This window comes from Octopus sinensis, linkage group LG11 (assembly GCF_006345805.1).
Source record: "Octopus sinensis linkage group LG11, ASM634580v1, whole genome shotgun sequence".
NCBI lineage: Eukaryota > Metazoa > Mollusca > Cephalopoda > Octopoda > Octopodidae > Octopus > Octopus sinensis.
Window position 1 is genome coordinate 60,494,083 of NC_043007.1, and position 106,135 is coordinate 60,600,217.

Here is a 106,135-nt window from a genome sequence, read left to right on the forward strand (position 1 = left end):
ATATCCTTTCATGTAATGGTTCACAAAGATTTCACTGGAATGAACTCACTTGACTTTTTTTATTTGTTTTTATGGGGAGTGATGTATAAAAGCTGAATGAAAAATATCAATATTTCTAGGCATATTTTGATCTATCTGAGTATTTGAATACTCAGCCAAAATGATGTCTAGGTCAGCATATCAGATACTTTGGCAACAACTCTCTTTCTCTTAGAGATATTTTTGGCCACCGTTTGAGGAGTAACTATGGACTACATCTGTCTACTACCACCCAGGCTCTGGTCATTTAAGTTGTTCAGTCATATTCCTTTACCAAAAAGAAAGAAAAAAAATGAAAAACCGGAAATCAACTATTTGACTATATTTATTTTATACAAATGAAATAAGATTTAAATGAAGAAAAACTGCTTATAATTACTTGACAAAAAAACTTGAGATGTGAGGCTACTACAGATGCCAAAAAGTTGGAGTTTGTTACTCTTCCAAAGATTATTAGCATTGAAAAAAAGAAAAAAAGAGAAAACAAATGTTGGCAAAACAATTTCAAGAGATAATCCCCCTTACCCCCTGAAAAAAAATTAATTTCAATTTTTTTTTTAATTGTTCCTGAAAAAAATTTCAACTTCTTATTTTGCTATTGAGATATGAAATGCCGTGATTAGGATTCCAAGACATTGGATATCTAATTGTGATTTATCAAAGGATATTTGCCTCTTTGTGTAAAGAAACACTGATTTATTATTGTTAAAAAAAAAAACTTTGTAAATATGTCATTTAGCCATAGTACTTTGGAACCAATTGAAAATACTCATAAACCACAAAACCTTATATTAGACTCAGCTTTTCTTGATGGTTTTTGACAGTTATTTTATTTAATATTTATAAATATAACAAAAATTACTAACAAAAACTTCCCTCAGTTTTGAACTCTCTCTCTCTCTCTTTCTCTGTCTGTCTTTCTGTCTCTCTTTCTCCTGTCTCTCTGACTCTCTTTCCCTCTCTTGATTGGTGCTTTACAGCAGCTTATCCATTAGCTTTGTAAACCGATCATCTTTGTAAACATTTTTCTTTAAGCTTGCCAATCTATGGCCACTTTAAATCTGTAGAGAATAAATCTACTAGAACTGCAAGTTGAATTCAAGTATAGATTTTTACAGTCTAATAAATTTGCACACATGCATACACACACACATGTACACATACAATCAGTCATGAAAAAATGCACATGAACAGATTCATAAATTTTTTTAAATAACAGTATTTATTGAATGCTGTTGGAATTATATTAGTCTTAAGACTAGTTTAAAAATTGCAGCTGGGTAATGAAATTTTACTTTAAAAAAAATATATACATATTGACTTAGAATTTTGCATGCATCTTTCTTGGTGTGTTTTTTTTTCATTAATTTTTTTTTAATTAATTTTCTAATTTTTTCTACCCAATTAAAATTTCTCCTTTTTCCTCTTTTTTTTAATCAAAGAGAACCTGGGTGTCACTTGCTAATACATTTTAGCTCTGATGTATATTGCATCGAATATGTTACATTTGCTGTTGAAATATTACCAGCAGCATCTGTTGATGTAAAATTGCTATTGTGTTCGTAGAATTGGATTCAGGCTGTCTGTTGAAATTATTAGTTTGTGTGCATTGAGCTGTACATTTTATGATCAGCTCTTTATTATTACAAATAACTATTATTACTATTATTACAAAAATAATTATTTCAATTATAATGATTATTACTACTACCACTACTACTCCTACTACATTATTACATTATTTAAACTGTTGAACCCTAGGTCCTAAATGAAATAAAGACACCTTTTTATAATATGGATTTTTTTATTTAATTTTTTAAAAATACATGTAGTAATGACAATTTCTTTCAGGATTCTGAATTAATCTCAAGAAAATTCATTGGTTACAGACAGGGTTCTGAAGAAAAGTATTGAATTTTGTAAGATTCTCGAAGTTGAGTATGAAGAAATCTATCGTATCTTTTCTTTTAGGGTGCACAAAAACAGAGTAAGTTAAACTATGGAATCACATTCTATTTGCTGACATTCTAATTCATTGTCACATCCTTGACACAAATAATTATAAATACCACATATTTTACAGTCTGACTCGTGTGTAGTTACAGTTTAATATTATATAAATTTACTTAAGAGACATCCTGTTTTTCCTTATTAGGAGTGACATATAAGATAGCCAAATGGGTAAGGTATGGTATATACTATTGGCAATCATTTCTTAAGTATATGTTACAAAAGTATCTGATTCTGTCAAGTGGTACTATTGGCGCTTGAATATCAACTTTCTACTCCACTGTAGGTATTTCACAAAAACCAATTGCTCTTTACAATGCTTCATTTCTATCTTTATGTAGTTAATTAATAACAGATCTTTCTGAAAAAGATTGTGCTTTGTGGTGCAGGAGCAAGCCAATCCATATAAGATGTACATCTGCTGAATATTTGCACATCCAGAATTAAGCAGCATATAATTAGTTTTTCATCATCCTTGCACATGTCCAGTCCTTGCTGGACGAATGCCTCAATATGTTCTCTCCACCAACCAGTCTGATGTTTTCCTCATCCATGTTTGGGTGCTAAAGAATTTAACAAAGTTTTCATTCCAACTTCTGCATGGTCTTCCCCTCCTTTTCTCTGGATGTGGTATCCACTCTGTCAGTTTGGTATTCCATCAATTGTCCTTTCTTCTGAACATATGTCCTGTGATAGACCATTTCAGAGTTTTTATTTTCTAGATAATATCCATTAAACCTGTTGCCACTCTTATCCTGTTGTTTCTCCACTTATCCATTTTGCTAATCTTTAGCATTCTCCTTTCCATAACTCTTTGTGTTGCTCTTACTTTATTTTTAAAGCTCTTGTTAGTAGTCCATGTTTCTGATGCATATGTAATGGTAGGCAGTACACACTGGTTGAAGACTTTTCTTTTTAAACACATGGACAACTAACTTACACTTCATGATGTAATTCAATTTACCAAAGGCTACCCATCCTAATGGCATTCCTCATTCAATTTCTTTGGTCTGATTTTTAGCCTTTAAGCATATTATTTGTTCAAGATAGGTGTATTGGTTTACATGTGATTAATTAAAAAATACTTAACTTGAATTAGTTGTTGTACCTGAAAAAAAAGTTAAGATTTATAAGTTGAACATATTTCAATTTATTTATAGCCTAAAGCATTTTGGTATGTTTGAGTCACCTTTTTTTACTTATAATTCTTACAATCTCTATGTCAGCCATCTTAATATTGTTGTGCAGCACCATAGCACAGAGTGCAACCTATGAGTTCAGCACTTTTGGTGTGCTATGTTTGAGTATATTGTAATGTGACCTGGCCAGGTCTGGTTTGATAACCTCTCTCTATTGATACAACATAATGAAGCAGTTGAATGTGGATGAAGCAGTGGGTAATTTGGGTATGCTGTGTTTTTAAACACTTATTTGAGCTTATTATTGAAGATTTATTGAAAACAGTAAAGATGAACAAGAAAAGTGCTGTGTTTTGGTATAAATTCCTTGAAATTTATCACTTGTAACCATGTAACCTGGTATAGGATTTAGGTATATTGCAGCAATTAACATTGCATATATTTTGCTTCGTTGGTTGTCCAGATTAGGTATCATTCTACTATAATATTGTAAAGTTTGTACCAGTGGAGTAGATTACTGAGTTGAACTGTATTCTTTACATTATCTCATCTTTCACATTAATATGTTTCACTGAGGCAGTGGAGCGGCACAAACGGTAACACACCATATTAAATGCCTTTTATATTTAAATTCCTGTCTCTCCATTCTGAGTTCAAATCATTTCATGGTCATCAAAGCCATTCATATTTCGTCCAGTCAAATAAAAGTCAAATAATGGTGTTAATGTGAGGTCTTACACTTATGTAAATAATCTACCCTCTGAATTCTAATTGGTAATTCAGAAGCTACTGCACAAGTAACCTAACTAGTTGATGTTTTCTTGAATCAGACATATTTTTCTGAACAATAATATCAAAAGTGTCTTGTTAAAATAATATGTTCATTTTAGATGACTTGTGACATGACTCTTGTCATGGTTTACAAGGGAGGCAACCACTTTGACTGAAGCCAAGATTTCACAGAAAAGTATTCAGAGATGATAATATTATTGATTATATTACATGTAAAAACATTTATAGATTAGTTTATTGAAATGAATGATCTTTGAAGATTTTTCCATCTACTGATGTCTGGTTAAGAGTTCTGGAATGTCAACTAAAGAAACATGTCAAAAGATAATGCTTCTCACTATCTCTACTTTCAAAATTAATAGCATCAGTTTAAACTAGAAAATTACTCAACAGAATATCAGTCTTATTATCACAAGGTACAGATGGTTATGTGGTAGACATTCTAGATGACTGTTTATAGCAAAACTTTGAAGGCTTCTCTCAAATTGATGGCACCATGTCAAAAAAACATGAATTTAAAAACAAACAAAAGAACTACTTATTCCATCCTGCAGATGAGTGAAAGTGATTGAGCATTATTTAATGTATTAAAATATTGATACTGAAATTAACTGTAAAATTTCTCAAGTTAATATAGTTTGAGCCTGAGGTAGTGAAATAAAACAAAAGATCACTGATGACCAAAACATATGAAATATAAAAGTGACTTCCATAACGTATTAGGTCATAACAGTACAGCTGAACACTTAGTTCTTATTGAGTAACCAGGACTAAGGTTAGTAGAATCCATCCTTCTCCAGGTTTTACACTTGGGCTTAAATTTTGTGCTGAAAATTAACAAAATACTTATTGTTTTTAGTGTTGCTTCTAGCTACCTGATATGTTGTTTCTACTTCTAATTTGCTTTGCTAATTTACATCACAGCAAAGTCTTTGCTATGAAACCAATGAAGTATTGGTGATAGGAAATGAACTGAACATGTCCTGGCTGATTATCTTGTGCCAATCATAGGTATAATACAATAGAATATGCAGACTCTGACACCACATCCAACACATGTTCTTGCTTACACCTAATATACTAATCCACATTCATTCATTCACACTGTATATCTGGGAAAGCTATGTAGGCAATTAATTAATGATGATCCTTTCTAGTGATGTTTCAATACACACCTACACAGTATACAAATTAACAGTAATGATAGCTAATTTTGACCTAACATTCAACCAATCCTTCTTTGCAATAAATATACATATTGTCAACCATAAATCAATAAACAGTTAATGCTACCGACAACTTCAAACTGGTTAATATAATCTCTAGTAATTGAATCAAGCATAAGTGAGACTGAAGCCTAACAATTTACTCAATTCTTCCAATACAGAAATATATACATACATCTTTTGACTTTTATTTGTTTCAGTCATTAGATTGTGGCTATGTTGGGACCCCGCCTTGAAGAACTTTTAGTCAAACGAATCAACTCCAGTACATTTTTTTTTCAAAGAGCCTCATTCTATCATACTCTTTTGACAAACTGCTAAGTTATGAGGACATAAACACACCAACATCAGTTGTCAAGCAGCAGTGGAGCCAAAGAAAAAACAAAGACACACACACAGATATGTATATATACGGTTTGCCAAAAGTCACATGACAGTAAATCAAAATTCCATAAATACTATCTGTAATTTTGTATTATCACGTCATCCCATAAGTTCTGTCCGAATTTTGAATAAAGAAAACAAGTGATCAAATGTTATATTTAATTGAAATTTAATCATCAATGTACTTTCCCTGATTAACTATGACTTCCTTCCATCTATTTACAAGCTTTTTAATCCCATCAATGTAAAACTCTTTTGGTTTCAAAGCGAAGAACTCTAAAATGTCAGTTTCGACCTCCTCCTGGCTTGTGGAAGCTATGTCCCCCAAATGACTCTGTAAACTATGAAACAAATGGTAGTCTGAAGGAGCAAGGTTGGGAGAATAAGGTGGATGAGGAATTTTTTCCCAACCAAGCTCTTCGATCTTCTGTGATGCAATCTTTGCAGTGTGGGGTCGCGCATTGTCCTGATGAAACATCATTCCTTTTCGATTAACTAAAGCAAGTCTTTTTTTCTTCAAAGCTTGGTTCAAATGCTCTAATTGCTGACAGTAGACTTGAGCATTGATTGTTGCATTAGGTGGTAACAATTCAAAGTGAATTACTCCTTTGCAATTCCACCAGATAAAAGAAACTTTTTCCCATGAAGTTCCCTTCTTGGTTGTGGTTGAGCTTTTTCCTTTTTACCAAGCCACTGTTTATGATGTTTAACATTTTGATAGAAGATCCATTTTTCCTCACCAGTCACAAGTCTATCCAGAATGGATGAAATGAGTTCACAGGAATGGAGTGAAGAGCAGATGTCAACTCAGGATTTGCGGTTGCTTTCGGACAATTCATGAGGCACCCATTTTCCAAGGTTAGGAAACTTTGCAAGTTGTTGAAGATGACAATGAACAGTTGTATGGTTTGAACTAAGCTTTATTACCAATTCTTCAACTGGTAATGCAGATTTTTCTTCAAGTAATGCCTCAAGGAGCTTATCATCAAACTCAACTGGACATCCTGTTCAATCTTCATCGTCAAGGCTGAAATCTCCACTTTTGAATTTTGCAAACCATCTTCTGCAAGTTCTTTCATTCAAGCATTCTTTCCCATAAACTGAGAGTATGTTTTGAGTCACTTCAACTGCAGAGTTTCCTTTTTTGTTCTCATAAAGCATTATGTGCCTCAAATGCTCTTTGGACACTTCCATGTTATAAAGGGTTTTAATCAAAGAAATTTTAATTCTATCATTCTGTAAAATAATATTTAATTAGTTTAAATGTACGCAAATGCATAAGTATAATTTTTAATTCAATTAGACATTCTAAAATACTATTAAATTTCATTCAATTTTAAAAAAGGTAAAATTGGGCAGAACTTATGGGATGACCTGATAAATGGAAAAATGTGTCACTCAAGACGGACTTCAGTTTGAACAATTTTCATGATGTTTCATGTTTAGATGATTTTATTAAATTCATTCAGTTGTTAAACATAAATAAATCTTGGAATTTCATTTACTGTCAGACAGCTTTTAGCCAACCTTGCATATATATATATATAGGGATCAAAACAGTTTGACAAAAGCTCCTTGGTACTCAGAGTTTCCGGCTTGATGCTAAATTTCAGCCATGGGAGTTTAAAAGCTTAGCATCACACTTGAAACTCAAAGAGTTGGAATCAAACTATTTTAATCCATACTGGCAAGCAAAATTCTTACCACATAGCATGCCTATATATATATGTGTGTGTGTGTTTTAATCATAGTAATTATAATTAAATTTATGCATTGTCATTCTCATCAGTGTGAAGAATCTTTTGAAGAACATCAAGAAAGTATAATAAGATGAAATAGAATAAAATAAAACAAAAATAAAAACAAAATAAGATACAATAAGAGAACACATATGGGGCAGTAAGGGAAAATCGGATAATTTACAAACCAAGTTGTGAAAGGGAAAAATAATGATAACAATAATAATAGTGAGAAAGACGAAAAAAATACTATGATTAGAACTTTTTTCTTACACATTTGCATTGTTTTTCGAAACGTACATATGCATTAAATCTAGTTTTGTAATAAATCTATTTCTGATTCAACATTTTTCTCCATGCACGCACGCACACATCTAATATACACACATACCGTTTTTTTGTTGTAGATGTCTGTTGTGATGATGGAGTTGTGTATCTTGAAGTTGATGTCTAGGAAGGGAAGTTCATTGTAGTTGGTATCTATTGTGAAGTTGATAGATGGGTGCAGTGTGTTGGGGATGTTATGGAATGTTCATAGATCTTCTGATCTGTTCCAAAAGTTGAAACAGTCATCGCGGTAGCGTTTCCACTTTTTCTTAATGTCTACTCTAAAGTCGTGTTCGAAGACTCCCTATTTCATCATATAGTTTATTCTCAAGGAAAAACCGACACACACCAATACTTAAATTTTTACTCCTGCCACCCATCCCACATAAAAAAGAAACATCCCATATAGTATGGCAAGACGCATAGTGACTGACTCACAAACACACCAAATAAAACTAAATGAACTAAAAAACTTCCTACTAGAACAGAAATCCCCTCTCAAATTAATAAAAAACGGAATCTCAAGAGCAATGAAACTGGACATCACACAACTCAGAACTCAAAAAAAGAAAAACAAAGAAAACATCATCCCTTTCATAAACACACAACCCTGGAGTTAGCAACATGTTTCAAATTATACATTCAAACTTACCAATAGTCCTACAAAGCCCCAAAATGGGAAACATATTAAACAAATATTGCATAAATAACAGTAAACACCAAGAGAAAAACCTGAAGAAATAACTAACAAGGGCAAAATTCTCATCAGAGAATAAAACCGAATTCTTTGTATAAGAGTGGGGAGATGGTAGATGTGGGATCTGCAGTAACCCCATCGACAAATATATAGAGGGAAACAAACAAACAAAATTTAAGAGTGGTCACACATTCAAAGTAAATGCAGACACGAATGCAAGACACAGAACATAATATATTGCATAACCTGTCCCACATGCAAGGGGGATTATATAGGCGAAACTGGATATTCTTTATGCCAATGAGCCAGAATTCACCGACATGTCCGACAGGAGGAACTGTAAAAGATTCCACTGAGTAAACACTTAGAAATATGTGGAGAAGGAAAATTTAAGAGCTTTCCCTTCTATAAATGCCCAGGAAAAATATGGAACAATACTTCATAACAAAGTTCTCCCCCAAACTGAATGGCTGAAAATATGAAAAGCACAGCAACTTGCCTATAGACCTATCTAGAACTATTAGCTTTGTCTGTATAATAATGTCCTCACAATGTATAAGAAATTGTATGCATATGTTTCATCAAACTCCACAAGACACTTTCCCTTGTACATTATTACCCATCCTAATATCTTCATTTTTGTAAAGAATTGTTCCTTATCTTCATTCCTCTTGAAATATATATATATATATATATATTTTGTGTGTGTATATATATATATATTTGTGTGTGTATATATATATATATATATATATTTGTGTGTGAATATATATATATATATATATATATATATATATAGCTGTGACTGGTGAAATATCACTACTTCTGTAATGATTTGTACTAGATGAAGGACCAATTTTGTAAAATAAACTGTAATTTTGTATTAAACACACACACACACACAGTACTGTACATATACATAAATAGAAACAATCTTACATCCAGATTTTCCAACCCATAGCAGCACGAAGAACCAAACATTGGACAAGGATGATGATGATAATAATAAATCCATACAATATTTTGAAAAATAACTTTTATTAACCAACTTGTCATCTTCTATTGAAATAACTGAACAGCTGTATAGATGTAAACACAATTTTTTTCTTCTATCAATAGACCCCACCCCTTAGAGTAGCCACCTGGTTTTGCCATTTTTAAAGGCCAAGAATCAACTCATCACTTTCTATTGAAAGAACTGACCAGCTGTAAAGATGTAAACACATTTTTTCTTCATTCTCTCTTCCCTTCTCTTTTCCATTGACACTCCTTTCAGATACACAGACACACACACACTCTCTCTCACTTTCTCCCCATTCCTCACCCTCTTTTACTATCTTATATCTCTCCCTACCCCCACACTCAATAATACTATAATAAGAGAGGAATCATCTCAAACACATTCAAATCTGAAGAGTCTACTAGAGTAGATGCAAGCACTGATATATGATTTATAAAAACATGTGACATATTAATAAAGATTTGTAAATATAAAACCATCCAGATTTCTGAGTACCTTATTTCTTCTAATATATAATACCTGTTCATCACCTCCAAATATATATATATATATATATATATATATATATATATATATATATATTAGGAAAATAAGACAAGGCAGAAAATGCTAAAATAATTTTATCATGAAATACATTTGTAATGGTTAGTACCGGTTTCAGCCTTTTCAACTTTTTCAACTAAGAGTAAAACAAAGGTGGATATTAATTAAGAAGAAAAACAATTAAATTGAAGAAAAAATTAAGTTTTGTAAGTATTTCCATAATCTTCAAATAAGTAGGACATTTTCCCTTTTCGTCTCTCTCTCTCTTTCTCCCTCTTTTCCTTTGTGAAGGCTCAGTAGATAGTAGCAGATCTGAAAAAATAGTGTTTACGGGTGCAGAGAAATATTTGGTTATATATATACATATATATATATAGGGTCATCCCATAAATAATGTGGGGGGTTTTTTCAGTTGCATGAACTAAAAGTCAGAGGGGGATAGGATAAACTACCTGCATCAACTTGCTATAAAAGCAGGTAGTAATTTTACCTTGTATTTATTCTTAGTGCAAGTTTTGAAGAGTGCAGTTCGATTTTAACAGTTATTTTTTCAAAACTATAATGGAAGTGACAAAGGATTATATGCAGCATATTTTGCTCTATGAGTTCAATAAAGGCAACAATGCAATGGAAAGTGCAAGGAATTAATGCAGTATATGGGGATCTGACAATAAGTGTAAGCCAGTAACAATGGTGATGCCAGAATTCTGAACCAGAAACTACAACCTAGAAGATGAGCCTCATCCTAGAAGATCTGTACAGCTCAATGAGGACGTCTTGCAAACCCTTGTGGAACAAAATCCCATTGTAACTGTTGAGGAACTAGCAGAGAAACTTGGATTTGGTCATTCAACCATTCATTGACACCTGCATGCCATCAGAGAAGTCAGCAAATTGGGTCAACGGGTTCCTCACAAACTTTCTGAGTTTAATCAGACACAGAGAATGAATGTGTGCTCTTCTTTGTTATCACGTCTCACAAATGAACCTTTTCTTGACCAAACAGTGATGAGAAATGGGTTCTCTATAAAACTGTCAAGCGCCGAAGACAGTGGGTAAGGAAAGGAGAAACACTGGCACCCCAGGCTAATGAAGGTCTTCACCCACGTAAAGTGTTGTTATCTGTTTTGTGGGATATGAAAGGTTTAGTCCACTTTGAACTTTTAAACCCAAACCAAACGATAACAAAGATCTACTGTGAGCAGCTTAAGCGAGCACTAGAAGAAAATCAACTATCTTTCATTTCAAGACGAAAGGTGCACTTTCATCAGGATAATGCTCGGCCACATACAGCAAGGATGACATTCCAAAGGCTGGGGCAGTCTGAAAGGGAAACAATGCCCCATCCACTATATTCACCAGACATTGCTCTATCTAATTATCATTTATTCTGCAGTCTTCAAAATCATTTGGATGGAAAAAATATGAATTCTGCAGACAAGGCCAGATCAGTACTGGAGGAGTAGTTTTCGTCACAGACAAGTGAATTTTGGAAGAGGGGACCTTGCAAGTCTACCTGATAGATGGAAAAGCATTGTAGAAAATGAAGGAGAGTATATTGTTGTGGTTCGGCTGGTACAGTATTTCTTGACCTACTTTGTTGAGAGTGGAGACGGAAAGCCTGGAATAAAAAGTTACAGCCCTTTGTTTACTGGAAGACTAATGGCTTTTGGAGGGACCTTTAGCCTTGTGCCGGTCGATTAGGGGTGAGAGAGATGTGAGGGCCGAGGAAGATAGAGTAAGGAAGAATCTAGTGACAGTGAAGAAGAGGAAGAAGAAAGTAGTGAGAAAGACAGAGTAAGGGATCTGAGAGCAGATAGAGAGAATATTAGAAGTGCTAAGACAGATTGAGGGGTGGTGAGAGAGCAAGACGTTTGAACAGTCGGATTTTGGTCGTCAAAGCGAGCGGTTGGACTTAGGAGCAAGAGGTTTTGGGCAGTCGGTATTCGGTCGTCAAGGCAAGTGGTTGGGATTCAAGAGTTTGGCAAGTTGGAGCTAGCAGTACTGAGAGAGATGAGGTACAATATGAGACATTGGCTAATGTAAGGTACGTAAATTGTGTATTGATATGTGAAGAACAAGAAGGACAAGGAATCGATGTATTGAACAGTGAAAAGAAATGAGACAGTGAAAAGAACAATGTGAAATGTGTAAGGACATTGTGTACAGTGTTGTGATTTGAACATTGTATAATGAACATTGAACTGTTAGGCCTTTAATGTCCTTTGAACTGTATATGCCTTTAATGTGTTTTGAAATAGAACTGTGTCTTCGGACGCGTACTCTTGAAATGCTGATGTATTGAACTTGATGTGTTGTTACCGGACGGTTATATTGTATCTGCATGTTTAAATGCTTTGATCTGTGGTATACCTGTATGATGTGTTGATTCTGTTACTTGCTTGTATTTACCTGATGTATCTTTAAATGTAATTGATGTTGTAACAATTGATTGTCATATAAACTAGTTGTTAAATGTAAGCCAGTTGCCTTGCCTCTTTGTGTCTCTCTCGGTTGCCTCTGTGCTGCTGCTGCTGCTGTTGTTGTGTCGTTGTCTCTCTCCTCTCTGGTTTCCGTGGCGAAAACATTCGCTGCATCGAATGGGCCTGGGTGTGAGGGATTCCGTAACAGTTCGAATCGGAGGTTCCCTCGTAACAATATTTTAGGTTAAAAAAGAACTTTGTTTATCATAAATCTGAAAAATAACAGAAGTATAAAAATACCACATTGGCACGTAAAAAGCACCATCCATTCGTGGCCGTTGCCAGCCTCGCCTGGCCCCCATGCCAGTGGCACATAAAAAAGCACCATCCATTCGTGACCGTTTGCCAGACTCGTCTGGCACCACCATCCGTTCGTGGCCATTGCCAGCGCTGCCCCGACTGGCCTCGTGCCGGTGGCACGTAAAAAGCACCATCTGTTCGTGGCCGTTGCCAGCCTCGCCTGGCACATAAAAAGCACCATCCATCCGTGGCCATTTGCCAGCTCCATCTGGCACCTGTGCGGGTGGCACGTAAAAAGCACCCACTACACTCACGGAGTGGTTGGCGTTAGGAAGGGCATCCAGCTGTAGAAACACTGCCAGATCAGATTGGGCCTGATGCAGCCTTCTGGCTTCACAGACCCCAGTTGAACCGTCCAACCCATGCTAGCATGGAAAGCGGACGCTAAATGATGATGATGATGATGATGATTTATGGGATGACCCAATATACAGTTGCAGCCAAAATGTTCAGAACGGCATTGTTTTCGCCAGAAAAGTAGGTATAAGTTTTTATCAAAGTTGTTTTATATTCTATAATTTTCACAGACAATAAATACAATATTAATTGTTATTGTCTGAGATTTTGGTGTAATTTGAGGGTATAATACAAAAGTTATGGATGATTTAGTGATTTACTGCAAAACCCATGGCGGCCAAAAGGATCAGAACGGTTGCTTTTACTCCATGTTTTAGTATATTTAACCGGCGAACTCTAATGTTTTGAATTTGTTTACGTGACAGTTTGTTTACTAAACATTAGTAAGAATATATTTGTTAATATAATGCCACTTACTCCGTTATCAATTCGTCAGCAGATTATTAAGCTTCGAAAGAAGGATAATTTAATTATTGGGTCTATTGCAAAGATTGTTAACAAGTCAAAAAGTGTTGTTCACTGTATTCTTAAGGTCTTCGATGATTGTGGTTCGTGTGAAGCAAGAAAGTCTACAGATAGGCCAAGAGAGAAGATTGTGCTATGGTAAAGTTGGTTAAAAAGGACAGATTTAAAACTGCTGCTGCTGTTTCTCGGGAAATGAGCATTGTACCGAAGAAAACGTTATCTCGAAAAACTTGTCTCATCGTTTAGTTGAACATAACCTACAAGCAAGATCACCAGCAGTGAAGCCACTGATCAGCTCCAAAAATAAAAAGTGTTGTCTTACCTTTGCAACCGAACATGTGTTGTGGTCTCAAGAAAAATGGCAAACAGCGCATTTCAGTGATGAATCTAAGTTTATGTTATTTGGCTCAGATGGGAAAAGGTACGTTCGTTGAAAAGTAGGTGAAAAATTGTCGCCTAAATGCCTTAAGACTAGTGTTAAATTTGGTAGAGGAAGTGTCATGGTTTGGGGGATGATATCTGGAGATGGTGCGGGCCCTTTGGTACGATTACATGGAAACGTAAATGCAGGAGTTTATAAACAACTTGTAAAAGATCATGTCTTGCCTGTGCTGAGAAATTCAACTAAGCGGTCCCATGTCACAAGGCTAAGGTGGTCATGAACTTCCTCAAGGCTGGAAAGGTTAGTATTATGGATTGGCTTGCTCAAAGCCCAGATCTCAATCCTATTGAAAATGTGTGGAATATTCTAGGAGACCGTTCGAAAGCCAGAAATCCTAAAACAACCGAGCAATTATGGAATGCCCTTCAGGAAGAATGGAATAAGATCACCTAGCAAGAAATTGAAAATTTTATTTCTTCATGCAGTCGAAGATGTCAAAGTGTGATTGAAGCTAAAGGGCTTCACACTAAATATTAAATAATTCCAGTATTCTCTGTTATTTTTGATTATTTTGTTATTTTTTCAACCGTTCTGATCATTTTGGCCGCCATGGGTTTTGCAGCAAATCCCTAAATCATCCATAACTTTTGTATTATCCTCTCAAATTACACCAAAATCTCAGACAATAACAATTAATATTGTATTTATTGTCTGTGACAATTATAGAATATAAAACAACTTTGATAAAAACTTATACCTACTTTTCTGGCGAAAACAATGCCGTTCTGAACATTTTGGCCGCAACTGTATATATAAATGTATAAATGTATAAATGGAATAAGATCACCTAGCAAGAAATTGAAAATTTTATTTCCTCATGCAGTCGAAGATGTCAAAGTGTGATTGAAGCTAAAGGGCTTCACACTAAATATTAAATATTAAATAATTCCAGATTTAACAAGGTAAAAATACACTCATCTATTTATATATATAATATATATATATATATATATATAATATATATAATATATATATATATATATATATATATATATATATATATATATATATATATATATATATAATATATATATATATATATACACACATGCGTATATGTGTCTATATATATATATATATATATATATATATACAATGTGTGTGTGTGTACATTTGATTGTATTTATGCACATAGACTTACCATAGCCAAATTTTGTTACTGTTGCTGGCTATGTTCATTTTACTATTGTTTGATGTTTCATTTACTCCATGCACACACTTATTTTTTTCACATGTGCTTGGTCCTGCTGGTTGAAGATTTAAAGGAAATTGTAATTCATTGAACAAAAGAAATACTTACATGACTAGTCATGTGTTAGAGCCCTCTGCCTGAAAGGAAACATTCTCACAAACTTTCCAGGTGCTGAAATCTGTCCCCCACTTTCCCACTCACTCCTCCTTTCATTGCCTTCATGTTTGAGCAGCCACCATCAATGTGGGCACAATAAACATTTCCAGTGAGATTGTTGAAATGTTAAAGAGGAGTGTGTACCATATAGAAGGTGTATGCTGGCAGAAACGTTAGCACGCCGGGCGAAATGCGTAGCCGTATTCCGTCTGCCGTTACGTTCTGAGTTCAAATTCCGCCGAGGTCGATAAATTAAGTACCAGTTATGCACTGGGGTCGATGTAATCGACTTAATCCGTTTATCTGTCCTTGTTTGTCCCCTCTGTGTTTAACCCCTTGTGGGTAGTAAAGAAATATATAGAAGGTGTTAGATGAAGTGGAGCCTCAACCTGACGCCTCACAGGCAAGGAACAAAGGTTGGCAATAGTGAAAGTGTGGGCTGTGCAAACAGTTTTTGCAGATAAATAGGCAGATAAAGTGATTTAGGTAGAGTGTGTGACAGGGTAATTAATGCTTAAATATGTCTTGGAAAATGCATCAGTGACACATTAAGTCTGTGACTAATGCAAACTTCCAACAAAACTGAGTGTGATGTAGTGGTGAACCAGTGAGGCAGACAGAGCCTTATAAAAGATAGCCAGAAGAGAAGCTGGGTGAAAGGGTTTTTTAACAAGAGGAGAAGCAGAAAGACAGGTTTGCTAACATGCTACAAAGTGAGGATCAGAGACATGTTCCAAATCACAAGGCAGTGTATCAGAAAGAATTAAGATGTTGTGGGAGAGAAGTACATACAGATGAATGGATAATGGTACATTTGCACTTTATGATTTTGAGAAAAAAGAGGCATGGAAAAGCTGCTATGATAGAAAAGTCTTCTTGGTGTAGATCTTACATTGGGACCAGCCAGCCATTCTAAAAGACAGCAGTGTAATAGATAAAGCAATTAAGGATATGAAGAACAGGAAAAATTCCTGGACCATCAGGAATTACTGCTGAAAAGCTTAAAATATCTGGAATTGTAGGATTTGGCTTAGTTACCCAAATGGCCAATCACAATATACCAGAAAGTGTCATCCACAATGGCTGGCATAACAGCATTATAGTCAACTTTTACAAAGGCAAAGATGCCTTAACCCTTTAGCATTCAGGTTATTCTGTTTAATGTAATGCTTTTATATTCACACTAGCAGTATCGCCCGGCGTTGCTCGGGTTTGTAAGGGAAATAACTATATAAGCATTTTTAGAGAGTTATAGCAAAAAAATAGCAAAAAAATGCATTAAAAATGGAAAAAAAATTAAGGTAAATTTTTTTTTAAATCGTTGACACATCGTAGATATTTTTAGAGAGTTACTTACCTTATATAATAGCGAAAAAATGCATTAAAATGGAAAAATATGATGGTAAATTTTTTTAAATCGTAGACTCATCGTAGACGCGCGCTAATACCCAGAAGGGCTCGATATGAATCACGACTATAAGATACCCGGTTTTGGTTACACTGCACCGCAAAATGTGGGAGTAGTTAGGAATCTAAATCGTAGGAGACAGACACACAACTTCACTTTTATATATAAAGATATAAGCCACGTAGTTATATACACATACTTTGTTATATACACATTCTTAAAAGAAAATGTTATTTTGAACACAACATTTATAAAGAATAAAATATTTTTTGGTTTTTCTCAACCCTTTCGTTACTATATTTCTGACCAAAATAAACCCCTTATGTGTTTCAATTAATTTCTAACGTAATCATAAATTTAGTCTGGTTTCATTAAACAACTATAACTTTTTTATTTATCAATATATTAATCTGATTTTTGGAAGATAATTTAATGAAATGTTCTCAACCAATTCTATACTATAATTTTTGTCACAAAGTGACTCTAATTGCAGGTAGATACAGGTAAATTCAACAAAATATAAAATTATTAAAATTTTGTTCAAACATCGCTATAGAAAATGGGTTATTAGCTAATATTCAATTGGGTATACAACAAAATTTTACAATAGAATTTGTTATTCTGGGTAACTTTCTGATACCCATAATAATATTTATGGCAAAATAAGCCTTAATTTCATTTAAGGTTGTGGGAAATAACAAACTATCCTTTCTTTCGCTTTGTTTACGTTTAGCGTAACAGTTCGTTTCCGCCGTAATGATTTCAAATAGGCTCATTCGAAAAAGTAAAAAGAAATAGTCTAAGGCTTTACTCTTCTGGGAAAGTCTGTGGCTTGGTCCAATTTCTTCAGAAAAATCACCAAAAGAAACAGTTTTTAAATTTTCACTCCATTCAGGTGCCAATTCATTTTCTTTATCGCTGTCGGAGCTCTCGGATTCACTGTTTTCACTTTAATCATTGCAAACTTGCAAAGAGAAAGTCGTAGAAATTAGAGTGATAGCGTGAGTGAATCAGATCGCTCCCTTTTTGTGTGTGTGTGTGTGTGTATGCTATAGCCCACACTAAGAAAAGCACTTGACTAACACACCACAATGTGAGTTTTCTCTAAATTTTGCTTAATTGGGGTTGAAATTTTAAAAACTGGACCTGGCACGACCCGATTTATTCTACTCTTAAAAATGCTAGGTAAATTGTAATTGAAGAAATCCTATATTGTAGATTTCTATAAGAGACAAAGGGAGGCAAATGAAATCTGCCTTTTATAATAAGAGATTGTTTTGAATTAGTCATGCATTATCTTATTGTATTAAAATTTCAATGATGTACTTGCTTATTTTTAGTATGACATTGTAGGGTAAGTGTGAGAGGCTGAATATGGCCAGTCTGTACATAAAAAAGGTATAACATTAAAGAGAAGTAATTACAGAGGTATTAAATTATTGGATAAGGTCATGAAAATTATGGAATCAGTTTATAGCTCAAGTCATTAGGAAGAGAATTAGATTACATAAGATGTAGTTTGGTTTTGTACCAGAAAGAAGCATTACTGATACTCTTTTCTTGGTGAGGCAACTGCCTTGTACTCGGCATTTGATGACTAGGAGAAAGTTTTCAGCAGAGTCCCTTGCTCTATGATCTAATGGTCACTGTGGAAGCTAAGCATAAACAGAAATGAGAGTTAGCAATGATAATAGTGATTAATGCAGTATGCAGTAGAAGTTCAGCAGGGATCAGTCCTTAGTCCCTTTTTATTCATCATAACAGGGGAACTTAAAATCAGATCCCCATGGGAACTGTTGTATGTTGATGACCTCATTTTCATGGCTGAATCCATAATAGAATTAGAAATAAAATTTCAGGTGTAGAAGCAAAACATAGAATCAAAAAGCCACAAAGTTAACTTAGCAAGGACCAAAATTTTAATAAGTAGGAAAACAGACAGGACTCTTCCATTATGGAAATGATCTTGCTCAATGTGTAAAAAAGGATGTAGGTAGACATTTCATACAGTGTACCCAGTGCAAACTATGAATACACAAGAGCTGCAGTGGTACCAGAGGCATCAACAGAGAAAGTAGACTTTGTATGTGGCAGATGCACAGGAGCAATAAACATTAAGAGCAAATGGGAAATATAATTTCTCAAATGCCCAGGTTTCCTAGAAGTAGTAAGTAACTTTTATTATCTAGATGGCCAAATTAGCAAATCTTTATTTGGTCAGCTTTTTTGTGGCTAAAATCTTTTTATCTTTTACATAATTCATAATTCAGTCATTGGACTGTGGCCTTGAGATATTAAGGAATTTTTTTGTTCCCACTGCTTTCATAGATTCCCATGACTCTCTTTTGCCATCCAAATCCATTATTATGAATTTGAATTGGGAGCTTGAGTCATAGTGAGTCTTTCATCAGCTGATTACACAACCATGGATGCCACCCCTATGGATGTATTGCAGGTCAATCTATTGACAGAACTTGGTGGTCCTAATCGTTGATCTTCTAGGATTCCTTTGTTCAGCATCAATGTAAGAAGCACCATTGCTTCAGGTGAGCTCTCCACTACCTCTTCACAAGTCACTATGCTGCAGTCCCATGACTTCACCATATCCCTGGCAGGGTAGCTGAATAGGTGCTATGTCTTGTCAAAGGGCAGCCCTTAACTATGCAGGGCACGGTTATCCACTCCATGAGGTATTTTCAAAATACTTACATACCCAAATATTAAGAATAATTTTGATAATAATATTGCTAATTATCAAAATATAAGGTAATTAGAAGAGAGAAAATATGACCTTGGCTGATGGCAATACCAATTGCAAAAATAAAATAACCAGTCTGAATTAGAGGAACATTTGATGTTGCAAATATAGAGATGTTGATTAAAGAAAAGAATAGAAAATTGCCAATCAAGCTTAAAATATGGCTGGCTCTAAATGTCTGCTGTAACCCAAATAATGAAAATGTTTCTCTTAAACAAATCAACTCCAATACTTTTTTAAAAACCTAGTTCTTATTCTGTGGGTCTCTTTTTGTCAAACCACTAAGTTAGTGGGATGTAAACAAACCAAGAATGGGTATCAAATGGTGGTGAGGGACAAACAAAAACATGGTGATATTCACACACACAAATATATATATAAATAAATACATATACATACATATATATATATATTCATTTATTCTTCTACTTGTTTCAACCATGTGGCTGCGGTCATGCTAGAGGACCACCATGGTTTTCCACCATTACTTATGATTATCCTTCGATTGATTTCCTCTGGGTGCGGGTTCACATCACTACTTCTGCATGTGCCTTTGTCCCAGCAGTTGACCCATTTTGTGCATGAGGGAGTTTGACTTTGCTACCCTCATTTGTATCTCATGCTAGGCCATCGGTTCATCTAGCATTGTGGAGAGAAGGATGTCTAGTTCCTTTTTGAAGACATCTATGTCCACATTATGTAGATCTTTTAATTTTTGTGACAGGGTATTGAAGAGCTGTGGGCCTTTGAACCCTAGGCTATTGCAGTACTTGGTCCCAAATTTAGATGGAGAAGATAGTATCTTTTGTACAATACAACAGCATCCAATTCTGGCATTTGTATAACACTCAATGCTGAACTTAGGTACTTGGCTTTCTCAAGTTTTCTATATGTAGATTATTACATATCTGTTGTACCTTTGCTCCACAGAGTAGAGTCGTAGTTATTTTCAGCCTCTCCCTGTAACTCATCTGCTGCACTTTACAATCTTTTTTAGTGTAGCGATGTTGGACTGCTTCAAGTTCTATGTGATGACCATAGCTGAGAGCAGTAGTTCAGGTGGCTGAGAACAAAGGTCCTCTACAGGATCAACATAACTTCTTGGTTTCTTGTCTTGAAGAACCTTAGTATCCATCCTGCCAGTTGTCCACACTTTGTTGCCATCTTGGTAATGTGCATATGTATATATATATATATATTGCCCATATTTATAAATACATGCACACACACACATATATATGCACATGAATATACACGTGTGTGTATATATATATATATATATATATATATACATACATACACACACACACACATATATGCATATCTTCTCTTCTTATCTCTTATGATTTCTTATGATAAAAGGCAGATTTTCTCTGCCCGTTCCCATGTTCCTTTTTAATACAATTCTACAATATAGAATTTCTTCAATTGGAATTTACCTACGATTTTTACAAGTAGATTCGATTGGGTCATGGCATATAAAGTTTTTTCAATTTGACCCCCAATTAAGCAAAAATTCGAGAAAAGTAAATATTTTATGATTTGCCTCTCTAATTTCAACTACTTCACTCATGCTATTACCATAATTTCTCCTACTTTCTCTTTGCAAGTGTACCTTAAACCACTACTCAAAAAAAATACAGAGCAAACAGAAACAAATAACTACATAACGATTTACTCCTCACACAATTTCTTCAATTGGAGTTTACCTATGATTTTTCCAAGTACATTCCATTCAGTCATGGCATATCAATTTCTTTCAATTTCACCCCCAATTAAGCAAAAATTTGAGAAAACTCAATATCTTACGATTTCCCTCTCTCACTTCAAAGGCTTTACTCCGCCTATTACCACACTTACTCCCACTTTCTCTTTACACACATAGACACGCAAACATACATATATGACAGTGTCAATTGTTGAAAGAAAATTGTAAGCTAAGGTGTGTGTGTGTGTGTGTGTGTGTGTGTGTGTCTGTGTGTCTGTGTGTGTGTGTGTGTGTATCTGTGTGTGTGTAACAGGGATGAGCCATTAATACTGGTCATCCTTTTTGCTAGAGGAAGATCCGCTATGGTCTTTATATGCTACACCACTGGTTTTCAATTCATATTAATCAAATTAATATTAAATTTTTCACCCTTATTATGTGTGTGTGTGTGTGTGTATTAGCAATTCGTATAAAATTGCATCAATGACTTGAATTTGAATAAGTGGTTTCACATAAATGGGGATAAATTAAAAAGGTTTGTTGTTATTATTATTACTGTTTGACTATTGTAATCACGTTTGTTGGTTCCTCGTCAGGGAAACGTTGTTGTGTTGCATTTGTTAAATAATTGTAAACCGTAACCCTCCTCCTTTCGGAGAAGGGGCTTTGGTTATTGTTTAAAAATTTAATTGTGTCCCTGTTTGGGGAAATTGACAATATTTTCACCGTTTTTACAGGAGCATTTTTGTTAAAATGCCTTCGATAGAAGAAAGTCCAAAAATGAATTTTGCTGCAGCCGTACACAAGAGGGAGGACAAGATCCAATTCATTGAAATTGCAAGAGACGGGCCTACAATTCCAGTCTGGTATATATTTTGAGTATTGTTATCACTAGCGATATCAAGATATAACTTTGTATTTTGTATTTTGTGTAGATGTATATATATAGATGTACATGTAATATGTACACATATATATACAAATATATACATGCATAATATATCTACCCATACACACACACGCACACACACATACATAGGGGCAGATGTGGCTGTGTGGTAACAAACTACGTTTGAAGATACTGTACTTGATATGGGCGGTAGTGCCTTGCCGGTCTATGGCCTACCTTCAACAAACCGGGAAGGCACAAACACTCTGTCTTCACATTTGCTGCGTGAGACATGTTTTAATGTTGACGAGCTTGCCGGGTACATAGCTGACAATGAGCCAAAGCTCCTTCCAGAACAGAAGTTCGCTTACAACTGCGTTGTTAATTCAGTCCGGGCCAAAGCTGGGGGGATTTTTTTCCTGGACGCTCCTGGGGGCACTGGGAAAACTTTTGTCAATAAATAATATTGGCTGAGATTAGGCGAACACAAGGCATTGCCCTAGCTGTGGCATCATCTGGAATTGCGGCTACTTTGTTGCCAGGCGGCAGGACAGCTCACTCCACTTTCAAGCTCCCGCTTGACTTAGCGAAGACTGAGACACCAACTTGCAACATCAGTAACAGCTCCGATCAGGCAGAAGTCTTCAGACGATGCAAGCTTATCGTTTGGGATGAATGCACGATGGCCCACAGAGGTGCTCTTGAGGCACTAGATAGATCTCTCAGACATCAAACACTCTTCAGCTTCCATGGGAGGCATAACACTTCTTCTTTCAGGGGACTTCCGACAAACACTTCCCGTTATTCCCAAAGGGACTACAGCTGATGCAGTAAGTGCGTGTCTTAAGTCATCCACATTGTGGCCACTGGTGAAGACTCTCAAACTTCACACCAATATGCGTGCTCATATGCGACGTGATATCACATCAGCAGCATTTTCTCACACCCTCCTTGCACTTGGCGAAGGCAAAATACCAGGGGATGAAAATGGTAATATTGCCATCGATTCCATTTGTACCATTCTTAAAATGCCTTCTGATCTCAGAGATGCAGTGTTCCCAGATCTACAAGCTAATTATCAGAATATGGATTGGATTGGCCAAAGGGCTATTCTGGCCCCGAGGAATAAAACTGTTCACCATATTAATGATGAAATGCTAAAACTCATTCCTGGGGATGTCTATGTATATAAGTCTATCGATACAACTCCTGACCCAGAGGACGTCATCAACTATCCAATAGAGGTACTCAATTCCTTTGAGCCCCCCGGACTACCACCACACATTCTCAAACTTAAAGTTGGTGCCCCTATAATGCTCATTAGAAATTTGGTTCCCCCAAAACAATGCAATGGCACACATTTGATCGTTAAGTCCTTATCTCCCAATCTGATTGAGGCCACCATTATCACAGAGTGCGGTCGAGACAACGTTGTGCTCATACCTAGGATGCATCTTTTCCCATCAGGAGCAGACCTACCTTTCATATTTCAGAGGTCCCGGTTCCCAGTAAGGCCATGCTTAGCAATGTCAATTAACAAAGCGCAGGGTCAAACACTGTCTGTGGCGGGAATACATTTGGGAGAGCCATGTTTCTCTCATGGTCAGCTTTATGTTGCCTGCTCGCGTGTTGGCAGCAACAGTGATGCTTTCGCATTCATTCCATAACGAAAAACAAAAAACATTGTGTACAAGGAGGTTTTATAGGATTACTACGTTTCATCATTTTCGAACACGTTAGTATTTCACTTACATACGACTCTCTTTTATGATGGCATTTACATTTCATGACATTAATTCACACTTAACCAACACCTGTCCTTCGCTCACCTCTATTTCTATCCATTCATCATCAAACCACCAGCCTCATCTTCTATATCCAACGTACATGACACATCTACCCCCTACATCTACACTCTCACTGTTAAAGTTTACATAAGCGACAACACGATCGCAACATACATTTTGGAAACTAAGCAACAGATCATTTTATACGACAAATTTAATCATAACGCCCATCAATGAAAACATCTCCACCACTGTGTTGTGATTCATCTAATCAGCACCACTACAGTCTTGCCGATATGACATATGGTGAGTAGATGCTATTGTTCTATATTTTATAAATTACCCATATTTACTTACCCATGCTTCATTCCCCTCTTGCCTACATAGGGCATCCATTCTCTTTTAACACAGCATGAAGTTTTGTAACAGCACATCCGCTGCCGTTCATGGAAAAACGAAGAGACCCTATTCACCTGCGAACGTTTTACACCACCTTCCACGACTATCAAATTCTTACAATTATGAGAACAATAACATCGCTCTTTTCAAGGCAACCTCGCATTCAATTCTTACACCATTCTACGAGGGGGTAGGAACCCCTTTACACGGCTTTCTATACACTTACAAATACATTCATTCACCGTAAACTTATACCAATATTTGCCTGAATAATCATCATAATTCAGTGCAATCATTAACAGTACTTTCAAGCAATTCAGCCCTGAGTATCGCCGGGCAATTCTGCTAGTACATAATAAAAATATATTTATACTCATATATGGAGTGTGTGTGTATATATATATATATATATAAGAAGAGGAACCATGGCCAATGAGGTGTATCCAAGGCATGGTTATTGCTAGTTGCTGGTTGATGACATATACTAGAACATTTTAGAGACAAACTTTAGAAACACCAAATGTGTTGGTATTTTATAAACAAGAAAGTAAATTTCAAAAGTGGTATAGCTGCAAAAACAGCAGAGAAAGATTGAAGAAAACAGCAGAAGACAGAAAAAAATTGCCAGCACGAAAGTATGGGAATTTACACCCTGTACCCCTCAGAAACTGGCTGAGTGCTCTAGCCATTAAGCTAAGTGGCCCCTAACAACAATTACTGTCAATTTTAATGTTAAAGACACATACATGCACACACACATATATGTATACATACACACATATGCATACATACACACACACATAAATGATGAGCTTCTTTCAGTTTCTGTCTATCAATTACACTCAAAGGGCTTTGGTTAGCCCAGGGCTATATAGTAGAAGACACTTGCCCAAGGTGCCACACAGTAGGATTGAACCTGGAACCATGTAGTTGGGAAGCAAACTTCTTACCACATAGCCATGCCTGGATGTATTTCTTTCAGAGAGCATTGCAATGTTGGTAAGTATATAACCTCCTGTTCCTATCCTGGAGGTGGGCAACGTCAGTGAACATGTTGGCTAATGTTCATACGACTTCTCATTTGCTTTGATTTTGTAACATCTACATATTTTTCAGTAAATGATGTATGCCTCTGCCCTGTTATGCCTGTGGTTGTATGTGGTCTTTGCTAGCTCCCATCATCTGGAGATAATGTGATTGATTTTTCTCCAAATTTTCCATAGATTGTGCATTACCTTATCACTGTACGTTTTCTGTAGTTGAAACTGTCGCCTCGTATTCCATAAACAAATGCCATCACCAAGAAGGCGCCAACCTATTTGATGGACTTGGTCAACATGCAAATACAAGGCCCCGGATGTTAAATGAGTAAAACGAAAACGAGGCTTTCAACCGGCAAATTCAGTTTACGAAATGCTTTCGTCGCCCATTTTTAACTTTAACGGAAGGAATTCGATATGTATTTATTGAGATACACATATATATATCTATGTACATATCGATAAATATGTATTTATTTACTTCATGTACACGGCTTATTCCTTTTCAAAGCTTCCCTGGCTGTTTTATTTCTTTTATGCTCACGTATATAGTTATATATATATATTAATAAAAGATATAAATAGTCACAGAAGTATGAGGTGTACCTGAATTGTAAAATTCTCTTTCTCTCTCTCGCTTTCTCGTCCACATATATATATCCTTTCGTTAAAAAAAAAAAGACTTGTGCGATACTAAAGCGAATTTGCCTGTGAAAATTTCTCATTTCGTAGTAATATTTCGTATTCTTATCAACAAACGGAAACTTCATATTCTAAGTTGATAAAATAAGTAGCAGCCAAATTCTGTGATCAATTTAATCGATTAATCTCACTCCCAAGATTGAGACTTTGTGCCTATGTTAAAAACCAGGTAATTGTGCTGTTTACATATAGAAAATAACATGTTTGACTTTAAATTTGGATTGGTCTTAAAAACTTATAATTTTGCAAACATTTTCATCTTTTTTCTTGCATATGATACTCATTAACACCTGGATTTTCACAAAAAAATGGTAATAGTGCGCCCTAACATGAACGGACTAAGTATGTCGTGTGTGTGTGTGTGTGTGTATATATATATAATTTTATGCGCAACTCCATTGTCTCCCGAGACAAAAAGGATGCCAACAATATATATATATATATATATATATATATATATATATTGTTATCAAAAAAGGGGGGTCGAATTAATTAATTATTAATAAATTCGACCAAGCAGTATTCGGTATGTAAAGACCATTTACGGTTATATATATATATATATTATTTACTGGAGAATCGTTTTTGGGATTACCTGGGTTTCCCGTCCATAAAATGTTTAACTTTATGGCGTAGGTTAAACCCTTTACGGACGGGAAACTCAGGGTAACCCCATAAACCGCCCTTCCCCAGTAAAAAAAAAATGACTGCTCTACTTCTTGGAGTGTGCTTTTTCTCCGGATTTATGTTTTCTAAAAACGATCCTTTTATATATAAATAAACGCTGCATTACGTTTTTTATTCATTTGTTACACCCCATTCTGAAGTAGCTGACACCCGGTTTCTGCCCCACTGCGTGGCACCTTGGGAAAGTGTCTTCTTCTGTAGTATCAGGCCGACCAAAGATTTGTGAGTGGATTTGGTAGACAGAAACTGGAAAAAGCCGTCGGATATATATAGATTTTCATAATCCAGTCTGCCTTCTAGTGTAACTTCTATACAGAGTAGTAGGGCTCCAAAAGATCATTTTACCCCGGTTACTAATTTTGACATCCCTGCTATATGTACATGTATATATATGTATGTGTGTGTGTACATAGAGCAAGGATGTCAAAATCAGTAACCGGGGTAAAATGAGTAATTTCTTGATATTGTTTCTCTACCTGTTTGAAATCATTACATTGCAAGCATTGCATCATCTTTAGGAGTAAGAATTAGTCAGTATAGCTGATGTTTGGAACATAATCAGGTGACAGGTACCTTTTTTTTTTCAAGAAATTTTTCCTCAAATTTTACCTGGTTGTAATTGAGGTTGCTAATAAAATATCTGGATAATTTTTTTTTGTTTAGCAATCAGTATTCCTTTCTCTGTTGGATTCCAAGTCATTTTTCCCTGCACTAATGTCTAATTTAATGATTTTCACTTTTCAAAAAAATTATGTCTTAAGTGGGGTAAAATGAGCCATGAATAATTTCAATAATTTGTTCTCTTTAACTGCATGGTATGTAAATATATCAGGAAGAGAGCCACTCCAGCAGATCGTGCAATGGAGAACATTTCGTGTCAAGTCTTTTGTCTTTTATTTAGTTGACTTCCGTTAATTTCATATCATGTGCCATTTTCCCCTGAGCCTCTTTCATTTAACCTAGATATTTTCAATTTTTATTGCATTTCTGATCTTTCCTTAGGATGGGTATTGAATTTGTCATCTTTCCTTAGGATGGGTATTGAATTTCTCATCTTTCCTTTGGATGGGTATTGCATTTCTCATCTTTCCTTAGGATGGGTATTGAATCTGTTTCCAAATGTAATTCTGGAGAATTGAAGAGGCAAACTTACCTTATCTTGGTTGACACATTTTGCCCCAGCCAAATTTGTCTTGTATGCTCAAAGAGAATGGCAATAATTTTTTGAAATTATGATTAGGTCATGTTATAATGCTTTTAACGCATTTAGAGAAGGTCATTTGCTTAGCTGATATAGTTTTTGTAAGGTTGTGAACATTTGTAGAAAATATATTTCTTCTCAAAAGTCAAAAATGCTGTTCATGTGACTTTGTGCAGGTAGCCAAAGACAGATGTGGTTGGGCATTGTCCTAGTGGAACACAATCCCTTTCCTGTTGGAGAGCACTAGCCTCAATTCCTTGATCTTTTCATTCAAATTTGCTAGCTGACGGCAGTACACATAAGAATTGATGATCTCAATGCCTTTGAAATTTTACCAGATACTAAGCACCTTATATATGTGTGTGTGTATCATTCTGTCTGTGTGCCCACCCCCACCCACCTTATATATGTGTGTGTGTCGTTCTGTCTGTGTCCCCCACCACCACTTGATACTTGGTGTTAGTGTGTTTACATCCCCATAACTTAACAGTTCCACAAAAGAGCCTGATAGAATAAGTACCAGGCTTAAAAAAAAGTATTGGGGCCATTTGACTAAAATTCTTCAAGGTGGTGCCCCAGCATGGCCACAGTCTAATAACTAAAACAAGTAAAAGGTAAAGAGATTAAATATATAGTGTAGAAATTGTGTGTGCAAATAGATGTATGACTGCTATTGTTATGTTTTTTGAGGTCCATTAGATTTTCATAATCCAGTCTGCCTTCTATACAAAGTAGTAGGGCTCCAAAAGTTCATAATCATGAAATGCATGTAGGAACTATTATATAAACATGTGTTTATCCTTATTTCTCATATATATATATCAAGTTGTCCAGAAAGTTCTGAGCTATTTCAGGATTTGTGTCTAAGCCCTTCATGCAATAATTCTAATCTCAGTATGACTCGGATTTCAGAATTGTTTGCAGTATCACCTTAGTTCCATGTTAAAAATCAGCATATATTTTACTCCTTTCAGCCCTAATTCCCATTTGAAATGGATAACCAAACGTTGCATATTCGCCACATAATGCTTTTCTTCTTAAAAAAATGGTGAAAATATTGCAGAAATGTATAAAATTATTTGTAGTTTATGGTGAAGATGATGATATTTTGAAGGTAACCATTGCAAAAAACTTGAATATTACAACTATAGAAGTTGGAAATTTCCAAAAGTTCCATTCATGAATACTTAGTGAAAATTGGGTATGTTTCTCTCTATAATGTTTGGCTACCTCACAAACTGTCAGAACAAAACTGCATGGACCAGTATTCCATTTGTGATATGCTTCTGAAACACAATGAAAATAAGCCTTTCCTGAAAGAACTGGTAACTGGAGATGAAAAATGGATTGTTTATATTGTGAGAAAAAGATCTTGGAGATTGTGTGAGGATCCTCAAAAACAGCTTCCAAAGCAGAATATTCATTCAAAAAAATGTCATGTCTGGTAAGATTTCAAAGGCATTATTTACTATGAACTATTCCTACAAAATGAGATCATCAATTCTTAAGTGTACATATATATCAGGCTGTCCTGTTTTTTAAGCGCAATAAATTATAAGAAATTTTAAACATACTCTCATCTTTATTCATTAAAGTAATTTCCATTGTTTTCTATGACCTTAATCCACCTAGCAGGCAATTTAAATATTCTATCAGCATAAAACTCAGTTACTTTTAAGTCATCTAAGTGGATTTTGACACCATCTAAATCATTAAATGATTTTCCTTTTGGAGAGTTCTGCAGAGACAAAAACAAATGATAGTCAATTGGTGCAACGTCAGGGGAGTACAGTGGATGAGGCAAGAGATTCCACCCAAGTTCATGTGACTTTGTGCAGGTAGCCAAAGACAGATGTGGTTGGGCATTGTCCTAGTGGAACACAACCCCTTTCCTGTTGATGAGCACTGGCCTCAATTCCTTGATCTTTTGATTCAAATTTGCTAGCTGATGGCAGTACACTTAAGAATTGATGATCTCATTTTGTAGGAATAGTTCATAGTAAATAATGCCTTTGAAATCTTACCAGACATGACATTTTTTTGAATGAATATTCTGCTTTGGAAGCTGTTTTTGAGGATCCTCACACAATCTCCAAGATCTTTTTCTCACAATATAAACAATCCAGATGTGTTCAAACATGAGCAACAGCATTTCATTTAACCCTTTTGCAATCGGATTATTTTGTCAAATGTAATGCTTCTTTATTCACATTGGTGTAAAAAAGGTGTTTCAGTGAAACATGATGATAGGTAGTCCATCAGTGTCCAATGACAACAAAGTCTGTTCTCAGTGATGAGAGTGCATTGTGAATCCAAAGTCCAAAGCTGGAAGCACACAGGCACCCACAGATGTCATAGCAATAGTCTGTCGACTGGGTTTAGGCAGATGATACTCTGTGACATCTTTCTCTTGCAGCATTGAGACGCAGTTGCCAGTCCTCTTCATAGGCAGCTGCTGCTCAAGAGGTAAGAGACCTCCACATTGTTCTGTCCAAAATCCACAAGGCCAGCCAAGCACTTGGAAAACTGAAAGTGAAAGCCCTCCAGCAGAAAGGAATCAGACTATCAACAAAGCTCAAGATCTACAAGGCTGTATTTGTTTCTGCACTACACTAAGGATATCAAACATGGACCCCATACTGTCAGCACATCAAACAGCTGGAACAGATTCACATATGAGCACTGTGCAGGACCATGGGCATTCACTGGCAGGACAGTGTGACAAACCAAGAAGTGCTGGACTGGCCATGTCATCAGAATGATTAACAACCATGTACTCAGACAGCCGTTGTACAGCAAGCTCACACATACAAGGAAGACTTAAACAGGTACAAAGACACTCTGATAAAAAACCTCAAATAGAGCAGCATTAGCCCATGCAAACTTGAAACCTCTGCAGCAGACAGAAAATATTTTAGGTAAATTAGAAAATAGAAATATTTTTTTTAAATATGTAGAAATAAATTTAAGACAGTTTACAACTGTCTAGTAATTGTCTTGTGTTCTCTGTCTTAAGATACTCTATCTTTTATGAAACTTGCATAGTCAAAGTGAAAGTATTTTTTTTAATCTAATGCACTTATTGACAAACTTGTGTAGTTGTCACTTATTTACTGGCAATTCATAAATTCCTTTCAAATTGATATTAGTTTGGGGACCAGCAAGGAGAATGTTTTGTGAGGCCTATTATTGTATGTCACACTTGTGGATTATGATTAAGGTCTTTGAGAAAAATTTTATAAGTAAGAATGATGTTGCTTTGGGACCCTACCTTGAAATGGATGGGATCTCCTCCTCATTAGAAATTCTCAGGGACCCCTCTTGGATATCCAGCCCTCAGACTGATGTACTTGTTGGATCCCCACCCTTTGTAAGTCCTTCTGATGGATGCAGGAATAGTCAAATGATCCAAAGTTTGATATTACTCTTCTACATCTTGGCAAACATAGCAGTGAGTTGTTCTAAGCTGTTTAAATGAAAATGAACAGATTAGAACTGTATGTCTTGTTTAAACTGTTGTCTTGTTTCACACTAACACCTGGTCCTTAGGCTCCTTTAATGGAGTCCACTCTGTTGCAAGCATTCAGACCAGGTCCTTGTTTTGAGAATAAAGAGTTGTGGTTTCTTCCTCCATAGTCATCACTACAATTTCTTTAACTAAACCATAAAAAGGAAATAATTGTAATATATATAAATAAAAAGGTCATATTGTTCTTGACTTCAGCAAACTTTTTGACTGTCCATTTCAAAAATCTGCTTTAAAAGATGCTTAACAGAACATTCCCCTAACAAAATGTGCTAATAGAATCCTCTCTAACTTTTATTTTACCAATTTAGATATGTGTGGCAAGGCACAGTCATCTCTGTTTTCTTTATTTGCATCAACAATAATTTACTCTACTCTCACACTCCACTCAGTGATCCCAGCGTTCAGTTTTTGACTAATTCAGTTGTCAAAGGTCACTAAATATTAACAAACTAATCAGGCCTGATCCAAAATGCAACTGGAAACAATTTACTTTTGAGCCAGAACCTATACTCACCCAAGTCTTCAACCTCTATCTCTCTACAGAGATTTAAAAAATGGATGTATGCAATTGTATGTCTCCATCCTGTAATCAACTTAGTAATCTCCCATTCAACACATCTAATATGATTGAATCACTTGTAAACTATCCCTTACTACACTACTTTAAATCTCTCTTCCCACCTCACTCTCATTTACAACCACCTCAAAGGGTTACATCAATTCAGATCCATAAAAGACCATCCCATATATTTTAATGTAGCCTCTTTCTGTTGAGAACTTCAGCAAAAAAAAAAAAAAGAGAAAGAAACAATGTTGCCTTTGTTGAATGTGTGAATTTTGCTGTCCTATCTAATTATAATCCTTAAAAGAGTCAATGGTTTACTACTGTTTATATTAAAATAGTAAATTTCCTTCTGAATTTTGTTTACTTCTTTAGAATACCAAATGGATCTCAGCAAGAAAGCTGTATTAATCCAATGGGTGAGTAAGATGTATGATTATACTTATTTTAATCCCCATCTAGTGAAAAGTTGTAGTAGCTTAGTAAGAATTCTAGGCTCAATTTTCTTGTATTTCAAATATTCTTCTCTAAATGACACGCGTTTCTGTTTCATATATTCTTCTTAAATACACCATCTTACCTGTTTATCTACTTGGATGAGATATTGAATCGCTAAGCTATACATGGTCATTTTCCCCAAGCCTCACCCCACATTCCCTTCCCTGTTTTCAGAGTTGGCACTATCATTGTAGGCAAGTCTTGTGAAATTGTAGAGATGCTTGAAAGGAGACAGGTTGATGTATGCTGCATACAAAAGTTGGCACACTGAAAGGTAGATCTAGTGAGATTGCAGAGATGCTTGAAAGGAGATGGGTTGATGTATGCTGCATACAAGAGGTAAGATGGAGAGGAACTTCAGCTAGGGTCCTCAAAGGCAAGGCACATAGGTATAAAGTCTTCTGGCAAGATAACATGGATGGAGTAAGGGGGTGTAGGCATACTCCTTGCAGAGAAATGGGTGGATAAGGTCATAGAGGTTGTCAGGGTATGCGATAGAGTGCTTAAGCTCAGGCTAGTCCTGCAGAACAGCACAGCTACAATTATCTCTGTCTACGCCCGACAAGCAGGGCTACCAAATGATCAGAAGTCCATTTTTATGATACCCTTCTACAGGTTACTTCAAAGACGAGTGGCAATGACCTCATCTTTGTGGCTGGAGATTTTAATGGGCATGTTGGGCGGAAATCCAGTATCTTTACTGGTGTACATGGGGGCCATGGTATTGGTTCCCGGAACGATGAGGGAACTAGGTCACTGCAGTTCTGTGATGCATGTAACCTTTTAATCTGCAACACTAACTTCAGGAAGCTAAACAGCCACCTGATAACCTGTCAGTCAGGGGTCTCTGCTAGCCAGCGGGACGCAGGGTTGCTCTCAAAATACAAATCCCTCCCAGGTAAGGAATGCACCCCCAGCATAGACTAATCATTAGTGACTTTTGACTCGAGACCAGGAGGATACTAAGAAGCAGACCAATCCAGTACTCTTCCAGACCTAGAGTAATGTGGTGGTGGAATAATAAGGTAGACAAAGCTATCAGAGCAAAGAAACAGGCCTGGAAGGGCGGGGGTAGCAGTGAACTATACCAGATAGCCAAAAGAGAGGCTGGGCGACAGGTATACATAGCTAAGGGCGAAGCAGAAAGAAGTTTGCCAATGTCCAGCGACATGAGGACCAAAGAACTGAAGTATTCCAGATTGCAAGACAGTGTGTGAGAGGAAATTGTGATATCACAGGAGAGAAATGTGTCCACATGGATGATGGTGCACTTGCTTTGAATGGTTTGGAAAAGAAAGAGGCTTGGAGGAGCCATTATGAAAGAATGCTGAACATGGAGAATGAATGGGAGGAGGAGAGCCTGCCAAATGTTGATCCAGTAGAGGAACGAGCTATCCGAATAGACAACACCCTGGTAGATAAAGCAATTAAGGATATGAAGCCAGAAAAGCCCCTGGCCCATCAGGAATCACTGCTGAGTTGCTTAAAACATCTGGTGGTGTGGGCTATGGCCTAGTCACCCGTATTGTAAACCAAAACAGTCCAAAAAGCAAAATTCATTAAAAGAAGCTGATGGTGTGTGTTTGGTGATCTAGCGTAGGTGTGATCCATTTTGATTTCATTAAACCTGGCTCATCAGTCACGGCCAAAGTATACTGCAGCCAATTGGACCATATGATGCAGAAACTTACAAAAAAACAACTTAGATTAGTCAACAGATCCACTCCTATTTTATTGCAAGGCAACGTCAGACCACACATTGCAAAAATGACATTGGTGAAACTACAGGAGTTGGAATTGGAAGTTCTCCATCATCTACCATACTCACCTGATCTTGACCCCACTAACGACCATCTTCCAGAATTTGGATAACCTTTTGATAGGAAAAAAATTTAATTCCATTGATGCTGTAAAACAGGTCTTCCAAGATTTTATTGACTCTAGATTGCCAGACTTTTACAGTTCTGGACTGGACAAGCTACCGCTGAAATGGCAAAAGTATATTGACAATACGGGTGCATGTTTTGATGAATAAAACTATTCTTTGTATTTATAAAACATTAGCAAACTTTTTTTTCTTTTCTACAAATTTCATACCTAATATATTGTAAAAGGAAATCAGTCTCACATAAGTTATTAAAGTATTTTCTTTCATTCTTCCTTTCCAGTTGAACAAATTAAATCCTCACCTTGTCATAGAATCGCTCTCTGATTTGAGAGAAGGAGAGCAGTTTATTGCTTTATTGAACAAAATGTAAGTATATTTTGTTAACAATGAAATGTAGTGGCCTGGATCTGTAAGATCAAGGTAGTGGCCAGGCTCCAAGGCATCGATAATGTAGCAGATCTCATGGCCCTCTACCTGGAGGGAAGCGCACTGGCACTGTACTTCAAGATGGATGAGGAAGATCAAGTGGCACTGGAGGGAAGTCTATATGGAGGGAACATACACCATGTTTGCTAAACTGGGAATGGTCAAGGGGACAGAGGAACAGGTCGATGAGTATGCCATGGAGGTTCAGAGACTGGCTATGCTATCTAGTTTGTATTGTATGTTCATGAGATGAGCCAGAAGGAAAGGGCTATGATGTCAATAGTCCTGACCAGAAGAGGAAGAGAGGAAGTGAGAGAAGCAGGAGCAGGGTCATCCTCTTTTGGCTTGGTGCAGTCACCATGAATGGATGTCAGCAGAGTGAGCTAGCGGGATTGGTAGTAGCAGCTGCTAACATTAGGTGCGATGGGTAGAGCACATGTTTTGGACTTAGTATAGTTGGACAGCCAACAAGTAGATGGGTGAACTGTAACTTATTTCCCCACATCACAATTCCCTCATACAGCAAGTTTTTTTCAGTACGTGTGTATAAATATATTTCTCCATTGTTATTGCCCCCTTCCTTGGCAGCGAAGATAAGGATCACCAGCGATGCTGTCAGACCTTTCTATAGTGAAGGAGATGTAGTGGCCTGGATCTGTAAGATCAAGGTAGTGGCCAGGCTCCAAGGCATCGATAATGTAGCAGATCTCATGGCCCTCTACCTGGAGGGAAGCGCACTGGCACTGTACTTCAAGATGGATGAGGAAGATCAAGTGGCACTGGAGGGAAGTCTATATGGAGGGAACATACACCATGTTTGCTAAGCTGGGAATGGTCAAGGGGACAGAGGAACAGGTCGATGAGTATGCCATGGAGGTTCAGAGACTGGCCATGCTATCTAGTTTTCGCAGAGAGGGTCTCGAAAAGGCAGCACATCTGGCCTTCATAAATGGCTTTCCTGGTGACATTGGTGCAACTGCTGGGCAACGAGAAAATAGCGATGAGTGAGCTCATCACTCAAGCAGGTGGAAGGCAGTAGTGATAGCAGCTGCAGAAGCCTGCAACATAGTGCAACAACCAGTAAAGAACGAAGAGGAGAAAACTGCCATGAAGTGACAGTGACCATTCATGGGTGGGTGCTTCAAGTGTCAGGGATTGCACATGGCAAGGGACTGCACAGAGATGAAGCCCAGACCCATTTGCTACTGGTACAGGCAGGCTGGGCATATCACTCAAAATTGCAGCCAGAGAAAAGGCCACAGGGAAGTTGCTGCCTCTCAAACTTCCCCGTGTTCGAGTACAGATGCTTGTGCAGTTGCTGCCCGTAGTTGAAGTCTTGGTTGGGGAAAAGGCATTCAAAGCCCTTGTAGATATGGGCTGCGTGACATCTCTCATGACCCTAAGGGTGACAACAAAAATGGAAGGAGACAAGTAGTGTTTGGACCGTCATTGCCAGCAAAATTGGATGTAAGGGTAGCAGTGGTGGGCATAACATTGAGGCTGTGGGCGCTTGTGATTGACCATGTGGTAGACAGAATTGATGTGGTAATGGGGTGTCAGTGTTGGTGGAGATATGGTTCCATTTGGTGGTTCAGAGGTTTCATATGCAACATGAGAGGGAGCAGAGCTCTGTGATGGGTTGTACTGCTTACACCAGTGAGGACAGAGATTTTCAGGTGGTGTTCAATGGTCAGTGGTGGATGGTAGAGTGTTGCTGGAATAGAGAGCCCTTGATGCCGAAGAACAGGCTGAGCTGCTACCAGCATACCTTGAAAGGACATACCAGGAGTGAGTTTGAAGGAAAGGTAGAGAGGTAGATTAAGGAGGGTGTCCTTATCCTGTGGAAGGAGGAGGTGGTGAGCAGAGTGCTACTACTAATGACAGCAGTGCAGCTAACAAAGGGCAATGTCAGTCCGGTACTGGACTTTTGGGAGATGAATTGCCACATATTGTACCACACGGGTGGTGAAGTGACTGACATCTGCAGTGAGACGTTGCATGAATGGAGACAGATGACAAGGGCAGTGACGATTGTTGACTTGAAGTCAGCATATTTGCAGCTCCATGTGAGCAAGAAACTGTGATAATATCAGCTGGTGCAATATAAGGGCCAGATGTACTATTTAACTAGACTGGGTTTCAGGCTAAATTCTGTGCCAAAGATCATGGCGACAGTGCTCAAATCTATCCTGGGAAAGGTGGACAGGATCAGAAGGGCCACCAGTTCCAATATAGATGACATCTTGGAAGACGAGACTGTAGTGCCTGCCACAGAGGTTATAAGTCATCTAAAGAAGTTCGGGCTAATTGCAAAGTTCCTGGAGTCAATGGTTAGAAGAGCTGCACTGGGGCTCAAGCTTCAAAGAGATAAAACAGGCCCATTGGTGTTTTGGAAGGGGAATGAGATCCCGGAACTGGGTACCTGCATCAGCAGGAGAGAACTAGTGGGTCACTACCCAATCACAAGGTGGTTACAAACAGCATGCAGCTACATTTAGACTAGCAGATGGGGCAAACTGGGGAGACAAAGTGGGATAGGAGACAATGGCAATGATGTGGGAGATCCTAGAGAGGACCCAGTAAGACCCAGTAAGAAAAAACTAGTATGTGCCCAAATTGGAGAATGGGACTGTATGGTGTGATGCTAGCAGCATAGTGAGAGGTGTTTTACTGGAAATCAGAGGTGTCGAAGTGGAGGATGCGGCCTGAATTGGTGCTGAAGTGGGTAAATCTGACACTGAAATGGGGGCTGCACTCAATCAAAATCTTACTGGATGGGTAGGATCAGTGATCACTAATGAAAAGAGTATTTGAACCAAAGGGGGTTGCAGAGATGTTAGCAAAGCATTACCTAGGGTTTCTAAGAGAGCTGGCTGCCAAATTTTACTTGATGCTGAAAGGAAGGAGGCAGACATTTTGATCAAGGTGAAAAGGCCTGGTTGGCAGAGCTGGAAGATCCGAAGCAGGGAATAGCTGCAGTATGTTGGTTAAGTAACTCGGAACTAAGGACACTTCATACCATGCATCATATGGTCATGGGTAGGACCCTGCATCTTGCCAGGAGGGTTGACACCAACGTTACTAGACAGAGCATTCAAAAGGTGGTCAGGAACTGTGACAGGTGTCAATCCAGTAACCCTGCTCTGGGTGTGCATGAGCAGGGAAACATTTCAGTAGAGCACAACTGGAAATAATTGTCAGTGAGTGTGACACACTATTGGCAGGGGACATATCTCTCGATGGTTGACTGTGGGCCAGGTTGGATGGCCATTTGGAGAGAAATGAAGACAGACAGTGCAGACAAGATTGCTTGTGTCCTGAACAAGATATTCCTGGAGCGGGACCCTGTGGATGAATTACTGATAGACAACACACTGCATTTCGTTTGGAGATACTGTAAGAGATACTTGATAAGTGGAGCATGTGCTGCTTCTTCAGAGTGACATACAGGCTGAGTGGAAATGGGATCATGGAAAGACATCAATGAACGATCAAGATCATGGTGGAGAGGGAGCACATCTCACCGCTAGAAGCAGTATTCAGGTGCAATATATCACCCTAGTCAGGACAGGCCAAAGAATCTGGGTCACACAAAGTGATATTCAGATATGAATGGTGGCATCCAAGTAAGCCATCAGAATGCCCTGCAGAAGAGAGAAGGACTGTCTTCGTGAAGGTGGGAGATGAAGACTGGGTCAAGCCCCGAAGGCATGATGTACATCTCAGTGGAAAAGAGGAACAGTGATGGCTGTTGATTCCAAAACTAACATTTCTGTGGATGGAATACTGCATCATGTCTTGGATGTTCACAGAATTGTTGCTTCGCTGGAGGAGAGGAAGAGAACAAAGCTCCCTTCCTACAGAGGTCACAGTGTGGGAGGCGTCCACCCAGGTGGATGGCAGATTTTGACATAGAGCAAAGTATGGAGGTGATCTTTGAGATCCAGGAGGTGTGTGGGGATGAGATGAGCCAGAAAGAAAGGGCTATGACATCAACAGTCAAGCCTTTGATGACGAGTAATTGGAGAAAGGGATTCAAAAAGAATGAATGTCTGAGAAGGAGGAGGAATTTGAGAAAGTAAGTGTTTGGAATGAGATAATGGGATAATGCAATTTGGAAAGGAAACAATGATGAAAGAAAGATCAGAAATGGGTATTAGTGAGGTGGGAATAGGAAAGTAAATGTACACATAGAGAGTACTCAACAAATTAGAGCATATACATTTGCAAAGGTAACTGAAGAGGGAAACTGGAAAGATAGGAAAGCACTATCATCATCATCATCATCGTTTAACGTCTGTTCTCCATGCTAGCATGGGTTGGACGGTTCGACCAGGGATCTGGGAAGCCAGAAGGCTGCACCAGGCTCCGGTCTTATCTGGCAATGTTTCTACAGCTGAATGCCCTTCCTAACGCCAACCACTCCGTGAGTGTGGTGGGTGCTTTTTACGTGCCACCTGCACTGGAGCCAGGCAAGGCTGGTATTGGCCACGGTCGGATTGGTGCATTTTACGTGCCACCTGCACGGAAGCCAGTCGAGGAGGCACTGGCTTCGGCCACGAATTCGGATGGTGCTTTTTACGTGCCACCGACACGGAAGCCAGTCGAGGCGGCACTGGCATCGGCCACGATTCGGATAGTGCTTTTTACGTATCTCCAGTCCAGGGGTCCTGGCATCTGCCAGGTGCCAGTCATAGGATTGGTTCAATTTCGATTCCGATTTCGATTTCACTTGCCCCAACAGGTCTTCACAAGCAAAGGGGGGTAGGCATAGGTGCCTTCACCGGATGAGGTTCGATATCGACTTCGCTTGCCTCAACAGGTCTTTGTGTGTCCAAGGGAGGAAAGGCATGCATAAGTGGGCTGGACTCACTTGTCCTGCCTGGTCTTTTCACGCACAGCATATTTCCAAAGGTCTCGGTCGCAGGTCATTTCCTCAGTGAGACCTAAAGTTCGAAGGTCGTGCTTCACCACCTCAGCCCAAGTTTTCCTGGGTCTACCTCTTCCACGGGTTCCCTCCACTGCTAGGGATTGGCATTTTTTCACACACCTATCTTCATCCATTCTCGCCACATGACCATACCAGCACAATCGTCTCTCTTGCACACCACATCTGATGCTCCTTAAGTCCAACATTTCTCTCAGGGTACTAACGCTCTGTTGAGCATGCACACTGACATTACACATCCATCGGAGCATACTGGCTTCATTTCTCGCAAGCTTACGCATGTCCTCAGCAGTCACGGCCCATGTTTCACTGCCATGTAGCATGGCTGTTCGTACACATGCATCATACAGTCTGCCTTTTACTCTGAGCGAGAGGCCTTTAGTCACCAGCAGAGGTAAGAGCTCCCTAAACTTTGCCCAGGCTATTCTTACTCTAGCCGTTACACTTTCACCACACCCACCCCCACAACTGACTTGGTCACCAAGATAACGGAAGCTATCAACTACTTCTAGTTTTTTCCCCTGGAAAGTGACGGAAGTTGTTTTCTGCAGATTTTCAGAGGTTAATGCTCCCGAGCATCTGCCACATACAAAACTATCTTCCCAGTTAGCCTTCCTTTGACATTGCTGCACCTCTTATGTGTCCATAGCTTACACTGGGTACATCTTATAGAGTTTCTACCTACACCTTTTCTACAGATCGAGCAGGGCCATCTTCCTGAAGACATTTGTGGATTGTCTACCTTCCTACTTATTAGTACTTTGGTTTTAGCTAGGTTGACTCTAAGGCCCCTCGATTCTAGACCCTCCTTCCACACCTGGAACTTCTCCTCCAGTTCTGATAGTGACTCAGCAATTATAGCAAGGTCGTCAGCATATAGGAGCTCCCAGGGGCAACCTGTCTTGAATTCCTCCGTAATTGCCTGGAGGACTATGATAAATAGGAGGGGACTGAGTACTGAACCCTGGTGGACCCCAATCTCTACTTTGAATTCTTCTGTGTACATGTTGCCAACCCTAACCTTACTTACGGCATCCCTGTACATGGCTTGCACAGCTCTCACCAGCCATTCATCTATCCCTAGTTTCCTCATTGACCACCAGATAAGGGATCGGAGGACCCTGTCAAAGGCTTTCTCCATGTCAACGAAAGCCAGGTACAGGGGCTTATCTTTGGCTAGGTATTTCTCCTGCAGCTGTCTCATCAGAAATATGGCATCAGTGCTGCTTTTCCCTGCCATGAAACCAAACTGCATCTCGTCCAAGTTGACTCTCTCCCTAATCAGTTGGGCTATGACCCTCTCTGTAACCTTCATTACCTGATCCAACAGCTTGATACCTCTGTAATTATTTGTATCTAGGGCATCTCCTTTACCTTTGTAGCAGTTGACTAGTATGCTGCTACACCAGTCATTGGGTATGACTCCTTCGTGTATCACCTGGTTAACTATACGGGTGACTAGGTTATAGCCGACACTGCCAGATATTTTGAGCATCTCTGCAGTAATTCCTGATGGGCCTGGGGCTTTCCCTGTCTTCATGCTTCTAATTGCCTTAACTACCTTGGAACTTTCAACTTGGATGGCTGGTCCCTCTGTTGGGTTGACATTTGGCAGACTCTCTTTATCCCATTCATTTTCTTTATTCAGCAACCTTTCATAGTGGCATCTCCAAACCTCTCTCTTTGCATCCTCATTTAGCGCAAGTGAACCATCATCCATGCGGACACATTTCTCTCCTACCACATCACGATTCTCTTTCACACACTGTCTTGCAACACGAAATACCTCAAGTCTTTCATCCTCACGGCGCAGAACATTGGCAAATTTTTTCTTTTCCGCTTCCCCTCTGCCTAAATACACCTGTCTCCTAGCTTCCCTTCTGGCTGTCTGATACAATTCCCTGCTACCACCGTTCTTCCAGTCCCTCCAAGCCTGTTTCTTTTGTGTAATAGCCCTGTCAACCACCTTGTTCCACCACCACATTACTCTGGGTCGAGATGGGACTTTGCTCCATCCACAGATCTGGTCAGTGGCTGTCAGCAGATTGTCCCGTAGAAATCTCCAGTTGTCTTCCACATTAAGTGAAGCTATATCCCGTTCTATTTCGTCAAAGGCTTCGAGTAGTATGTCTCTAAATCTCTGTCCATTTGCAGGATCTTTAAGCTTCCAGACCCTTCTCCTCCAAGCTGGTCTTCTTCTGGGCAACCATTTAGCTCTGATCTTGATGTCGCTAACTACTAATCTATGTTGAGGAGTACATTCTTCGCCTGGAAAGGTTTTGGCATTTATAAGCAGCCCTCTTTCCCTCTTTCTGGCGAGGATGTAGTCAATCTGACTAGTGTGTCTGCCAGAACGGTAGGTGAGAGGTGGGTTTCCTGAAGTTGGTATTGCAAACCATAAGGTCATTTGCATCGCAGAACTCCAGCAGCCTGGTTCCCTCCTCATTTCGGGAGCCAAAACCGTAGCCTCCATGAACGCCATGGAAGCCCCCGACATGCCGTCCAACATGTCCATTGAAATCACCTGCCACAAAGAGAAGGTCACTGTCATTTGTCAACAAGGTAGTCTGCAATAGGGTGTCGTAGAATTGGTCTTTCTGCGTTTCCGGTAGCCCTGCTTGAGGGGCATATGCCGAGATGATGGTAGCTGACCTATGGTGAAGCACTAATCTAATCTTAAGTACTCTATCACTTACTCTGACTACCTCGATTACCTTATCTACCCATTTCTCCGCAAGAAGTATACCCACGCCCCCGACCCCGTCAGTGTTCCCTGCCCAGAAAATCTTGTACCTGTGTTCCTTGCCTGCGAGGAGCCTAGCAGAACCTCCTCTCCACCTTACTTCAAATGACTGAAACAAGTAAAAGATAAAGAATATATTAAATTCCTTTAGTCAGTTATAGTTTTCAGAAGAGTTCAAATTTTAATGAAAGTATAGACAAGGTATCAGTGGTTTTCTAAAATATAATCTGTAACAGTTATTCATTTGTTTTATTTAGAAAAGCTACTTCTTATGATGTGAATACAAAGAAAGAACGCTTTGAAATTATACAGAAGTTTATTGAGGGTATGTTGTTTTACTATATTCTTTATTGTTGTAGTTTTTTGACTCAGTTATTTTGTGATTGTTTCAGTTTGATAAGTATTGTTAGACTATTTTATAGAGATCATGTATCCCAGGGAAGGAAACTAAATGAAAAGGTGACACTGGGGAGTGTTCAGATGTTCAGTTTAAAGTCACATAAATACCTCCAGTTCACAAAAAAGCATTGAACTATATCCTTTAAGGAACATAAATTTTGCTTACTTTGTCCTTCTACATTATGAATGCATAACAACTGCTTTTTGATAGTTGCTCCTTTAGGGAAATCAGCAGATCACCACTCTCCTTTTGCAATCTCAGGAAGTCACCCACTCAACCTCTCCAGTCACTGGCCTGCTCACTGTCACTTTTCTCTATGTCTCACTCTCCACTGAGGCAGTCATGTTTCCCTAGAATGCAAGATTCCTTTATCTGTCTCTCAAGCCTACTCCCACCTCAGTTGAGGGGGTTTTGTCTTGCAAGTTACTTTGTGATCTAACTGTTGCTGGTGCCACATAAAAATCACACAGTGCACTCTGTAAAGTGGTTGATGTTAGGAAAGACATCTAGCTATAGAAACCATGCCAAAGCAGACAGCAGGAATTGGTGACTTGCCAATTTCTGTGGATCCATTCAATCCATGCCAGAATGGAAAACAGATGTTGAATGATGATGGACATATAATACTATTCATATTTTTAAAAAATTTGTTGGCCTCACAGAGGTGAAGTGGCTGAGTGCCTTTCAAGTGTTAGACCTCACAGCGGCAGTGACTGAGACCTTTGACATTATATTGTGCTTTAGCACAATCGCAGTCAAGCTGAGCAAAATCGCAATCGTAGCACATACCGGTGTCACACAAATTGGCACCCATGCCAGTGGCACATAAACGCACCCCAGTGTCATACAAATGGCACCTGTGCCAGTAGCACATAAAAGCACCCATTACACTTTCAGAGTGATTGGCGTTAGGAAGGGCATCCAGCCATAGAAAACCATGCCAAATTAGACTGGAGTCTGGTGCAGTCTTCCAGTGTGCCAGCCCAGTCAGACCGACCAACACATGCCAGCATGGATAATGGACATTAAATGATGATGATGAAGAAGTATCATATTTACTACCATAGATAAAAATGAATGTAATGAGATCAAAACACCTTTTTAATATTGATATCAAATTTTGGCACAAGGCCAGTAATTTCGGGGAAGTGGGTTAAGTTGATTACATCAATCCCAGTACTCAACTGGTTCTTATTTTATCAACCCCGAAAGAATGAAAAGCAAAGTCAACCTTGGCAGAATTTGAACTCAGAATGTGAAGATGGATGAATGTCTTTAGTTAATACTAATCCTAGATGATGATCTTCTAATTTTACTCCTTGTTCTTGCTGGCATGACTAACTGAGAAACAATGTCTTCGTTTCTAGATAAATATGATTATAAACTTGTTGAGCAAGTAAATTTTGACAAAGATAATGAACTGGATTTTGCCAAGGTAAGCTATGTAAGGATATCATTGGTCTATATACCGTTTGTATCCACATATTTATGTACAAGTGTTATTTTAAATGCTCAACCAGCAACTAGCACAGGTTCCAACATAGCACTATTCATGAATTACTTCACTATGCTTAACAGCGAATACACATCCTGTGAGAACTCCTGTACAAGTAACCCAGGCAGCAGCATTGCAGCTACAACTTCGTATGGCACGTACCACAACTGTCTCTGCATCAACACCACAACTTCTTGATACAGCATTTCTATTATCATGTACAATTAACTACAAACTGGTAGTTCTCATTCTTGTGTCTATGAACATTCGTTTAACTTCTCGTTACAGACTCTCTCACTGTTTCTTCCTCATTGTTATTCTTATATGTACTTAACGCACATGCATACATCCATGTCTATGCACTTAGTTCTCATGACAGCCTGTCTATTATTCTCTATACATGACTCACACACAGACACGCAGGTTGACATATCAAATAAAACTTCTCTAAAACATTCTATTCTGTTGTGTCTCTCTCTTTCCCCACTGGCATATATGCATTATTCCAGCCTTCTGAACGGAGTTGTTATTAGATGGTTTCACTACCTGAGACCACAACCTCTCTATAATGGTAAACCCAACATTCTAGATCATCATTCCTTCTAAAATGGTGACTCTACATAGAACATGCACCACCGACCATCTAATGTATTGTTGCTGTATATATACATAATGTGAAGATGCATGGCCTAGTGGTTAAGGTGTTGCATTCATAATTGTAAGATCATAGTTTTAATTCCCAGGTCAGGCAATGTGTTGTGTTCTTGAGCAAAAAGCTTCATTTCACATTGGTCCTGTCCACTCAGCAGTAAATGAGTCCCATCAATAGCTGGGAAGTTAACTCTGCAAAGAAACGGTGTCCCATTCAATGGAGAATGATGTAATCTTTATCGCATATATACCATGGAAACCACATTAAGCTCCAGCCTTATGAGTCTTAGGATTCAACCTCATTGAGGAGATGACGAGAAACTGAGACTTATGGTATTGTGTTGTGCTTGAGAAGCTAAGTAAAACTGTGGCCATCCATGCATACAGGCATGTCCTTTACAACCTGTGCTAGCACAATGTAAAAAGCACCCATGCTGGTGCCGCATAAAAAGCACTTAGTCATGTAAAATGCACTTGTGCCAGTGCCACATAATAAGTACTTGTGCTGATGCCACATAAATAGCACTCATGCCAGCACCAAGTGTAAAGAACACATGTTGGCACCATGTAAGAGTACCCATGCTGGTGCTATGCAAAAGCACCCAGCAGACTCTGTAAAGTAGTTGTCATTAGGAAGGGTGTCCAGCCATAGAAAACATGCCAAAACTGACAAATCATGTATGGGCAACTCTCCAACTGGCCAGCTCCTGTCAAACCGTCCAACCCATGCCAGCATGGAAAACTGACATTAAATGATGATGATGATATATTACTAGCTTGCAGTGAATGTTTTTGTTAAATCAAAAGTTGATTGTATTCTGTAATTGGATTATTTCAGATTGCTGTTCTTGTGTTGGCAGCTGGGGTAAAAGGGGGACCTCAGGAAGAATTCATGAAGGCAGCACTCTCATTGAATGAGCAGTCACAATTAGAGATAATGAGCATCTTAAAGCAAGCCTTAAATCTTCCTTTATATAATTTTCAACTAGATAATCTCTTCACCCATAAACATTGTGAGTAATTTTTATGTCTTTTTCATTTTTGGCTCAATTTCCATCTATAGATATATTTTCCATCATATCATTTCTTCACATAGTGGGAAGGGCATGAACTTAGAAAGGATTTCTATGACTGTATAATAAGAAAAAATAATGAATATTTGTAGATATCTAATTCCCAACAGATTTATCAGTTTCATTAAGCTTCTATATAGCTAAGTTTTTTGATGAACACTTCATAAAACATGAAAATATATGTGAATAATCATGGCATAATCATTAGCAACACAATTATTTTGTGTGAATTCTTACTGCAAGCACTAGGAATTAAAAAACTATATGTCCTCATTGGAACCTCAAAGCAGTCTCTTACTCCACTTAAAAATAACAACTATATCTCCCTCAAATCCAGCCAACTGCCTAAAAAACAAAAAAAAACAAAAAAAAAACATTAATAATGTAATTCAAAACACATTATACTTAACAAACAGATTGATCTTGGCTTCAATATGAGGATGGGTTGAAAAGTTCATAGGCTGACTATGAAGAAGTGATGCTAAAGCTGTGATATCTTGCATGCATTAATTTCAACTCTCTTATTAATAACTGTATTGTTTCTTTCCAGGTAAACTGACATCTCACTATTCAAAGAAGACTTCAGAAGTAACTAGTAGTGACTTCTCTTAAAAATCAACAAAATTTGGCACCATGGTGTTATCAAGCAGAAAAAGGCATTTAACTCCCAAAGAGATTCATACTGACATGGTTGCTACATTAGGGGATGACACAGGGAAACAGGGAGTCTTGAAAATGACCTGTAACTACCATCCTGTAACTACCATCACCAAGGAAAACATTGTTCATGTTCACTACATGGTGATTAACTATAAATCAAATAGCCAATGCTATTAGCATATCCCATGAGAGGGTTGAGAATGTGCTGCGCAATGAACTTGGCATGATGAAGGTTTCTATTTGGTGAGTGCCGTGTCTTCTGACACCTGATCAAAAGTGCACCAGGCTGATGACATCACAAGAAAATCTGAGACATTGTTTGAGACAGATCCAGCTGGTTTCCACAAACATTTCCTAACCCAGGATGAGTGTTGTGTTCATGACTTTGAACCAGAGACAAAGAGACAATGTATTCAGTGGAAACACCTCTCCTGCTCCAAAGAAAGCCAAGATTGTTTCACCCACAGGGTAGGTGATGGTCTCAGTTTTTTGGGATGCAAAGGGCATTGTGTTTATTGTCTATTTTCAAAAGAGTCAATAGAGAATACTCTGCCAAGTTGCCAAAGAAGTTATGAAAGGTTATCAAGACCAAATGTCCAGGAAAACTGCAGAAAGGATCTTGTTTCCTCATGACAATGCTCCAGCATTGATTTCAATGGTTCTTGTGCATGACTGTGGCTTTGAACTGGCTTATCACCCTCCTTATTCTTCTGAATTGGTGCCATCTGTGTATCATCTGTTCCTCAACATGAAAAATCACTTGGCTGGAAACCAGTATCGCAGTGATGATGACATCATCTGTTGATAACTTTTTTGAGCAACTGGATGAAAGCTACTTCACTAAAGGGATCCAAGCACTGTAGCACTGATGGAAGAAGGGTGTGAAGTGCAAGGGGAACTATATTTAAAGATAAATCTCATTTGGTCACATTCCATGAGAGTATCTTAGTCAGCCTATGAACTTTTCAGCCGATTCTTGTACCTGATTATAGATCTGACTGATCAGTACTCCAACTTCTATCAAAGATGTAATTTTATTAATTTTATACCAAAAGCAAATCTATATGAGCAAAATCTATTCTTGTGTTCTTGACCAACATTGTGTATACTTAAATCAGATGACTTTTAGTTGAGATAAAAACTATCTATTGGTGATATAGAGTTACATCATTACATCTCATGATTTCTGTATTAATCTGTCATTTTATAATTTTCCAGTGGAAATCTTTGACTCAGAGAATAATGAACATTCAGGTCAGTTTATTGCCTATATTAGAATCTAATTATATTATCATCATCAGCAGCAGCATCATTTAACTTCCATTGGATGGTTTGACTAGGGCTGGTAAGCTAAAGGGCTGCACCAGACTCCAGTCTGATTTGGCATGGTTTCTATGGCTGGATACCCTTCCTAACACCAACCACTCCGATGTGTAAAGGGTGCTTTTAACATGTCACTGGCATGGGTGCTAGTTGTGTGACACCAGCATTTATCTTTGTCACTATGAGGCCCAATGCTCAATAAGTGCTTTTTACGTGCCACCAGCACAAGAGTTAGTTACATGACTCCGGCATCAGTCACATTGCCTTCATGAGTCCCAATGCTCGAAAGGTGCTTTTCATGTGCCACCAGCATGGGTGCTATCAACCACAACTACAATTTCACTTGGCTTGATGGATCTTCTCAAGCATGGCATATCACCAAATGTCTCAGTCATTAGTCATTACCGCCATAAGGCCCAACATTCAAAGATCATGCTTCACCACCTTGTCCCATGTCTTGGATCTACCTCTTTCACAGGTTCCCTCCACAGTTAGAGATCAGCACTTCTTTACACAGCTGTCCTCGTCCACACATATCACATGACCATATCAGCACAGTCATCTCTTGCACACCACATCAGATGCCTCTTATGCCCAACTTTTTTCTCAAGATGCTCATACTCTATCATACATGCACACTGACATTGCACATCCAACAAAGATGCTAGCTTCATTTCTTACAAACCTATGCATGTCCTCAGCAGTCACAGCCCATGTTTCACTGCCATATAGCATAGTTGTACATACACGGGCATCATACAATCTGCCTTTCACTCTGAGTGAGAGGTCCTTTGTTGCCAAGAGGTAGAAGCTCTTTGAACTTTGCCCAGTTTATTTCTGTGAAATATTAGAAATCTTTTGAACTGTTATTTGTCATGATTTATTAACAAATCAAAGGACTATTAGGAAAATTCTTGAAACATGTGCTACTACTGGGCAAGATGATGTCCATTAAAGAAAACTTTTAATCTCAACTTGCAGTCACAATATGGAAAATTATAACCATACTGCAATAATCAATGTGTACTCTTAATAATAACCAAGTCAATATAAGAAATCATAGCTGAACTGTTATAATTATGATCAATGTATGTTCCAATAATAACTTTTTAAATCAGGTGAGAACTGAAAATAAAGCAAATTTGTTTGTCCCATCTTTCATGGTATGAAAATGTCATGTAAATGGAATGGCCAACTATGACAGAAAAGAAGAGTGTGATTGACTTGAAACATAGGGAAATAAAAACTGATGAGGCCAACTTCATATATATATATATATATATATATATAGGTGATGAGATAGAAAACAGGATTGAGAGGAATGATAACATACTGTACTGAAAACCTGTCTAACACCAAATAGCAGTTGCTAAAATGTTAAAATGACGATTATGATGAGGTATAAATACTATATTTATGTGTGTGTATACAAGAAAATAAGTTTTTCTTTCTTTTTTTTTTTCACACTATATGTAGGCACAGGCATGGCTGTGTGGTAAGAAGCTTGCTTCCCAATCATGTGGTTTTGTGTTCAGACCCACTGTGCAGCACCTTGGGCAAGTGTCTTCCACTATAGCCCCAGGCCAACCAAAGCTTTGTGACTGAGTCTGGTAGATGGAAACTGAAAGAAGCCTGTTATATATATAGATGTTTGCTCATCACTATCACTTGACAATTGGTTTTGGCTTGTTTATGTCCCCATAACTTAGCAATTCAGCAAAAACAGACTGATATGATATGGGCTTAAAAATAAGCATTGGGGTTGATTTATTCAACTAAACCCTTAGAGAATCATCAGCTTCAAATGAATAAATTCTCCCACCTATATTGAGTACATTTTCCACTATTTGTACAACCAAACCCTTCTCTGTCTTTATATATGTATAAATATGTATATGTATGACGAGTATATAGGGATAAATTATCCAGGTGGATACTGTAAGAGCTCTCAGGTATAGTCCAGGTTCTGGCTAGTCACAGCAAGTAGTAAGAAGCATCAAGGATTGTTTAGTAAGAGCAATCCCACTGTAATTCTTCTGATGGGTAAATCAAGGTTCACTTTGCTAGATTATGAATGTTTTCAGGAGTGTATATCCAAATCAATTACAAAGAATACAGTGACTGGTACATCGTCAAACTTTTCTTTTAATTTAACAGTTAATTGTACAGCATAATTAGTTAAACTAACTAATTAACTAATTATCAATCTCTTGTACCAAACTGCTAAGTTACAAGGACATAAACCAACACCAGTTGTATAGCAGTGGTGGAGGACAAATACATACACACACACACATGCATATATATATATATTGAGTCATCCCATAAATAATGCAGTTTTTTCAATTGCATGAACTAAAAGTTGGAGAGGAACGGGATAAACTACCTGCATCAACTTGCTATAAAAGCAGTTATTTAATTTTACATTGTTCTTATTCTTAATGTAAGTTTTGAAGAGTGCAGTTCGATTTTAACAGTTAGTTTTTCAAAACTATAATGGAAGTGACAAAGGAGCATATTCAGCATATTTTGCTTTATAAGTTCAGTAATGGCAACAATGCACCAGAGAGTGTTAAGAATATTAATGCAGTATTTGGAGGTCGGACAATAAGCGTAAGCCAGTTTCAATAGTGGTTCCAAAAATTCTGAACCGGAAACTACAGCCTAGAAGATGAGTCTCATCCTGGAAGATCTGTACAGCTCTACGAAGATGTCCTGCAAACCCTGGTGGAACAAAATTGCATCATAACTGTTGAGGAACTAGCAGAGAAGCTTGGATTTGGTCGATCAACCATTCATCGACACCTGTGTACCATTGGAAAAGTCAGCAAATTGGGTTCCTCACAAACTTTCCGAGTCTAATCATATGCAGAGAGTGAATGTGTGCTCTTCTTTGCTGTCATGTCTCATGAATGAATCTTTTTTGGACCAAATAGTGACTGGTGATGAGAAATGGTTTCTATATAAAAATGTCAAGCACCGAAAACAGTGGATGGGGAAAGGAGAAACACCAGCACCCCTGGCTAAAGGTTTTCGCCCATGTAAGGTGTTATCTGTTTGGTGGGATATGAAAGGTTTAGTCTACTTTGAACTTTTAAACTCAAATCAAATGATATCAAAGGAGATCTACTGTGAGCAGCTTGAGAAGCTTAAGTGAGTGCTAGAAGATGGACGATCATCTTTAGTTTCAAGACAAAAGGTGTTCTTTTATTAGGATAATGCTCGGCCACATACAGCGACGATGATATTCCAAAGGCTGGAGCAGTTTGAAAGAGAAACGATGCCCCACCCACCATATTCACCGGACATTGCCCCATCTGATTATCATTTATTCCATAGTCTTCAAAATCATTTGGATGAAAAAAAAACATGAATTCTGTAGTACCTCATGGACAATTAAATTTTGGAAGAGGGACCTTGCAAATCTACCAGATAGATGGAAGAGCATTGTAGCAAATGAAGGAGAGTATACTTTAGATTAAGAAAGAACTTTGTTTATCTTATTTTGTTTTGGATTTGGTTTGCAAGATTCTTTATGTGAGTTTGTGTGTTGAAGCATATTCTGTTGTGTCTGGGGAGTCATTTTCTTTTTGTGTCTTATAATTTAACACACTCACCAGTAAAATTATAAGGCACAAAAAAAATGACTCTCCCCAGACACAACAGAATTTGTTTATCTTAATTTTGAAAAATAAAGAATTATAAAAAAACTTCATTATTTATGGGATGACCCAATGCACACACACACACACATATATTTGAAAGAATGAATAGAAATGGCTTTTCTGATAATTTTTCCACTTTAATAATTAGATGTTTCTAAGTTTACAAATGTGACTCTGATGGTCCCATGTTCTTGTGTGTGTATTTGTGTATATGTATGTGTACATCTCTCTCTCTATTTGTGCTTATGTAAAGGTATATGTATATGTGTGTGTGTTGGTGTTTGTATATGTGTATGCTTGTAATTAAACACTTTCTATTTAAGCAGTATATAAACTCTAACTTATCAGTTTGAAGACTGCTTTTAAGCAAGAAACTCCCATCAAAGTCATTTATAAACATCTAATTATTAAAGAGGAAAACTATCAGAAAATTCATTTCTATTCATTTTTTTCAAATATGTAATACTGTACCAAGGACATTTTGTTTCTTATTCTACTACACACACGCACATACATGCACTAGCGTGGTGCATAATCACACAATAGGCTTCCAGAACCATGTGATTAGGAAGCAAACTTCTGACCACACAGTCATGTCTACATTTATTATATTTTATGTATATCTGTAAATTGTTTTTCATCTACCTTCTATTGTAGAGATGCCTTGTCATGACACTTCATGGTCATCAGACAAAAGTGCAATTCATGCAAACTATGTAAGTCTTTCAATAATTCTGATTATTTTTGTTTATTCTTTTTTTGTATACATTCATTGAAAATGTTTCTACAATAAAGATTATTTTTAAATGCACTTTAAAAAATACTATTGTTAATTGTTATATTAGGAATATGAATGTTGTGTATGTGTGTAGATATATTGAAATTCACTAGACTATAAAGACACATTAGAAGACTTCTATAGTCACATGGAAAATATCTTTTCAATCTACACTTAGAATATGAGTTGAGCACTAGTTCTTTTTTTTTATTGCTGTTTTTGCAGATTCTCATGCTTCTCTGTCACCATACTTAAAAACTGGACACTAACCACATTTCTTTTTATCCAACAATTGTTTTATATATTTTCCTTTTTTTTCCTTTTCCATCCAGGTTTTCCCTCTAAAATATTTCTCTGGGCCTCTCTCTCTCTATCTATTTATCTCTTCCTTCTCTTCCTTCTCATTTGCTTCCTTACTATCTTACCTCATCAGCCCATTAGTTCTTACAATACAAGAAGATGACAAGAGAAATAACTCCCCCTGCAACCTTCACTCCATCCACAAACAAACAAAAAAAACAGCAGTACATCCCTTTTCGCTGTGGTAAAAACAATAAATGATATATTATCTAACTTTAAATTTCTTGACTATATATACTCTGAATGAAGTGGTAGGGAAATGGTTTTTAGCAAGTTGTAATGACAGATATTTCACAACCATGCTGTCAACTTTGGAAACATAAAAAAATGGAAAACAACAAAGCTTTTGAGCAATGTCTGGTAGTAGAAAGAAAATGGGACAGTGTTTGACATCAGCTGAAACGTCCTTGAGAATCTAGACCCTTTGCATCCAAACCACCTCCCTCCTCACTGATTCATCCTAAACAATATCCCTTGTTCTTTTTCCCCAGAACATCATTCTCTGGAATCTCTTTCCTGCTTAGGTCTTTTCCATATGTGTTGCCCTACAACAGCTTAAACAGAACATTAATAGCATTAAATTCACTGGTCTCATGATGCCCACAAAGGTCATAGATACTGCCCCTTTCTCTAGACTTAGTAAGAAAAAAAAATCAGTCAGATCCACTTTAAAGAGAAACCTCACAAAGAAATGTGGTTAGGATTAGGGTTAACTACAGATCTTTCCAGCTCATTCTTCCTAATTTTTAAAACCGAGAAGCTAAAATTAAAAGTTTTATATTTCTGTTTTTAACTTATGTCTTGGTGGAATATTGGTAACCATATAAAGCACACACTATTATATTCCCATTTTACTTAGTAGTGCTGTTTTGCCTCTCATCTTTTTGAAATAAGTACCAGTCAAGTACTGGGATTGATGTAGCCCCTTCCCTTAAAATTTCAGGCCTTGTGGTTAAAATAGAAAGGATTGTTATTAGTCTTATCCATCATTCTCATCTTACTAACCTTCCCTCATAACTCTGCCTAGATTCTTCACCTACTCTCCCTCCTATTCTCCTTCAGTTTTAGGGGCCACTTTAGGCTCTTAGTCTTGCAAGTTATAAGGTAATTTTCACTAGTGTTGGTACCAATGAAAAAAGTGACACTCTGTAAAATGGTTGACATTAAGAAGGGCATCCAGCTGTTGACACCATACCAAAGCAGACATTGTCCTCTCACTTGTCAAATCCTGTCAACATCATCATCATTATTATTATTATTTCTTCAAATCTTTTCTGTTTGGCTGCCACTTTTCAATTTCTTTAATTTTTGTTCCACTTGATTTCATATTTGGTGTATTGGTGTAGTTTTGTATGGTAATCATTGACATGAAATTCATTTTCACCATAAATCAATAAATAAAGAGTTAATAGCTTTTAAAGTTTGCAAATTTTGAGTAATTTCCATAGTAACAAGCCAAGCTGCTTACCCTTCTATTGCTGTACTATCAAGGCGCATGGTTATTTTTCACTTTTTAAATGCTTAAAACACAAGTTATAAGGTGGTTATGAGATGTGCTAAAAATAACAGCTAAATTAGGCCTTAAATCACACACCATAATTTTTTTTTGTTTTTGCATAATTGTATGAATTCCTGTGTGTAGAATACAAATTTGCAAAAGTTTTTCTGAAAATTCCAAAAAATAAAAGAGTTATGAAGGGTTATATGCCGTGTATAAATCAAAATTCCACCAGTATTTCATTTGTTTAGTTTCATATTAAAACATGCTATTTTCACAATTTTGACAACTTGTGCAATCACACACAGAATGACAGCTTCCAAATCCTGTTTTCCGACTAGGTAAAAATGATCTGTAACTTTTTTTTTAAATTTTGGGGCAAAAAGTGAATTAGCCCCTGAGATTCAGCATGGAAAATTATATCAGAAAACCAAATTTTAAAATTTTCACTAAACTCTAAAATTTCCACAGGTGCAGCCAAACAGAAAAGATCCATAATTTCTCCTTATATTTACAGCCAGGTCACAGGCGTGTTGTTTAACTGATATAGTGGAATAGTATGCCAGTAAACCAAGATTGTAATGTGATTTTAATAACTAGTGAAGCTATTTCATCTTGTTCCTCCAAAACTAAGTGATTAATAAATTTGGAACATTATAGCATTCTACTTCTTTTCTGTTTAGTTGAAAAAAAAATTTTAATGGGCAGTTGAGAGGCAAAAATATAGCAACTGACTAAGTTACCTTAATCATATAGCATTTAAACTGGCCATACCCAGCTTCTCACATCTACCCTACAATTTCATTCCTGTTGTGACCAGCCTGTTATTTTTTTTTTAAATCATAGTGTCAGCAGTACAACATTATCCTTTCTTTTTGAAGACAATAAGTTATGATTTGTGGAAAATTTACCTAGTGTTTCTTGCATTTTGAGAGACTATATTGAGACTTCCTTGTTGGCTTTAGTTGAAATGTTAAATGTTGTCAGCAGCTCTGGTTCTGATAAAATTAATGCTTTGCAACATTGCTATGATAAAAATGAGTTTTTTAAAACATTCTAACAATTTGTTAACTAAAGGTACCACGAAATACAACAGTGTGTTTAAAAAGTGTTTTAAAAATATAATCAAACAATAATCAAAATATTTTGATAAAGACTTTGATTTTGAATCAGTACTGAGAGAAAATTTCCAACATCTGTAGAAAAATCATTTTAGCTACCATATTCACTAGCACACAGTTGTTCACTAACACACAGTTGTTCACTTCTCTCTGTCTGTCTCATTTTTTTTCTTTCTCTCTTTCTTTCATCTTTCCTTCCTTTCCCCCCCCTCTCACTGAGCCAGTCAGTTGACATAATGGTACCTAGTTAGAGTGGATTACAGAAAGTGAAAATATTTCTGTTGCACATAGCTCAGTGATAAAATATAAACCATTGCTATGTTTGTCAGTATGCCAACATACTTGACTCCATTGTCATTTGTGCACACTCAAGAAAATGTTTGTAAAATTACTTATTGTACAACTTTTACATGTATTAGGAAATTAAAGAGAAAAATATACTTCTCAAGAAGTTGGACCATGAACTGGAATATGAACGACATCATTGCTTTGAATTGGAATGTAATCTCAAAGTAAACAAGAAGATTATTTCTTCAAAAGGTAATGTAACACAGCTATCCTTTCTAGATGTTCATTAGTGGCTGGCACTTCATATCATCATCATCATCGTCATCATCATTTATTACCTTCTTTTACATGCTTGCATTGTCACGGTAGATTTTCTACAGCCTGATGCCCTTCCTGTCACCAATCCTCACTTGTTTCCAAGCAAAGTAATATTTCCTAATTGCCAGACATGTTTTTTTCATGGAAGACTCAAACAACATCACATGTTGTTGAATAATTTAGATATTGATTCAATTAGTTACTTCTAATATTAATAACTCAAATAGGAAGACGGAGTGAATCCTATTGTTTTTTTTAGGCAATCAAAACTATGCAGAGTTAGATATCTTGTTTCAGGACACATTTTTAAATTCACAATTTTATATTTTCCATAAGTTGGTGGCTTTTACCTAGTTTAATAAAAATATTCAAATTTTTGTGTTTTTGTTGATTCTCGTGATGAGAATTCCAGTTCTTTGATCAGAGGAATTATTTACTAATGGTGTCACATAAAAAGCACTGGTGATGATACCATGTAAATAGCACTGGTGATGGTGCCACATAAGCCCCCAGTACACTCTGTGGAGTGGTTGGCATTAGGAAGCCATAGAAACCAAACCAAAGCAGACTATGGAGCCTGGTGTGGCCTCTGGCCTTACCAGTTCCTATCAAGCTGTCCAGCTCATGCCAGCATGGAAAAATAGACATTAAATATTGATGATGATGATGAAATAAGTGAAAGTAGCTGAATATATTCACTTTATTTTTCCTAGTTCTATATCTTTGTTTTTTTTTTCTTCTGTTCTATTTTTTGGATTCTTTAGATGACAAGATCCAAGAACTGAACAACCAAATTCGAGATTTGAAGAAGTTGCAAGATCAGTTAGATGACTACCACAATCTCAAAGATGAATATGACAAACTAGAGGCTACTGCTACAAGGTATGTGAAATCAGTTCATTTGGCGGTGGCTACTGCTGCTGTGGCAGTGGTGGCAGCAGCATTTGTTTCAGCTACTTGCATTCTGAGTTCAAGTTTCATTGTGGTTGTCTTTGGCACTGTAATATTCTTGTCACCACTATTATTAGTGGCGGTATTCCACATCTTATTATCTTTGACTTGTCTGTTGTGCTATTGCTGATAGCTCTGCAAGACAACTACTTTGTTATGTCTACATTGATGGTAACTCAAACTTGTATATATCATGTAACTGACACTGACTCCAACTGAGAACTTGTACAATGACTCTACTACTACTCACCTCCTACAATGACTGACTTTATAGTGGTTGAATCATCCCACTTTGTCATGTGAGGAATGTACCATTTTCACTACATCTTCCCTTTTAGTTTTTTTTGGGGGGAAGCAAGTAATTTTATTTTACTTCATTCTCTCCTCGTCCCTTTTTAGCATTTTTTTTTTTCAACTGTAATGTTGTTGGTACTTGGAATGTATCATACAGCCATTCCATAGATTCTTCTAATCTGTCTAGTTCATTTTCTATGAATCTTTTCTTCAATTGGTTTCTGAGTTTTTTTCAATATCTTTTCTGCTTTTAATTTCATATATCATTTTTCCTTTGTACTTTATAATTTTTCCTTCTTCCCAGTATTGTTTTCCATTTTTATATGATCTTATGTACACCTTATCTCCAGTATTGAAAAATTTGGGATTGTGTTTCCTGGTACTTTTTCTTTCCTCGCCAGGTAAAACTGATTTCACCCTCCTCATGAACATCAGTTCAGCTGGTGAGCTTCCTGCTGGTGTATTGAGGTTTGGAATCACCCTGTATACCGTTGGGAATTACCGCAGAGTAACTTCATCTGTGGCTTCCTTATTTGCTTTTCTCAAAGCTCTTTTAAAAGTGTCCACAAAATGCTCTGCCTGTCCATTTGATCTGGGATGGTAAGGTACTATTGTTTTATGTTCTACTATGAACATTTTGCAGAATTTTCTAAATTCACTGGACACAAATTGTGTTCCATTATCAGTTGCAATCACATCTGGAATGCCAAATTTTGTGAATAATTCGTGCAAAAAATTTATTACAATTGAAGCAGTTGGTCTTTTACACTTTGCAATTTCCAGCCATTTTGTAAAACTTTCAACTACTACTAAGTAGTAGTAACCATTTAACGGACCCACAAAATCGATATGTAGTCTTGACTGTAGAATTTTTACTTCTGGTCAAGGCTCCCATACATCAGTATGCCATCACATGTTGAATATGTTTACATCTTGTTTTTTCTTACTGAACCTTTTTTTTTGTTGTTTTCTTTCACTGACCATAGAGATTTTTTTATGTTCATTAATGAACTTTTCTTTTGACATGTGTCACTTTATTTCCTCCAGAGTTATTGGTAATTCTCATACATCGTTCCAAATTATGTGTTTAATTTCCCCTTCAGCTCTTAGGGCTGCTATTACTGTGTCCTCAAATAGTTCACCATTTCTAGGTATCAACCTGGATAGACTGTCAGCATATCCTAGCTTTTTCAAAGGTAAATATTCCATAGTATAGTTGTAGCTTAGTAGTATAGTGCCCCATCTCTGCAACCTGTTTACTGTATGGGATTCTTTTCTTGGATCCATAAATCATTAACAATGGGTGATGGTCTGTTTGCGAAAATTTTGGACTATGTTTCCTTCCTGTTCTGTTGGATGGCTTCTGTAAGTATAACATGGAGTTTGAAATAAACTTAGGGATGGGACTCTCTGTCTGTTTTTCTGCCATTTGATTTAGATGATAATGATTACTATTTTAAATAAAATAGTATATACCACCACACATCAACATTTTCAACTTGGATTGGTTGTGACCAGTTCTGCCAAATGTATTTTGATGAAAGTACGAGATTTAGCAAATAAAAGTACCACATTTTGCTCAAAAAGTACCAAAATTTCAATTTGTAATATTTTGCCTATAAATCAACTGAAATGCATAATATATATTATTTATAATATACATGGTTTTATTTTAAAGTGACCTACACATATTCAATGTACTTACTTTATAATTAGAAGATTGCATCATCAACAGGGTGAGGTTCCTCTTTGTACCAATGTCCTTGCCCTTCTTTTAATTTAGCACAAAGCTCTGCATTGGGTGCATAGGTTGTGCAGTTTACATCATGAAAAAGACTTTTTGAATGTAGCCAAGCATTAATTGTTTGGGTATGCAGTTTAGACCTATACTTGACTTTAATGTTATTTAGGACTGAAAATATTCTCTTGGCAGCAGTTGAAGAATGTGGTAATGATAGGAGCTGAAACATAAAGCATTATAGGACCACATAACAAGCTTCATCTCGAGATTTTTCCTTAGAAATTTCATACCAATAATCTTCTGGTTTGGTACCTTCAGTTTTGTCATTGTTATCTTGAAGTTTAAGTTCACTCCATTCTTTATTAAGAGTTTCAATCTGACTCTCCTGAACAACATTTGGAAATTTGCATGCCAGAGGAACAATTGAACTTGGACCATTATTATCATGAATACTAACTGGGTCTAGTGCCTCTTATGGAAGAAATCATGTGCAAAGAAGTGCTGAAAAATTTCCTTTACAAGGCGCACATAAAGATTTAATGTTTTCACATGAAATTGTTTAAATTCAGTTGTACTAATAGATGAAGTTTTTCTATAAATGCTTTCAACTTTTGCTCCTCTATAAATTTCAATTATGCGAAGATACACTGATGGATCATTGATGTTAATTTCAGGTAGCTCTTTATTTTTAACAATTTCTTTTTTAACAAAATTGCCAAGTATTCATTTAACAGTACATGTGATAGAATTGTGCAGTTTGTGCATTCTGTAGCTTTCTGATTGGAAATCTAAGTTCAACTTAATAATATCTGGCAAAATATATGCTAAAAATGCATAATACATTTCTGTGATTGGATTTGTTAATGAGTTCACATTTGAAGCTGCACCGTTATCTTCAGTAGTAGCAGTAGTAAAGAATAACACTAGAGCAGGCCACTGTTCTAGTATTCTTTTGACAACTTGTTCTAAAGAGAGTCACCTTGTACAACTTACATGTAATAATTTATGAGGATTTGTTTGAGTAAATGCCTGAAATTCTTCATATTCCTGCAGTCTCTTTGGGCTATTTAAAAGGAATGAATATATGCTCATAGCAAGTTCTAAGCATGAAGTTAATTCTGAACATGCCTTTGATGCACAGATATGCATAGAGTGACAGACACAAGCCTGAATAAAGAGAGAGGGAACTTTGTTCTTCAGTAATACCTGCACACTTCCCTTCTGTTCTATCATTACACTAGCATTGTCACTGGCAAATCCTCTCAAATTTGCAAAGGGAATGTTATGTAAGGTGAAGACTCTTTCAATAGAGGGGAAAATTCCATTAGCAGAGCAATCCTTGGCTTCTGAAAGAATCAAATAGCTATCAATAATTTTTTTGATTGCTACAATCATAAAATCTAGCTAACAGAACAAGCTGGGTTTTTTTTTTTTGTACTTACATCAGTAGTTTCATCAACAATTAATAAAAACTTGCACTCTTTTAACTGTTTAATGAGGTTTTCAAAGTAATAAGCGCCTAAAACATTTTTATATATTTGAGTATCTTAGGTTCTTGCACATTTGATATCTTTAGCTATTTTGGAATCAGGACATACATTTTGCATTAGTTCAGGTAAATGATCCATAAGTCTCACTGGTAAGTTATGTTTTGCAGTGAACAAACAAAGCTTAAACTCTACAGCTGCTACATTCGTAATATGAACAGAAGTTATACACTGCAAAAAGTCGGTCGGTCGGTTTTCGACTTTTAATTTCTAAATTAACATTTTTAATATGCTGTTGTGTTTGAAGAGAGTCATTCTCTTTTAGTGCTCTACAGTGCTTCAACACACAAACTCACATAAAGAATTTTGCAAATCAAATCCAAAAACGAAGTTTTTAATATGTTAAAATAAAAATACATATAAGGAAAACCCTATCTTTATCGTAGAATTCACCTTATAAAGTCACCAATTGGATAAATATATAATTTCTATTGGATAAATATATAATTTCTATTGGATAAATATATAGAGATACAAAAATTATATTTGGATCTACTTGTTATACATGAGGAATTACCTTGGATGTGTATTCTACTTACATTTACTGGTGTCTGGTTGTTGGATATAGTTAACCAAATTTGTTTAAAGCTGAGTGCTCTGAATTTTTTAATCTCTTTTTTTTCTTTTTTTTACACACACGCACGCGCACACACACCATGGTTAGACATGTTTTTCACAGATTAGAAACAAACAACAGTACCTGCATGACAGTGATGTATGTTTACAATCATCAAGTGACATCAAGACAAGAGTACACATAAACACACACAATGCATACATGTGTATGTATGTGTGTGTGTTAGTCAGGCTTCTTTCAGTTTTCCTCTTCCAAATCCACTCACAAGGCTTTGGTCAGCTGAAAGCTATAGTAGAAGGCATTTTCCCAAGATGTTGCACAGTAGAACTGAACCCAAGACCACACAGCTGGGAAGCAATTTTCTTAACCACACAGCCATGCCTACCCCTATCTCTGAAATACACGTCTTTCAACTATTGAAACCATAGTGATTTATTTGGTACACAAAATATTAAGTGAGCAGGGATTATAATTATCTGAAATATTTAATGAAATTAACACCTTGTCTCTTCCACAAAATTTCAGATACTAGTGTGCCTAAAATGTATAATACTGGGTAGTAAAGAAATAAGAGTATTGAAAGTTGTGTATTTGGCTTAGTTAAGTAAAATCTATTTCAAGTACACTGGTAATTTATGAAATCCACAAGGGAGTTGAGAAAATGATTGGACATCAAGGGTACTGACTACTATGGGTGTGTAATGTGAAAAAAATGTGGTTAATGAATGACAATTTAAAGCTCTAGATTAAAATTAAAACCTCAGAAAATAGTCAAAATCCACTTGGTAATATGGAGTCTCATGAATAAGAAGATACAGGCACAAAGCTCTGTGTAAAATGTTGTGTTGTACACCTATCTATATTTGATTGTTTTCTATCACCAGGGTGAAAAGTCAGAGTGATGAACTAAAATCATTGAAATCAGAAAATACTTTGTTAATAAATGAGAATACCAAGTTATATGAAGAACTGAATAAAATGAAGGAGATGGTATGTAAAAAGTTGAGGGAGAGAAAGTGATAATTGGATGGTACATACACTGACATTTCAATTTAAATATCATCATCACTTATTATTTTTCTCTGGCTTTCTCTATTTCTCTGTCTATTTTTTCTCCCATTCATCATTGATCCCACTATTTCTGCATCTCCCTTTTTCCTCTCCCCCACTCAAACCCTGTTAGTTTCTCTCTTGCTGCATTTCACTAGCTTTTCTCTCCCTCCTCCTCCTCATCCTTCTAAACTGATGTTGCCACTTCTACTATAATTATAAGTACCAACTGTTTCTTTATTTTACTCTGAACTTCTTCCTTTAGCATGACACAAGAGGCAGGTGGATAGGTACTACTTTATTAATAATAGATATGTTTATATAATATATATATACACACACAGGGTGCAGTAAATAAACTGTTGTCTAAATTACGCAAAAATGAAAATAACACTGACAACTCATTTTAACAGATATATTTACCAAAATACTTAAAAATATCTTGAAATACTAAAGAGTAAATTTATTCAATAAAATTGTCATTTGCTTCAACCATGGCCTCCAGAGGATTTTGGAATCTCCTGCAACTCTTCTGGACGGTCTCCTTGTTTAAGTTGGTAAATGTTGCCATAATCCTTGCCTTTAGTTCCTCTTTCGTGTTACAAGGAGTTTTGTTGGTCTCTTGCTCAACTACACCTGACACATAATAATCAAGGGGGTTGCAGTCTGGGGAGTCAGGTGGCCAGATGTTAGGAGTGATGTGATCGCAGAAATTGTCTGACAGCTATGACTGGGTTCTCCTCCTTGTGTGGTATTGTACAGAGTCCTGTTGCTAGACACAGGATCTTCCAGCAGGCACCCTTTTGACTCAAGGCAGCACTACCTCTTCCAAGCACTTGATGTAGACCTCCATGTTGAGTATGAGACCATGTGGGAAGATGAATGAAGGCATAATGTCACCATCACTAGTCATCACTCCAAACACCATGATGTCGACTAGTTGTTTGATTCTTATCACTCTCAGTACATGTCCTCAGATTGATGTGCAAACACTCTGAAATGATTATATTGGAGCTTCTGGCTCAAATACCAAGCAGTACAGCATGTTGTTTCCAAATTTCTGGCAGAGTGAATTGCCTCATGGTGCTGTTTTTCTCACAGATGGTGCCCAACTTCTATACTGTGTAGTCCACAAAATCAAAAACAATGTGCATGCATGAAATTAAAAACATAAAATGGTGCCAATTTACCCATCACACCCTGTGTATATGTGTGTGTGTGTGTGTGTGTGTGTGTGTGTTTATATATTTGTGTGTATGCATATATATATATTGAGTCATCCCATAAATAATGTTTTTTTTTATACTTCTTTTATTTTTCAAATTTATGATAAACAAAGTTCTTTTTTAATCTAAAATATACTCTCCTTCATTTTCTGCAATGCTTTTCCATCTATCTGGTAGATTTGCAAGGTCCCTCTTTCAAAATTCACTTGTCCGTAGTGAAAAATATTTCTCCAGTACTGTTCTGACCTCATCTACAGAATTCATATTTTGTCTGTCCAAATGATTTTGAAGACTGCAGAATAAATGATAATCAGATGGAGTAACGTCTGACAAATATGGTGGGTGGGGCATCGTTTTCCATTCAAACTACTCCAGCCTTTAGAATGTCATCCTAGCTACATGTGGCCAAGCATTATCTTGATGGAAGAACACCTTTTGTCTTGAAAGATGGTCGTTTTTCTTCTAGCGCTCACTTAAGTTGCTCAAGCTGCTCACAGTAGATCTCCTTTGTTATTGTTTGGTTTGGGTTTAAAAGTTCAAAGTGGACTAAACCTTTCATATCCCACCAAACAGATAACAACACCTTATGTGGGTGAAGATCTTTTTTAGCCTGGGGTGCTGGTCTTTCTCCTTTCCCTACCTACTGTTTATGGCACTTGACATTTTTATAGAGAAAGCATTTCTCATCACCAGTAACTATTCAGTCCAAAAAAGGTTCAGCAAAAAAGAGCACATGTTCAATCTGTGCATGCAATTAGACAGGAACCCATTGACCCTATTTGCTAACTTTTCAGATGGCACGCAGGTATCGATGAATGGTTGAATGCCCAAATCCAAACTTCTCTGCTAGTTCCTAACTGTTATGTTGTGAATTTGTTCCACCAGAGTTTGCAGGATGTTGTCATCGAGCTCTACAGATGTCTCAGGATGAGGCTTGTCTTCTAGGCTGTAGTCTCCAGCTCAGAATTTCTGGAACCCTCATTGACACCTGCTTACGCTTATTGTCCAATCCCCATATCCTGCATTAATATCCTTTGCACATTCCATTGCATCGTTGCCTTTATTGAACCCATAAAGCAAAATATGCTGAATATACTCCTTTGTCTCTTCCATTATAGCTTTGAGAAAATAACTGTTAAAATAGAACTACACTCTTCAAAACTTATACTAAGAATAAGGTAAAATTACTACCTGCTTTTATAGCAAACTGATGCAGGTAATTTATCCCATCCCACTCTGACTTTTAGTTCATGATATGGAAAAAATTGCGTTATTTATAGGATGACCCAATATATATATATATATATAGTCAGCTGATGAGATCCAGAGATTCTCAGTATAGAAGGCAGTAGCGCTCTAGACTCTGATGCCTTTGCAGGAGATCAATTCCACAGGGTAAATGGCTATAAGAGGGATCAAGTTGAGCAAATATGGAGGCAAATATGCAGATAAATAAATGAAATATCTATATATATAAAACTCAACTTGTGTGTCTGTGTGTGTATCTATGTGTGTGTCTGTGTGTTTAACTTCCCGTCGCATCTCCTCCTAGCCAAAAAATCGTAGAACCACCAAAAATGGGTCACTTAAAGTTTAGGCGAATGAAAATTGAACTGCGCTATTTCTGTTCCGAAATTCATCTCACAAGTGCAAAAATCGATAATGTGTTTGTTTAGGCCTTATCCCATACATTGAATAGTGAACTTTACTCAGTCAGCTGTTTGACGTGAACTGCGTTCACCTCACGTGCAAGCATGCGTAAATTGCACGAAAAATAAAAAATCAAGATATAAAAACGAATCGCCGTAAACATTGTAGAAATTCGGCAAGGAAATGAATTTTCGAGATGTAGCCTGGAGGGTTTTTTCGTATTAATCGTTTGGACTTTGTGAATACATACCAATTCTTTTCATAACATTTTTAATGCTTTGAATTAAATGTGACCATTTTGCATTGAGTCTGCAGTTTGAATCACTTTAACCAAATGTTAGCAGGCCGGATTTTTGATCATCACGATACATCGCCAGCGACTCCCTGAAATCCCCGTTGAGAAATCTATATATATAAAACTCAACTTGTGTGTCTGTGTGTGTATCTGTATGTTTAACTTTTGGATCTACCAAGTTTCATTATTAAGGATGGAAAGTAGTGTGTAGCAAATTTAAATATATAAAGCTGAAGTTGTCTGTGTGTGGCAGGTTTGGTAGCCTTCAACTAACACTATCTCCTTCGAGACCCTGCAGCGCAAGTTGACCAAAATTGAGAGTATGATAGAAGAAGGCTTGCTCTTCATTTTGTAGAAGATAAAATTCAAATCAGACCATGTTAACACCAAAAATTATTTACATCAAAAAGGTGCTTTTTTTCTATGAAAATCCCTATTTTTTATGATTTTTGACTGCTGTGTCACCATTTTTCAGTGTATTTCAACCGGAAAAATGTTCACTTGAAGAGAATAAATAACAAGTTGCATAATGCAAAATTTTTACTTTTCAAAAATTCCAATTCTAAAGGGTCGAAACAAACCCAAACAACACCGGGTGATACCGCTAGTATTAAATATAACTGCTTGGGTATGAAATACAAAATATGTATATATGTATACATGTGAAACAAGAGAAAGCAAAGAGTGAAGACTTTCAGACAATGAATATTTAAGTATAAATGTATAGATATTTGGTTCTAGGTAATTGGACTCCTGGTAATTTCACTCCTGATATTTTGGCTCCAGTAATTTGACCACTAGTAATTTGACTGCCAGTCAGTTTCACTCCTAATATTAGAAAAAAAAATGAATAAAACATTGAAATTCATTATTATTGTTATTATTATTGTTGTTGTTGATGATGATGATTTACAGCAGGGGTTTCCAACCTGGTCCATGTGGACCACTAGGTGGTCCACAGGAAAATTCAAATGGTCTGTGGAAAATTTTCTGTGGCCCATCTGAAGAATTTAAATTTTTCCGTACACACACGTCATACAAACAAAATATGCCTCATTGCATATGCGTAAGCACATATGAATGTACTTATTGCCTATTGGATGATTAGCTGTCCAATCATACACGGACGTGTACCAGAGAGGTACAGACACATACAATCGGATCCACATTTGCACACAAAAAGTTGTGTTCTCAGACAGTCAACATGATCGTGTTTTCTACCTTACTTTTGAATTAAGGATTACTAATGAAATCACAGTGCTTACAGCTTACCTAACATATCATATTATCTCTCCAGGTATGTACATTTTCATGCAAGTGTTAGTCTAATTGTAATCTGTAGAAATTTTGCTGTCAGTGATATGGAAAAAAACATTCCCTTAATTCTCCGTCCACTGACTCAGAAAAAAGATTCTGTAGACAACATCATGAAGATTATATCAAATATGGTTTTGTATCCAGTATAGAAGAAGTTTTTTGCCACAGTGTATTATCTGCTCAAAAGTATTAACTAATGACTCAATGAAACCCTTGAAATCGTATCATCTACAAAAAAATCCATCCTGGTTTATTTGGCAAGCTAAAGGAGTACTTTGAAGAATACCATCGCAAAAAAAATGTCTCATCTTCATCGCTCAAAAGTTTCCTTGTTTATACTAACAACCATTCAGGTCTGGCAGGCGTCCTATAACATTTCGCTCATGATAGCAAAATGGGGTCGTCCACATACCATTGCTGAAGGTCTGATTAGGGCCTCCATACTTAAAGCATATAAAGTTGCTAATGTGCCAAATGCTGCCTCAGTTTTAGCAAGTATTCCACTTTCAAACAACACTGTATTTTCCTGCACTTGTGAAATGGCCGAAGATGTCAAATCCGTAGTTGTAGAAGACTTGCGACACTGCAGATTCTTGCTGACGGTGGATGACAGCACTTTTAACAACAAATATGTTGTCTGTGCCTTTGCTCACTTGTGAAAGGTACCACAGTTTGTGAAGACCTACTCTTTATGAAAACCATTCTGAAAAACATGGGAGAGATGATCTACCATGCAATTATGGATTATCTTACTAAAAATGGCATTGATCCCCTCAACCTCATATCAATATGCACTGACGGAATACCATCTATGATTGGCAAATCCCAAGGTTTTGTTGCCAGGTGGATAGAATTTAACCCTGTCTTCACAATTCATTGCATTCTCCATCAAGAAGACCTGATAGTAAAAAGAACAAAAAATAATATATTTTCTGAAACCCTAGACTTAATTACTTCCGCAATAAAAAAAATCAAAAGATCTGCTCATCAAAACAGATATTTTCAAGAAGCTTGTACAGATGAAACGTTCTACCGTCTGTTGTAGTTAACAGATAAACACTGTCTATCAATGGGAAGTTGTCTCGGATGTTTTGTGGCACTTTTCGATAAAATCATAGAGTTTCTTCAACAGACTGATTCAACTATGACAGCATCACTTTCTCAGAAAAAAAGCCTGTAACTTTTTATTTACATGAAATCTTTCAAAAACTTAATAATCTTAATATTTCTTTACAAAAGCAAAACATCAACATTGTATGAGCCAGACACTTGATAAGGGCATTTGTGAATAAACTCATTCTTTGGAAATTTCAAATTGAAGATCATAACTTTCTGCAGTTCACAAACTTAAAAACTGTTGTGGTAGATAATGACTTGCACAAATATATAATTGGGCATCTATCTTTCCTTCACGAAAACTTCAATATTCGTTTTGAAGATCTTTTGGTTTTAAATATCCCAATTTTTGTGGACTCTCTTCACACAATGTCTATGAACAATATACTTGTTCAACCAGAATGTGTTCAGATGGAGCTATGTGAGGCGATGGTAGATGATAATCTGCACAAATCATCTGAAAACAACTGGGTTGAGGCTTGGTTGAATCATTCTCATGAATATCCAAAGCTGTTTGAACAAGTTGAACCTTTTATTATAAATCTCCTGACATCTTACTTGGCTGAAAAGGGATTTTCCCTTGTCCTCCACTCATTCACGAAGTAGCAGAGGCTTTTGAACCTTGATAACAATGCTGATTTAAGAATTCACTTGAGCAAAAAAGAGCCAATGATTTCACAGCTTTTGGATAAAAAGCAAGCCCAAAGGTCTCGCTGAAGGTTTGTTGACATTTTTCCCGATAACTTGTCGCTGACATTTTTAAGTTAATTCAATTTGTTATATTCCCCTCAAACATTTACACAATCTTTTGTATTGATCCCAACTTCACTCCTCACATTTTTTTAATTTACCCTTCACATTGTTATATTTTAACTATACAGCTTTTTTTCTGAATAAAAGCGGGTGTTTTCCACGACTTAGTAACCTTTTCTATTCGATTCTATCAAATAAAGCTTTCTTGAGAATCATGTGCATTTGCAAATTGGCTTTGTTTTGGTGTTCTCAGTTATTTGTTCTCTGTGATGTCCCTTACAAGAACGAAAAAGGAACTTTCCTTGCAAAGTGAAAATGATACTAATATTTATGAGTAGTTCTTTTATAATAAATTTAAAATTTGAGGTGGTCCACAGGAAAAAATTACTTATTTTGGTGGTCCACAATGAAAAAAGGTTGGGAACTCCTGATTTACAGGATAATTCAGTTAACTGAAAGCATCATTTCAGTCACCTATTTGGTTGTTTATTTACAGAGTAATTTAGTTAACTGAAAGTACTTTTTCTTTCATCCATTCAAGTGTTTTATTTAAATAAGTTACAGGTTTACCCATGATCCATCCCTGCCTCATTCGTTACTGTTGTGGAAGGATTCTGACCACCCCCATATGATTAAAAGTGGACTGTCAAATTTACTATAAATAAAGAACTGATGAGTTATTAGGAGTTGATAGGTAAGCAGCTCACTGTGAGTTATGTAACCTCATGTAACAGTAAGCCTCATGCATTCATTTAAATACTTTGTTAAATTATTTATCCAGCTTACAAGGATATAAAAGTTACTTAAAAAGGAAATATACATATACCATGCCTCATATTTTGAACAATATCTGCAGAAGGAATAAACTTGTGGATGACATGAATTACATATATGAAGTACAAAAACGAAATGCCAATGGATCTAAGACTTACTGGAAATGCAAAATTAAGCCTTGTAAAGCTCAAGTCCACACCATGACACATGATGAAGGTTATACCATAATTAAGCACATTGGTGAACATCAACATAGTTCATGTGCTTCAAAACCCAAAGTTTATGAAACTTTAGCAGACCTAAAGGCACAGTAGCTGCTTCCCAGGAATCTTCTTGTTCATTAAATGTGACTGCTTATGAAAAGCTTGATGAAAATGAAATGGCTCATATGCCCTCCTCTTTGTGTGTAAGTCACAATATAAAGAAATGGCATCAAGCAAAAGTAAGTGCCCCTCCAATTCCTCAAAGTCAATTTGGTTATGAGATACCTGATGAATACAAGTTCCTTGATAGTGGCAAACTTTTCTTGCAGTTTGATAGTGGTGAAACCGATGTAGACAGATTACTTGTGTTTGCAACTTATAAAGGGCATGACTTAGTGAATGTAAAACACTGGGTAGGTGATGGAACTTTTAAGTGCTCCCCAACTGTATTTCATGTGTTGTACAAGTGGGTTCATTCAGTGTTCTGCAATTGTTTGCATTACTTCCAAACAAAAATCAAGAAACTTACACCTGCCTTTTTAATAAGCTAATTGAATTACATTAAGGACTGAGCCCTGAAAACATCATGATGTATTTTGAAAAAGCTCACATTAATAGAATTTTATCTGTTTCCTAGTGCTGCTATCTCATGTTGTCTTTTTCATCTATCTCAGAACATATACAAAGAAAGTATGTGAATTTGGCTTTAAGGAAAGATACCATCATATTAATGATCTTAGCATTAAAATCAGATGTTTTTCAGCACGGGCTTTTCTTCCTCTCGATGATGTGATTGACAGATTTGAAGATCTTGTAGAAGATGACAATCTTCCTCAAGAACTTGTGTCCTACTTTGAATTATCATGTATAGGATGCATGCAAGGTAGAGGAATTAGACAATGAAGAACTTCTTTGCTTCCTATTGATAGTTGGAATGTCTGCTTTCGAACAGAATCAGATATGCCTTGCACTAATAACCATTTAGAGGTATCATAATGCCCTACAAAGTTCTTTAACTTACACATTTTTTTAATTACTGCATTGAGAAAGGAAGAACACTTGGCGCAGCTACGAAAGGTTGAATTTGATCAAAGTGAGATTTGTGAGACCCAAAAAAAGTATAAAGAGATAAACAAATGGCTGCAGATAATTATTGAACAATATAGTCCCGAAAATAAGATGGATTTTTTATAAGCAATAGCTCATAACCTTCATCATTATTGAAGCTTTTAGTAATATATTTATTTTTTACTGTATTTTATATTTTATCTTTATCCAACATTTTATCAGAAGTGAAATTACCAGGAGTTACATTGACTGGCAGTCAAATTACTGGAGAATATTGGGAGTGAAATTACCAAGAGTCAAATTACTGGTTACCAGATATTTATATTAATACGAGATCCTGTGTAGATCCAACTTACACAGTATAAGGAACAGACAAAATTAAAGGGGAGGAAGTAAGGTGTTATAAGTCCAATAGCTGTTTCTGGGGGCTTGATGAACCATCATAATGTTGGTAGGTGTAATTCATCTCAATATGCAAGCCGTAATGGAAGCAATCAACATTGGATAAGTTGAGCTTCTGTCATCAGGCTAGAAAAGATCTTACATTTCAAATCTTGATGTAGAGAACTTTAAAGGTGGAATATATTTAATTTGTTTATCTGCTTAATTGCCTCTCTCTCTCTCTCTCTCTCCCTATATATATATATATATATATACTTGTATACACATATATACACATACACACACACATCATCATCATTTAACATCCATTTTCCATGCTAGCATGGGTAGGGTGGTTCGACCGGGGTCTGGTAAGACATGGAAGCTGCACCAGGCTCTGGTCTGATTTGGCAGTGTTTCTACAGCTGGATGCCCTTCCTAACGCCAACCACTCCGTGAGTGTAATGGGTGTTTTTTATGTGCCACCGGCACAGGGGCCAGAGAAGGCTGGCAAACGGCCACGATCGGTTGGTGCTTTTACGTGTCACTGACATGGACGCCAGTCAGGCGGCGCTGGCATCTGCCATGTTCGGATGGTGCTTTTTACGTGTTACCGGCATGGGTGTCTTAACTACAATTTCCATTTGATTTTTATCTTGATGTTGACGTACTTGACTCAGTAGATCTCCTCAAGAACAGCGGGTCACTCTACGATCCAAGGTTAGCACAGCGGCCGTCCTGCGAGCCATGAACTCACTTCATTGTATATATATATATACACATATGTACAGACATATATATACACACACACACACAGTGATGGACTGGCCAGGTTGCCAGCTTGCCTGATGGCAAGTGGGCCCCTGTGCCATTAGAATACATCAATGGGGACCCGTGTTAGTATCTAAGGGGTCCATCCCCTCAAGTTTGAGAATTTTTTATTCACTCCTGAAAGAATGCATTAATTATTTCAGCCTGGCTGTGTTTGTAGACAGTTGGAACAAATACTTTTAACAAAAATAAATTAAATGATAGCATTGTAGTCGCAGGTGGGCCCCCTTAGTCTCCTGGCAACCAATATTTTTAGACCCAGTCCACCACTGTTTACACACACACACACACACACATATATATATATACAAATACACACACACACACACACATACATATATACACACACAATCCGAATTTTATAGTATTAAGTATCCATCACAGCTGGTCTTACCGATCAGTTTTGCGTAAAGAATACAATGGAGTGTTAGGTAACAATCCAATTATATAACCCTATGCTCATTAGAGATAGCCAATATGGAAGGGAATATGGCAACTGCTTTCTATTGTCGGAGGTGGATAAGCACAACTGGTCAGAGGCTGTTGTGACAAAAGTAGTGAACTGAAAAAGGGTGCAGGAGATTGAGCTAGGAGTTATGTCCCTTGGTTGGGTATGCTGTGAAGCTGGCAAGAGTTATCTTGAAGTGGGGAGAAGTGCATATTATTAATGTGGTGTCCCTGTGGGGAAGGGGCGTGTGGTATGTGTAGCAGTGTCATATGTATAATTTTTTCCGGGGGGGGGGGGTGTTAGTCTGTTTTCTTTCTGTAAACAATAAAGTCGTGGGAGGGGGGATATTAGCATGTGGTATATGTGTGTCTGATCTGTTTATGTGTGGGATTACAATTTGCATGAGGAGGTATGTGTTGGGGGGAGTGGGGTATAGTTATTTGTAGGGTGTTGTCTGCCTTATATGGGTGTGCATGTATGTACATGGGTACATTGGTGTGTGCCTTGGTCAAACTCTTTTTACTGGGCTCAAGGGCATTTGTGGAAGGTCAAGGCAGGGGACCTGTGGTTGCAGTCATGGTGGGGTGTGCAGGTACAATAGAATGTATCTCCATTCTTGCGGGTAAGGATTAAACACCTCACTCCTGCATTTTAGGTAAACATCCAAGCATTGGGTACCTTTTAAAATTGCTCTCTTCTCAACCAGGCATAATCTGCTGCTACTGAAGGATCTTTCTAGGATCTTCCACTTTATTTTGTACTTTATGGCACTTTCTTTCAAAGCCCAGACGTGCTTGACTAAGGATTGTGGTTTACATCTCACTGGGATGTTGAATGAGGACTTGTGGTTATTATTGCAGATTCTGAAGGTGCCTTCCATTGCCCCTACATATTTCCACACATTCAGTTGTCTATTGGGTCCTGTTGCTGTTATTTCTGCCTCATGATCAACTGTTTCTGTATTGCAGTGGCCACTTAGTGGACAAGTTATGTTACCTCTGCATGAGCATTCTGCCTCAGTCTCAGGTATGGGCTTACCTACTAAAATCTTTTTTACACTAGGTGACAGGTAAAGGATAATCTCAGGGTATGTCTATTAAATATTTTATTGAATCTATTGGTACAAGAGAAGTATCTATCAAATAAATTAAGGAAGATCATACCTACTCTGGTCCTAGCGTTTAAAGAGAATAGCAGTGTGAACCACAGTACTTTCTCTTGGTGAGACTAGGGTCTGTAACTAATACTATCCTTGAAACCGCTAGTAGCCAGTGGCTGGTTGTAGTATGGGGCAGCAGCATCAAAGATTTCTTTGCTTGAAGACAAGCTGGAGATTCTCCTGCTGACGTCCTTAACCAGGATCTTGAACACTATGGCTGTATTGCAGGAATCTGTATTAATGTAAGACAACTTCTCATTTGCTTTCCTAAAGGGCCTTTAGACACCTGATTCCAGGTCCAGGGTCATGTCAAGGAAATCTACTGTTTTCAGGTTGGTCTCTATAGTGACCTTCAGTCTAAGGGAGTTCATGGTGCCTGTGAGGTCTTTTCTGAGCCTATCTAGCATGTGGCCGTTAGCCTCTCTTGATATTGATAAAGCTAGTTGAAGGAAATTTCTTTTTTAGTATGTCTAGGATGAAGCCAACTAGAGGCTCTTTCAGTTGCATCTCTCATCCTGAACACAGCCACTCTGCTCCTTTCTTCTTATTCCAATGGCTATAAGCATCCTCCTTGCCAACTAGGCAAGGAACCTCCTACAGCCAACCTCAACTAGGAAAAGCCATAACTGCAAACTCTTCTCCCTGTAATCTTGCAGAAGGCTCTCTTACTTGTCATTCTTCAACTCATGAAACTGTGTGCATGTGTGTGTATACACACACACACATATATTTTCACACATATATATGTATATCATCATCATCATCATCATCATTATCATCATTTAACGTCCTCCTTCCATGCTGGCATGGGTTGGACAGTCTGACAGAAGCTGGCAAAGCAGAAGATTGCATCCTACTTCCATGCCTGTTTTAGCATAGTTTTTATGGCTGAATGCCCTTCCTATCACTAGCCACCCCACAGAGCAGGCTGAGTGCATTTTACATGGGCAAGATCAGTTTTGGCATGATTTTTACAGCTGGATGCCCTTCCAAATGCCAACCACTTTACAGGTGTGGACTGGGTGCTTTTAAGTGGCACTAGCACTGGCAGGGTCACTAAGTAACTTTACAAGACAAGGAATCATTGAGAGGGGATGAAGCATTGGAGGAAGTGTGCTTGTGTCAGATGATGAAGGGTTAGAGTATGACAATGATCACACTCGTATAGTACTCTTAGCGCTCCACTAGCACAGACGCCAGTCTTCGAATTTGAATTCGATTTCTATATGTATGTATGTATATTTAATATATATATATATATATATATATATATATGTAGATAGATAGATAGATGTAGAAGTAATGGCTATTGCCTGTTAAACATGATTTTTCCATAGGAACTGACATTACTACCATTTTAACCCTAGTGTATATTGGGTGCAGATATAACCAGTTGGAGGAGGCATCCTCCTGGGGTTAAAATGGTAGTAACATCGGTTCCTACTGAGCAGTCATGTTTAAGGGATGATAACCATTACTTCTCAGTATAGTTACTACTTTCATCTCTTATAGATATTTCCTAACTAGCTTGTTGCAAGATCAGTGACTAGGTGTCACTTATTTTCTATATATTGTGAGCTGGAGTAAACTACTGTTATCTCTAGCAGACAAGTGTCCACCACCAAGATTGAGCATAAAGAGCTCAAAACTGTACAGTCTGCCAGTCTAGAGGCTGAAGATTGTAGGGGTTCACTCCCCTGCTTGCAATATAAATCAGGTGCAGATTGCATCAAATAACCAGCTGGAGGAGGTGTCATCCTGGGGTTAAAATGGTAGCAACATCAGTTCCTACTGAACAGCCATGTTTAAGTAGCGATAACCATTACTTCTCTGTATAGTTAATGATTTCATCTCTTATAGAGATTTTCTAACTAGCTAATTAAATATATATATATATATATAAATTAGAAAAAAAACACCTTTTATCAATTCAATAATGAAAAATTAAATCATAGCATTTAGAAAATTTACATATTATAGAAAGATTAAATATAAGATAAAACATATAACAATGATTAAGTAATGTGCAAAATAATAAATAAAACGTATATATTTGGTATATATATGATGTTTTATTTATTATTTTGCACATTACTTAATCATTGTTATATGTTTTATCTTATATTTAATCTTTCTATTATATGTAAATTTTCTAAATGCTATAATTTAATTTTTCATTATTGAATTGATAAAAGGTGGTCTTTTTCTAATTTATATATATATATATATATATATATATATATATATATATATATATATATATATTATATTTCGTGAAATTTGATTTAGTATTTCTAAATTGAATTTTTCCCTGTAAGTTTGGAATAATTTCCCCTCATATTATTATTATTATTATATATATATAGTGCAGTCAGTTATGGTTATATGTTATATAATTTTTTCAAATGTATGTCTCAAGATTTCAAATAAGCAGCATATTATTGAGAAGCTGACAGAAGATGCTGAACCCTTTTATGCAAAAGAATCATATTGGGAACAGACTGAAGCAAGATACAATTCAGAACTACAACAGCAAGTAAAGACTAATCCAATACACGTAGAACTTTCTAATGTAAGAATTGAGCTGGCATTAATATTGAAGGTCAGTGAGTTTAGGCAGGTGGATTTTTGAAAGCAAAATGTGTATTTTATTTTACAATGATTGTATTATTGAGACAAAAAATATTACTTGTGATATGTGATGGCAGCATGGAAGATATAAGCTAGCCGTTCAGAACTGCATTAAGATTATCAGCTTCACTTAAACATTTTTTTTTTGTTGGTTTACTTGTTTCGGTCATTTGACTGCAGCCAGTTGAATAAATTGACCCCAGAACTCTTTTTTTTAAAGCCTAGTACTTATACTATCACTCTGTTTTGCTGAACTGCTAAGTTACAGGGATGTAAACACACTAACACCAGTTGTCAAGCAGTGGAGTGGGGAACATGCAAACACACACACACACACACATATACATACACATGACAGGGTTCTTTCAGTTTCTGTCTACCAAATCACAAGGCTTTGGTCAGCCTGAGGTTATAGTAGAAGACATTTGCCCAAGTTGCTACACAGTGGGACTGAACCCAGAATCATGTGATTGGAAAGCAACTTTCTTACCACACAGCCAAATCTGTGCCTATTTGTAATATGGTTTCAAAATTTTCATTACTTGTAACTGTGACTGGAAATTCTACTGCATATCATATTTTTGATTTATTTTCTTCAAAGTCTTATCATGTAATGATTCCCTTCTAACATATATTTAACCCTTTAGTATTCAGATTGCTCTGTCAAATGTAATGCTTATTTATTCATATTGTTTTTAATTAATCATGCATTATCCTATAGCTTTGTGATTTGGATGATATGAATGTTATTTTCAGAAAGTCATTGTAGGATGGGTGTAAGAGGCTGCGTCTGACCTGTTTGGACTTAAAACAGGTAGAAAATTTTGGCCAATTTAAATACTAAAGGGTTAATAGATATGAAAATGTATTTGTATGATTGTCATAGATGTGGCTGTGTGGTCAAGAAGGTTGCTCCCCAACCACCTGATATCAGATTCAGTTCCACCTTGTGGTATCTTGGGCAAGTGTCTTCTATTTCTAGGCCAACTGAAGCCTTGGAAGAGAATTAAGTAGCTGGTAACTGAAATAAGACTGTCGTGTGTGAATATACGTGTGTGTGTGTGTGTATGTATACATACATACACATACACATATGGATGTATGTGTGTGTGTGTGTATGTATACATACATACACATACACATATGGATGTATGTGTTTGTGTATGTATACATACATACATACACATACACACACATATGTATGTGTGTGTGTGTGTTTACATTTGTGTTCTAAAAGTTACAAGCTACAAATGGTGTTGCTGTCACTGCTCTTGTCAACAAATCATTGATTTGTTTCATTTCTCCATAGACATGTGAAATAAAAAAATCCATTACTTAAAAACAAAAAAAAGAAAAGTTTGGATTAGTGATAGGGGAGGCATCCAGGATCCAATAATATATTCAACTCACTCATGCTAGCATGAAAAATAGATGTAAAAGTGAAAGGACAAATAACATACTCAAGCCAATATTGTATGGCTGGATACATATATTTTTGCTACTCTTCGAGTTCTCCCATTTTAAAAATTTAACAAGCAGACAGTTGTGTGTCTTATATAAGAGTAAATATTATGTTTATACCAAAATTTGATTCTATTTCTCTCTAGTAAAGTATCCCAGTCATAGACATCAACAATTATTTAATGCTAACTTATAATGATTTTCTTTTTCTTTTTTTTTTTAAGAAAATGGTTAATTTTGCACAGAACTTGGAAAGGAATAAAAAAACTCAGAATAAGATGTTTGGCTCTGAAATATCTACTCTGAGACAAAAAGCTAAAAGTTATATTGAAATGAAATCAGAAAAAGAAAAATTTTCTATAAAACTACCAAAACAAGAAGAGATGCTGCTAGATTATGAAAATAGTTTGCTTAAAAAACAAGAGTTGGAATACCAACTTGAAAGTGAACAAAGGCTTTGTAAAAACTTGAGAGAAAAGATAAAAGTGGGGTCTGAAGAAAATCAATCGCTTATGAAACAATTAAAACAACTCCAAAACCTTTATAATAGTTTGCAAAAGCGAAATGATATGCTAAACAACAAGTGCATCAAAACACAGAACCAGCTTAGTTTGAAAGAGAAGAAATGTACTGAATTTGAAAAGAAGCTTGCCAGAATGGCAGTAGAAAAATTGACTATGGAAAAACGGTATGTAAATGAATTGGAGCAACCTCGACAAACTTTGTCTCAAAAGTTGAAAGAAAATATTGATCCATTTGAAAAACAAAATAAAGGAATAAAAGCTGACCAAGATGACAATGAGATGAAAAGAGACTTCACTTGCATAAATGGTAATTTTAGTTAAACTTTTTTAAATTAGGTTTTTTTGTATATTACACCTTTAACCCTTTTGTTACCATATTTCTGTCGAAATACACTGTCTCTATTTCATTAATTTTGAAATAATGAGAAATTTAGTTAAATAATTTTGTCATTGTTAAACTGATGTTTGGGACATAACTTAACATGAAATTTTGATGAAAGGTTTCAATTTAAGTTACTTTAAAACTGGAATTTTGTATCACAGAACCAGGGGTGTGACCTCATGTAGGTTGATCATCATCACCATCATTGTTTAACGTCCACTTTCCATGCTGGCATGGGTTGGATGACCAACTGAAAGCTGGTAAGCCATGGGGCTGCACCTGGTTCTAGTCCGATTTGGCAAGGTTTCTACGGAATGGAAAAAATTAAGAGGACCTATTTAAGTAAAAAAGAATTTGCATTTTTATAGCATTCATAGTTTAGCTTTCTTTTAATATTCATTTCCTCATGTCTCCATCTGTATTGTCTTTTTCTCCTTTTTATTATATCTTCTCACTGTTCCGTGCTCTATATCCGCGCATTCTTTTACGGTCAGCTTGCAACCATGTTGCTTGTGAATCCAGAGTTTAGGCTAAATTAACCCTTATAAACAAATATTAATTTTATAAGCAAGCAGACGATAATAATTGCACTTATGCACATACAATGGTTGTTATAAAAAAATTAGTTAAATAAAAAAATTATTTTTCAATATCAACACACCACCACCACCGCTATCTGCCTCTCTCTCTCTCTCAATATAACTGCCTTCCCTGTCCATCTCTCTCTATCTACCTTTCCCTTCAGCTAACTTTTTAACTACATAAGAAGTAGTCCTTCTCCACCCTACCACACTTCTATCACTTCTCTCGTTCTTTGCCTCTACCTTCAGCTGACCACATGACTATTTGGCCTAAAATATTAATATTAATCACCTTTCTCTACTTCTTCCTCTCTTCTTTCTTCACTTCTCCCTCTCTCTCTCTCTCTCTCTCTCTCACACTCTAACTCCACCTCTCACTCACTCCCCCTCCACCTCTCTAACTAATGTATAACAGGTGAACAAACAAGCAGATTATTATATAGACTAGTGGGACCCATGGAAATTCCACAGAATGAAAACAAGATTAAGAGAAGCTATTTAAGAGAGAAAGGATGAATTTTATTTTTATATTGCTATGTTATTTCACTTCCAGTCACAATAATATGTAATATCATTTTAAAAATTTCCCTCTGCCAAGCACTTTATATTTCTCTCTTTCTCCTTACCTCTTCAACAAACTTTTTGGCCATGTAATTCCTCTCTTCATGTCTTTAGCATTTCTTTCTTTTCACCTCTCACTAACCACATGAGTGACAGCATAATACATCAACTGGCTACAGGCTTTCTCACTCACTTTCACATTTCCTCTTCTGCTCTCTCACAAATTAAAGCATAAAGTGTGAACAAACAGGCAGAAGAATAATATAAATTTAATTCAATAAAAAAAAAACTTTTCAGTACTACCACCACCAACAACACCACCACTCTACTCTGACAATACAAACATTATCTGCCTCTCTCTCTCAGTATAACTACCTCTTGTGTCTAGCTCTTTCTATTTGCTTTTCTTTAACCTCACCACCAAAACATCTCACTCTGCTAAATATTGTATCCTAAACATATCTCTTTCCCTTTACCTCCCCACCTTACAGCACATTAACACTTCTCTCTCCCTCTTTTCTCTCACTGTCTTTTTCTTTTGCTCTTCACTTCTCCCTTCAACTAACCACGTGACACATTTGGCCTTATCATACATCTTTCTCTACTTCTTCACTTTCTTCTATACTCATATTCCTTCTCTCAATTTTACTCCACCTCTCATTCACTCCATTCCAACCCTCTAACTAGTTAAAGTATAATAGACAAACAAACAAGCAGATTATTATATAGATGTTGATAGGGTTTTTTAACATCGATATTTCCATGTTAGTATTAGCTGGATGGTCTAGTAACTTGTCATAAATTAGTGTGAATAGAAAGGGTATGAGTCTATGGGCTTCCTATACCTTTTGAAACTGGAATATCTTCACAACTGAGATTAATGTCTAATTTGGAATCTCAAAGTTTAGTGTTTCAAAGGAAAACATAGACAAGAAGAGAGTTTTAGTAGGGTATGGTCTAGGAGAAGGATTTAAATGATATCTGTTGATGTGACATGGTGGAAGTTATAAAAGAATTGGATATATTAAATGGGTTTAAGTGGGGAATATTTTAGAGTTGGTAACTTCAATCTGTTAGAGTTCCAGAAAAATTAAAACTGCGATTCATCAGTGAGCCTAAAATTCATAAGCAAATGTTGACTTTTTGAGGGTTTTTTTTTCCATTTATAAAATATGATCCTGGATGTATCTATGTATGCAAGAGCACCTGAAGTGTATGAGTAGTATACTAGGCTAGTGAATGGAATTATTAAAGCATGGATTTTACTCATCGTCATCATCATCATCATCATCATTTAATGTTTATCTTCTATGCTGGCATAAGTTAGATGGTTTGACAAAATCCAACGGGTTTGAGGACTGCATCATGCTCCGAAGGTAGTTTTGGCATGGTTTTTATGGCTGAATGCCTTTCCTAATGCCAACCAGTTTACATAGTGTATTAAATGCTTTTCTTACGGTAACAGTACTAGTGAGGTTGCCATGCAGCCTGCAAGACAAAGACTCCCTTCAAATGAATGGAATTCCAGTATAAGATGGCTTTATGTTAAGAAATGAGAGGTTAAATCATGGGAGCCTCTTTATTCACTGAACTGAATTTAGTAAATAGAGACTGCACAAAAATTTATCACACTTTTTTTTTATTTTGGCTGCTTTCATGAATCCCCATGACTTGTCACCATCCAATTCCATTTTTATGAATTTGAATTGGGAGTTTGAGTCATAGTGAATATTTCATTAACTGATTGCACAACCATGGACATCACCTCCATAGATGCATTGCAGTTGCTTTCTTGGTAGAGCTTGGTGATCCTGACCATTGATCTTCTAGAATTCCTTCATGCAGCATCAATGTAAGTTGAACTACCTCTTCACAATCTGCTGTACTACAGTCCCATGACTTCACTGTATCCCTGGAAAAGGTGACTGAATGGGTGCTATGCCTTGCCAAAAAGCAGCCTGTAGCTATGCAGGGCATGGTTGTCACTTTATGAAATATTTTCAAAATACCCACATACTCATTTATACACATATATACATGTGTTTATATATACATATCCACGAGTGTATAGATCTGTGCTGGTGTATATCTGTTTGATCTGACACTGCTAATTAAAACCAAGTAGTGGTGCATCAAAATAGTGAGTTAAATGATCTATAAAACATCATCATCATCACAAAATGAACCATCCAACCCATGCCAGCATGAGTTGGATGGTTGAACAGGAGCTGGCAAGCCAGCTTGTGTCATGACTTAAACTTTTACCTATGCTGTGGGTTCTTTCTTACTTTCTATATTTTTATCATGTTTATGTTTGTAACTTTCAATAGAACTATCACTCTACTAAAAACTGCAGTTTTTATATGAACCCTTTAGCATTCAGATTACTGTCAAATGTAATGTTTATTTATTCACATTGTTTTGAATTAATTATGGCTTTTCTTGTAGCTTTGATATTTCAATGATGTGATTGTTTATTTTCAGAATGACATTATAGGGTAGGTGTGAGAGGTTGGATCTGGACTTTTTGAACATAAAATATGTAGAATATTTGGGCCAAATATGGTCAGTTTAAATGTTTAAATGCTAAAGGGTTAAACTAACCAAGTAAATTATTTTTATTTCAATGTTTTCAAGAGCAAATAAAAACTGGAAAAAAAGACATTGAAATGAGGAAGGTGAAGACTTCCAAGCAAAAAGTTTTCAAAATACAAAATGCCTACAAAAAAAAGGTTACCAAGAGTAAATCACTGGGAAAACAGAAAAAGAATTTTCAAGGTAATAATAATAATTCTTTCTACTATAAGCACAAGCCCTGAACTTAGATGTTTATTAAATAAATAAATAAATAATTTAATGGATATAGATTAAATTATAGTATTTTAGCTTCACTTAATGTATATTATGTATTTTATTTTATGTATATTATGTATTTTGTTTTAAATATTTTGTTTTAATTGTATTTTAATTTTCCAGTAATGATATACTATAGTTTGTTATTTTTTTTATAAGCTAAAATATATTTTCATAGATAAAATAAATATTTCTATATATTTATTTTAGTTTTATTTACACCACGTTTTTAATGAGATAAATTTATTATAAACACCAAGTCCTATGTATTAGGTTAAAAGATTTAGTTAACAGAATATATTTGATAAGATATTTCGTGATTTTGTTCAATTTTTTATTGAAAATTTATGTATTTTTATATGTATTTATATTTTCTTATAAGATAATATATGTACATTTATTTAATTATTTTATTGTTTTTATCTTGGATCTCATGAGTGACTATATTTAAATTGAATTGATTTTATTGTTATCAATTTGAAAATATAGGCAGGAAACACGTGTAGTCAATTTACTAATTATATACTATTCATTTATTATTTCGTACTTTATTTAGTTCTAGCTAAATATTTTATTGTATCTTTAATTTTTTTTTCTATATGGTATGATTTAAGTATATCATTGTTGAATTACTACATGGTGGTTCTTCTCTAATTTGTATACGTGTATTATATATTGTGAAATTTGATTTAGTATTACTAAATTGAATTTTTCCCTGCAAGTTTGGAATCATATTCCCTAATATTATTATTATTACACACACACACACATATATATATATATATATATATATATATATATATATATATATATATATAGGGGTTGGACAAAATAATGGAAACACCTTAAAATTTCAGACAAATTTATTCTGAGGTAGGACCATCTTTGGCAGTAATTACAGCTTGAATTCTACAAGGTATGGACTCGTACAAAGTTTGGATTGTTTCCAAAGGAAATTTTGTCCATTCTTCAGCTAAAACAGTCTCCAGTTCTTGTAGTGATGATGGTGGAGGATATCAACTCCTTACTTGTTTTTCTAAAATGCACTATAAATGTTCAATAATATTGAGATCTGGAGACTGTTGTGGCCAGATAAGATCTTCAACTTCACTAGAATGTTCCTCGTGCCATTCAGTAACAACTTTAGCCCTGTGAATTGGTGCATTATCATCCGGAGAGATTGCGTTTCCCTCCGGAAACAGCTCCACAACATTAGGATGAATTTGATCAATTAAAATGCTTGAATAGTCTTGACTATTAATTCTGCTATGAAGCAAAACCATTGGGCTGGTGGATTTCCAAGATATAGTGCCCCCAGATCATCACTGATCCTCCTCCATGTTTAACAGTTAGAAGAAGGCAGTCTAGGTCAAATGCTTCTTTTGGCTGTCTCCACACGTATACTCGGCCAGTGATTGGAAATAAGGTAAAGGATGACTTGTCCAAGAAAATAACATTCTTCCACTGCTCTAGGTTTTTACTCCACTCTAAATGCTTTGCAACGTTTGTTTTTGAAAGTAGTGGTTTTCTGATTGCAACCCTCCCATGAAATCTGGCTTTGTGCAGCTCTTGGCGAACATATTTTGTGGAAACTGGGTTCTCAAAGTGGTCATTAAACTCTGCAGTAATTTTGGGAGCTGTACTTTTGTGATCCTTTCTAACAATTCGTATAAGAGTCTGATAGTTCCTATCTGAAAGTTTTGGTTTTCTCCCAGAGCTTTGTTTCGACGAGGAGGTTTTTCCCTCTATCTCAAAGGCTGTCATTACTTACAAGACAGTACCTCTTGATACACCAAACATTTTGGCTGTTTTTGTTACACTAGCACCTACCATACAAGCACCAACAATTTGACCTTTTGAAAGTCCAATAGATCTGTCATTTTAATGAATTTTAATTACCTTTCTTTGATGGTATCTGAAAAGAAACAGCAATTTTAGCAAAACATATTATGAAGCAATAATAATGAATCAAAAAACATAAAAATAAACAAGCTTTTGACGGTTTTATAGATATTTCAAAATTACGATGCTTTGATGGTAGGTGTTTCTATTATTTTGTCCAACCCCTGTATATACACACATATATATGTGAAACCTCTGAAGCTTATGCTATTGGTAGTTACTTGGACTTCACGGTCACTTCAGAAATTTCTCTTCATCCTCTTCCACAGGTGTTCTTTATAGGCCCCAAAACTGGCAGATGCTACCCAAAAATGAAACATCAACCACTTGGGTTAATTGCTTGTTATTCTATCAGCTTTGTCATCTGTACCGTCAATGAATCTATGTGACCTTTAGCACAAGAATAGTAACCCTACCATAATCATTATTATGCATCAGCATGAATATAATCATTTCATCTGTTTGTATATATATATGGGATTACATTTTCTAATATATCCTAATTTAAGAGGGTAGTGTGTTATTTGAGGAAAACTTGAGCTGGTATCAATCAGGTCATACACCCATGAAGAGGCCTTTCTACTTGGCTCAAAATATAGTTTGTCATGTAAAAACACAATGATGGAAGGTATTTGAGTCATGATAGTTTCACCTTTTCTATGTCTAGAATCTATGTTGATTAATATAGCCTTTATTTAATAGTATAGCAAGTAATATATTCCTTTTACACATTAACTTCTTGACACCTAACGCATGTTCTCTGTCTCTCTCTCTTTCTCTACTATATTCCTATTTAGCCAAGGGGATTTTTAGTTTTAGTAATTACATGGCAACCTCACTAATGTTAGTGACATGAAAAATGCACTCAATACATTCTGTAACATGGTTGGTGCCAGGAGGAGCATCCAGCCCTGGAAACCATGCTAAAGCAGACATTGGAGCTTGGTGTAGTCCTCCAACATGTTGGTTCCTGCTGAATTGTCCAAGTTATGTCAGCAGGGAAGATGGACATTAGATGACAGTGATAATTTGTGATGAATTTGTGAGATATTGCCTGTTATTTTCAGCAGGTTAAGCCAAAACTGAATTGTGTGTGCTTACCAAACCCTGACTTGTCTGATGATAAAAATGTTTGATAATAAAAACAGGGTTTTCCAATTTTTCAATGTGTTCTATTACTTTGTGTAAATATATATATTTCAGATAAATCTAAAACAAGTATAAGAAAGAAGTAAAGTTGTATAAAAACACAAATTAATTATTTTTTTAATTTGAAATAAGTTCTATTTTTTTTTCACTACCCACTATTTAACATATTTTCTTTGGTGTACAATAGCAAAATATTTTCCTTTTATTGACAGCAGTGACATAGCATGAGTTGCCAGTACCTGGGGCAAAGCAAGTATTGCTGGGAGGAAAAACTATTTTCTTATATTTATTATTACCACCTTATTTTTTACTTTTGACATTTTGCATCTCTGTGGCCTTTTCCACACTTCACCTCTGATTAACAGTAAATATTTACTATAAATTATGAGGTCATTTGTAGATAGTCAATAGCTTAGTAATAGAACATTGAACTGGTTCATTTCCTCGGTTCATAACAAAACCCCTTCAACATGTTTCATGTAGACGGGGTTTTGTTATGTTCTTGAAATTATTACTATTTGAAATTAATGTTATTGATGCTTTTAAACTACAGGATCATATCTTTTACCTGTACATAAATTTCTATAGCAATATTCTACCAAAAAGACATTTCAAGCAATAATATTTACAACTTCATTACTGAACCTTATTTAAATACAGCTACCATGCTTGATGTTTTGGGGAGTTTTTTTTATATTTGTTAATACCTGAATATAAAGGTGACAGAGCAAGAAAGAGCTATTAAATGCCTGACTTATTTATGTACATAGATGTTTAAGATCTATATTAGCACAAAGTAGAGCAATGTAGTTAATACAAATAGGTCAATTGCTTTTTAGATCTATAAGTTGTATTACTAAGTTAATAAATAAGCCATTATTCACACAATAAAAACATTTGTATGACTACCAAATAATATTAAACTAATCTGGCAAATTAATTTTTTTCATTGTTTTTAAGAACAAAGGAAAGAGAAGCAAGTAAAAACTGAAAAGGAATACAATGAAATTACGAAAGAGCTGAAGCAATGCCTGAATGAAAAAGATGAGCAAGTGAAATCTTCAAAACAACAAATTTTAAAAATACAAAATGCCCATAGACAAGAACTTACCAAGAATAAATCACTGGAAGAACAGATAAAAGTTTTGAAACTTAAACATGAAAATAGGATAGTCACTTTGATAAAATTATTCCAGTCTCATATAAATCAGTTGAAATTTGATCATGATATGGTGTTTAGCAGAATAAAAACTGATTACAATAATTACAAGAGAAAAGTGAATGGTAATTCTAGTTTAACTTTTGTGTGTGTGTTTAAATTTTATTTCATTTACTATTTTCTTCTTTAAAGAAGGGCAGAAACAATAGTTTCTATGTTTTATATTGTTTATTTTGGAAGTTGTATTTAAAGATATTGATGCTTTTAAACAAAAAGTTAATATATTTTACCTGTACCTAAATTTTTATAGCACTGTCACTCTACCAAAGCATCTTTCCTGGCAATAATGCTTGTTATGTTGCTCCCAAGTTACATTTAAATGTAGTTACTGCACATGGTAAAATCAAAGACACTGGAAGTTTGTTTGGGTTTTTTTTTTAATGCCTGAATATGAAAAAGATATATCAAGTAATAGATGTCAACTATCTCAACTATCCAAGTACTTAATAGAAATTTGTATAAATGCAACGTAAAACAATTTAGTTTATGTGAAACATTCAATTTATTCCTAGATTGTCACTATCATCATATATCCACTTTCCATGTTACCTTGGGCTCAAAGCAGACATTATGATCTTTTCTAATGCTACTGCTCTTCTAAACACAGAGAACTATGGCTTGATTGTATGCAGGGCTGATTTTAAGCCAATTAGACAGATTTGTTCAAATTGGGCCCCATGCCAAGAGAGGGTCCTGTACACACACTCAAACAGAGGACATTATAATGAATTTTTAGCATGTCTTTATGGCTAATGGTGGAGCCACAAGCTTTCAATGCATTTTGGCTGGGACTGTCATACTACATGAAGCATACAACATCAATCTTCAGCTTGTGTAGAGTAGAGGGACCCCACTGACAATTCTCTAATTGGGCCCCATGTTTCCTTGCACTGGCCCTAATTGTATGTTCCATTTTTGACATTGTTTCTACAGCTGCACATGTTCCCTAATTCTAAGCATTTTACAGAGAATACCTGAGATAATTTTATCTCAACCCTACACTGTCTGTGCTTGTTTGCCAAGTCATCAATAAGTAGTATTGCTAATGTTAATTCAAAAAAGAGGTTATTACTCACACAATATTAACAATAAGCATGCATTATGATGATGATGCCTAATCACAATTAAACTAACATAACATTTTATTTTTATCTGATTGTCTTTCAAATTAAATTGAAGAGATGTCAAAAGTTGCTTATGCAGATCACAAAGAAATGGTGAATCAACTGACCAAATATATGATTGAGAATGATAAGGAATCAAAAACTTCCAAGCAAGAAATAGTTAAAATACAGAGTGCCTATGAAGAAAAGAGTACTGAATGTAAATCTTTGGAGAAAGAGATAGAGGTGTTGAAAGGTGATTATAATTATGAGATAAATTCTATGAATCTTACTGCCTGCCCTCAAGAATTTTTACCTTTGTTCTTTCCCTGTGAGGAATCTGATTAAGGTTCCTCTCCATCTTAACTCTTGCACACAATGCACATTTACATGTTTCCACTTTAGTATTTCTACTATCTCTCCAGACTTATCTCTCATTGTGTCTACATTGGCTGAGGCAGCTCTAAAGTTATTGACGTGATGGGAAGTGTAGACAGGGTAACTGGTATGTTTTCAGCATCTGAAAGGAAGAAGGTTTGTGGGAGTATTTGACAGTAGACAATGGACTTTTGCATATGTCAAAATATTTCCATTTAAAGAATTGCTATTACCTACAGTTAAGCTATTGGGTTTGGTTCCATTATAGTAGAAGAAAAAAACCATGCTTTAACTATGAGTGTAATGTTGTATGTAGAATGTGAATCTTAATGTGAGGCTTTGCTATTTTAGACTCTAGACTGTATAAACATGTAAAATATGTTAACATATAGAATGTATAGACATGTATAAGCACTGTCTCTGATGTACAAAATGTTGCTGGTCAAGAGCATTGCCTTACTGAAGCACTTATTTTACCTGATAAATGGAAACTGTATTCACTTGTATATAATTAGTTTGCCTCTATCTCAGAGTTTACGTTAAAATATGATTTGTGCTGTGTCAAATTGTCAAATAAAGCCCAATAAAATAATTAACTACAAAAAAATACTGGAATCAGTATGAGCCACTAGAGATTCCATAAGATTGTGCCCTAGGAAGAGAACAGTCCAGTGCCTGAAACCAGTAGCAGAATAGAAGAATGGTTAACTTTTGTAAAATACTTTTCAGTGCACTTTACTGAGATCTTACTTACTTGTCAGCTACATTATACGAGACATATAGATTTGAATTCATTTAATTTCAGTAGTTGATTTTAATGTTTACTCACCATTTGTACATTTTGTATTATGCTTTTTTTTATTATATGTCTTTTTTTTCCAACATTATATGCATGTGTGTGATTGTATATTGTTGTTGTTGTTGTTGTTGATGATGTTGTTGTTGATGATGTTGTTGTTGTTGTTGTTATTGTTATCATTATTATTATTATTTCTATTTAAAACAGGTTGATTCGGCCTGAGTCCGACAAGTTAGATACCTGTAATGAGCTTACGAAACTTTAAGTTGCATGGGGCCAAATCAACCTGTTTTAACTAATGATATATGTAACTCCTATTAAATGTGTTGAGTGCCTCTTTCTTTTGTTTGTCCACTCACCCACATATGTGTGTACATAAAGATTGCCACTCCCGAGAATTAGCCTCTTCACAATCCCAATGTGAAGAACTTCAACAGGCCTTACGTGAAACCATAAGTAACTGTGAGAAAATTCTGTCTGACAAAAAAATGTTGATGATGCTATTTGAGTATGAACAGATGTCTGAAAAGAAAATTTATGAAGAGGAGATCAACGAACTAAACAGAATTATAAATGAAGTCAGAAACGAGTGTCAACAGTGGAAAAAGGCAAGCACAGAACTCACTAAACTTGAAATAGCAACATCTCGAGAGTTAGAGGTACTTAAAAAGAAGCATGAAAATCTATGTTCTAAGGTAATTCGTGTGTAGTATATTTTTTATTTTGCTTTGTTTGAAAATGAAACTTTTATGTGAGATGACACAGGATTGAAAGATAAAGAATGCTAATGAACTATAAAATGAATAAACTTTGCAAGCATATATATATATATGCTTGCCAGTGCCACCCCGACTGGCCTCCGTGCCGGTGGCACATAAAAAGCACCATCCAATCGTGGCCGTTTGCCAGCCTCATCTGGCACGTAAAAAGCACCCACTACACTCACGGAGTGGTTGGCGTTAGGAAGGGCATCCAGCCGTAGAAACATTGCCAGATCAGACTGGGCTTGGTGCAGCCTTCTGGCTTCCCAGACCCAGTCGAACCGTCCAACCCATGCTAGCATGAAAAGCAGATGCTAAACGATGATGATGATGATATATAGATATTGATGATAATGAGCATAGCGATAACAGTGATGACTATTATTATCATCTTTTTGAAGGTAGTGAGCTGGCAGAATTGTTAGCATGCCGGGAAAATGCTTAGCAGTATTTCACCTGTCTTTACATTCTGAATTCAAATTCTGCCACGGTTGACTTTACTTTTCATCCTTTCAGAGTCAATAAATTAAGTACTTGTGAAACACTTGGATTGATGTAATTAACTACTCCCTTCCCCCAAAAATTTCAGACTTTGTATCTGAAAGGATTCTTATCATCTTTTTGTTTTCCTCTTCATTTAACTTGTTTCATCTCTTGGAGTCTAAAGATAAGATGTCTGTGTACAGAGGTTTCAGCCTCAGTAGGGATTATCAGCACATCAATTGTCCAAACTTATTTTCAGCAGATGATGCACTTAGACATTTATAAAAAAAAAAGCAGGACAAGCTTTGATTTCCATAAATTGCTGTGCAGATGATACCTTTTGATATTAAGGCAGAAACAAGAGTTCACAGCTGTCTGCTTCTCTTCAGGCAATCAGACTGTCTTTTCGTTAAAGGTATGTCAGGAAAATTCTTGATTCATGAGATTATCTCCTCTTCTTATCTGAAGTTGCCATCGAGTGACTGATCTCTCTTAACTCTTAAAGCAGAGTTAGTTTCAATAAATCAAAATTTATCTTGCATGTTATTTGATATACCCCTTAATTACCATTATTCCCAGGTCTGTTCTGATCCAGACCAGTAAGTACTTGTCTGGGTCCCATCTATGGGTTAAATAGATTTCCCCTGAGAGGCTCCCTCCTTTTTTTTTTTTTTGACAAAGACATGGGGAGGGCAGCTCTTCTAGGAGAAAGATATTCTGACATAAAACTTGCAGTCAAAATAGTACCTGTCATTTTGCAATGCTTGTCACTCAAACTGAGAGTGGCAAAAGTGTTGTACAGGCTTTTGTTACTTAAATCCAATGATATACAGATGTCTTGCTATCATTTCATATCCTAGTTACTTGAAAAGTCATATCTGTGCAAATTCACGGATGAAAGTTAGCCAGAACAATCAGGCTGAATGTAAGAGAGCTATCTTCTGACAAGATGAGGCATCATCATACACACATATATATATAGATAGATGGATAGATAGATAGATAGATAGATAGATAGATAGATAGAGAGAGAGAGGGGGGGGGAGAAGGAGGGGATAATGATGTAAATACAGAAATAAAACCACTTGGGCTAGATATATGAAATATACATACACATATAAATAGACAGAAAAGAAAGACTATTTGCAATGCATAAGATGTACTAGACTGGTTTGGGTGGTTAAGATTGCATGTTGTATAACTGGTAATTTCTAGATGCTTTGAAATAAATCGACAGACAATAGTTTATACTTATCATGGCTGCTGTTCAACTGTTACAAGGTTTTTCACAACTACAATGATTTGGAAGTAGATACAAATGTGAGTTTGATTTACTAGAGAACTTCTTGCTGTAGTCGTAGCGGTCTCCTACTAAGTTGTGGGGAAGGTGAAATGTAATGATGTAAAGCTCACACAAGGTTTTCCATTGATGACAAGTTAACTGTCTATGGGTAACTGAAGAAAAGAGAGACAGAGAAGTTAACTCACTAAAATTTGCAAAGAAAAGTAAATGTTTTTCTGTAGGTGTCTCAAATTAATACCTGTACTGAAGTTGAACAAGTTCAGTAACAATGGAATTGGATGGACTATCTAAATTTAACTCAACTGAGATGGTGATGAACTTGACAGGTGATGCTAATAAATTCTGAGTGCAAATTCTGAGAACAATAGACAAAAGCATGATAACTGAGGTTTTGATTCTTGGTTGTGAATTTAGTGTGCATCCCCCACACACACACACACACCATATATATATGTATGTATTATCTATGTATGTAGTATGCATGCATGTATGTATGTGTGTGTGTGTGTGTGTGTGTGTGTGTGTATGATGTATGTATGGTGATGCAAACAGGAAAAATAGAACTCAAAATATGAGTACATGTATATACTAGTTTGATAAGTGCCAATGCATGAAGCTCTCAGCCCTTGAGTCACTCTGTTGCTTCTGCTAAATATCAATATATTGTATGAGGAAAAAGGTGAGTAACTCAACTTGTTGGTATTCTATCAATGCCTATAATGCCAATGGATTAAACTCAATGTGTAAAATATGAAACTACAAATGCATCTTGTCTGATTTTAAAGGCTTGTACTAAGTGATCTATTCTATGTTGTGTAAATAAAAACAAGACAGTTTCAGATTCTATTACACAAACTTCCTGTTTTGAACTAATCTAAATTAAAACTTTCCATTAAAATTTCATGTAAAATTATGTTTGAAACACCATCTTAATAGTGATAAAGTTATTTAAATTTTTCATTATTTTCAAAATTAATTGAAACAAAGTCAGTGTATTTCTAATAGAAGTATGGTAACAACAGAGTTAAGTATCTTGAACATGTGTGTTTTTTAACTTAACAATTTGCAGATTGTAGTAGATACTGCATGGAAACTAAAGCATAATTTCGACCTTTTTATTTTTTCTCTCCAGATTGAAAGTCTCAAGAAAGAACTGAAGACAACCAAAGAAGAGAAGGGAGTTGTTATTGGTAAACTCCAGGACTATGAAATATTTAATCTGCTGTTTACAGCAATGTGCTGTTCCTTATTTATGGTGCCCTTTGTAGGACTGACTGACAGTGTCTGATAATTAATGTCCTTTCCATGAATGTAATACTGTACAAGTGACAGGATCAAAACCACCAATCTATGGATAGTTCTCTGGTATTTCTATTCATTTTACTATCTGTATTCCCAATGCATATTTCTGTTTTTGAAACTTGTATATGTCTTGATGTGGAATGAAACTCAGGAGAATATGTTCCAAATTCTTAGTAAAATTAGAACAATAGGTTTCTGAATCATTAGAAAGATACCTTGTTGCTTGATCTTGTTCTGTTGTGAGACTACAGTTTGTAGAAAATTAGTTAATTCCTCCTTGTAAGATAAATGGTATTTCCTGTTTAACTGCAAGTTCAGCAGAACTATTGGCTTCAGTGGAAGCTGAAGACCAATCATTGTCCAAAATGTTAGTAAACCGAAACTACATTTCCCATAGAACATTCAAGAGATGGCATGGCAAATTCAAACAGAGATGTGTACTGAGAAAAAGCTAGACCGCAACAATGCTCTCCTGCTGATACTCCCAGTTTGTCACCAACTGTTTGTGCCAGCTTACATGTTCATTACTTGGGACACTGTTTGTCATCTGAAATGTTTTATGTTTGAAAAATTGTTCATAAACTAATTTGTTTGTGATGAGAGGCATTTGTAAACTGAGGTTCCACTGTATTGTCAAATTACATTAAGTTATTTTGAGTGGATGAGAAGGAGATGGTTATGGTGAATGTCAAGAGATTTTGGGGTTTTTCCCTTTTTTTTCTTCTAAGATTATGAAATTTCATACAGAGACTGTGTCATCAATCTAAGGAAATCGGGGTTCTCATGCACACTAAATCATTTGATGGTTAGCAGGAGGATAAACTGGCTTGGGCAATCAGGTTGGATTCCTCCCAACATCCACACCAGTATCATCAGTAGTCTCCACTGGGTCCTAGGAAGAAAGGATGTCCTAGGAAGAAAGCAGTAATGAAAATGGATCTCATGGGTGATGGCAATGGCTGGGATGAGGTTTGGAGGCTTGACACTTGAAAGAAATGACAGGAAGGCTCTGGTAGCTCTATGTTCCTTGAGCACACAGTCCTAACTAACTAACTAAGGTTAGTACCATCATCACCATCATAAATTTATATCTGTTTTCCCATGGGCTGGAGAAAGTAACAGAAGAGAACTAGAGTGATAGGCATGAGTGGGTTATATAAAGGAAGAGAGAATGACAGACAGCTATACAATGATTGTTGGTAAGAATATTGAATACAAACAGAATAAGCTACTTGACAGATAAGAGTAAGGGATAGTGAGAGACTGAATGACAGAAGAGGGAGTTCTAGAAGTGAGAGAGAGAAATGTCGACAATAAGTGCTGGAGGAAGAATCAAGTGAGAATTAGTGCTGGTTTGCAAAGAGGATGGGTGCTGGTAAAAGTTAGGGAGTGATGAGTGTCAGTAGTGAGTGATGACTGAGAGAGTATTAGGAGAGAAAAAGAGAGAAAGGGATGGCTAGCAATTAAGAAATGGGTGATGGTCAAGTGAGGATCACAAACAAACAGAGAGAGCCAATACACTACCATCCTTCATTATGCTGGTGCACTGTGGGAGAGATATAGGGCAATAGTAGGGAGGCACATTGGTTGAAGACAGGTGAGTGGGAGATGAAAAAAGTGACAAAGAGAAAGAGAAGGCTGAGTATGGAAATTTAATATGAACGTAATAGCTATTGATAAATATTGTACGTTGTAGATACTGTACACACCAATCTCCATTTTTCCATACTTGCATTGGTTAGACCAGTCCTTTCCAACTCAGCACTTTCTCAGAGTCTGTGGTCTTTTATCAACTTCAACTTCTTAGGATCAGTTTTCACCACTTTATCATATGTCTTTTTGTACTCCCTCATCCATGGATTCTATTCACTTAGGAAATTCAGCACTTCTTAACACATCTGGCACCCTCCATATACTTATATACCTTGCAGTTCAGCCTTACACTGAACCTCACAAATATGATAATACTGAAAAAGATAAATTCAGAACTACATAGAAGGACTGTGTATTGGAAGTCTGTGTCTTCATATTTTAGGTTTTACAATAATTATAATAACTAATTAAATCATAAATGTATTTAATGTTATTGACCTTGGTGCTGCAAGTTAGCAAAACATTTTAAGACCACAGCATCTTACTTCTGTATTCAGCAGTGAGCTGACTAGATTATTGAATGGTAAGTGTCGTTGCATATGTGGTTAACTTACTCAATACAACATTATTGATGAACTATTGAACCTTCATGTTGTAGGCCAGCATTCTATGAACTCAGCCAGCTTTAAAGTTCATCTCAGAAAGATATCTTGGTTCATATAAACTGCTGTTGTTGTTATTATAAGAAACTAGGTCTTTACCCATCACTACACTGCTGGTAAAATATTTGTTAACCATGCACTACCTTCTTTTAATAGTTGATTGTTATATAGTGAAGTCTTGTTAGTTACTATTGGTGACAACACTCTGCCTATCTATCTTTTGCATGCACACGCACACACTCCCCCCTCTCTCTCTCTCAACAACAACAACCTGTTTTTTCTTGAAACAAATTTTAATTCTATCTTTCACATATACACACACAATTTCTCTCTCTCAAAAACAACAATAACCTGATGTTATAGTGAAAGTCTCTTTTTAAAGTCTTGTATTAAAAGACATACAGAAACACACGTACACAAGTAATAAAAAAAGTAACTATATCTTCTGGTATTAATAAAATAAAGTACCAGTTAAGCACTAAGGCTGATATATATATATATATATATATATATATATGACTCTCCTCTCATGAAATTTGTGGCATCACACCTGTGTAAGAAACCACTGGCTGCAATTCTCTTTACTCCTATATTTTCCTGCATGACATCAACTTAGAGATGTTCAAATTAAACATTAACGACATCAGTTGATCATTTCTTCTAAGTAAGACATGAAACAAAGAAAAAAAAAAGGTAATTGTCTTCAGATTTCTTGGAGTTTGGAGTGCCAAAAGTTGTCAGAAAACTAGCTTTATTGAATTTCCTCTTAAAGAAAATCCAACTCCTACAATGTCACAAAATCACTTTTGTTCTATTTTATTTTCAGTTGGTTGTGGCATATTGTTTACATGTGAAGATGGATCTAACATTTGTATCCAAAGTTAATTCATTGAAATTAAACTGAGCTCCTGCCTGTCTTCACTCAAGGTATACTGCATTAATCTCAATACTGGCATTTATGTCAAAATACTTTACTGCCACTTTTCTTTCTGTCATTTCATTTGCTTCAAGATTTGGTTTGTTTGTTTTTTTTCGGCATCTTTCCTTTTCTCTTATTCTCTATTTCATTTTTTTAGAGTTCCCTTTTACTTAACCTATAATTTTCAACTTTTTTTTTCAATACTTAACTCTCACTTCCCTCTAAGTACTTCATTCATTTCTAACTTTTGTGTGTGTGTGTGTGTCTGTCTGTCTGTCCATCCCCATTCCTCCATCTATCTATCTAACTGTCCATTTGTCAGTGCCTGCATGCAGGCATGGCTATATGGTTAAGAGGTTCACTTCACAAACATGTGGTTCTAGATTCAATACCACTGCACAGAACCTTAAGCATGTCTACTATAGCCTTAAGTTGACTAATACCTTGTCAATGAAATTTGGTAGATGAAAGCTACAGAATCTTATATTCACTTGGTTGATATCCATTTCTTTTTTAATACGAGCATGGGTTTGGATGGGAACATGTCTGAAATAGGATTTTATGGCCAGATGCTTTTTCTGCCTCCAACTTTCACCTGTTTTTTCAAGTTAGGTTTTTTTTTTATATTCTATCTGTCTTCAAAAGTGCAAAGCAGCCTGTCATTTTATCAACCGGGATTGCATATCATTCACTTTTTAATCATGGGACCTCATGTACATATACATACATGTATGTCATTATTTAGTTTTATTTCAAGATTTCATGTCAATAGAGAAAGAGCCAGTTTCTAACCTAGATCCAAAGCTCTTTCACTGGAATTTCAACATCATTAACAAAGTATTTTTCCATGTATGTTTGAATATGTGCAATATTTGGAGTCAGTGCATATGCAGATTTGTATGTTTTGTTTTATGTATGTATTCTCATGCATGTGGTTTGCATATCTAGACATGCACATATATACTTAAATGATAAATTTTACAAATGTAGTGATGGTTTGTGTCTGTTGTCTTCAAATCAGCTTTCTCCTTTCTGGTTTTGAGAAGCCTAATTTCTCAAGATTAGTACTTAAACAGTGTGTTATATATCCCAGTGCCCCTATAATTACAGGTATAAACTTGAATTTGTAATCTGGGTGGAGTTACTGTAGATCTCTCAATAGTTCAACTTAGATATTTTATTTTTCATTGATTGTAGCTTTATGTTAACATTCACTGGGCAGTTGATTTCTACTACTGTACATAGTTTCTCTTTGTCACAAGTCACTATGTTGTCAGCTCTATTATGTTTACATTTTATTGTGGTTTTCACTGAGACATATGTATGTATGTATACAGCTGTGGGTATATGTATGTATATATGTCTACACACACACACACACACACACACACAAATGCATGTAACTGGCTTCCTACAGTTTCTGTCAACCAAATTCATTCACTAAGCCTTGCTCAGCCTGGGTATTGAAGGAGACAACTAACCAAAACTTCTTGGTTGTGAAGTGAACTACATAACTACCAGCCATGATTGCCCATGCATAATACATATCACAAGAAGCAAACTATGATGGGGAAGGAAACTCTGTTTTAAGTAGTGCCTTTCTCCTAAACAAATAATGACATAGAACACTGCTGCAAATCTTCACATCCAAATATCCCACTTCATGGATTAGTTTGGTATTGACTTTATTGTTATATACCATCGTTAGTGATTGTTTGAAATCTTGTAATTAGGACTGATTGGATATTTTTGATTTTAATGTTAACAGTTTTTAAACTGTCATTTCAGCAAAAACCTCAACTTGACAGAAATCCCTTGAAAACAAGAAATTTCAGATAGACAACTCTTTGAATTGAGAATCTTTGAGTGTACTTGATGCTGTGACCTGGGCCACACTTGTGTCTAAGGATTCTAATGCCGATGATTCTAATGCCGATGAATCAGTCAAACCTGATACAAAAGTGTTGTTCATTTTTGTCTTGGTTCCTGAAGATTTATTAATCCAGTCAACTCTCTCTCTCTCTCTCTCTGTTGTTTTCTTGGGAATTAATGCTCCCCAAAACAATTATTTTGTTTTTAAATATAAATAAACTCTATTCAAATTCAGGTATCAGTTTGTCTGGATTTTCATTGAATTTTATTATCATTAATTGCAGAGAGTAAAGATTGAAAGAGAAGATGAGTAGGTGGAAGGCATGTCTGATATGAAGGTAAACATCAGAAAGATGAAGATGGTGACTGTGGTGTGAATGATGAAAGAGGACAACAGAAAAAGGGAGAATGAAATACAATCAGGCCTTACCTCGGCGAAGATTAGTTCGGATCTTTCTCAGCTAGCTCGATACGTCTGGTGCCTTCGTCGTCTCAACAGCAACTCCTCGATCCCACACGTACGTCCTCACTGCCGCTTCCGCTTCCTGCTGCACATGCGCCTTGCAAGCCCTACTTCCGCCCTCCCCTATCTGTCATCCTCTCACCAACACCACACGCCCCCCTGATCTACAGATCACTGAACCGGCTTTCTCACTCGCTCCCCGCTCCCGCACCTGAACTGGTTTCATAATCAGCCAACCAGGGAGGAGGGTGCCGTTTCCTCTGTGGTCGCAGTGCGACCCTAGGACTTGTTCCTGGTGTGTTGCTGCTAGCCTCGTCATCCTGTCTACTGGTGTTGTTTTCGTCTTGCCCACTGCTGCTGGTCCCATCCTCTGGGGCATGGACCATCCTCTGTATATCCAAAACGTGGCGTGGCATACCATCAACCGAGATGTTATTTTTTGAATTTACAGAGGTTATTGTCCCCTTTCCCCATTGTGATGTACACCGTGCATTTGGGGGTTTTACCCAGACTTCCTCCCCGACCTGCACGAAGGCATGCTCTTCCTCTGCCCCGGGTCGCATTGATGTAGTACACGGATGCCTCCACTCGTACCTGAATATTGCCCTGTGTGACACCAACTCCTCAGCATGTCCTGATCTGGGCGACATATTGTACCAAAACACGGCCTCGATTGGTGAAATTTGACCCCTCTCTGCCATGGCCTTGATGGTACGATGATGCCTTTCCACCACCCCATTTCCACTTGGCCGGTATGCCGCCCTGAAGAAGCGGTTGACCTTCCACTCATCAAGCATTTCTTTCAGCACATCCGAGCAAAATGCAGTGCCATTGTCCAGAAGCAGTTCATCCACGGGGCCTCGTTCCAGGAATATCTCATTCAACACTTTCACAATTTCCTCTGCGGTCCCCGACTTCATCTCCCTCCATATGGCCAACTGCCCCGGTCCGCAGTCAACCATTGAGAGGTATGTCCCCTGCCGGTAGTGTGTTATGTCCACCGCCAGTCGTTTCCAGTCCTGGTCCACTGGAATACTTCCCGCTTCATGCACGACCAGAGCAGGGTCGATGGACTGGCACCTGTCACCACTGCTAACCACTCTCTGCACGCTCTGTCTTGTTACGTCGGAGTCAAGTTTTCTGGCTAGGAACAATGTCCTGTCCACACCCATGTGATACATGGTGTGCAGTCTTCGCAACTCCGAGTCGCTCAGATGGCATACTGCAGCTACAGCCTGCTTTGCATCCTCTGGCACCTGCAACCAGGCTCGCTTTACCCTGGTCAGGACGTCTGCCCTGTTCTTCTCGGAAGGCACAAAGATCACGCTCAGCTTCAGATTGAACTCAGTGGTTAGTTCACGCAGTATTCCCAATCGACGCTTTACCAGCATCTCTGCAGCCCCTTTGGTCCGCACCCTCCGCTCATCGGTGATGACTGCTGTTGCCCAACCAAGTACAGTGGCCGAATCAGTCCTGATTTCTATGGTGTGCAACCCCCACTTCAAGGCTAGGTTCACCCCACTTCAACATGGCATCCAACTCCGCCACGTTGATATGATTGCAGTCATCTGTCTTCCTGAGCCAGGCTGCATCTTCCACCGTGACACCTCCCACTCTAAGACAACCCCTATTGCGATGCTACTAGCGTCACACCATACGATCTCGCTCTTTGATTTGGGAACATACCAGCTGCCCCTCACTGGGTCCTCTGCTCCTACTCTGACCAAGACTTCCTGCATCATGTCGATCGTCCTCTCCCCCACTCTATCATTCCACTTCACTCCTTCGGGTCGTCTCTTGATGAAGCTACATGCTGTTCGGAGCCAACCTGCAATCGGGTAATGTCCCACCAGCTTCCCACACACAGAGAACAGTTCCCGTCTACTCATGCTGGCGCCCAGCTCAGGGACCTCATTCCCTCGCCGGAACACCAACGCGCCAGCCTTGTCTCTCCATAGCTTGAGGCCCAGTGCGGCACCTCCCTCCATTGCCTCTGGCGGCTTGGCGATTAGTCCAAAACTCTTCAGGTGGCCTATGACCTCCGTTGCTGGTATCACGGTTTCATCCACCAGAATGTCATCGATGTATGAATTGGTGGCCCTTTTTACTCTGTCCACCTTCCCCAGGTGGGCCTTGAGAATTGTTGCCATAATCTTTGGCGCTGAATTCAGCCCGAATCACCACCTGGTCAGACAGTACGTCCGGCCCTTATAGCTGACGAGCTGGTACTTCCATAATTTCTCAGCCACATGCACCTGTAGGTATGCCGACTTCAAATCAACAATCGTGGAGGCCCCCATCGTCTGCCTCCACTTTCGCAAGGTGTCTCCGCAGACATCCGTGGCCTCGCCGCCCGTATGACACGACACGTGGTCATTCAGCTCTCGGAAGTCAAGCACTGGCCTGACCTTATGCTTTGTGGGCTGTATCACTGCCATCAGTGGCAGGACTCCGCTCTCTTCTTTTTCCCAAGGGATCAATATGGCCTCCTTAATCCACCGCTCCACCTCCCCCTCGAACTCACTTCTGGCATCTCCTTTTTGAGAATGCTGATAGCAGCCCACTTTATTCTTTAACATCAGGGGCTCTCCCTTCCAGTGCCACTTCACTGTCCACCTCTTGCCATCAAAGACAGCCCGAAAATTCTGGTCTTCAATGGTGTGTGCCGCATCCTTTTCCTCATGGTTGTCACCGGTGCACGGTCTCGCCCTACACAGTTTCCCTGCTAACCCAAATGTTACACCAGCCTCGTTAACGGTGACACCTCCCAAGCAGGTGATTGCATCCATCCCCATCACCACGTCAATCTCGTCCACCAAGTGACCAACCACAATCACTCGCAATGTCAGCTGTAGTGCCTGCACTACAATCTGCGCATCTGTAACCCCTTCGCAGTGTACTTCTCTTCTGTCGACAGCCCTAACACTGCTTCCTCCACTCCACGTCTCTGCCACTTCTGTAGTCATCAGGGTCGTTGTACAGCCCGTGTCCACCAGGGCTCGCGACATCTTCCCCTCCACCAGAATGTCGATCACAGGTAGCGATGATAAACACGCCGCTACTGATCCAAAGGGACAACTACCGGCGCACTAGTCTCCCGCAGTCCGTTTCCCCACAGACTCTCGCTGGCTACATGCCCCGGCTCTCGACACCGGTAGCAAATCACCTCAGGCTTGGGCGACACGCAGTCACGCACCATGTGTGGACCTTGGCACCAGAAACACTGTCCTTTGAACGGTCGCACACGTTCTTTCTTTAGCCCCTCTCCGCTGCTCCTAGGTGGGCCACTTTTCGATGTTGCAGTCGCTGCTACCGACGTCATCCTGCTGCACGAAACTAGTACACGTGCCCGAGATATGATGTCAGCCATCGGCATCGAATGCATGTTCGGAGCTTCTGTAGCTCGACCGACATGATGTCGGGAAAACCGGTCACGAACTCCAACCTAACCGTCCGTTCCAGCGACTCTCCCTCGTAATCCGCCAATTTAGCCAGTCTTCTAAGCTCATTGGCAAACACGTCCACCTGTTGCCCAGTCCATCTCATTCTACCTCGAACATTCCCTCCGCAAAGGCCTCCATCAACCGGATTTCTACTTTCTCCGCGCTAAGTTGGTCCGTCTCCTTCATCTCTAAATATAACGCCAACGCCGGGCCATCCAAGTACAGCAGCATGAAGCTCGCCAGGTCACCTATACCATGGAGCTTCGCCACCAACTTCACTCTCTTCAACCAAGCGACCACATCTGTGTCGCCGCAAAACGGTGTTATAAGTTCGTGTGAAACCCGAGCACTCTGCATCATTTTTCATTTATAAAACCGATTGTGTATATGCCGAAATAGCTTGTGGTGTGAACGATGAAAGAGGACAACAGAAAAAGGGAGAATGAAATACAATCAGGCCTTGCCTCGGCAAAGATTAGTTCGGATCTTTCTCGGCTAGCTCGATATGTCTGGTGCCTTCATCGTCTCAACAACAACTCCTCGATCCCACACGTGCGTCCTCACTGCCGCTTCCGCTTCCTGCCGCGCATGCGCCCTGCAAGCCCTACTTCCGCCCTCCCCTATCTGTCATCCTCTCACCAACACCACAGTGACCAATGGTAAATCATGTGGGTAAAGTTAGCATGTGTAGTTACAGGAATAATGTTGGAGAAAACACTATTACATGTATAATACGTATTGGGTGGGTTCATTGAAAATGTATTGGTGTGAGAGAGTTTTTAACTGATGTGATAACTACATTTACATATAAGGTATATGGACTCAGTGATAGTAACTAGAATGAGATAGATGTGGAAGAAGTTTTAGGAACTGGGTATATACTAATGGGGAAGGAAATGTCACTTAATTTGAAGAGAAGGGCTATGTTGCATATGTGAGAGGAGCTGTGATATATAGGAATAAATAATAATAATGAAATTATTGTATACAGTGCTCAGGTGCACCACAACTTGTCAGAAAGTGCATATAAAGTACATGCAGTAATGTAGAAATGTCTGGAAAGTGAACATGCTTGTGTGTGTATGGAGGGGAGAAAATCAAGTGTAGTGTTGGCGAATCTCAGGAAGCATGGAAGTCTTGAAGGATGCAGTGCTCTGACAACTAACAACCGATGCCGGCAGTTTGTTCCACGCTTCAGCAACTCTCAGCGTGAAAAAATGTTTCCTGAAGTCATGGGAGCTGTGCTGTTTTCTTACTTTGTAAATATGTCCACGGGTGTTAGATGGGTGGAGTTTGAAGAGGTGCTCAGTGTTATTGTTTGTGCGATGGTTGATAATTTTGTGGGTGTCTGCCAGGTCAGCTGCCAGACGTCGGAGTTTCAATGTGTCCATGCCCAGGGAAGTAAGGCGTTCAGGATATGGCAAATGCCTGATGGAGGGTATTCTTTTGGTTGCACGTCGCTGAACAGCTTCCAGACGATTGATGTCCTGGGCAAGATAGGGGTTCCAGACCGGTGATGCAAATTCCAGGTGAGGTCTTACCAGCTTGAGTTGCCAGTCCATGATCCTCTGCTGCATTGTGTCCAGGTCTGCTTGCAATAGAGATCCATAGTGTATAAGTACAGCTTGATGTCATCTGCATATTTCAGCACTGTGGCATTCTTTAAGTTGGCATCTATGTCATTAACATATGCAACAAATAAAAGGGGGCCAAGAACAGATCCCTGCGGCACACCAGATGTTATCTCATAGGGCGAAGAGTGCTGTCCTAGAACTGTGACAACCTCTTTTCGGCCGAAAATAAAGGACTTTAACCAGTTATAGAGTTCGTCTCTTACACCCAACGCAGAAAGCTTCACCATAAGTCTTTTGTGTGGCACAGAGTTAAAAGCCTTAGCAAAGTCCAGGTAAACAACATCCACCCAGGATCCGCGATCAGTGATTTGGGTAACATCCTCAAGAAACTCGATGAGTTGATTACAGCAGCTGGAGTTAGGAATAAATCCGAATTGTGACGGCTGGATGAGGCTGTGAGACTTCCAGAAGTTCCAGAGGATTTCTCTGATACAGGATTCCATCAGTTTGGCGATGCAGCTGGTAAGACTGACGGGGCGATAGTTGACAGGTGATGTGCGGTCGCCTTTTTTGAACAGAGGGATGACACTGGCAGTTTTCCACTGTTCTGGAGTAACACCGTTGTCAAGACAGAATTGGATGAATAAAGAAAGTTGGCTTAGAAGAAAGTACCCACTGCGTTTGAGAAGTAGGTATGTAACACCATCGAGACCAGGAGAGGCATAATTGCGTTTATTCTTTAGGTGGCGTTGCAGCATTGCTGGTGTAAATTGCATAGAAGATATAGAGTCCGATGTCAGTGGTGATGATGATGGAACATTTTGGTCTTCAACAGTAAAGATGCCGGCATAGCATCCAGCAATGATTTCTGCACATTCTTCGGGATTGCCAGTAATCTGTCCTGTGTGGGGATTGCGAAGGGGACCAACAGGAGAGTGGGGTCTCTGCTTTGAGTGCACATACTTCCAGAACCCTTTGCTGTCAGGGTTAGCTGCAATGCGTTGTTCAAATTCAAGCACTGCCTTTTTTGTCACCTGCTTGAGGTGGTTGGCTGACCTATTGCGCTTTTTCCTGTTGCTCTCTGATTTGTGCAATTTGTATTCCCATTCAGCATTACGGCGTTCTTTCCTGGCAAGTCGGACTGCTGCAGTCTCCCAAATTGCACTATTGGGTGGTTTTTTGTGCTTGTGTGGTACTGATGCTGCACATGCTGCCCATATTGAATTCAGAATGTTCTGGAGTATAGTGTCCACATCTCCAGAGGCATAAAATTCGCGCCAGTTCGGGCGTTGCAGCTCAGTACAATAAGAGCTCCAGTTTGCTTTATTCCAGTCAAAGCGGGCAATCTGAAGATGGTTGTGTTTTTTGTTACAACCAATCAGAGACAAGTCGGCCATGATCATGGAATGATCAGAGTCACCCAAAGGTTCTTCGGTAGCGACACTAATGATTGTTTCAGGAGAAGCGGTAAGTAGCAGATCCAAAGTGTTGTTACCCCTTGTGGGGGAGGTAACAACTTGGGACCAATTCGAATTCAGCACCAGTTCAAGGAAATCGTCTGCACTTTGCGGCCAACGGAAGGCCTCCCAGTCAATCTCAGGGAAATTGAAGTCCCCCGCAACATACACATATGTGGCTGTTTTCATGGCAGCCACCCTGAGGATATCAAAAAGCCGTGCGTCTTGGCGATAATTTGGAGGACGGTAAACGACTCCGAGCAGAAGTGTTGACATGGTCATGTGTACATTGCAGAAAAATACCTCCTGCTGAGATTGGTTCAAATCATCACAGGGGATTGCCGATAGACTTGATCGAACATAAATCATCACACCCCCTCCACGGCGATTAATGCGGTCTTTGCGGAACAGGTTGTAGCTGGCTATGCTGAAAACTCCATCACAGAGTGCAGAGTGTGCCCACGTTTCCGTGACTGTGATGAAATCTGGGTTGATACTTTTGACGTAGGAGACAAAAAGATGCACCTTGTTACATAAACTACGGGCATTCAAGGACAGCAGTTTATATCTGGATTTCAGATGATGATATACAGGGGATGGCTGATTGTTCTTGGTTAGTTTCCCAAGATTTTTGCATTGCCAGTTGTTGTTGTGGGTGTAGTCTGCTCAGTCCAACTGGCATCCCTTATCCATGACTCACCAGACTTGACGAATTTCCAGATCTGCCCATCATCGCGGAAGCTAAAACTCTCCCGTGGCACAGAGCTGCGATTTAGGGAAGCCACGGATCTTATCTTTGGGCGTACATCGGGTGGTAGGCCAGGACGTGTTCTAAAGTTGATAATGTTGTCACGCTGAGCTCTGTCAGCAGCCAGATGGAATGTCCGCGCCTCAGTAGAGCCCGTAAACAACAGCCTGGGTTTGGATCCCAGTCGGCCAAGGCGGGAAGCACTTTTTGGAGGGACACAGCTGAGATCCCTAGCTGTGTTTCCAATGTATGCCTGCAGATCTGCCACATCTTCCGGCACTCCGATTGCTATTAATTCATGAGTGGCCGGTTCAGCAACTTCCTCGGTGCGTTGAGGTTCTGTACGAGCTACAGGTAAGTTGCTGAGCAGGGCACTCCTATATGACCCTTCGCTGCGAGTTTTTGGACAGACACTGGCTCTGAGTCCTGCTACCTCACGACTCAAAGCGGAAATCATTCGTCTAATTTCTGCAACTTCTGTGCTGATGGTCGATCTCTGTTTTAGTTGGGAAGCAT

At 37.3% G+C, this 106,135-nt stretch overlaps 1 protein-coding gene across 2 annotated transcripts; it reads left to right on the forward strand.

Annotated features, from left to right (window-relative positions):
• Window positions 1-25,957: 25,957 nt before the first annotated feature.
• Window positions 25,958-98,172, forward strand: LOC115217667 (golgin subfamily A member 4-like). Of its 2 annotated transcripts, XM_036507545.1 has the most exons (21): window positions 25,958-26,172; window positions 32,358-32,401; window positions 34,649-34,734; window positions 42,743-42,810; window positions 44,253-44,320; window positions 45,870-46,044; window positions 47,983-48,018; window positions 52,410-52,468; window positions 55,929-56,049; window positions 56,880-56,997; window positions 62,110-62,215; window positions 75,916-76,098; window positions 77,813-77,869; window positions 77,951-78,419; window positions 82,274-82,414; window positions 86,501-86,824; window positions 87,939-88,118; window positions 89,421-89,734; window positions 92,719-92,951; window positions 95,970-96,070; window positions 97,851-98,172. In XM_036507545.1, exons 2-19 carry the CDS (start codon window positions 32,366-32,368, stop codon window positions 92,872-92,874), a joined length of 2,697 nt encoding a protein of 898 aa, XP_036363438.1. In that variant the 5' UTR covers window positions 25,958-26,172; window positions 32,358-32,365; the 3' UTR covers window positions 92,875-92,951; window positions 95,970-96,070; window positions 97,851-98,172. The 2 variants fall into 2 exon arrangements, with proteins under 2 accessions (XP_036363438.1, XP_036363439.1); XM_036507546.1 differs by lacking the exons at window positions 82,274-82,414; window positions 95,970-96,070.
• The last annotated feature ends 7,963 nt before the right edge of the window (window positions 98,173-106,135 follow it).

Coding starts and splice junctions, on each gene's coding strand:
- LOC115217667 (XM_036507545.1), top strand. CDS start 32,366: ATGGATCTCAGCAAGAAAGCTGTATTAATCCAATGG. Junction 44,321..45,869: donor ATGAACTGGATTTTGCCAAG/GTAAGCTATGTA, acceptor GGATTATTTCAG/ATTGCTGTTCTTGTGTTGGC. Junction 86,825..87,938: donor TTACAAGAGAAAAGTGAATG/GTAATTCTAGTT, acceptor ATTAAATTGAAG/AGATGTCAAAAGTTGCTTAT.